Raw genomic sequence first — 141,699 nt, 5'->3', positions numbered from 1 at the left:
AGCATGTAAAGACTGTGTCATCGTCTTCTCCAACATCGTCGCCATCACCGATACGGACGGCAGCTACTTCCTCCTGTTGCTGGGATCAAAGAATAACTCATTGGTGGTTGTGGAAGACAGTTGTTTTAGTTGTGAGAGGAATTCTAAAAGAAAACTCTCTCTTCTGAAATGCGACCAGTTTGTGTCTTTGTGGGTTAGCTGGGATGGGAAGCGGCAGCTGTTGTTTGGTACAGGCAACCACCCAGGAAATAATACACTGCTTGAGATGAAAGGCACCAGGCGACAATACCCCGTGATGAACATAGCCGTCACTTCCAGTGAAGGAGCACTCGCCCACTGGATATTCGATTCTGGTATGTCTAGACTGTCGAAATTATTTGCCGAAACTATTTAACATAAAGCCGTAGGCGTGATCCATCGTACCAACAAGTAGCCAACATATCATCGAATAAAAGACTGGAAGATCGAATGTACAAACGAACACACGTCTCTATGTAAATGCATTGGCGGATCCAGAGAGGTGTGAAGCCTATGATATTGCTGTAATATTGCTTAAAGCGGCGTAAAACCCAACTCACTCACTCACTTTAATTATGAAGCGATTTCCTGCGAATGTTTTAGGTAAATTACCCACATCCTTTCTCCAACCGCTGCCTAATGGGTTATCTCTCATCGCGATGAATGAAGCACTGCCCGTTGGGAGTGAAGTGGTGAAGATCCTACTGAGGTCAGCCCCCAGGAACACCACCTTTACCCTCAGTGGAGAGTCAGCCTCTCTCTTCGCCATACAAGAGGACGCAATCAAGCTGACACGTGTCCTAACTTATTGCGAGAAACATTTCCACGTGATACAGCTACGGTAAATATTTGATGCATTCAGTGATTGTTCAGAATCTACTTTGAATGGCTGATCACACTTTTCATCCATGATATCAGGGATACTCTACAACATATAGTCTCCCTGATGATATCTACAGCATCAAACTATTCACCAGTTTAATTCGACCTAAATATCGACACCCATAATCCAACACACCATTGTAACGTGGGTTTAAATCTCAGCCGATGCACGAAACACACTCAAATTAATACCTGAAGACAACATTCTCCCCTTTCAGTGTGGGTCAAGTAGAAACCCCTCCACTATGTAGCTTGTGAGACACACAAGAAATGATTATTATGTTATAATGTATTGAACGAGTTATTGTTGTTGTACAGATTATATTACATAAATGCAGCATAGAGGATGCAGCTGATAATCATTTCACAGTCAGGCTGGTAAGGCTCATCATCAGCTCAGGGCCCTTGCCCCCACAACTCGAAGCCCAGACACCAGCTTCTCTAGGAGGCGCCGCCTAGTCGAACCCACCAAGATCTTGCCCTTGGATGTGAAGACTCCCAGATATTGCAACCTTTTAAATTGTCAGAAAGGCTCGGCTCCTGGCAGCAAATTCAAACTCCCACACTCTGGGTAGAAGGCTGCAATATTGGAGAGCATTCACATACTCCGGTAAGTCCTCAGTCGGTTCAACTATTCAGCATTTCCTGGATGAAGTCCCATTCGGTGCCTGGGCTGCATGGGCCCTGAGCTGATGACAGACCTAACCAGCCTGACTGCCAGATCACCCTAACCCTAGTTGCTGCATTTATTTCTTGGAAACTGTAACATAATAATAATGCATGGTTATTTTCATTTCGTATGACAGATGCACATCAGTTTGAAGAAGAAAAAAGGTTTAATTTTCTCTTTAACCTAACTATAATGTGATTAGCCATCATCGTCAGTTTACACATATCACAGCGACCTTTGCTGCTCGTGTTTTCATTTGTTTGTTTTTTATGAGTTATGTACTGTACTTGTGTGTATACTTTATGAATATCCGAACAACTGTCCGACTATGGTTCACTCAACTGAACGGCCATCAAATGGTTTCGGCTGCAGGAGTAGTATCACTGGATTGGGCACGTCCGTCACAGTGGAGGTTGTGCGTAGTCATCGTGGACGTGGTGGTGTACACATCATCTCACCCCTCCTCCTACTTGAAGAGTTACCTGTAGGGGCGGTAATCCCCTGGGCACGCCAAGCCTCTGACACAGGAGACAACTATACCTACACAATACATGGTACTGCTACACAGTGACTTGATAGTTCATTAGATGACATGCATTATATTTAGTATTATCGCTTCAGGATTGCTTCACTTCTGTACAGTGGTGTTATACAGCGTTATGATAATCTCGTCTACTTGACTGTGTGTTTAGGGACCGTTCATAATTTATGGCAAGGGGAGGTGATGATGATATTTATGGAGAAGCATGTACAATGTGAATGACCTACCCTAAAATTTATATACAAACTAAGTGACCCCCCCCTCCTCCCTGCATGTCATGTACAAAATCAATGACCCCCGCCCCTTCCCATAATTATAAGCATATTTTAAAAATATTTTTATGTACAAGATTGCTGACTCCCCCTTAAAAATCCAAATTATGGATGCCACCTGATGAATGCGTAAGAATCTACTCAGAAACATCATGTCCCTCAACTATAGAAGTTGACATTGATACATGTCACCTTTATGTGTTTCACTTCTAAATGCCGTTCTAAGATTTCATCAGCAGACATGTATGTCTTAGTAAGGTGTTGGATTGTGTTAGGTGTGTTAGCTATGCTCATCTTGACCACAGAATATTTCTTACTCCGAAATCGTGTCTCTACAGGGCCACTCATGGATTATTTTGATATTCGCCCACATGAACTTCTTCTCCGAAAGCGACTAGATGTCGACAAGGATACTAGCATTGCAAGTGTTGTAAACATGACCATCTCTAGGGGAGACGCCCTCTATAACATCTCGGTGACTATATCTGACGTCAACGACAATCCTCCAGTGTTTGAGAGCGAGCTCTACATTCTTCCCACGGCACCTAACTTCGCTGCTGGTAAGGCATGACTAATATAGAACTAATATAACGTGATATATGTACTAGGGCATATATGTACAGCGAAAACAATGTGTACACAAAGAATATAATATCCCCCTTCTGGAATTCATAGAATGTCGGGGCGGTGGGGTAGCCTGGTGGTTAAAGCGTTCGCTCGTCATGCCGAAGACCCGGGTTCGATTCCCCACATGGATACAATGTGTAAAACCCATTTCTGGTGTCCCCCGCCGTGATATTGCTGGAATATTGCTAAAAGCGGCGTAAAACTAAACTCTCTCACGCCATAGAATGTCGGTCACGCTAATGCAGGTGCATCGTCTTCAGATACTCACCTGGTCGACATGGTGTGCCACGACGATGATATCGGTGATCTAGGAGTCTTTGACCTGTCAATCAGTCACACTGCCCTTGGTGTGTTCTACGTCAAGAATACAAGCCTGTATATGAGATCCGGGAGGTCGGACCTCGCGAGGTCACAGCCTGATATCCATTCATTCCTTGTGTTGGCAGCGGACACGTCCAGTACTCGTGGTACTCAGACTGGAACAGCCGTCGTGGTGGTAAAAGTGAGCGAATCTCAAAAACACGTTCCTTCACATTACGATATCGTTAGACTTGAAATAATTGTTCACCAAGTTCGAGATCTAAAAGGTTTGCGTCACTGATAACTATAAATATGTGATAGGAGTGGTAGCCAAAACCTATTCTTGGCTCCTTCCTAGTTCTGTCAGCAGTACTGCCAGGCTGGTGGGTTTCTCCAAGGTTGTCTTCTTCTACGATCAGAGGTTAGAATTGGTCGTAAGAGGCGACTAACGGGATCGGGTGGTCAGGCTCGCTGATTTAGTTGACACATGTCATCGTATCCCAATTGCGTAGATCGATGCTCATGATGTTGGTCACTAGATTCAGGTTGTATAGCTAGAATATTGCTGAGTGCGGCGTTCAGCAACAACCAACCTTCTATGATCTGCTTCACTTTCAGGAAACAACGTGATGTGAATGATGAGCACCACGTCAATACACGATACAGTTAGTTACAATGAATTTGACAAATACGTCTCTTACATTATCCATACCAGTATATCAGTATTTATTTCACTTATTCAGATATTGCCAAATACTGGTACTTACGGTCACAGAGTGGCACGTGCTGGTCAGTCCGACCATCCTCAAGCACACTTTGACCAGGACGTCTACGAGATAGAGGAAGAGCATCTTCACACAGAGATTGAGAAAGCTCACTTAACAGTCCATGTGAAAGGTCTGACCGAACCACAGGACGTACATATTGTGCTAGATAATAATGGAGAAAGGTATTTCCACGTTCAGAAGAGGCAAAGTACATTTCAGTTGCTGTTGAAGAAAGGCTTTGCTAATGATTCGGGATTTCCAAGTAGTATTTTGATGAATTTAATGAACCCATTGAAACAACTGAAAATATCAACAGCATACATTCTCATCAGAGGATTCCTGACAGTCTGCCAAGTTCCTGATATGAAGGATGTAGCGCCAAGAGTGAGAGGGCGGGGTCACAGACGCCACGTGGTACAAGATAATGGTAAGCACTGCAGATAATTGGTTGGATTAAATTCTTCAAAGACATTTAGAAGTTGGTGTAGTAATACAAGGCAAATCTTATGGATAACAACTTCTTGATATATTTTTCACAACGTTTCTGGGCTAGTTCTTGAAGGAGAAACGTTGTGAAATAAATCAAGAAGTTGTTATCTATAAGATTTGTCTTGTATTATTGGTTGGATTGTTGACCTCTGTGCCTATTAGAACATACACACCAGTGACACGATCGTGCACGACTGCAACAAATACAACAAATTAAAGAAATTCATTATCGCTGCATGATCATATATAATGTGCACCATGACGACAGTGTCGTGTACGCGCTCACGTGTTTGTCCGCTACTGTTTACAGGTTGTCCCCAAGTGGACAAAACCCTCGATAACATCCTCATCACGATCAGCATATATGAAGGAGCTTGCCTGCTTGCACTCATTGTAGTCTACAGAAAGCGAAGACGAAAGGAACAGTTCAATAGATACAGGTAATTATTGTGTCTTGATTTATAGCTTTAGGCATAAAACTGAATTTAGAATGTAATCAGCGATACAGTACGACGTTTTGTGTCGATGATCAACCACTCACATGAAAAAAACTCTCTTACTTCTCTCTGACTTCTTCCTACTCTTTAATTTTTTCTGTCTGGGATCGATAAATAATAAATTGTTCATTTGGTATTTATTGCCAAATAATACGATTATCTAATTATATAATACGACTCCATTAAGAACAGTTCTACTTTGTGGATTTGTTAACATGATGACAATAAAGAAATGTATTTACGTAGTTCAACAGTTTATATTTTTCGCTGCGGCATTAATGCTCCTATGTAAGAATATGGTCTTAAGTTTGACGTGAGTTTACAAATGATTCTTAAGGCATAAAAACACACCAAAATCGAATTATAGAACATTGTTGCCTTGACAGGAGGAATGGTTCCAGCGTGACTAAACCTATACGACAAGAGCCTATGGGGTGTGAAGCAGGTACGTTGTATCATAAGACCCAGCATGACACATGGTGCTTTCCCGGTTGTCAGGTCTGTGTGTAAGTTCAGGTTTTGTCTCTTCATTAAGTTACAAGGATTTAAGAATAGAAAGGATTGAAAACTGAAGTGGTTAATGTTGTAATGGCACAAGGTCCAACCTGTCCTACGATGGTTTGTCATACTGTGAATCCCTCCAGACATGATCTTTATGGTGTTTTCGCTTTTGAGATATGTTTTAGAGTAATGTGGTACTTTGTCCACAAGTATTTGTCTATTTGCTTCATTCTGAAAGTCGATTAAGTTTGTCTGCTCCCCAGTAGAACATCCGTGGTGCCATCGCCGGCTACCCATGGACGCAACTACAGATTCAGACACACAGACACACACACAGACACCCCCACACAGATACACAGACACACACGCAGACACCCCCACACAGATACACAGACACACACGCAGACACCCCCACACAGATACACACGCAGACACCCCACACACACACACGAGACACACACAGACACAGACAGACACCCCCACACAGATACACAGACACACACGCAGACACCCCCACACAGATACACAGACACACACGCAGACACCCCCACACAGATACACAGACACACACGCATGCAGACACCCCCACACAGATACAGATGCAGATAGAGGCACTCACGGACGCATAAATAACATCCATAATATCGAGGCGAATATAACCATTTTTAAATTTCAGCTCTTGACTGAACGACCGGCCATCATGGTGCAATATTTGATACAATGTTTGGTCCATTGTATTATACTAGATACAATGTTTGGTCCATTGTATTATACTAGATACAATGGTTGGTCCATTGTACAATATTAGAAACAATGTTTGGTCCACCATACAATATATGATACAATTTGATCAGCTGATATTCCTATTTAGGGAAGGCAATGTTTTTCAACTAAGATATATAATACAAAGCTGTGTCACTTTCGTTGTCTTTGGTATTTGTGCTATGCTTTCCTTGCAACGAATACATAGTTCACACCTTTACCCTTGACAGCTCCATCACTGCAGCTGCTGGATGCATGATGTCGTGTGTAGTCTCGTGTGTAGTATCGTGCGAGGTCTCGTGTGTAGTCTCGTGTGTAGTATCGTGCGAGGTCTCGTGTGTAGTCTCGTGTGAAGTCTCGTGTGTAGGCTTAGGTGAACCTTCTTTGAAAGGCATTTTAGAAGTTGTAAAGATAAAGGAAAACCAAGTTCTATGTATAGAACGTCTTTATTGCAATGGATGTGACTTGCTTAATAACGGTCTTAGTAACCAGATGTTTGATAGGCATTTAGAACGTAATATTCTACACCGAAACGTCGCATTCATTGCAATCAACAAGTTGACTATCCATACAACTTGGTTTTCAGATGAACCGCTGTCGTGTTCGCTGAATCCCCCACGGATTTCGGCTCAAGCTAGGTTGCCTGGATTCCCTGCTTGTCGTGAAAGCCGGCGGAATAGGGTCAGGTGGGCGTGTCCGATAGCGTAGGTGAATGCTCAGGTCTGCAATCACTTGTTTATCTGGCCCAGTACGCCATGGTTATGCTGGCAATGTGCTGACTCAACAGATTACACTTACTAATCACTGGTTCAATGGCTTACATTTTCCAACCTGATAAAGACAAATATATTTCTGTCCCTCATTCTTTAATACCGTGTTTACAGACAGCGACGTTGAAGAAACAGCTATAGATGATTTAAAGAAGCAGCAAACCACTGCATCGAAGACAAACACACGTGGTACCTCATTTAACGGGGATGTAAGTTTTAAAAATCCCAAGGCTCAATTCCAAGGTGACTACATTGATACTGAAGATAATCTACCGAACACTCGGAAATCAACAATGAAACTTGATTCCAATTACCAAGGTGTTACAAGCATATCAGTATGTGAAAGTGTAAATGCTGTGGCTCCTAACAGTGTTGTTGGTGATGGCGAAGACGAAAGCATCTCTGTATATGATTATGTATACACAAATGTTCCCAACAGTGTTGCTGGTGATGGCGGAGACAAAAGCATCTCTGTATATGATAATGTATACACAAATGTTCCCAACAGTGTTGTTGGTGATGGCGGAGACGAAAGCATGTCAGTGCTCGATAGTGTATCTACCCTAACTCCAAACAGTGTTGCTGGTGATGGCGGAGACGAAAGCATGTCAGTGTGTGATGGTGTATCTACCCTAACTCCAGACAGTGTTGTTGGTGATGGCGGAGACGAAAGCATGTCAGTGTGTGATGGTGTATCTACCCTAACTCCAGACAGTGTTGCTGAAGACGAAGGAGAGGCCAAAACTGATAGTTGCTGCCTAGAAGAAGACGATACATTTACATCCCAGAAGATGCCTACTAGCTTCTCATGAGAAAGTGATTTCTATATCAAAAGAAACAAGAAACAAATTACCCCAACAAAAGAAGGTTCTGGTAGTACTTGTATTTGTTCGACAGAGGCAGGGAATGTTTCCAAAAGTGGCAAAAGACTTAATCAGGGAACAAGATGTGGATATTACTTCATTTAAAGCCGATGATAACCAATAAAATTAATCTTCTTGCAATAATAGATGCCAAATGAAGAACCTAACAACAGACGAGACTTATGCGACGCATCGTTGAAACATGACACTATAGTTTGATGTTAATCATCTGTTCACACTCATGAGTATGTAATGGCGAGGATATATAGTATAACCTCTATATGAAACAGCCAGGAACACTGACAAGTATCACCAAGTGTATATGTTACTATACGTGATCAAAGAGCTTGTTGCAGATATCGAAAGTGGGCGTGTAAAACCAAAGATAAAACCAAAGACATTCATTGTAAGTTATTCCCAAAGACGAATGAGGTGAACTATATGTGTTCACATCTTGTTTCACACGTAGAATGATGTAGAGATTTAGATTTCGTAGTGTTTGTATATACCTCAGTGCCTAGTATTGAGTTTGTATATACCTCAGTGCCTAGTATTGAGTTTGTATATACCTCAGTGCCTAGTATTGAGTTTGTATATACCTTAGTGCCTAGTATTGAGTTTGTATATAGCTCAGTGCCTAGTATTGAGTTTGTATATACCTCAGTGCCTAGTATTGAGTTTGTATATACCTCAGTGCCTAGTATTGAGTTTGTATATACCTCAGTGCCTAGTATTGAGTTTGTATATACCTCAGTGCCTAGTATTGAGTTTGTATATACCTCAGTGCCTAGTATTGAGTTTGTATATACCTCAGTGCCTAGTATTGAGTTTGTATATACCTCCAGTGTGCCTCAGTGCCTAGTATTGAGTTTGTATATACCTCAGTGCCTAGTATTGAGTTTGTATATACCTCAGTGCCTAGTATTGAGTTTGTATATACCTCAGTGCCTAGTATTGAGTTTGTATATACCTCAGTGCCTAGTATTGAGTTTGTATATACCTCAGTGCCTAGTATTGAGTTTATATGTACCTCAGTGCCTAGTATTGAGTTTGTTTATACCTCAGTGCCTAGTATTGAGTTTGTATATACCTCAGTGCCTAGTATTGAGTTTGTATATACCTCAGTGCCTAGTATTGAGTTTGTATATACCTCAGTGCCTAGTATTGAGTTTGTATATACCTCAGTGCCTATATTGAGTTTGTTTGTATACCTCAGTGCCTAGTATTGAGTTTGTATATACCTCAGTGCCTAGTACTGAGTTTGTATATACCTCAGTGCCTAGTATTGAGTTTGTATGTACCTCAGTGCCTAGTATTGAGTTTGTATATACCTCAGTGCCTAGTATTGAGTTTGTATGTACCTCAATGCCTAGTACTGAGTGTGTATATACCTCAGTGCCTGGTATTGAGTTTGTATATACCTCAGTGCCTAGTATTGAGTGTGTATATATTTCAGTGCCTAGTACTGAATTTGACTGATCCATTCACATTATGGTTTACTACCGGTTTTTGCCATGCGGTAAATGGAATCTGTGTCGTCAGTTGATCATGTGCGTTGATGTCCTATATTCGATGTGGATATTTTTGTTTATCATTGTGTTTTCTTTTAATTTATTAGGTGAAATGTTCCTTTTCTTATATGTATTTTATATTGATTATATCTTTACATGTTATATAGAATATATTAAAAACGAAACAAATACCTCCTCTAAAACCGACTCATTTTATTACTTAAAGGATCTGAAACATAGAGACCTACCTACGTCCTACCATTTGTCGGCCATACTGTTATGGTAATTAGCGTTGAATAAAAAGTGCAAACGCATTAAAACGTATTTACAAACAAATAGAAACTGCTAAAAGTTCGTCCTCCTTCCCCCGACTTCAGAGCGTCATGTAATTACGGTCCGTTTAATACGATTCGGTTTTTTGATACAACTGCTAATTACCATAACCAAAATGGTCGACAAATGGTGTAAAGTTGGTGGGGGTGTTTATGTTTCAGGTCATTCAAATTTCTTGCGGAAAGGTGCGTCAAAGAAAATGCACTCGCCGTATAAACTCGATGTAGTCCTTGGCTGGAATACGGGTTTATTCATATGAAGTATACATAAAGTTGCATTAGTTTTTAATGGTAGATGACTGTACGTACGCAAATTGCTGAAAGTCTAAACATTTTTTTATCAGCGCCGTGACGATCGACTAATGAACGTAAACAATCGATAGGTGGCGCGATTTGGTGAGTGGCTCGTGAGAAATAATGTCATTAGGCTGGTGGCAGCAAATCTGAGGCGCTCATAAAATCTCGAGCATTTACATTACTCACCCATGGTCGTGAATACAGCGCGACCTCACTCAGTTTTGTGGTTGAAACTCTGACCCAGTGCATCTTTTACCTACCTCTACATTCGTGACCAAGTCGTGTTATTCCGGGGACAAGCCGAATAGCGGAGGTTACGGAAAGGGGCGAGTGGTGCACCATCCATATTCCGTAACCCGAATGCCGGAATGACACGAACAGAGGCTTACAGTAAACGGTCAGTGACGTACGTTTCATATTGGACAATTTGACATGAACCTGTAGCCATAGCCAATAAACGTCATCGCCATATACTAAATATAACAGCTTCAGAAGACGTTTGTTGCAGCCACTGTGTTCCTGAGTTATTTTACGGGCCCTTCTGATCAATTCTGATCAATTAAGATCAATTTTGTCCGCCATGAAACCAGCGTTCGAAATAGTCGCCGACCTGGAGGCCCAGCGCAGGTTGTTATTGTATCGGGCCGGCAGTTTCAAATATTTACAGGCCCTTGTGGCCTTCAGTAACTTATCTGTAATCTGTTTCCTCAACTGAAATCTTTCCCATAGTTTCTTTCTGTATTAATGTTCGGGAATCATCCATGATCCATCATGTTACGATAACCTATAGTTTCACTTTCTGGTATTTCAGCGCTTTGCCCATAGGAATGTCAACACCAGTCTTTAACAAAGCAAAACATCCCTCTGTGCCATAGGCTTCGCTAGTTCTTGTTGTAGAAACAGTGTGAAACTGTGTACAGTGTAGCCTATTTTGCTTTTATTGGTTTAACTTTAACCAAATGGGCCTGCAGATTTCATTCAGGGATTTTAAAGCACGGGTTATTTTCATTGTAGATTTTAAAGCCTGCAAGCAGCAGCAGGCCCTGATGGCCAACTGGCAAATTAAAGTATTGCAGCCACTGCATGAAGCAGAGATGTATGTGCCAAAAAAGAACTAAATATCACTTTTCATTTTCTTTTCTTGATCCTATTATCAAATTCGAGGTAAACGTCCTTCGACATCAGATTTGCTGTCGCTTCTCCTTTAATCCCTCCCCTCCCAAGGGTTGGCCCCTTTATAGACCTTAACATCTGGGATAAAAAACACGCGCTTTTCCCTTTGACTTAGACTAAGGCTTAGTCTCTGAATATATATAATTTTGATAGTAACAAACAAGCCCATTTATGTTGAAAAGGAGCCCTAGGGAGACCAGAGATTCTGAACCTGAGGAAATCTAGACTTGCTTTATTTAGGGCTTTAGCACTGCAGAGAGGGCTTGGCAGTAGGGAAATTAATGTGGTTCAGGGACTGTGAGACAGACTACCTTTGACTCTGCTGGTCTGGTTGCTAAACGCATCCAGCGTGTGTCGTACGGTGCAATACCGTTTTCATTCCAAACAAGAGTCGTTGAACCTGTAATAAAGGAATGACGGCTTATGTATTGTTATATACATAATAATGAGAGTAAGCACTGTATGTGGTACCTGATTCCAAAGGCAATGGCCAAACAAGGAGATGGGAAACGCCAGAGATTGACCAGGCTCGAATAACCAGCTGAACCACACCCACTACAGCGGAACTACCTAAACCCCACATGAACCTCCCTCACCCCACAAACCCTTACCGTAACCACACCCACCCCGCCCAACCCACTTGCACTTAGCCCACATGAACAACACAAACTCCACCTGATCCACACTCACCCCACCTGAACTACACAAACCCTCCTCCTGACCCCCCCACCCACCCACCCGGAAACACAACCTCCCCACCTAAACAACACAAACCCCACCCACCCCATCTGAACCCCACCCACACAACCTGAACCACACCCAACCCACAAATCCCACACTAACCCCACCTGAACTACACAGACCCCACCTGCACCACACAGACGGCACCTGCACCACACAGACCCCACCAACACCACACAGACGGCACCTGCACCACACAGACGGCACCTGCACCATACAGACCCTCCTGAACACGCCCACCCCACCTATACTTTAAGCTTCTGTTCACTGAGTTCAAGTGGTGCACATACGTTGAGAGTTTGTTCCACCTGTTGAGCAATATAACATCCATATCAAGGGCGCCTGATCCAGAACGTTTGGAGAACAACCGCTGGGCCCCAAGTGAGTGAGTGAGTGAGTGAGTGAGTGAGTTGCCACTTTGAACAGTATTTTAGTTAAATCACGGCGCGGTAACAATAGGTTAGACTAATGCTTAGTCTCTGAATATATATAATTTTGATAGTAACAAACAAGCCCATTTAAATTGAAAAGGACCCCTAGGGAGACCAGAGATCCTGAACCTGAGGAAATCTAGACTTGCTTTATTTAGGGCTTTAGCACTGCAGAGAGGGCTTGGCAGTAGGGAAAATAATGTGGTTCAGGGGTTGTGAGACAGACTAACAATAGGTATTAGAATGTTGGTGAAGTCGAAGGGAATGTGATGCTGACAAGCCAAGACTAACGCTCAGGGCGTATCTGTAGACTCCTGTCATACCTGGGGGACGTTACGCCTCCATAGTAAAGTACGTATGTTCCGATGCAACACGGAATACACATATTCCATTTGTAAGGATATTTATTAACGCTGGTGTATACACTAGCTCAGACCAATGTCGGATACAGAGGTGTTGCGGCGGTTGTGCACGTCCACCTACTTCATACAGCTTACACGTTAACTGTGCCTTAGGTCAAGTCACTTATTGAGTATTATGTGCACACTTCCACCTAAAGTTAAAAATCCCAAGTCCACCTCTGCAGTGCACATTTTGCCAGCTTAATCTACCCATCTCAACCGAGTGAGTATGGTTTTACGCCACTTTTAGAAACATTCCAGCAGCACCATGTATGGGGACACCATGAACTGACGTCACATATTGTGCCGACGTGACTATCCCACCGCCCCTTATCTCATCTGTGTTAATTAGGGCTACAGGTCATACTTTGATATATGAAGCTTACATTGAGGCCGTCACTGACAACTTGATGCTGTACACATCATCTAATTAAACAATAATCGTTATTAAACAATATTCGTTATTAAACAATAAACGATATTAAACAATACTATTACGTCATGGTTTCAATATCACATCAGTTATTTATCTATACATTAGTTTTTCTAATGCAATATTAATGAACGAGACCAACATTTAACTCATGAACAAAAGGTATTACCAAATATTTAGCAAGGATATGGCTGATCCATAGTGCCAGGCCGTAGACATTGTTCTTAGTTCGGGAGAGGATCCCGACAAGAAATGATCCTCAGTAACCCATGCTTGTCGTAAGAGGCGACTAACGGGATCGGGTGGTCAGGCTCGCTGACTTGGTTGACACATGTCATCGTATCCCAATTGCGCAGATCGATGCTCATGCTGTTGATCATTGGATTGTCTGGTCCAGACTCGGTTAAAACTAAACTCACCCACTCAGCAATCAGGGAACAGCACCGTGAGATCGTCTGGTTGGGCTAGTCCAGTATACGTCAGCAGTAAGTAAGGATACTTTGGAAATGATTACAAAGAAAAAGGTGTACAAATGTGTTCGTTTATTAACAAATGATACCGGTTACATGGAAGAGTTTACACCAAATGTCTCTGTTAAGAGAGTGTACGGTAAAGTTTAAGAAGTTATGGTAAAGAGTAAAAGGTCGAATCATAATAATAAAAATAACGACAGCGACGACGACGCTGTTGCTGACGATGAAGATAACGGAGACGGCGACGACGACGACGATGATGTTGTTAGCAATAATTAACACTGATCGATGAGTGGTGTCTGATCGGTGATGATCTGTGACGCTAGTGACCTGACCGGTAAAGAGAGCAACTCCATGACAGTGTCATATTTCTGACTGTCGACGGATGCTCCCTTCATCGTGAGGTCTCGGTAAATCTCGGGTTATTCCGTTAGTCGATCGCGTGGCCCTTGACCTGAATAAGAAAATGGAATAATAAATATTTAGCTTGAAACTAACATCCCGTGATGAAAAATCCAACATTAATTCATCTTCAATCTTTACCTGCGTTAGTGCCAGGAATTTGTGATCGTGTGTTCGAATCCCAGATTTGCCCTAATTCTGGTATAGCAGAACCCTACGCGTACTCGCGTGGTTCTCCAAGTGCTAAACGTTCTATCACTGGCATCATTTTATAGTTCCTCCACAAGCAGCAATATAACGGAAAGATGTTCAAAGGTTTTCATCCACGTCACTCACTATCTTTACGTCATGATGGTGACTTTCAACACAGTGACAAACCTGACATATGTAACAGAATACACACATACCCGTACACCCTTCTCGCCGTAACGACAAACAACGGCGAGAATGCAAGTGAGTGAATGAGTGAGTGAGTTTGGTTTACGCCGAATTTAGCAATATTCTAGCAATATCACCTTGGGGGAAACACCAGAAATGGGCGTCACACATGGTACCCATGTGGGGAATCGAACACGGGTCCTCAGCGTGACTAGAGAACGCTTTAACCACTAGGCTATCCCACCACCCAGAGAATGCAAGTATTGGTCAATAAAAGACTATTGGTGGTACCTAATATAATAATATCAGAAGCAGCCAGTTATATAAGGCATAATCTTTAACCTTTGGACCATTACTTTGTTTTGTATTTATTTCAACAATACACTTCGTTAACCAACTGGGTGGTGCAGCGAATGTATCAATTACTCCTTTATCAGATACTAATATCACAACAAAAGTGAAGCAAATGATTTCTAGCGTTTTGTTATTCACTAATCAGAAGAAACACCTGCACAGTTCTGACATTATCGTGAGGGAGGTCTTAGCGCCATGACGCAGCCGAGAGAAACACCATGGTCGAACACAAACAGTGGGGAGGAAACAGCCCGAGTCCGTGGTGTGGGACACAGCGAACCCGGGTAGACCACTTACAGTCAGGGGTAATAACATGAGAACGTCCTTTGAAGTGTTTGCACTCCGTGAGGGAAAGAGACCGGTCACAGCGGGGTGATATATTAGATACAGCCTACCACTGTTTACAAATGTGCTGACAATGTCAAATTTGATATACAACAGTTAACACACTTGGTCTTTATGACGTGGAAACACAGGCTGCATGCCCTGTCATGCTGCAAACAAGGAATAACGACGGTAGTTGTAACATTAGTAATATCATACAGGTTAAAGATATGAATACGTGTGTGTTGATTCAGCGCGTTAAGAAGAAGTACAAACAACGGTACACTCCCCATCATACAAGCTGCAGGATTAGCCCTGATGAAAATCCGACATTACACACGGTCCCTTACACACCAATACACACTCTCATTTGTGAAACAACTACATGTTTAATCATAGTTTTAGAAACATTAACCCTTCAAACACACAGGAACTAGATCGTTTACGTAAATATATTTCTACAAAATGCTTCTCACAACCACGAATAGGATTAGCAGGAAGTTACCGGTTTCATTCTTCTCAGTAGGAGGATCTTAGTACCACGTTGTAAAACACTCTGTTTCTACTAATAACTTTATGACAATGGACTGGCTGTGTATGAAATGTGGTTACAAGGCCATAAACAGTTATCACTTGATCTGTAACACCCAGTTCAAATTGCCTGATGGTGGAAAACAAACAATGCATGCCAAGGCGCGATAAAATAGGTCGGGTTACACGCGAGGGGCAAGGCAGCGACCATCACCCCATGATAGCTTTCCTCTCCACGTGGTGTTGGTTAGGATCGGGGACAGTCCAACTGTCAGGAACTGAGGGTATTGTAGTAACCAAGACAACTGTAAGAATTGTTCGAGCTGAGAACGTCAGTTAACGTCGATGTCACATTTGAACATATCTTTAACAGAGCATATGGACGCTTTACCGTAAAAAGACTGTGACCTAGATGTAGGACACCATTACTTGAGGTGAATTTGTTTCAAACTATGTGACATGTCTCTGACAACTCTATCAGCTGACCACGTTTAACGCCAGTGACGACTGGCGTGTTTCATATTATTAAATACAGTATTTACCTGCGATGGGCAATACTGGAATAAGCATCACAAAGATATATGTTTATGTCACTCACCTAGGGGAGGACTGGAGTACAGAATATATCACCCAGAGTGAGTATTGGTTTACGCCTCCTTGACAATATTTCACGGCGGACGAAATAGGCGTCCAATGTGGGTACTCGAACTCGACCACTGCGGACATTCGAACGAGCGGACATACGAACCTTAGGGCTAACACCATATATATATATGATACAGAAGTGTAGATAGTAGCCTACCCAAAGACGGCGACTTATATCACGTTTCACCTCGTACGGGGTTATACAGAAATAAACTGTGACTGCTTGCCTAGGAGGTACTCGACACTGCGGTAAATATAAAATATATAATATAAAATATACTGACACAATACGTTACAGACACCTATCGTTCATATAGTGAGATTACGCTGACACGCAACACTGCCAGGCCGTTAAATCAGAGCTTGGGGGTCTGCGTAATAGATTGAAATAAACTTTTAAAAAAACATGCAAATATGTTTGATAATCTACAGAACCTCATTTATCCAGACTTGTCGGTGTCCATTAGAAGAATTTGCACGTGTCGAAAGATGAACGTAGAGAGGACCTATATGGCCCACTGACAGAGTCGAGAATGATATCTCGGCGAAATTGAATTTCACCTTTACTTGCCATTGACATTTATGATTATACCTCCAGTCCTCCGATCGAATGTGCTGAATAAACATAAGTATTTAATAATCATCAAAGTAAACAACTGTGGACGTTACAAGAATCCATACTGAACCCTCCCCCACTGCACAGTCCCCGAGCATACATGACATCACTGAAGGGGCGTCACCCTCACTCCATCACGCGGCCAGATAAACAGCTTTGTCTCCTGCATTGTAAACCCAGGGGGATCGAGTTTCATCCGAGTTTAGTGTGAACTGTGTCCCCGTGTACCGTTAGTCCATGTGTGCACAAATACTTTCTATCTCCGTTTGTATTTAGAATATGAATTTCTCAAGTCAGTAATTGCCTGGCCGTATAACACACACCTACACCTCTATAACGTATGGTTACCATTACATACAGTGTTCAGGAGGCAAGATAGTACTACTCAGATCAATGCACAGAAATACGTGTTCGTAGCCACAGAAACATTATCAAGGACCCTGGTATCTTACGATACAGCTATGTATTCATGTGATCATTGTCAAACAAATATGAAGTATATTGTATATAGCGAAAGAAACTTGAATGTTAATAGACAACTATAGGCAGTCGCATTTAAGTTAAAGTTGGGAAACTTCCAGTAAAACAAGCATATGGAGTTACAACTTTCATGATATAAATATGATGTAGGTTATACTCAGGTTTTCAGAGTATCATTAAATTGACTTCCTTAACGAACTCTCAAAAAACAAAATCTCATTCTCAATGTTAACACCTTACGCCTTCAAAGGTTAAACCTTATCTTTACAATATGCCAATGTACATTCCTCTCTTAACTGTTACATATATCAACATATGGCACGCTCAGAAACCATTCAAGAAACAATACCCCTATACCAGTATATACATCCAGATATACCCCTTATAGTGTATACATACATATACATACATGTGACGTCGATGTCCCCCATCCTCCAGCAATCCTTTCCACTCCTCTCTCTCCCCGGGACATCTCATCAAGCTCGCTATGTATCGCTAGTCTCAACTGGAGGGGTGTCTCGACCCACCCCGTTATATAGTTCCTGGGCATGACCGACCGTCACGTTAGTAATTTGGTCGTGCGCAGGAATACACACAACGTGGCTTTTCGGCTCGATCGTGCAGAGACATGCATTCTCTTCTCACGACACAAAGCCAAGGCGCGTGTTTATAAAACGTCACGGATAATTAAGGCAGGCCGAAATGTTAATAAGTCTATCAGAAAGGCGAAAGGTGAAGCCGTTCTAATTAGACTGTGATACAGTCTGACATCGACTCGGGTCTAGCGACATACGATCTGTTTGACCTGCGACGGCATTGCATAAACAATGGAGGGATACTGTTCTCAAGAAAAGAGGAAAGGGGTTTATCATACATATTTGCGATAATTATCTTGAATTTTTCTCTTAAAATAAGAAAGTATGTTTGGATACATTCCAGAGATTTACTGCCCTATTGTTGTTCCATATAGGCTGCGTTCTTTTGGTGCCAAGTGTGCCGCAGAACCACGTGATACAACCCCTGGGATATCTCCCATTGATTCACATCTCGACTTGTTTATCCCCTCATCAACATTGATAACGATTATGGCGACAAAAGCCCACATGTATATGTTTCCTGACATCACATCTATTTTAGAATATAGTTTTAAAAAATCAGTTTACTATAAACGATTTATTTCGGAGTCTGATTCTCATTCTCCTAAATGGGACCAGTTGATACAGACAGATAACTGTAAGACTAATTGACTGTGAAAGTGTTTTCTATCCGTAACATGATATTTGTTTGGATCTTCAAATGTCGATGCTTTTGTTATAACTATAGAGCTGAGGTCGTACTGAGTATAGGCTGTTAGTGTTGAGAATATGGAACAGTATAGGCTGTTAGTGTTGAGAATATGGAACAGTATAGGCTGTTAGTGTTGAGAATATGGAACAGTTTAGGCTGTTAGTGTTGAGAATATGGAACAGTATAGGCTGTTAGTGTTGAGAATATGGAACAGTATAGGCTGCTAGAGCTGAGTCTAGAATGAGTAAAGGCCGCTAGAGCTGAGGGTGGAATTGTAGTCTAAGGCTTAGTATCTGAATATATATAAGTTTGATAGTAACAAACAAGCCCATTTATATTGAAAATGAGCCCTAGGGAGACCAGAGAACTTCAACCTGAGGAAATCCAGACTTGCTTTATTTAGGGCTTTAGCACTGCAGAGAGGGCTTGGCAGTAGGGAAATTAATGTGGTTCAGGGACTGTGAGACAGACTAGTGGAATTGGTACAGGTGCCTGAGCTGAGGGGGAATGAGTATAGGCTGCTACTACTACTACTACTACTACTACTACTACTACTACTACTACTACTACTACTACTACTACTACTACTACTACTACTACTACTATGCATATCAGTATTCGTTAATATGAGCAATGTACTCACGTACCCTCTCACAACGGTAACGTTATTTTCAGAAACAATTCGTTAAAATTGTTCAGTTGAAATAAATAAAAGCTTCAGACATTAACTTTTGTAATCCGCCTATTTGACTGCAATCATTCTCAGTGGTCGACCTGATGCCAGCTTTACACATAGCATCTGATTCTGAAAATATCTTCATTCATAAACACAACTGTTTTGTTCGAGTTCCGGGCCAGTAGCTGATACTAACTGTGCCCTGATAATGCATACTGCTATCCTCTCCCTGCCATTGGACTAGAGCTAACAAGTAGGGCTGGCCAGAGACCATATATCGGTATATGGTCTCTGGGCTGGCGGAATATTCCAGAGTGATGAGCGTGTTCTCTAATTGCTGCTTGCGATGTTCTCGAACCACCCAGAAACCGATTTAGCCGTTGAAAACAGCTCATAAAATTACAAATCACTTCTAGACGTGATCGAGAAACTGCAGCCGACATTACGCCGTCTCCATGGCATGCAGCGTGGCGGGAGATGTGTGCGTATCAATATGTGCGTGCTGATGGCCATGTATTGTTTGACACGCATGACGGTCCAGGGATCATCGTTATGTATGGTGACAGTAACTTCAGATTCCAGACACCGTCAAGTTCTGCGAGTGGCTCAAGTGAGCGGGTTTGTCCCTGACTGGACAAGTCTGGTTTCCCTGCATGGTAGACTGCAACTAGTATCTGAAATGAACATATTTTACAGAAAAGAAAGCTCAAAGTGAAAAAAATAAAATATGTCGAAATGTAGATTTCTAGACTTGCCTGGGATTTCTTTCATATATTTACTTCAGGGTCTGTATAACAGACTAGCTGCATGGGAACTGATGAACGGAACCTCAAAGGGTCGACTCACTCACACATGTGAAAAGGTGTAAAAAAGATGGTGTAGGGTGAGAGAATATTGTATAATAGTTGATGTATGGGAAGAGAATAGTGTACAATAGTTGATGCAGGGGAAGAGAATAGTGTATAATAGTTGATGTAAGGGAAGAGAATAGTGTATAATAGTTCATGCAGGGGAAGAGAATAGTGTATAATAGTTGTTGTAGGGGAGAGAATAGTGTATAATAGTTGATGTAGGGGAAGAGAATAGTGTATAATAGTTGATGTAGGGAAGAGAATAGTGTATAATAGTTGTTGTAGGGGAGAGAATAGTGTATAATAGTTGATGTAAGGGAAGAGAATAGTGTATAATAGTTGATGCAGGGGAAGAGAATAGTGTATAATAGTTGTTGTAGGGGAGAGAATAGTGTATAATAGTTGATGTAGGGGAAGAGAATAGTGTATAATAGTTGATGCAGGGGAAGAGAATAGTGTAATAAATGTAGGGGAAGAGAATAGTGTATAATAGTTGGCAAGGAAGAAGAGAATAGTGTATAATAGTTGTTGTAGGGAAGAGAATAGTGTATAATAGTTGATGTAGGGGAAGAGAATAGTGTATAATAGTTGTTGTAGAGAATAGTGTATAATAGTTGATGTAAGGGAAGAGAATAGTGTATAATAGTTGGGGAAGAGAATGTAGTTGAGGGAAGAGAATAGTGTATAATAGTTGATGTAGGGGAAGAGAATAGTGTATAATAGTTCATGCAGGGGAAGAGAATAGTGTATAATAGTTGATGTAAGGGAAGAGAATAGTGTATAATATGTAGTTGAATGTGTATAATAGTTGATGTATAGAAGAGAATAGTGTATAGTTGATGTAAGGGAAAGAGAATAGTGTATAATAGTTGATGTAAGGGAAAGAGAATAGTGTGTATAATTGTTCATGCAGGGGAGAGAATAGTGCATAATAGTTGATGTAGGGGAAGAGAATAGTGTATAATAGTTCATGCAGGGAGAATAGATAGTGTATAATAGTTGATGCAGGGGAAGAGAATAGTGCATAGTGATATAAGGGGAGTTGATGCATAATAAGTTCATGTAAAGAGAATAGTGCATAATAGTTGATGTAATAGGGAAGGAGAATAGTGTATAATAGTTGATGTAAGGGAAGAGAATAGTGTATAATAGTTGATGTATGGGAAGAGAATAGTGTATAATAGTTGAGAATAGTGTACAATAGCTGATGCAGGGAAGAAATAGTGTATAATAGTTGAGGGAAGAGAATAGTGTATACTAGTTGTTGTAAAGAGAGAATAGTGTATAATAGTTGATGTAGGGGAAGAGAATAGTGTATAATAGTTGTTGTAGGGAGAGAATAGTGTATAATAGTTGTAGGGGGAGAGAATAGTGTATAATAGTTGATGTAAGGGGAAGAGAATAGTGTATAATAGTTCATGCAGGGAGAATAGTGTATAAGTGTTGATGTATAGAGTAATGAAGAGAATAGTGTATAATAGTTGATGCATGGGAAGAGAAGAATAGTGTATAATAGTTGATTGTACAGGGGAAGAGAATAAGTAGTGAGATAATAGTTGATGTATGGGAAGAGAATGGTGTATAATAGTTGATGGGGGGAAGAGAATAGTGTATAATAGTTGATGTAAGAGAATAGGTATATAGTTGTTGTAGAGAAATAGTGTATAATAGTTGATGTAGGGGAAGAGAATAGTGTATAATAGTTGATGTAGGGGAAGAGAATAGTGTATAATAGTTGATGTAAGGGAAGAGAATAGTGTATAATAGTTGATGTAGGGGAAGAGAATAGTGTATAATAGTTCATTCAGGGGAAGAGAATAGTGTATAATAGTTGTATGTGGAGAGAAAAGTGTATAATAGTTGATGTAAGGGAAGAGAATAGTGTATAATAGTTCATGCAGGGGAAGCGAATAGTGCATAATAGTTCATACAGGGGAAGAGAATAGTGCATAATAGTTCATGCAGGGGAAGAGAATAGTGTTTAATAGTTCATGCAGGGGAAGAGAATAGTGTATAATAGTTGTTGTATGGGAAGAGAATAGTGTACAGTAGTTAATGTATGGTAAGAGAATAGTGTATAATAGTTGATGTATGGGAAGAGAATAGTGTATAATAGTTGATGTAAGGGAAGAGAATAGTGTATAATAGTTGTTGTAGGGGAAGAGAATAGTGTATAATAGTTCATGCAGGGGAAGAGAATAGTGTATAATAGTTGATGTAAGGGAAGAGAATAGTGTACAATAGTTGTTGTATGGGAAGAGAATAGTGTATAATAGTTGATGTAAGGGAAGAGAATAGTGTATAATAGTTGATGTAAGGGAAGAGAATACTGTATAATAGTTGATGTAAGGGAAGAGAATAGTGTACAATAGTTGTTGTAAGGGAAGAGAATACTGTATAATAGTTGATGTATGGGAAGAGAATAGTGTACAATAGTTGATGTATGGGAAGAGAATGGTGTATAATAGTTGTTGTAGGGGGAGAGAATAGTGTATAATAGTTGTTGTAGGTGGAGAATAGTGTATAATTGATGTAAGGGAAGGGAATAGTGCATAATAGTTCATTCAGGGGAAGAGAATAGTGTATAATAGTTGTAGGGGGAGAGAAAAGTGTATAATAGTTGATGTAAGGGAAGAGAATAGTGTATAATAGTTCATGCAGGGGAAGCGAATAGTGCATAATAGTTCATACAGGGGAAGAGAATAGTGCATAATAGTTCATGCAGGGGAAGAGAATAGTGTTTAATAGTTGATGCAGGGCAAGAGAATAGTGTACAATAGTTGATGTATGGTAAGAGAATAGTGTATAATAGTTGGTGTATGGTAAGAGAATAGTTTATAATAGTTGTATAATAAGCATAGAAAAGTGATATAGTTGATAAGAGAATAGTGTAAAATAGTTGATGTATGGTAAGAGAATAGTGTAAAAGTTAGTGTGAGGGAAGAGGTGCATAATAGTTCATGAAGAATAGTGTAAAATAGTTGATGTAAGGGAAGAAAATAGTGCATAGATAGTTCATGCAGGGGAAGAGAATAGTGTATAATAGTTGATGTAAGGGAAGAGAATAGTGTATAATAGTTGATGTATGGGAAGAGAATAGTGTACAATAGTTGATGTATGGGAAGAGAATGGTGTATAATAGTTGTTGTAGGGGGAGAGAATAGTGTATAATAGTTGTTGTAGGTGGAGAGAATAGTGTATAATAGTTGATGTAAGGGAAGGGAATAGTGCATAATAGTTCATTCAGGGGAAGAGAATAGTGTATAATAGTTGTAGGGGGAGAGAAAAGTGTATAATAGTTGATGTAAGGGAAGAGAATGGTGCATAATAGTTTATGCAGGGGAAGCGAATAGTGCATAATAGTTCATACAGGGGAAGAGAATAGTGCATAATAGTTCATGCAGGGGAAGCGAATAGTGCATAATAGTTCATACAGGGGAAGAGAATAGTGCATAATTGTTCATGCAGGGGAAGAGAATAGTGTTTAATAGTTGATGCAGGGGAAGAGAATAGTGTACAATAGTTGATGTATGGTAAGAGAATAGTGTATAATAGTTGGTGTATGGGAAGAGAATAGTGTATAATGGTTGATATACGTAGTGCATATACGATAAGAGAACAGTGTATAATAGTTGATGTATGGGAAGAGAATAGTGTAAAATAGTTGATGTATGGTAAGAGAATAGTGTAAAATAGTTGGTGTAAGGGAAGAAAATAGTGCATAATAGTTCATGCAGGGGAAGAGAATAGTGTAAAATAGTTGGTGTAAGGGAAGAGAATAGTGCATAATAGTTCATGCAGGGGAAGAGAATAGTGTATAATAGTTGATGTAAGGGAAGAGAATAGTGTACAATAGTTGAGGTATGGTAAGAGAATAGTGCATAATAGTTGATGTAAGGGAAGAAAATAGTGTATAATAGTTGTTGTAGGGAGAGAGAATAGTGTATAATAGTTGATGTAAGGGAAGAGAATAGTGCACAATGGTTCATGCAGGAAAGAAATAGTGTATAATAGTTGATGTAAGGGAAGAGAATAGTGCATAATAGTTCATGCAGTTCATGCAGGGGAAGAGAATAATGTATAATAGTTGTTGTAGGGGAAGAGAATAGTGTATAATAGTTGATGTACGGTAAGAGAATAGTGTCAAATAGTTGTTGTAGGGGGAGAGAATAGTGTATAATGGTTGATGTAAGGGAAGAGAATAGTGCTAAATAGTTGTTGTAGGGGGAGAGAATAGTGCATAATAGTTGTTGTAAGGGAAAAGAAGTTGACTATCCATAGAACATGATTTTCCTTCATCTTACAACTTCTAAAATGCCTCTAAAAGAAGGGAAGAGAATAGTATACAATAGATGGTGTATGGCAAGAGGAAAGTGTGCAATAGTTCATGTAAAGTTGGACAAACGGTTTGTTTCCGCAGCTTGAGACAATGAGTCTTGCGTCAGCCGGTGTTTGTAATGCGATCCGAGGCCAAGTGAGAGCGTTAGATAAGATGCTAATCACATCCTTTGTAACTTAACATGCTGTGACTATCAATTATCATTGAAACCTATTCTTTTGTCTATCGGAAAGAGATCAAATACGTTCACAATTGGGCGGAACGACCGGTGTAACTCGAACTGGACGATCGCGTTCGCGACAGGTGCGACCGTAGCATCGCCTTCGACATGTCCGGTTTTACAATCACCCAATGGATTAGCCCAGAGACCACATTCCGATATGCTTAGACACACAGTGTTGACAGACGACACCATGAGATACGTTCAGCAGAAAGGAACGACTTCATCATGTTTATATGACAACCGCGATAGATCCACAACATATAGGAGGGGACCATGTCGGCGAAGACGATAAACTTGGCTGTGCAGAGTCGCGTCCCTAGAGCTTTTCAGAAACCAATGATCGAGTGTCAGATTCGCGTAATGTTGCTAGTTTTGTCTGCACTGGAACGTCTGAAACTGCTTCGTAAAGTGCTTCAGCATCACGCTTCAACTGACATGCATTTCTTGTACAGTAACTGTAATGCTGTTGAAATGTTGTAAACAAACCCACCCACTCACTTACAGCATAAGCCAGGGGTGAAATTCCACCAGTCCCTGAACTATATTGTTTCCCCTCTCTGCATAGCCCTTTCTGAATAGTATAGCCCTAAATGAAGCAAGTCCAGATTTTCGTCAGGTTCCGGAACTCCCACCTCACCAGGGCTACTTTTCAATAAACATGGAGTTATTAAATTATTTTGTTTCTGTGAACTAGATATTTCTAGAGACTGAGCGTTAGTCTAAGGGGTGACTGTCATGAAAGGTTGCATCAAGATTTCTTTCAGAATATAAAGAATTACATGCAAGGTGGCGTACACTAACACTTAGTCCCTGAATATATATAATTTTGATAGCAACAAATAAATCCATTTAAATTGAAAAGGAGCCCCAGTGAGTTGGGGTATGAACCTGGTGAGACCTAGACTTGCTTCATTTAGGCATTTAGCAGTGCAGAGAGGCTAGACATTAGGGAAAATAATGTGGTTCAGGGACTGTGAGACAGACTAAGGGTGGCGGAGCGAGTCCCGGAAAGGGCAGGTTAGCAAGATGTTTCATATTGCCGCTAAATCTCGCCGAGATGAAACGCTCAGTGTTACGGATGTAATATGTAATGTGTTATAATTGATGGCTGATTTATAGCGGAATCAATCAAAGATATTCATGCCTCAAGCTTTTCGCTGAGTTTTTATTCATCCGCTGTCGCTGATGTGTATCTAGATACTAAGCACTTGCATCAGTCGGGGTCACGAGGAGTCAGATACCAAGCACAATAAGCACAGTGTACAATACATCAGCTGAGCTGTAGGACAGCGACCAGTAAATAGCGGAATCTGGACCAGACAACCCCGTGATTGATATTTTGCACTGCCACCGATGCCATCGGGGTACAATAACACGGTAGGCACCAGACTGCCCTTTCCATTCTCTAGGTTTCCACTCACTGCCAACATAGTCTGTTAGGACACGGAGCCCTGATCCCCGTGTGGGTCTGTTGGAGTAGGGAATTCTCTCACAAATCATAAACTAATTTGATGGGTACTTGGAAGTGATGAAGACGAGTCAATAATTATTGGGGAAATACATTTCTCTCTCTTGTTAAATACGACGTGGTTTTCTTTTTATGTACACTCTCAAAGTGTATAGAAAGATAGACAGACAGACAGACAGATAGAATCTCTCTCTCTCTCTCTCTCTCTCTCTCTCTCTCTCTCTCTCTAGACTAACAACTAGTTTCTGAAATGAAAATATTTTACAGAAACAAAGCTCATAATTGAAAAAATAAAATATCATGGGAAAGAGCCCTGAGACTTTCTTCATTTTCAGAAGCATGTTGAAATCTAGACTTGCAACATTTTCTTGACTAGCATGGGCTTTCTGGCATATCTCTCTCTGTGTCTCTCTCACTATGCATCACGCACTCAAAGAAGGGGTAAAAATTATTTCCAACTCATCGTGTTAGCAAATATAGAAGTTCATATGCAAAAAAACTTTGACTTCCTCTCACATATATCCCAACGTTGTATATAGCATATACTATGTTGAGATTGACATATCCCAACGTTGTATATAGCATATACTATGTTGAGATTGACATATGCCGACGGCATGCCTTATACATATACGACTACACTTATGTTCATGTAATATACGTGTATATCGTATGCGAGTTAATAACTAAATCCTCCTCTGTCCTTTTAAGCATGTTACCTGTTACCACTAAACAGCGTGGACACCTCTGAAGCATACACTTTATCCCGATATGCTAGCTTAACTATAGTGCAGCGACATGAGGAGTCTGGACTTAACAATCCTGTGACTGATATCATGAGCATGGATCTGGGCAATGCGGAAACGACGGCATGTGTAAAAGCCTTGGAGTCAACTTTGTGTGCAGAATCTTTCAGTGTTGTCACAGCCCCTAGTGTACAGTACACAACCCTGTGCACTTAAAAGAACCCACGAATCCGTTGGTAAATGACCAGATGGTGGCCACACGAATACGTGCAAACACCTAATTGCGGGTACAGCAACGTGCAGTAAAACTTGGACAAAGTACTGTGAGTATGTGTCCCAGTCCACCAAGCTGTGAATTGGTACCTCGTAAGGATGGAGAAACCACATTAACTTGGTGCGCCTAATGGCTGCAGGAGTTGTATGATCCTCAGGTAAATATGATGTGCCGTTGAGATTGACATCAAGTGATCGAACGAAGAACAAAGCGCTTTGAGCATGCATGTAGATGGGAAGGACTATAGCGCTACATAAATACCTATATAATAATAATAAAATCAGTGGTGCTGGCCATTTTATGCAATAAATCGCCTCCAACAACAAGCATAGGCAGGATAACACTATATGAATTACTTCTTTATTGCTGTGAGAGCGACGTTTCGGTGTAGGTTCTAACACCGTTATGAAGCAAGTGATGAATGCCTCTCAAAGAAGCACAGGCTGCTTGCTATCTATACCGGTATTCGGACCTCCACCGGTCTGAGGGGACGCACACCACAGGGCATTGATGACACTGCTGAAGACATTGCCCGTATGTTGATGACACATAGGCACTGCCCACTTTGATGATCACAGCTATATGCACTGATGACACAGCTATAGGCACTACCCGTCTATTGATGACACAGCTATATGCACTACCCATCTATTGATGAGACAGCTATATACACTACCCGTCTATTGATGACACAGCTATAGGCACTACCCGTCTATTGATGACACAGCTATAGGCACTACCCGTCTATTGATGACACAGCTATATGCACTACCCGTCTATTGATGACACAGCTATAGGCACTACCCATCTATTGATGAGACAGCTATATGCACTACCCGTCTATTGATGACACAGCTATAGGCACTGCACTACCCATCTATTGATGACACAGCTATATGCACTACCCGTCTATTGATGATGACACAGCTATAGGCTATATGGCACTATAGGCCCGTCTATTGATGACACAGCTATAGGCACTACCCGTCTATTGATGACACAGCTATAGGCACTACCCGTCTATTGATGACACAGCTATAGGCACTACCCATCTATTGATGACACAGCTATAGGCACTACCCGTCTATTGATGACACAGCTATAGGCACTACCCATCTATTGATGACACAGCTATAGGCACTACCCGTCTATTGATGACACAGCTATAGGCACTACCCGTCTATTGATGACACAGCTATAGGCACTGCCCGTCTATTGATGATACAGCTATAGGCATTGCCCGTCTATTGATGACACAGCTATAGGCATTGCCCGTCTATTGATGACACAGCTATAGGCATTGCCCGTCTATTGATGACACAGCTATAGGCACTACCCGTCTATTGCATGACCGTCTATTGATGACACTATAGGCACTGCCCGTCTATTGATGACACAGCTATAGGCACTGCCCTGTCTATTGATGACACACAGCTATAGGCACTGCCCGTCTTGATGACACAACTATAGGCACTTCTATTTATGACACAGCTATAGGCACTGCCCGTCTATTGATGACACAGCTATAGGCACTGCCCGTCTATTGGATGGCACTGCCCGTCTATTGATGACACAACTATAGATTGATGAGCAGCTATATCTACACAAACTATAGGCATTGCCCGTCTATTGATGACACAGCTATAGGCATTGATGACACCCGTCTATTGATGATGACACAGCTATAGGCACTGCCCGTCTATTTATGACACAGCTATAGGCACTGCCCGTCTATTGATGACACAACTATAGGCACTACCCGTTATAGGCATTGCCCGTCTATTGATAACACAGCTATAGGCACTGCCCGTCTGTCTATTGATGACACAGCTATAGGCATTGCCTGTCTATTGATGACACAACTATAGGCATTGCCCGTCTATTGATGACACATCTATAGGCATTGCCCGTCTATTGATGACACATCTATAGGCATTCTATTGATGACACGTCTATTGATGACACAGCTATAGGCATTGCCCGTCTATTGATGACACAACTATAGGCACTGCCCGTCTATTGATGACACAACTATAGGCATTGCCCGTCTATTGATGACACATCTATAGGCATTGCCCGTCTATTGATGACACATCTATAGGCATTGCCCGTCTATTGATGACACATCTATAGGCATTGCCCGTCTATTGATGACACAGCTGTAGGCATTGCCCGTCTATTGATGACACAGCTATAGGCATTGCCCGTCTATTGATGACACAGCCATTGATGACACTATGACATGACACAGCTATAGGCATTGCCCGTCTGTTGATGACACAGCTGTAGGCATTGCCCGTCTATTGATGACACAGCTATAGGCATTGCCCGTCTATTGATGACACAGCTATAGGCATTGCCCGTCTATTGATGACACAGCTATAGGCACTGACTGTCTATGGATGACACAGCTATAGGCATTACCCGTCTGTTGATGACACAGCTGTAGGCATTGCCCCTCTATTGATGACACACCTAGGTATTGCCCTTCTATTGGTGACTTAGCTGTAGTCATTGCCCGTCTGTTGATGACACGGCTATGGGCACTGCTCGTCTGTTGATGACACACCTAGGCATTGCCCTTCTATTGGTGACTTAGCTTTAGGCATTATCCGTCTATTGATGACACGGCTATAGGCACTGCCCGTCTATTGGTGATACAGCTATAGGCATCCCCGTCTGTTGATAACGCAACCGAACCATTGATGACACAGTCACGGCCATAGGATCAGCACAACGTCACTAATTTACATGATAAACTATGTACACCCAGCCCGTGCAAATCTCCGACCAGGGAGATTGTACGCCTCGCATGAACAGGAAGTGACACATGTTTCGGTTATTCAGTGATGAATGAATCAAGTCAATACAGAGGTGCTTCCTAACATGCGTGTACGTACGTGGCATGCTGTCATTGCACCTGCTTCACTGAAGACAACCCAATTACCAAAACAACCCACTATTTCTATGATAAAACACAAAAATAGATAATAAGCTTACCTGTTAACTACCTGCCCACGCGGCTGACAGCAAGTTTAGACGCCAGGTCCAGTATAAATGAGTTAGTGCCGGGACTCTCGACGTCTCGTTATTTACCTGCAGTACTGTAAACACTTTGTCCCAATTCCGTTCTTCAAAAATAAACTTGAATGGAAGACATTTCGTGACTTTGAGCATCTTAGCAAGGTTAGATAAAGAGAAGGGGACTGGAAGACGATCGTGCGTCGTTATGTGATACTACGGCGGCAAACACACTCACTTGGTCGCAGTGTGAGAAATACCACCTCCAGCGGTTCTACGTAGCACCGCTTCAGAGCCATTGACAAATTTGCTTAGGAAACCAAGCGGGCTCGTTTCGCACCTTGAATATTTAGACAAATATGTCTTAACCCGAGAGTTGAAGGGTCGAGGCTGGTCCGATAGCTCACCCCACATGCGACCTCTATGCATAGCTATTTTACAGAAAGTAGAATTTGTGTTTTTGTTGAATATATGCAGATATTTGAACCTGACCAGTCATTATATGCTGAACGTCATAAGATGCCAGTTTTTACTTCACACGAGCTTCCAAATTCGCAGTGTCATGTCATCTTCAAATTTACTCAGTTGCTCTAGATGATTTGTCCCACATTTCAGTCGGAATATTTAAGTCATTCTTTACAATAAAGATTAGGGTTTGTACAAATACACTCAGTATAAGCCCAAAGGCCGGGTTGGATATCAATCTCTCGCCGGAGACAGCTGGTTTTACCGTTCCCCATGCATATATTAGCAAGGACGCTGTCGTATGTCTTCAAATACAAGCAAACAACCACCGCGTCTAATACAATCAGGGGCACAACTATTCATTCCTTCTTTCTGTTGTAAAACATGTGACAAAATATTTTTTTAGTATTTTCTGAAACAACATATTTTTAAACTATGGTCTTTAATTTGAATTTCAGTAGTTCGGTTTGAATAAACTGAACTAATTCAGAATTACCGGTAATGTTATGTTCAAGGCGAGAATCTGTTACGAGAAGCCGACTTGTTACCGAATCAACACTTGATCTATAGTCAGATTACACAGTTGGCTTGTCCCGCTTGTATCACAGAGGGATCAATTACATTGGTATACGTTACACAACTGCATTCATGAATTTTACCTGATCTTGTAAATTACCTTATCGGTGTTGACACACAGAGTATCAAATAATACAGTAACAGTACTGAGCGTCAAACAAAGACCTGACCCAATTTTCTCGAGTAGTTTTTGTGTAAGGAAACGGTACTTCGTTTTTGTTTTAAACACATTTTTTTAAATGGTTCAGTATGAAATATATATCGATGAACATGTAACTGTTTTGTGTTTCTGGAGATAGATGCCAGATGTGATCAATGTGAATACAATATGTTTCAATTTTTTATAACGGCGGTAACCATATGACCACCTCTACGCATTAACTGTTACCCTGTTGTCGACTCTGCCCTGTATCAGTCTTTTCGCTGAGAGCGGAAGGAAAGTGGTTCGATGCTAGATGCCGTTAACCCATGGTAGTTGTTATTACCTTGCCTGGTGTAATGTATTATTGGAATACATCAAGCACAAATGGACTTGGAGTCGGATCACTGTGTCTTGGGTGGTGTATCAATGTTGAATTGTATCTTAGTGCCCAAGTTAGTGGGCTAGCTCTGGATAGCCGGTGCAACATACTAATAATAATAATAATAATAATAATAATAATAATAATAATAATAATAATAATTGGCTTGTATAGCGCCTAGTTTCCATCATAGATGCTCAACGGCGCTGCATAACATCGTTAAAAACACAATAAGTGTGAAACCATTCAGAAGCCATCTAAGAAGTGTTTTGAGCTTCTTGAATTGTGAATGGGACTCAGTTCGTCGAGGGTGACTGGAAGATTTCCACAGAGCTGGTGCTGCTACAGAAAAGGCTCTATCACCCATTGATGTTTTAGTGCTTGTCCCAATGTTAGTCTTAACGTATCTTTTTGATCTAAGAGCTCTGGTGGGTACATGCAGATGTACAAGCTGGCGAAAGGTAGTCACAGGACTGGTCATCGTAGAGGCAGTTATGAGTCAGTAATGTTGAAGTAGATCCTGTACTTTACTGGAAGCCAGTGAAAGGATTTCAGAACTGGCGATATATGGTCATGGCGATGGGGTTCGAGAGACCATGAAGATTACAGAAGTGTTTGCATTAGGAGCTTTGTTGTCTCGGTATCTAGGAAGTTGAGGATCTTGCCGATGTTGTAGATGTGAAAGAAACATGACTTGCAGAGGGACTTGACATATTCATCTAGGGACATGTTGGACTGGAAGATGATTCCCAGATTTCTGGCTGAGTTTGAGGTCTTCACATCCTCAGTTCCTATCTTGAGCGTGATTCCAGGTGGCATCTTCTGCAGCTGTTGCCGTGAGCCTATGGCAAGGAACTCAGTCTTGCTGTCGTTCAACTTCAAATAGTTGACAGCCATCCATTCCCGGATATCCATTATGCAGCGTTCGATCTTATGAACTCCTTGTATGGAACTTCTGATGGTTTGATGGAAATATTCAGAAACCCCTTAGGTATAACTAACCTGTCAGCTGTTACCAACTGTTCGCTGTATTTCACCTTTAGCTGTAGCAGATTGTCCGCTATGTCCCAATGTTAGCTGTAGCAGATTGTCCGCTATGTCCCAATGTTAGCTGTAGCAGATTGTCCGCTATGTCCCAATGTTAGCTGTAGCAGATTGTCCGCTATATCCCAATGTTAGCTGTAGCAGATTGTCCGCTATATCCCAATGTTAGCTGTAGCAGATTGTCCGCTATGTCCCAATGTTAGCTGTAGCAGATTGTCCGCTGTATCCCTGTAAAATGTTAGCTGTAGCAGATTGTCCGCTATATCCCAATGTTAGCTGTAGCAGATTGTCCGCTATGTCCCAATGTTAGCTGTAGCAGATTGTCCGCTATGTCCCAATGTTAGCTGTAGCAGATTGTCCGCTATATCCCAATGTTAGCTGTAGCAGTTTATCCGCTATGTCCCAATGTTAGCTGTAGCAGATTGTCCGCTGTATCCCAATGTTAGCTGTAGCAGATTGTCCGCTATGTCCCAATGTTAGCTGTAGCAGATTGTCCGCTATATCCCAATGTTAGCTGTAGCAGATTGTCCGCTATATCCCAATGTTAGCTGTAGCAGATTGTCCGCTATGTCCCAATGTTAGCTGTAGCAGATTGTCCGCTATGTCCCAATGTTAGCTGTAGCAGATTGTCCGCTATGTCCCAATGTTAGCTGTAGCAGATTGTCCGCTATATCCCAATGTTAGCTGTAGAAGATTGTCCGCTATATCCCAATGTTAGCTGTAGCAGATTGTCCGCTGTGCCAATGTTAGCTGTAGCAGATTGTCCGCTATGTCCCAATGTTAGCTGTAGCAGATTGTCCGCTGTATCCCAATGTTGGCTGTAGCAGATTGTCCGCTGTATCCCAATGTTAGCTGTAGCAGATTGTCCGCTATGTCCCAATGTTAGCTGTAGCAGATTGTCCGCTATATCCCAATGTTGTGCTGTAGCAGATTGTCCGCTATGTCCCAATGTTAGCTGTAGCAGATTGTCCGCTATATCCCAATGTTAGCTGTAGCAGATTGTCCGCTGTATCCCAATGTTAGCTGTAGCAGATTGTCCGCTATGTCCCAATGTTAGCTGTAGCAGATTGTCCGCTATGTCCCAATGTTAGCTGTAGCAGATTGTCCGCTATGTCCCAATGTTAGCTGTAGCAGATTGTCCGCTATATCCCAATGTTAGCTGTAGCAGTTTATCCGCTATATCCCAATGTTAGCTGTAGCAGATTGTCCGCTGTATCCCAATGTTAGCTGTAGCAGATTGTCCGCAGATTGTCCGCTTTGTCCCAATGTTAGCTGTAGCAGATTGTCCGCTGGATCCCAATGTTAGCTGTAGCAGATTGTCCGCTGGATCCCAATGTTAGCTGTAGCAGATTGTCCGCTATATCCCAATGTTAGATGTGTCAGATTGTCCGCTATATCCCAATGTTAGCTGTAGCAGATTGTCCGCTATATCCCACTGTAAGCTGCAGCCGCGTTTCATCTTTGGCTGAAGCCAATTCTCCGATGTACATTTCTCCTTTAGCTGAACCCGATTGTACCTTTGATACCGACATCAACTACACTCAACTATTCGCTGTATCTCACCATTACCTATAGTGAGGTGAGGTGAAGTGGGGTTTAACGTCGTACTTCAGATTATTTCGCTCATATGACGACGTGCATGCGTGTGTATGCGTGGCTGCTTGTACTATCCCAGATTTAGGCTGGTTTTACAGTGCTAGATCACTGAGATACATGCCACAGTTAAGTATGAATACCCCACTCAGACACATTATACTGACTCCGAACTGACCAGTCCTTGCTATACCCAATAATGCCGAGCGCCAGGCAGGGACCAACAAGTGCCATCTTTTAACGTCTTTTGGTATGACGCCACCGGGGATCGAACCCGCTCTCCGGGCGGACGCTCTAACCACAACTCCACGGAGGCAGTCCGTTACCCATAGTCCATTGTCTACTATCCACCTATAACCGACTGTACCAATCAATAGAACGAAATATAGTGTAGAGAGCACTTGTCATTGGGATATCAAGGTGACATGTTTAAAAGATGGCAAAACGTTTCCATATGGGCGTCCTGAAGCGTTTAAGTGTAACAAAATTAAACCAGTACACGTGTTCTAGCTGCATACAATACTACCTGGAACTGAAACAAACCACAAACATACCAAACAGCATATGCATTAAACATATAAATACAATTTGATATAGGACATATCTTTAATCAAACTAAACACCAGTTCAGTTTTGATGATAAGAATTGATCGAAATAGGTAATGCTATTATGTTATGTAATTCTTGAAAGAACTTCTGAATATGATTAAAGAGTTTATTCAAAATATATAATAAACATTTATAAAAGTTGCATTCGCCTCTTTGCGTTTTATCCATCACATGCATATATTTTATGAAAAACAACTGAGGAGTAGTGGGCATTGCTCAGTCTTTATAGGCGGCGAGATTCGCTGTAAGGAGTTGCGTCCCTTGTCCACACCAGAACCCTGTGATCGTGGGTTCGAGTTTTGTCAGCACCATACACGTGTTGGTGGGTTTCACCAAGGAGGTAAACGTCTGACACCAACATTACTTCGGGGTTTCCTCCCACATTAAACTGACACGCTGTGTACATATGGAACGTAAATTCTGTTGAAAGTAGCGATAAACCCAGTTGACTCACTCACTCCTCAGATGATGATTTGTGTGACTTTTATTATGAATTTGAATGTCCCACAACAATACAAATAACCACTGAAATGTTACTTTTCACATTCTCAGTATGAATGTGAAGTGATCTTTACAACTGTATTACAATTAGGCATCGGAACACCTAATGGTTAGAGCGACCTTTGTTCGGGTCTCCACATGGGTACAATGTATGAAGCCCATTTCTGGTGTCCCCCGCCGTGATATTGCTGGAATATTGCTAACAGTGGCGTAAAATCAAAATCACTCACGCACTCATCGGAACACCTAGCGGTTAGAGCGTTCACTCGTCACGCCGAAGACCCTTGTTCGGTTCGCAACAGGGGTACAATGTGTGAAGCCCATTTCTGGTTATATTACTGGAATATTGCTAAGAGCGGCGTAAAACCAAGCTCACTCACTCACTCATATCGGAACACCGAGTGCAAACATTAACGTTGACGTCATATATCAGTGGTTATCTGGTTCATATCTTATCTTTCTGGCAATCTCTGGTGTTTCACCTTATTCAGATTTTCTACGACAATGGCGTTGTCAGTGTCGGACAGACTGCTCCACTGTCTTGTACTCAGCGTCTGTTGTACATCAATACACGCCGTGCCCCGACTAGGTGAGTACAGCAGTCTGTTGTACATCAATACACGCCGTGCCCCGACTAGGTGAGTACAGCAGTCTGTTGTACATCAATACACGCCGTGCCCCGACTAGGTGAGTACAGCAGTCTGTTGTACATCAATACACGCCGTGCCCCGACTAGGTGAGTACAGCAGTCTGTTGTACATCAATACACGCCGTGCCCCGACTAGGTGAGTACAGCGTCTGTTGTACATCAATACACGCCGTGCCCCGACTAGGTGAGTACAGCAGTCTGTTGTACATCAATACACGCCGTGCCCCGACTAGGTGGGTACAGCAGTCTGTTGTACATCAATACACGCCGTGCCCCGACTAGGTGAGTACAGCGTCTGTTGTACATCAATACACGCCGTGCCCCGACTAGGTGAGTACAGCAGTCTGTTGTACATCAATACACGCCGTGCCCCGACTAGGTGAGTACAGCAGTCTGTTGTACATCAATACACGCCGTGCCCCGACTAGGTGGGTACAGCTGTCTGTTGTACATCAATACACGCCGTGCCCCGACTAGGTGGGTACAGCAGTCTGTTGTACATCAATACACGCCGTGCCCCGACTAGGTGAGTACAGCAGTCTGTTGTACATCAATACACGCCGTGCCCCGACTAGGTGAGTACAGCAGTCTGTTGTACATCAATACACGCCGTGCCCCGACTAGGTGGGTACAGCAGTCTGTTGTACATCAATACACGCCGTGCCCCGACTAGGTGAGTACAGCGTCTGTTGTACATCAATACACGCCGTGCCCCGACTAGGTGAGTACAGCGTCTGTCTGTTGTACATCAATACACGCCGTGCCCCGACTAGGTGAGTACAGCAGTCTGTTGTACATCAATACACGCCGTGCCCCGACTAGGTGAGTACAGCAGTCTGTTGTACATCAATACACGCCGTGCCCCGACTAGGTGGGTACAGCTGTCTGTTGTACATCAATACACGCCGTGCCCCGACTAGGTGGGTACAGCAGTCTGTTGTACATCAATACACGCCGTGCCCCGACTAGGTGAGTACAGCAGTCTGTTGTACATCAATACACGCCGTGCCCCGACTAGGTGAGTACAGCTGTCTGTTGTACATCAATACACGCCGTGCCCCGACTAGGTGAGTACAGCAGTCTGTTGTACATCAATACACGCCGTGCCCCGACTAGGTGAGTACAGCAGTCTGTTGTACATCAATACACGCCGTGCCCCGACTAGGTGAGTACAGCAGTCTGTTGTACATCAATACACGCCGTGCCCCGACTAGGTGAGTACAGCAGTCTGTTGTACATCAATACACGCCCCCGACTGGTGAGTACCCTGTTGTACATCAATACACGATACGCCGTTGCCCCCCCGACTAGGTGAAGGTGGGTACGGCAGTCTGTACATCAATACGCCGTGCCCCGACTGCCCTGTTGTACGACTACACGCGTGCCCCGACTAGGTGAGTTCTGTTGTACATCAATACACGCCGTGCCCCGACTAGGTGAGTACAGCAGTCTGTTGTACATCAATACACGCCGTGCCCCGACTAGGTGAGTACAGCAGTCTGTTGTCATCAATACACGTGCCCCGACTGTCTGTTGTACATCAATACACGCCGTGCCCCGACTAGGTGAGTACAGCAGTCTGTTGTACATCAATACACGCCGTGCCCCTGACCCCGACTATCAATACACGCCGTGCCCCGACTAGGTGGGTACAGCAGTCTGTTGTACATCAATACACGCCGTGCCCCGACTAGGTGAGTACAGCAGTCTGTTGTACATCAATACACGCCGTGCCCCGACTAGGTGGGTACAGCAGTCTGTTGTACATCAATACACGCCGTGCCCCGACTAGGTGAGCAGCAGCAGTTCTCCGCCGTACATCAATACACGCCGTGCCCCGACTAGGTGAGTACAGCAGTCTGTTGTACATCAATACACGCCGTGCCCCGACTAGGTGAGTACAGCAGTCTGTTGTACATCAGTACACGCCGTGCCCCGACTAGGTGAGTACACCAGTCACCATCACGGCATGTACGTGCTATAGGGAGTTCGTGTGATGTAGCGCCGTTTGAACAGTATTGTACAGTTCTATTAATGCGTGGCTGCGCAATTTCGGAGAATGTTATGCGGATATCAGATGTTTACCACTTCGGTTAAATGCTCTATAGAACGGGTATGGTGCAGGCAAATCCTTATATATAATCAAGGTCAGTCTAGAACTGAAACCAGAAAGCTTTGGATTCTTACACGCTCAAGGGATGTAACTCTGCACATGGTTGTATTCGCTTTCCCTTACCCCATGTATATACTATTTTCTACGTAGATACACTTATTGTATTATTATCTACTGTTCAGAGCCATTCCACGTTAGTATGAGTCACAGAAAGAGTGCGTGTAAGCGAGTTTTACGTCACTGTCAGTAAATTTCCTGTTACATCTCAAATCTGGCGACTACAAATCACTGTTAATGATAATAAACATTGACTGTTTTCTTTTCAAAAGGGGGTCCAGTGTTTTTAATATTATTCCATGGCATCCTAGTGGCTCAAAGCGTCCGTTCGTCACGACCAAGACCCGAGTTCGATTCCTCTCATGGGTACAATGTGTGAAGCCCATTTTTGGTGTCCCCCGCCGTGATATTGCTGGAATGTTGCTAAAAGCGGCGTAAAACCATACTCAGTCAGTGACTCAGTCCAATTTTTGGTGTCCCCGCCGTGATATTGATTTGCTTCGGCGTAAAACCATACTTACTCAGTCCCTAATATTATTCCAAATGTAAACCGTGTGTTCAGTCAGCCTCAGTGTGTTCCAGCGTCGTACAACGTTGACGGAGCCAAGGTGTCAGTGTCGGGCATCTCCTCTGGCGCGTGTATGGCCACCCAGTACCACGTTGTGCACTCCAGGGAGGTCATGGGAGCTGGCATCATAGCTGGAGGTAACCTCATCAGCGACATCAACGCCAGCCTCAGTCACTTGACGGAGTGCTTATTGCCATGTTAAATGTTTGACAACCTCACAGTAGATTTGATCGCATTGTTTGATTGATAAGTGGAGTATGTCTGACTATGGAGTATATATTGCTTATAGAACTTTCTGGGCAGAGGAAAGTATGCACCTGGAAAACTGACTGGAGCTACCATTACAACCATTATTAAGAATGTTACAACCCTGAAAACAGTTGTGGAAAAAAACTGCAAACGTTCAAAACATAACTGGGATACACATGTTGAATATTGCACCGTCGACTGACCATTCCTGCTTGGTTCGTTTATAGTCACTTCAACATGGGTGTGGGGCGGTGGGGTAGCCTAGTGGTTAAAGCGTTCGCTCGTCACGCCGAAGGACCGGGTTCGATTCCCCACATGGGTACAATGTGTGAAGCCCATTTCTGGTGTCCCCCGCCGTGATATTGCTGGAATATTGCTAAAAACGGCGTTAAACCCAACTCACTCCCTCACTCGCTCAACATGGGTGTATACGTTCCCCTTTAACTGTGTACAAGACAGACTTGGACAGTTTGGTGTAGGCAAAACTCGTCAAATCTTTGTTCCACTTGAGCCTAATATAAAAGCGACTATTATTTCTCCATAATATACACCAGCAGAGACCATACAATAAAACATAGCAGATAACATAATATAGCTGAAAGTTGAGTTTGGAAAAAAGTTCAATGTAAGTACGTTTGAAGTTCAGGAGAGGAGTAAAACACCAGCACAAATGACAAGTGAGAAATGATATCTTTGCCCTTGACTTGATGTATGCAAAAGCTCTTTACGTTTATGATCAAGAATAAAACCAAGCGAGGTGGTACAAACATTAACATACCTTTACCTCATGAAGAAGTCATTATCAGGTCAAATCGAGATGATCTTGTAGGTAGATTCTCTGCAATGTGAAGACGCGTATCACTAAGTGTCTTTGTTGTAACTTGTTCAGCATCATGTTATGTGTAATGTTATTCAGGAACCAAACACCACAATGCCTTACTGTTTGTATTATGTGAAACTCTTACTGGGATACGGAGTCGCTAATGTTCATCAAGAGAATGACATTGGTATTTTGTTTTAGACAATAAAACAGAAAAACCAAGGTCTATGGATAGTCAACTTGTTCATTGCAATGAGTGCGACGTTTCGGTGTAGGTACTAACATCGTTATCAAGCAAGTCTGATAGTACCTACACCGAAACATCGGACTCATTGCAATAAAGAAGTTAACTATCCATAGAACTTGGTCTTCTTTCATCTTTACAACTTCTAAAATGCCTCTGAAAGAAGTTAAACGATAAAAATATGTAGTATCCGGACTCGTTAGCCATGTCACTACTGCACCACAACAGGGATGCCTCGTAAGAATATGAAATTCCAAATGCGTAGATACGATGTGTCGGCATCCCCCACCCCCAACCCCCTGAGATGTATGTATAACGCCCTCTCCGGCAGCCCCCTTCATGTGTTCCGGGGGACTGGCTGCCACGGCGCTAGGGACGTGCATGATGACTCCCACCCGGATCAGCGTCACCGCCCTCGAGGCCATCACGTCATCAGGAGCGTTGTTTGGTAACGTCGACGCCACCTACCACATGAGGAACGACCGGGTGTTCATCTTTGACGGCACCAGAGACTCTGTAGTGAACCCAGGTAATGCACTTTCCCAGAACGGGTATATTGCATGTCCACCTAGTATATGCACATGTTCTTATTTATCACGTATAAAGTAACAAGCAAATAAAGGGAAGGTATCCTGGTTTTACCAATCTACCAGTAATTTCACGGCGGATATACTACAGTGAAGGCATGCGGGGCAACACACCAAGGCCTTCGGTATGGCGCTAATCACTGGGCTACCCCAGGCCCTAACTCACAATACTGTATAATATATCCAGACTGGCTGAGTGATTGGCAGCGTCCCACCGATGATCTTTGTTCGACGCCATCATTGGTAAATCGTATACATCTTTTTTCTTGTGTGCTCGCTACGATATTGCCAGGATGTCACACCCACGTCTGTTCTATTCCCCCAGTCGCTGGTCAGAAGGTGGCTCAGTACTACAGCCATTACATGACCAGCTCTCACATCAAGACGGTGTTCAACATCAACGCCGAACACGGCATGGTAAGTCTCTGCTACAGATGATACAGACGCCGTAACTCTCTGTGCCGTCGTTGTTTGTGACGTTGAAACCTTCAGTCTGTGTCGTCGTAGTGGATGACGTGGATTTCGTTACTCTTTGTGTCGTCGCTGAAGGTAACGTGGAAACCGTTACTCATTACGCTTTTAAACGCCACCGACGGTTTCCTTTGACTAGTATGAATGTGATTTATGGTTTGAGGAAGGCTTCATATCTAAGCTCGAAATGGTTAACATGTTTACACAAACCAGTAGGCCTATATACGGTCTTACGTCCCAGCACTATGACGTTACGGTACTCTTAGATCAGTTTACACTGTTCTTACACGAGTACCAATTTCAAGCCGAATATTTAGTCATTCAACAATGGGCAACATTCCTCAGTTATCTCCCTTAACCACGGGCAAGGGGCGCAACTCCAGGAACGTGTCCCCAAAAGCTCCTAAGTATATATCACAAGGTACATGTGTAAGATATAAGTATGCATCATCTAGATGGAGCTCCCTTTCGTGTTTCTTACAGCCGACCTTGAACTACGGTGGAGCATGTGATCAACTGAACTCGAAAACCTACCTCAACAACTGTAACTACTCCGCCGCCTTCCAACTCCTCAACCACATCTACGGCGGACTTCAGGTTACAACCATGTACAGACGTAGTAATGAATTACTTATATTTAACAGAGGAATGTACAGTTTACAGGCACGTGTGGTATGACACCAACGTTGTAGTGCTAGACAAAATTTATGGTGGCTGTCTAAATCCGTAACTAGTTTCTCATCAAGAGTGGTGTTTGTCTCACCATGAGCTTCCAGGTTAGAACAGATCCCAATGTGGCGTTCTAGGTTAGAACAGATCCCAAGTACCTCATGATTCTCTCCCTGTGGCGTTCCAGGTTAGAACAGATCCTTGACTCACGCCGGTCCAGATTCTGTACATTTGGTCATGCGCTAAGAGGCTCCGAGGTTTCTTTATACACACGTTTTCCATATGTTCTGTACTTGTATACAGAGTGAAAGTACACAATGATGTTTCTTCTAGATATTTGTGTCACTCTGTCCCTGTGACTGTGCTGGTGTAAAACCTGGTATCGCTGTGTGATTATTGAACGTCTTTTAATTTCTTTCCCGTAGGCACCAAACTCAAAGATACAAGCAAATGGACAGGTCAGTGAACCCAACATATTACGATACAGAACACCGCTGTACTTATGACAGATGTGTTCAATATTATTGCCACACGAATAATATCAGAGACATCGCATATGCATTTCGTAAGAATAATCCACTGTCTACCTCAGCTGTACAACCAGCTTTCTTTGCGAAGGTTTTCCTCTGAAATACCACAGATATAAAGAACACAAATGAACCGCTCGGTATAGGAGAGACTGGTCGCTATGTTTTCAAGAAGAAACAAGCTACGAACAGGTGCCCTTTTCAACAAAATGAAATTATGTTTTAAGGAAACATAATGATAGTTGCATGTACAGTTTTACATTTACACAAACCATGTTCTATCTTCAGCTTTTACAGTTCAACCAGGCTGATTTCTTTCATTTGGCGCTTCCGTCCGCCTACAGCATGGACAATGTTGGCTACATCTATGTTCCGAGTGGATGTGCCAACAAGCAACACAGTACGTCTATCCGTAACAACGGCACTACGAGAGAATGCATGGTGCTACCGTATTTATTAATAATCACTTTTTTATAATGATTGTTTTGTAAAACGACGCATGACATGCAATGAAAGACCCATAGACGACGTGCCCACGCCTCTGTGTGTGTTGGTGGTGGTGGTGAAAAAGAATTCATACATCGTGGTCTCGTTTCAGAATGCAAACTGCACGTTGCGTTCCATGGATGTAAAATGGGAAGGTGAGCATTAAGAGCAACTGGGTGTATGTGCGCGCGCGTCTATACTGTCCAGGTTACAGTCAACATTCTGATATATACTCCTCACAGAAAGTTCAGCAACACAAATTTGTAGTCTCATTACATTTTCATTTTTGAAATTGCAAATCATGGAATGATGCAATAGAAAGGTGAAACATATCTACACACGATTAATAAATTGAAATGAAATGGTATTGAGCAATAATAGACTTACAAATCATCAGAAGCATGTACCCGCGAAACAGTCGTGCAAAATGTGCTGCTTTGATGGAGCAAAATGTTAACATTAAGGTTCAAGTCAGTTTTGGACAGTGAAGGGGTGTTCAGTAACGCGTAGGACCACCATGAGCACAAATGCAAGCTTCTACACGTCTTTGCACTGACCAAATGAGCCTTTAAAGTTGCTGTTGTGCAATGTTCTGCCATTCTCTCTGTAACGCCTGCTCAAGGTCATCCAGAGTCTGGGGATGAACATGGAGACCGTAAATACGACTTCCAATAATGTCCCAAGCATGTTCAATGAGATTAAGATCAAATGACCTTGCAGGCCAGTCCATATGTGTGATATTGTTGATCTGAACAAAATCGTTAACAACTCTTTCTCGGGCATTATCATCCACGGACGGGCATTATCATCCATAAAACTGAAGTTAGGACCTGCTTGTTGTACCAGAGGAATGATTACAGGTAAGTTTACACCGATCAGGGTGCATGTGTGAAGAGTGGAGCACATTCATGCCACACAATTAGCATGTTTCTGAGGGTGCATGGTTGTGGTTGGGTGATGTTGTCAAAGTTATCAGATAAATCAGTTTGACAGTCACTTAAGGTTATGTATTCTTTGAATATTTACCTTTCAGTAACATGTCGGCAAAAATCGCTATCGAGATTGATAAAGATATTACACTGAAAATACTTGTTGCTTATGTATTTGTGAGGAGTATATCCACAGATATCAATAGCGTCGTTCAATGTAATTGTAACTCGGTGCCCATACTTCACTGTAGGATGTTTGTGGGTGAGGAGTATGTACGCCACGCAGGTTACGACGAGGTCGGCGACCTGAACAACATCATCATCCTGTACCCGCAAGTAATCTCGACGGCGACGAACCCCCAGGGCTGCTGGGATTGGTTCGGGTACACTGGGTCTCTGTTTGGTGAGTATACACTGCAGAACTACAAACTATATCTTACCTCAATGTACATCTTTACTATTGGGTATATGAGGTGAGGTGAAATAGGGTTTAACGTCGCACTTCTGAATATTTCGCTTATATGACGACGTGCATGCGTGTGTATGTGTGGCTGTTTGTACTAGCCCAGACTTCAGCTGGTTTTATAGTGCAAGCTCACTGAGATGCCATGCCGCAGTTAAGCATGAATACCCCACTCAGACACAGTATACGGACTCCGAGCCGACCAGTCCTTGTTGTACCCATTAATGCCGAGAGCCAGGCAGGGACCAACAAGTACCATATTTTAACGTGTTTTGGTATTACGCGGCCGGGGATCGAACCCGCGACCTTCCGCTCTCCGGGCGCACGCTCTAACCACTACACCACGGAGGCGGTCCCATTGGGTATCTGATGGCTGGTTAATGGATGCCGAGTCAGGGCGGTACTTGAACCCGTCATTTGCGGAATAGTGTCAGTAATTGAAGTCTTCGCGTATCACACCTTGTGTCGTGATTCCAACTGGTTCACTTCTCCCGGACCATGCCGTCAGTCTACAGTGCGCTAGCAGAGTACGTTTTGCGCATTCAACACTATTCCAGAGAATAGAATTTGGGTCTGACAAACCATTGGTTGATATTATGAAAACGCTCCACAACGCCTGGGTACAATGAAACACAATCAACCGTCACTGGGACGATTCATTTCAAAGTTATCATCAATTTTGCTGTTATTGCCGGAGTTGTGTAATAATCGCGTTAGGACCAGACAATCCAGTTACTGATACTGCGAGTAACAATCCCCGCTGCTGGCGTAGGATGACATGCTGAGACACAGCCTAACACCCGATCCGTGGGGCCCGTGAACATCCGGGTTAGAATTGGTCTTCAGCAACCCATGCTTGTCGTAAGAGGCGACTAACGGGATTGGGTGGTCAGGCTTGCTGACTTGGTTGACACACGCCTTCGTATCCCAATTGCGTTGATCGATGCTCATGATGCTGATCACTGGATTGTCTGGTCCAGACTCGATCATTTACAGACCGCCGCCATATATAGCTGGAATATTGCTGAGTGCGGCGTAAACAACAAACCAACCAAGCGAGTAGGTGCCTCTTGCCACAAGCAACGATTACCCCAAGCACGAGTATCTGCTTCATAAAAAGTAACTGTTGATGCTGAGATGAGGACGTCTTGTTTCAGCAACCAACAAAGGATTCCAAATGACAGCTGTCCGTCGTATGGTATCACGTATCATGGGGTCTTCATCTTCAGTGCTGGGTTAACACGGACACACTGGGCGTGACGGCTCTAATGCTGGCCGACTTGAAAAACAAATACAACATCAGACTTTGTTATGTTTATTCCAAAGGTTCCATGTCCAATGTAAATACATGTATGATGTGTGATGTTATACGACACTAAAGGATGATACATTGCACTTCTCCCTTCTACACAAGAGGGAGTCAGCCACCAACAAGTTACATCAACGGATGTCAGGGGTAGGTAAATGCCCAGCATAAACTAGCTGCAATGGTATAAATATACGTTCACAACTTACGTTCACAAATAACTGCCATCAGTTAATATCTCTCGAAACACTACACAGGGCAACTTGTCCGGTTGCAGCGAGGGACACGTTGACAACTGTAAATACGTTACTCAACATCGTCTTGGGATAACATTCAGCAATCTTTGTCTCCTTACATCACCACATCCTCAATAAGAAGAGAACAGTGAAACAGAATAATTTTGTAGCATGAGCAGTGAAGTTGCCTGGCTTAAAATGGTTTGTAATCAGGGGTGAGTAGTTATGGACAGTGTCTGTCAGAGCGCTTCATGTTGTATGGTGCTGACTAACTTATTACTCAAACAAAGGGGAGTAATACCTTTGAAATTGAGTAGCAAAAGTACCAGTTTAGAAGTTGAAAAATATTATTAATTTGAATATTATTTTAATCCATAAACAGTGGATTTTATGCCAAAACATTTGTAAAACGTTCGGAAACCAACCAATAATATTCGTAAACAAATAATGAATTGTTACACACCTTCTCAAAACCATGTAAGATTTTGTACGTACCCAGTTCCTCTAGGCAATATAGTTCTTGGTCAGTATTAAAGCATAAGCGTCAGATAACATGTTTCTCTGTGTGAGCGAAATGGGTTTCAGCTGTATCCCTGTCAAATCACTGCTGGGGGACAAACACAGTCACACTTGGGAAATCAGGACAACAGCTTTAACAGGTGGGCTGCACCACTGTGAAGCAGTGACGAGCTATTGTGGAGGTGTGTCCAGTATCGGTTCATCAATGCTTGGTCATCACAGCTAGCAGTGACACTGTGAATATCCACTCATTCATTGCTAAATCTGAAACTGGCTATTCATTAACAATGTCATTATTTACCACTGAGTAAGTTTCAAATATTGATTATTTTCATGGAAAAACGTAAGCAAAATACAAACAGTATTCAAATGAGATCTGTATGAAAAGAAAGAAATAGTCAGTGTTATCTGTAACGTGTGTTGACACTTCCATCGTGTATGAAAGCTTCAAGCCATTCAGAAGTCAGGATACATGATACCAGGATGCACTAACAATACTGCCTTCATTTATTTAGTTTTGATGCAACACAGACTGACTGACTGAGTTTGGTTTTACGCTGCTTTTAGCAATATTCCAGCAATATCACCGCGGGGGACACCAGAAATGGGCTTCACTCATTGTACCCATGTGGGGATTGGAACCCGGGTCTTGGGCGTGACGAGCCAACGCTTTAACCACTAGACTACCCCACCGCCCCTGATGCAACACAGAACACCAAAAGGCAGATATATTTGTCTATATGTCCTTTTGATGTCCGATGTTTATCTTTATACCATTCTGATATCGGACATTGATATATAGGTAACTGGGAAACTATAAAACAGTAACTGAGCTGAAATTGCCAAAGTCAAACAGTTGAAATTTGAAATTAAAAGCTTTGAAATTATAGACACTTATACAAAATAAAGCAAATAGTGAACCTCATCCTTTAGAATAATATCATGCTGAATCAGTGTGAATTGTATCAGCCTAGCAACAACAGTTAACATCAGATAACTTTATGACACTGATAGTAACAGCAACCAATCCTCTCTCTTCTATATCCACATACACTACCGAATGCTGGTATGCAGTGTTGGGAGTCAAGATGGAACACACTACACAATGGGGAAATACAGAATATTAAAAGAGTCTTAAAAAATATGAAATGAATTAAAACAAGATTGACACTTGAACTGCTTGACCAAGATAAGTCATAGTGCAGTTCCTCACAATAGTCTAAAGACTTTACCCATGGTAACTGCTGGAACCAGTAACACATAACTGCTGCCAACATATAGAGATGGGACATACTGTTACAAAGTATAAATATGTCTCTGACTGTGTAGGTACTGGGCACACCAACAGTGTTACAACTTATCTCCAGGCTGGAGCTAATGCTGAGGCCCTGATGCTGAAGCTCTGATGCTGAAGCACTGATGCTGAAGCACTGATGCTGAAGCTCTGATGCTGAAGCACTGATGCTGAAACTGATGCTGAAGCACTGATGCTGAAGCTCTGATGCTGAAGCTCTGATGCTGAAACACTGATGCTGAAGCACTGATGCTGAAGCACTGATGCTGAAACACTGATGCTGAAGCACTGATGCTGCCATCAAATTTAGCAAATAAGGGACTCATAAAAAAGTGTAAATGAAAACAAACTGAAATAACAAAACCATTACTCAGTTCCAATATAACACTAGAAATGGCACAGAAGTAAAGTAAACCTGGGAGTTGCTGTACAGTAGTGTCTCTCATGTCGGCCATGTTTATAGCACTCCAATAAATACATGGCTCACAACTTTAGAATGTTAACTTTAATTCTAACATTAGGTAAACTAATGGACACAACTGAAACACAAAATGTAATTACATGTATTCGGTTCTGACTAGATCATAAACATACCATTTTATAGTCATAAATACTATCATATGTAAACATCATTTAATATCATATGCAATTGCAGTTAAGAAATTGTCAAAAGCTATTTTGCACAGACAAAACTGAGCAATGATCTGCAAAAGAATTTTATCTGTAATGAAACAACTCTAACTTCAGAGATGTAATACAGGAGCACAAACATAACATAACCAGACCAGATCAACTAACAGCCTTGGTTAGTGTAATTATACTAATAATTACAAAATACACATTTTTCCACATTTACCAGCAGTTTGGGAGGATGCCACACATCAATGAAGAGTCTGTCCACCCGTGAAGAGTAGAATCTCAGTTACCTGGACAGTGCCAGTATTGGAACTAACCAATAACTCAGGCCAAAGTGAAAACTCCTGGCTATGGAAGAATGTCCGTTAATCAGACATCACAGACTCATCTCCCTTCGCATCCTGCACAAAGATGATAAATATCCACCCACCCACTTATTATTGTCCTGTCCTGGAACTATAATAACAAATTCCCCATTTCATGAGATAAAAAGTGGTTGTATGATATCTTGGAAATATTCCATAGAGGATGTAATTCTGCTCATGGCTGAATTTTTTTTAACTTTGAACCTCTGCTTCGTCATCATAAAACTCAAAACAGAAAGTGACCATCAAACTGTGGGCACATATTCAACAGACAACTTGTCAGTTGTCTTCTCAACCAAAGCAATTTTCCTACATTTTGTCATATGTACATTTTTCTAGATCAACTACTGCTACTAAAACTCTGCATGGAGATCAGAAAGTCACAAATCATACAAGAGGCATAACAGTACATCTAAGTAAGTTAGAATTAGCAAGGTCCAGATTGACAAGGTTCAGCTGTATCTATTCAAACTGTGAGTGTAAGCAACATTGGTCCTAACTACTGATGACATATATATATATATATATTGATATATACAATGTTCATAGTGTGACTTGTAGTGCCTACATGCCATTTACAGGGTACCCTACATACAGCAGACACTACAAGCTGACATTCATCACCTTCAGTTTGATTGACAAGCAGAAGCTACATTTCAAATATTGTTGAAAGCATACCATTAAAAATCACGAACTGTTTTGACTTGCATTTGCACAAACAATCTTTGATTAAAATATTGCACAGTTTACAGACATATTTACTGAACTGTAATTACTACATGAGATATCCAGTCACATATCAACCTAAGAAATGCAGCAAATATCTACAAATCTTTAAAGCTATCAGACTTAGCTACATCATTACTTATTATGCTTGATGTAAATGTCACACAAAACTTTCAGACACGACTGTGGTGGGCCTAGAGATCTAACCAGCACAGCACTGTACATGGACACCTGCTGCAAACAGGCAGGCCCACTTCAATAATGTGATCTAAGACTAAGACTTAAATACTAAGACTAACAGCAGACTATTATCTTTAACCTGGCTCACCACCCTATTACATGCTGAGGGGGGGAACTGATAAAGGGAGATAACCCTCAAGCACATGCAGTTTCTGTATGGTGTTCAGAGATTAAACTAATCTAGTGGTATGGAGTACTACCATCATCTTATCAGACATTACATATCTTTATTATATAATGGAGTATTACTGATGAGGCAAAGCCATAAAATACAATGATAAATATGCAAATAAGGTACCCAAGTAAGAACTACTATTAATAAATCTCATGCATCAACAAACTTTCTTCATGAACAATGGCCTTAGGTTTCCAATAGGTTCAGATAGGTTTTTCTCAGCATATGCATGTTTCTGTACACAAACATGGCTTCAAATCATTTAGCACTACCTACTAATTAGAGTGGTTTCCTCTGGCATTGTATTCACACATCATTTCATAAGTTATTGCAGTGAGTGAAAACAAGATCTTAAACATCCAATAGTTTAATAATGACCAAACATACGAAGTGAAACATTCTGAAGTAGACTGAAACAAAGTCTAACTTCATGGAGATATTCAGTTGTACTACCTGTGGAACAGAGTCCTGTTCTGTATCATGACACAACAATCGAAACTTTGGAAACTTAGGCTAACTGTCCTGGCACAACGATTGCTGAAAACAGCTAGATGATTTTAAAAGATGCTTCCTTTAATATTTTAAACTGTGTTCCAATGTTTCTCAAAAATATCAAGAAAAGAGAAATATCTTAGTTGTCATTAATCATATATGATCACAACACCATTGTTGATAAACTAGAGATCAAAGTTGGCAATCAGAACAAGTACTTCCCCTCAAAACACAAAAAACAAAGTTCAGGATACAAGTGTTCACTAACACTGAAGAATGTATGACAGAATGTGCGAGAGTTGAGTGTGAGCCTGCATGTTCTTTGAAAAATTACAGGTGTAGAGGGAGGCGGGGGACCTGTGCTGTAGGCAACTGCAATTACCAAGACCAACAAGATGCCTATATCCTACTTTAATATTGAGCAGATATTTTGATTAAATTGAAAGGACAAACTAAAGTACAATGACACTAACATATAACTAACATATGATTATCTTGAATATTGCAACAAAACTGACTTGTGATTGTAAAAATATACACATAAAATAAACATGAAACAATATAATATCTAATATATGACTCAATGCAACTGACAGCTGACAGATATAAATCAATACAAACATAAATTGTGACTAAAAAGTCTCAGAAAATAACAAAACATGTTTATGCACATAAAAAGCAGTAAAAGCATGTATACCCTTATAAAGCTTATATTAAAAAAGTAACAATTGATTCAAGATGTAATTATGATTAAATATGTAATGGTGAAATGTAAGTTCATAGTAAGATCAGATATATTCACTGTAATACTTGTCATGTCAAAATACCTGGAAGACAGCCACAACAGGGATCTAGCTACCTTTCGTACCAATCAAGTTACGAGTATTAACAAATTAATGACCACTTAAAAATGGTCTTTTGACTAATATCAAAGAGGTGAAACTGAAGTTGAAGGTATCAACTTTCATAAAACGATGTTAAGGTGTCTAAAGTTTTAAGTAGTTATTAGATAAATATGTGCGTATAAACAAATGGTTCGACTCTACACCTGTGACAAAACAACTGGGTCTGAATGTTACAGAATATAAAGCAGGTGAGATTCCCCTTCTGGTTGTCTGTGAGTGACTGTGGCGCTAGACAGGTCAGATGCAGGGTTCCACGTAGTTGGAGGGGAACAGCCCTGTGGTGCCGTCCATCACACCCTCCCACCAGCCGTCATCATTCTTCTTTATCACATAGATGACAGCATTCTCAGAAAATGTCAGCTCGTCTCCCTTGTCAGCATCATAGTCAAATATCGCCACCACTGAAACATTACATTTCCATGTTAGTTTGTCTGTCTTCTTGGTGTATAACTTGTTCTCATCACTATATGGCTGGAATAATACCGATGTGACGTAAAACCCAACTCAACTCACAACTCAACTTGGTGTATTTTGCCATTTTGGGGAAGGATAGTTTATAACTGACAAAAGAGATTGTGACATGGCCAATTGTGTGTTTGAAATTCCAGCTGGTCAGGAAGCCTGAGACAACTAAATTGTGCTGAGGACTAGTCCCATGACAGGAGTTCTCCCTGAATGACAGCATCTGGGGCAACTGATGAAAAGTATGACTGACTGACTGACTGAGTTTGGTTTTACGCCGCTTTTAGCAATATTCCAGCAACATCACGGCGGGGACACCAGAAATGGGCTGCACACATTGTACCCATGTTGGGATTCGAACCCGGGTCTTCGTCGTGATCGAGCCAACGCTTTAACCACTAGGCTACCCCACCGCCTCTGAAAAGTATGACCATGGAATGCATACTAGTCTTGTTCAAGCAGGATGAGCTACAGCTAGTTTGTCAAGAAGCTTTTGTCACTAACCAATGACATGGAAGGTTGGATGGCCCCAATTCCACTATTCACTGGTTTATTACCCACTTTGGCGTAAAACACAAATTAAATTTCTCCAAATGTATTTAGTACACAGAATTAACTTTCAGACCCTGTTTGACAATAACTCAATGCATCACAAAGAATACACTGGCCAGGTGCAACACAGCCTCCTGGACCATCATCATGGCTGCTCACTAACTCACGGCCATTAGCTGTAGAAACAGCTCTCAACAAGAAGAAGACACTGTGACCATCTACTACCCACTTTACTCTGGAGTCTCCATGCCAGCCTTGTTGGACAGCCCCAAGGTCCGAGCCTCCAACTACCCACTTTACTCTGGAGTCTCCATGCCAGCCTTGTTGGACAGCCCCCACAGGTCCGAGCCCCCAACTACCCACTTTATTCTGGAGTCTCCTTGCCAGCCTTGTTGGACAACCCCCACAGGTCCGAGCCCCCCCCAGGTCCGAGCCCCCAACTACCCACTTTACTCTGGAGTCTCCCAGCCTTGTTGCCAGCCTTGTTGGACAGCCCCCACAGGTCCGAGCCCCCAACTACCCACTTTACTCTGGAGTCTCCATGCCAGCCTTGTTGGACAGCCCCCACAGGTCCGAGCCCCTAACTACCCACTTTACCTGAGTCTTGCCAGCTCTGGACAGCCCCCCTTGGTCCAGCCTTGTTGGACCAGCCTTGTTGGACCCCCAGGTCCGAGCCCCTAACTACCCACTTTACTCTGGAGTCTCCATGCCAGCCTTGTTGGACAACCCCCACAGGTCCGAGCCCCCAGGTCCTGAGCCCCTAACTACCCACTTTTTACTCTGGAGTCTCCATGCTAGCCTTGTTGGACAGCCCCCAGGTCCCCCCCATCCCCAACTACCCACTTTATTCTGGAGTCTCCTTGCCAGCCTTGTTGGACAGCCCCTGCAGGTGGAGGTCCGAGCCCCCAACTACCCACTTTATTCTGGAGTCTCCTTGCCAGCCTGCCAGCCTTGTTGGACAACCCCCACAGGTCCCAGCCCCCCCCTAACTACCCACTTTACTCTGGAGTCTCCTTGCCAGCCTTGTTGGACAGCCCCCACAGGTCAGAGCCCCCAACTACCCACTTTACTCTGGAGTCTCCTTGCCAGCCTTGTTGGACAACCCCCACAGGTCCGAGCCCCCCACAGGTCCGAGCCTCCAACTACCCACTTTACTCTGGAGTCTCCATGCCAGCCTTGTTGGACAGCCCCCACAGGTCCGAGCCCCCCCAGGTCCGAGCCCCCAACTACCCACTTTACTCTGGAGTCTCCTTGCCAGCCTTGTTGAAAAGCTCCCACAGGTCCAGGTCCGAGCCCCCAACTACCCACTTTACTCTGGAGTCTCCATGCCAGCCTTGTTGGACAGCCCCCAGGTCCGAGCCCCCAACTACCCACTTTACTCTGGAGTCTCCATGCCAGCCTTGTTGGACAGCCCCCCAGGTCCGAGCCCCCAGGTCCGAGCCCCTAACTACCCACTTTACTCTGGAGTCTCCTTGCCAGCCTTGTTGGACAGCCCCCCAGGTCCGAGCCCCCAACTACCCACTTTACTCTGGAGTCTCCTTGCCAGCCTTGTTGGACAACCCCCCACAGGCCCCCAACTACCCACTTTACCCAGGTCCGAGCCCCCAACTACCCACTTTACTCTCTGAGTCTCCATGCCAGCCTTGTTGGACAACCCCCAGGTCCCAGCCCCCAGGTCCCACAGGCCCTAACTACCCACTTTACTCTGGAGTCTCCCTTGCCAGCCTTGTTGGACAGCCCCCTCCAGGTCCGAGCCCCCAACTACCCACTTTACTCTGGAGTCTCCATGCCAGCCTTGTTGGACAGCCCCCACAGGTCCGGAGCCCCTTGTTTTTACTCTGGAGTCTCCATTGCCAGCCTTGTTGGACAGCCCCCCACAGGTCCAAGCCCCTAACTACCCACTTTACTCCCACTGGAGTCCTTGTTGGACAGCCCACAGGTCCGAGCCCCAACTACCCACTTACTCTGGAGTCTCCTTTGCCAGCCTTGTTGAAAAGCCCCCACAGGTCCGAGCCCCCAACTACCCACTTTACTCTGGAGTCTCCTTGCCAGCCTTGTTGGACAGCCCCCACAGGTCCGAGCCCCCAACTACCCACTTTACTCTGGAGTCTCCATGCCAGCCTTGTTGGACAGCCCCCACAGGTCCAAGCCCCCAACTACCCACTTTATTCTGGAGTCTCCTTGCCAGCCTTGTTGGACAGCCCCCAGGTCCAAGCCCCCCAGGTCCAAGCCTCCAACTACCCACTTTACTCTGGAGTCTCCATGCCAGCCTTGTTAGACAGCCCCCACAGGTCCCATGCAGCCTTGTTGGACCCCCACAGGTACCCACCCACTTTATTCTGGAGTCTCCTTGCCAGCCTTGTTGGACAGCCCCCACAGGTCCGAGCCCCTAACTACCCACTTTATTCTGGAGTCTCCTTGCCAGCCTTGTTGGACAGCCCCCACAGGTCCAAGCCCCCAGGTCCGAGCCCCCAACTACCCACTTTACTCTGGAGTCTCCTTGCCAGCCTTGTTGGACAACCCCCACAGGTCCGAGCCCCCCCAGGTCCGAGCCTCCAACTACCCACTTTACTCTGGAGTCTCCATGCCAGCCTTGTTGGACAGCCCCCACAGGTCCGAGCCCCCCAGGTCAGAGCCCCTAACTACCCACTTTATTCTGGAGTCTCCTTGCCAGCCTTGTTGGACAACTCCCCAGGTCCGAGCCCCCCCAGGTCCGAGCCTCCCTCCAACTACCCACTTTACTCTGGAGTCTCCTCCCTTGCCAGCCTTGTTGAACAGCCCCCCAGGTCCGGAGCCCCAACTACCCACTTTACTCTGGAGTCTCCATGCCAGCCTTGTTGGACAACCCCCTACAGGTCCTTGTTGGAGAGCCCCCCAGGTCCGAGCCTCCAACTACCCACTTTACTCTGGAGTCTCCATGCCAGCCTTGTTGGACAGCCCCCACAGGTCACAGACCCCTACTACTCACGTTACCCTGGTCTGGCTCAACAGGTCTGTAGTCTGCCAATGCTGGTGTGACATGAAGCATCACTAACCTTTCTCCTGGTATTCTTTGGGTACCCACAATGGCTGAGCCGTGAACTGCGGCCCTGTAGCAGCGTAGGGATCCTCTTCCTTGTTCTGGTGGTTCTGTCGTGGATGCTCCTCGTAGTCATCACTGAAGTTGTAGGGTGGGGGAGGGGCTGACCCTCCGTACTCAAACTTGGGGGGACCAGGGCCAGGTCGGGCATGCTCTGGGGGAGGGGGGAGTGGTGGGGATGCTGAAATAGTAGTTTACATATATAACTGTTGGCAGTCATGATCCATGACTAAGTGCACAGGCATAGGTCATATATCCGAACAAACAAGAATTCAAAAGTGATGTATCAGGGATTTTTCTGTCAGTTTAAAGGCCGACTGTCGTTCCCCAATATACAACAAATATGAAAAAAAATCTCAACATGACCAAGAGAAAAGATGACAAATAATGCACACTATTGCTTTGAGTACTGTGTCAAAGTGACTTGGATTAAGACTATCCTAATCTTTTCTTAGGGTGGTGCATTTGGAATCCTACATAAATCCCTGTTAATACATGTGATTGTCTGCTTATCATGTTACATCCTAGGTCAGATACATAGGTCATTATCATAAGTAACAACAAATATAAGTGGGTCACAAAATAATTTTAGACATTATTTGGAAAACAGCTGTAGTTGATATGATGAAGATCATTTCACATCACCAACAACTTCACTAAGTCTGGCCATCCAGTTATCTCAGCTAATGCTTCTAGCAAGCTAAAGTTGCATGAAAACAATCATAACCTTGAATCCCAAAGGTATGATCCTTGAAACAATCAAAATAATGTTTGGCCGTTCACAAATTGCCACCACACTGGTTTGTGGTTGGTTTGTTGCTGATATAATGTTTCTAATCGCTGCACTCAGCAATATTCCAGCTATATGGCAACGGACTGTAAATAATCAAGTCTGGACCAGACAATCAAGTGATCAACAGCATAAGCATCGATCTACGTGGGATACAACGATATGTGTCAACCAGGCCAGTGACCCTGACCACCCCATTCCAAAAAAGCTTGGGTTACTGAAGATCAATTCTAACCCCGATCGTCACGGGTCCACTGGTTTGTGATGTCAGGAAGGAGATCATGACTGTATGCATGACTAATTAGAAGGCTCTCTCCTTGCAGCAGATGACTTATCACTAACCAAGCAACATGCACTATTATCTTTATTTAGGCTAAACATGTCAAGTTACATATTTTTACAAACAAAACTAAATGAGTACATCAATCTACATCATAATCATGCATAACAGTAATTCTCACAACTCCAATGTAGCTTAAAGACTGGAAGTCACCAGAAGATGATGAAGTATAGAAGCATGCAAACCTGGTATTGTCATGACATCGACCGAGCGGTTGACGTCCGGAGGCGGGGGATCTGTAATATACACAATCATGCAACATTCACAACACCTACAAGCAAATGGAAAGAGAAGTAGATTATATAATACATATACCAAAACCAAAAGCCTGTATGAGAAGAATGTGGCCAAGTCTGGCTATATATGTGTTACTCAGGCACTGATCATGCCCGAGTCATTAGAAGGCAGATCTGGCTTGGCACAGAAACTGACAAAGTAAACCTGGATCCAGCCTGTATGGGGTACTCTCCATCATCCAGTGTATACCATCAGCCTACCCTCTTACAAGTTTTGTCTTGGGTCTGATTTGAATGAGACAAACTAAAGATATCTCTGACACTTGTGTAGGGGAGGCAACTCTTGCATCACATCATGAATGTTGATGTTTCCAAACCAGTGATGAGACATGTCAAAAAGTTCATTATTATAAATTACTGAGTTGTAGTGGCAAGTTAAGAGAGACGGTGATGTTCCTTTCCAACAGAAGCAATGGTAGCTAAAGAGTAAGTGAGTGAGTGACATGGGTTTAGTACTACTTTAAACCATATCTCTGTTATATCATGACATGCCAGCACAACGTGGGAGGAAAGTCGGAAGGTGCTGGCAAATCTAGAAAAATAATTGTGATGAACTGAGACTTGAACCCACAATAACAGGTTTAAGATATGTCCATGGAAGCAATCCTGCACAGTGACTGAGGTGCCTCAGATAGTTGGCATATCTGTGTTGGGATACCTGTGTTGGGATATCTGTGTTGTTGGGATACCTGTGTTGGGATATCTGTGTGTTGGGACTGATACCTGTGTTGGGATATCTGTGTTGTTGATATCTGTGTGTGTTCCAATGGGATATCTGTGTTGTTGGGATATCTGTGTTGTTGGGATACCTGTGTTGGGATATCTGTGTTGTTGGGATACCTGTGTTGGGATATCTGTGTTGTTGGGATATCTGTGTTGGGACATCTGTGTTGTTGGGATACCTGTGTTGGGATATCTGTGTTGTTGGGATATCTGTGTTGGGATATCTGTGTTGGGAGATATCTGTGTTGTTGGGATATCTGTGTTGGGGGATATCCGTGTTGTTGGGATATCCGTGTTGTTGGGATATCTGTGTTGTTGGGATATCTGTGTTGTTTATGATGACAGGAGAGTCCAGGGTAGTTACAATAGAATGGAGACATAATGCGTGTTCTTGCTGGCTTGGGGCTAACGCAGCAGTACTATCTCTGAGACAAGGTCTAGCACCATATGTCACAAAGCAATGATAGCACTGTGTAGATCAAAGTGTGTCAAAGTGTTAACCATGCTTTGTAACATGAGTCCAGAGACTACACTAGTCACACTGTAACAGTCAAAGGGAGATAAATGCATGCAGTCCAGGGAAGCAGAACTTGACAAATCAGTAATCAGAAAAAAGCAATCTGACATGCACTGCAGAGTTGCTGTCCTAATGAGAACCTGTTTGGTCATTCCATTCACACAGTTCTAAGACAAAGTGAAAATGTCTTGGATTCAGACATGGAATCAACACAGAATAAGTCACAGAATGTGTGTGTGAGTGTGAGTGTGTGCAGTGTGGATTCTGTCCTTAAGTCACAGCATGTGACACTGCAACACCTCAGCTACATAAAAGCATCTTGTAATTAATCAAATCTGGACAATCCCATGATCAATGTGAGCTGTGAGCTATGATCTATGGACCACCAGGACCACCAGACCCGTTTGGTCATCATGTACAACCAGCGTGGGCTGCTCACCCAAACTAAGGTATCCCATGTATAACTAACAAGCATGGGGAACATGGTAAACTGGAAATATTACCCAATATTGATTGTGTGTAATAACCTACAGATATTTGTGGATGTGCCAGTTAGGGATTCTCAATGAGGATTGGTCAGTCATGATAGTAAAGTGCTTCATTGTTAAGATATAACATAAACACATTATAACATCATCTTTGGTGATGTAACAAACCCACAATTTGATAGCTCTATGTCATCTGAACAGTAGGCTCTCTTCAGTGAAGTTTCCCTGTAGGATTGACAGTTCATACTTTTTCTTCAGATTTTCTTACAATATCAATGACTAACATGTAGAATGCTGGAGACACAGAATTACAGACTGCTGTAAGGCTCTGTGATTATTACATTCATTCACCCAGGATCCATAATTCCACATAGCTCGTGGCTTATCCTCTAAACCATGCTGCTGAATACACTGCTCTGTCTATGCATGAAGACGCATGTTCTAGTCTACAGTCACAATAGTCTTGAGTACAGGAGAAGAGGGTAAGGAATCATGCAGGAAGAAAATGAGGAAGAGGAATCTCACCTTTCCAGCCATGGCTGGCATATCGGAGCTGAGCTGTAGTGAACAAGAGACAGAACAGATACAGAATCCTAACATGACTGACAAATTGTTACACAAGCAGATGATTTAATGTACCTCTGATCCAGAGGCAGTAATATCACAGCTATATTATCAGCCTCAAGGTTTAAACTGGCCTGGGTGAAAGAAAACAATGGTTGACAATATGAACACTTTGAAACAAGGAAAAAACATGAACCTGGTTACCTATCGATCAGTACAATGCACAATAAGCTATCCTATGACCCATGCTCAACATAACCACAATTATTGCAATATGTAATGAAATAAATATGTTGTTGAATCATTTAGATGTTTTATTCAGAAGTTTACCCACTCAAACATTTAGCTAAACCTGGTGCAAGTAAGACTAGGTTGCACCTCGTAATATTTAGTTGCACCAGTGCAAGTAACAAAGCACTAAATCGAGCCCTGCTAACATCATTTTGGGATTCTCTCCAGAAGCAAAACCAGTTATTACACATGAAGAGTACTTAGAATTTAAATAAAAATTTGATTCAAAGTAATGAATTTAAGTTTCAAAATATCATTTTGTGTACAGTTACCATGCTTACTTATACTGCCCGTGAATTCATACACTCTTTGTTAAATAATGAGCTCAACAATATTCCAGCTCGATGATTGCAGCCTGTAACAGACTAAAATGAAATCAAGTGATTGATACACTGTAAACATGTACAAACATACATACCAACAGAATCTTGATAGGCCATCGGTGGCTGTGTGGGTCGTACCATACTGGGAGATGCTGGAGGGCCAGGCCTTTGTGAAATGGGACGTGCCATTCCGACCAACGGGGGTGAGTGTACTGTTCCCATGACACTAGGGGCATAGTTCATCTCATATCGCTCCCTGGGACCTGGTTGAGGAGGGTGGTGGATCACTTGGCCAAAATGTGGATGCTGATTGGCTGGCACAGACGGTGGAGCCACTGGTGGTGCGATGGAACGATAATGGCCTCCCTGGCTCCGACCAAGGGTTCCTGAGTTGGAGCTAGCAGTGGAGCCAGACCGAGTGATGGGTGGGGTTGGAGGTTTTGTAGTTGGTGCTTGGGAGCCTTGGCTGCTGATTGACGGTGTTCGATTTGGGCGGAACAGATGAATGCAACTGAAAACAATAAAATCACATGCTACTGTCTATATCCATGGTAATACCTTTACTTTTGCCTGTTGATTGGACAAATGTACCATTGAAACATTATTCTTGACATATAACATGGTTAAGCCGTTTTTTTGTTAAGAGTGACTATTCTCTATGATCTGCTAACATAACATTGTCTGGATCAAGATGTCATTGTAAGTGATGGGGGTGAAACTCACTCTGGGTATTCAGTGATATCAGTTACTACTGACAAAGAGATGATGTAGGAGGAACCAAAGTAACAATGACTATAGACTTTACCCTCACTCCATGGCCAATGTCGTCCAACACTGTATAGTCAATGGGTTTGCGGGTATACTTGATTGGTCGTTCAGCCTGCTCAGGGAATACAATACCACTCTTAACTCCCATAGGCCGGGTTGAACTCCGGTTTGTTGTCAAAACACCAATTTCTCTTCTTGCAACTTTCTCCTTGTGGATGTTTACTATCTGAAATGATAAAAATAATAAAATAAATTTGAAATCAAACAATACTGCAAACTAGACTTCAGTCAGTAGTAGACAACAGCTCAGTGTCCAATCAGTAGACATTACCTCTGTGTGACCTGTCACTGTCAGTACAGATTTGAGCTAAGTGGCCAGCCAGTGCACTTCACAACAGCTTCACTGCTACTACCTGCAGTTTATAAAGCCAGGACCTGGCAATCCACTTTGTGCTGATCACAGGAGTGTAATAACACAATGAACAAGCAACATTTTACAATTTTTGCCCAACAATTGAACTATTTCAATAAGAATTTAAAAACGGGTGCATGCATTAGAGTCTGTTCATCAACACTGATATGGGTGGGGCTAACATTGTTGACATGCAAGTACTCAAGGAGTCATACCCCTCAATTCTGTTGGCACTTCCAACAGCCATTACTGGGTTATTATTCTTTTAGATTTATCCTGAATAATTATTACACCAATATATTTTTAAGGAATACTGTGAAAATCATCAATAAACAAAAACCAAATTCAAAGGGCATGAGACACTGAGGACAACTTGAGCTGGATGGGGGGAACCTATATCACGATGTGCAAACCCATGACACTGGTGACAGTGAGTGAGTAGGAGGTACCTGTGACAAATGGTTGACACTGGACTCCATCTCAGCCAGTTGGTTCTGCTGCAGGTCGAGGAGCTTCAGGAAGTTGGTTGCCAGGCTGTTGATCTGGTAGGCCACACTGGCCAGGGAGTGTGTCGTATAATTCTTCGTTTCTTCCAAAGCATGGCGTTTGTCCTTAGCCTACACACAAGAAGAATGCACAGAATCAGCAACAGTCATTGTGGGTGCCAAATGGATACATTTGGTTGAACATGTTGAGTGAGTGAGTGAGTTTGGTTTTACGCCGCTTGTAGCAAAATGCCAGCAATATCGCGGCGGGGGACACCAGAAATGGGCTTCACTCATTGTAACCATGTGGGGAATTGAACCCAGGTTTTTGGCATGACAAGTGAACGCTTTAACCACTAGGCTACCCCACCGTCGCTGAACATGTTGAAAGTAAGAATGCATTGAAGCAACAATTTCAATACATCATGACCAATGTGATATGTACCAATACACTTAAATAATACTGATGAACCAATTTCAACCAAATGTATACATGTATACTGTAAAGCATGTTTTCAAAATAAACAAAACCTCCTATGCCCTTTCAGTGTAATATCTGTAATGATGATGATCTATGTACCATGGGCCGATGGCCTACATGTACCCTTTGCAAATAAACAAACTGAATCTGTCATGAGGGCAGTCTTATACATTGTGCAACACTGTTTCATCTGTTATACATTGTACTTGTCAAGTCTGAGGGTAGTGATGTGCCATATCTAGACTTGCGCTATGTAATAGTTAGAATCTATGCAGAGAAATCTTTGTGGCTAAGAAGAGGCGGAGCCAGTGAAGCAAGATTTCTCTACATAGATTCTGACTTAGAACTCTGAACTTTGATTTGTTGTTTGACAAACTTGTCAGCAATACTGACTTTGAATCTGTTCAATGTACACAAGCTCCAAGTCTAACCCAGTTGCTGTCTATTCCATCTCAAAATTTTGTAAAATATGAGGAAAGTGATGGTCGTTTCGTCCCTCCTCTATCATCCTGTGATATCAAACAAGAACAAAAGGAAGCGATACCTAAGAAAACGCAAACAGAATGACCAGTGGGCTCTAAATGTTTGGAAAGACTAGGTGCAGTACCGACATCAGCAAGATCCAACTCTCTTAGAATTTGGTGTAATTCCAGGGATATTTCTGTGTGCAAAGTTTCATCCATGAAATACATATCCTGTTGCGTAAGTCACTGTTGACATTTACTAAGTGATATATTGCATTATGTTTGTTCCTTAAGTGTCACGTCAGCTGTTTTCATTTTTCAGTTTTGTGTCTTCATGACATTCAAGTCATGTGGACCTCACATCAATAAAAAATGACAACATTGTTGCTGTTTATCCTTTGGCTCGGTGGGTAAAACCCAACATGGGACACATAAAACCCTGTATAACCCTCACCACAATGCTACAACTTATAGTGTAGTAAAGACAGCTGAACTGCTAAATTATACTTCACTTGGGCAACAAAAAAATGTATACTCAGATTCTTTATCATCACAGGCCCTTCTATTATCATGGTACATGAAATCAACGGAAATGCAGAAACACCATGCTCAGTATCAACTGTTTACAAATGCAAATTACATTAACAAATTTATCGCTCTAGTAAAAGTTATTTTGTTCAGTGCAATGTCTAGTTGTAGGTATAGTAAAGTATTCATCTTTGCAGAATATTGTGATACTGGCTCCTATTGCCATTGCATATTGCACAAATCAACACCTACATTGTCAACTGTAATTCCGCAACAACTATAAGGTCATACTTACTGTCCTAAAAATATAACCAGAAGTGACGCATTGTGCAACTTCACACTGCACATGGCATCAAATGATATGCTTTAAGGCTTAACAACTATTTTGTCACCTTATTGTTACCTTGTATCCAAATGAATATTAAATAACTAATCCTGATGAAATTCATAAATAATTTTGAATACTAAAACCATTAAGATTGGTTACTTGTTGTAAGTAAATGTTTGACAGTGTCATTATGCTTGTACTGTGTGTCATTGTAAAAAAACCATCAATACCATGATAATAGAGAGTCGCTTCACTTCCCGGGCAAACAAGTCATTCGGGATTGACCAGTAGTGGCTATATGCCAAATTATTTACGACAGAAATGAAGTCAAAAACATCAGCAACTGAAAATATCTTGTATATAAAATGTCAGTAGTGGTCATAATCCAGATAGCGACAACATTAACTACCGCAATAATACTGTAATTTACTGTACACATGTATATTTCTAGCTATGTCCTCAATTTGTTAAATAAATTGCAGTTTAAAAAGTATCAGTAACTTTATCTCAGGTACCTGAATATTTGACAGATTTGAAGATACGGTATCTATACTTTGACACACGGGATTCATAGCTACCCAAATGATACAATGCCTTCATAAACCGAGCCTATAGTCTGTTTGCAGTGAAAACGTACCGATGAATTTCACTTTAAACAAAAAAGTCAATTAAATAACGTGAAATTAAGATTACGAATCCTCATAATTTTACCTTTCCAATTACACATTTAAATCTCAGAATTTTATTCAACTTAGGACAAAAGTTGTTTAACAAATGATCATAGATTCGAATCACTATTATTGGGTTGTATTACAAGGGGATAAGCGCAGTAGTTGGAACAGTGAAACAAATGCACGGGCGGGACGTGATGAGCGTTAACTTAGACCAACCCTACCTGTTCTCGGTGTTTCATTTAATGTGCATACCCCCTGTAATACAAACCAATAATAGCGATATGAAACCATGATCGTTTGTTAAACAACTTTTATCTTAAGTTGAAAAAAATTCTGAGATTTAAATTTTCAATTGGCAAGGTAAAATTATGAGGATTCGCAATCTTAATTTCACATTATTCGATTATTTTTTGGTTTAAAGTGAAAGTCATCGGTACGTTTTCACTGCAAACAGACTATAAAAAGCGCTAACAACAATGGGAATATTGTGTTCTCACTCGCACTCAAATAACATGTGTTTTCATCAAGAACATACGTGCATATTTGTCATAACACTATCCGAGCTGTAACAATACAGGGAGCCCTCTACAGTGATCCGACATTAGCCGGCATCGGAATTCTTATATCAGTTTTGTTGCGTTACTTGTGTAGTTTGGTTTTAATAATTACGTATTTTTGCTCTTCACACATTGAAATCCGGACCTGTTAGGCACCCTACCAAAAGATCCCCACTAGACAAGACATCGATTATTATCTATGTGAGATATTCATGAAAAACAATGTCGTGAACTGACAGGTGCGTAAATGGAGGATGTCGTCTGTGTATAAGGATGCAATATACATCAAATTTAACTCTACCTGAAGGTAGTTTCCTTCGCAATACTGTGCAACCCTTTCCAAATTGGCATGGCTGTCCTGTAAACTCTGGCGGCCCTCTGGAAGTTCTGACTCGATCAACTGCATCACTTCGTTTGCAGCCATTTTTGTATTCGACTTCCGGTAAGTGCATTCAGAATATGTCGTTATCCTTCGACTCCTTCATCAGTTCGTTGTCTCTCGCTCCGCAGGCTCCACGGCATAGCGTGCCGCGGTTTTCCATAATGCTAACATTCGGGATACTTCGGCTTATTCCGTAAAAGCTGCCATGACCCACTGAGTAACATAGCGATGCCACATAATGCAAGAAAATGAATCGTGATCAGTGCGTTGAAGTCAAAATGAACTTTGGGTACTTCGCACGCAGACAATGCTGCTGCCACACTGTCTGATTAGGGGCCTGGTATTTTGTATCTTTTGACTGATTTTATACCACTTCATTAAATAATTTGTGACAATTTGGGGGCTTAACATCACTCCCACTAAATGTTGTGAGTGAGTGAGACTTTACGCCGCTTTTAGCAATATTCCAGCAATATCACGGCGGGTACACCAGAAATGGGCTTCACACATTGTATCCATGTGGGGAATCCACGTAAATGTGTACTTAAAGTAGTGATATGGCATAATCCCTGTTAGTCCAGCATATAACTAGACGACTTTGCACTATACCAAGGTGTGCTCGACCTTGGCTGGAATACGAGTTTATTCATATGAACTAAATCCCTGTGTCACCATCCACAGAAATGGTTTGAAAAAAATTGATTATGTGTGTAGAACCTTGACTGTAGTCCTGAGCACAAAAATAATTTTATGATTATTGTCGGGTTAATGTTCAACCCCTGCAATCACCAACTGGACCTGGTTGTAACACCAACAGTCTGCTTGATCTTCATCCAGGCCCAGGGTTACATCGTTCACAATCTTAGTTTATGTGATCAAATAATGACATCATTCAAGAATGCATTCAACATGATTTTATTCTTAATGTGATAATGAAGAGCATTAGCACAAGTAATACTGCATAATATATGAAAAACAAAATTCTTGTTCGTAATCAGATGCAAAGTAAAAGCTGTATTATCATTCTGTCTACACAGTAGTGGCTGCTGGAATCACTATGGAAACAAAAGTCTTATTTCATGGATAAAAGAAAGGAGAATACCAGAAAAAATAAATAAACGATAAACCTTCAACCTGTATACAACCCCTGAATTCTTGAATGAAATATTTATTAAAGTAATAATTAATGAAAGCTAACATGTCCTGTTATTTAAAAACAATTTGTAAATTTTAGCTCATAGTTCATATTTCCTTAATTTCCTGGTCTTTACAAGCAAAATCAGCATAAAGTGAAGATATCACTGTCTGTGTGTCCTAGGAGCTGAAACAAAAACATTGTTTTCTCAATGGAGGCGATTAGTATGTATATTCTAAAACTCACTCAAGCTGATGATAGATTTGAAAAAATTTACAGAAAATATGTTCATCCAAAGGAGATGAGGTCAGTCAAAGCACATCAGCTAGTTGGGAAGGATAGAATAAAGTGATATGGGTTAATAACGTTTAAGGATAATAGTCTTGAGGCACACATGGTACTACGTCATCAGGAAAAAATATCTATGTGAAAGTATAGATAAATAATGAATGTATCATTTTCACCAAACCCCCCTAAACCAGGATGAGTGAGCAAGTATGATTTTAAGCCGCTTGTAGCAATATTCCAGCAATATCACGGTGGGGGACACCAGAAATGAGCTTCACACATTGTACCAATGAGGGGGATTGAACCCGAGTCTTTGGCGTGACGAGCGAATGCTTTAACCACTACGCTACCACACCACCCCTAAACAGACCAGAAATAAACGACCAAATCCTTTGCACCATGTTCAAAAATGTGTGTGAATGCATGCTTATACCAATGAATCATTAAAGCTACACAATCAACACCTGAAGATTCACTCATCAACATTTGGGACAGAGAAGTGTTTGCTAGTTGTCAACACTGAACTCGGACATCACAAGGTCCATTGACAGTGGTCTGGAAGTAGCAAAGTGTGGACCAGACAATCCACTGATGGACATCCTGTGTCTAGTAATCCAACTGGGACTGGGTAACATGCAATCAACCAGGTCACCTAGCCTGACTACACCATTTATTTATTCGACTCGTACAAACTGAACTGTTGCTGGGGACAAATTCTAATGTGGAATACAGATCAGTGGGGATCTGAAAAGAAGAGGTTGTAATGTGGTTCTGTGACCCTTCCTCTACTTGCACGGCCATCTGAAGCTAAGTTCCCAACATCTATCATATGTAGCCAGCAGCGTGAAACAACTGCAATCTGTTATGACTATATTCAACATCTAAATACCCCGGGGGATATGAACCTCTTCCAAGGTTGGCACTTATTATGACTAAATATTCCACTCCCATCTAGCCAGCAAATGTCCCAAAAAACATCACACCACCCCTCAATACCAATAACAGGAAACATATCTCTCGTATTAACGGTTAATTTAATTAGGGTTTCAAAATGTGGAGAAACCCTTTTTGAAGCCAAGCAAATGAGAGTGAACTTCACTTGGTGAACACAGTTTGATGAGAGGAAATGCAATGCCTGATAACCTACTGATCAAGTATATGTTTTTATTCAGCAACTGAAGCAGCTGTGCATGATTGTCATGTGGCAAACATATTACCTGATGAACCTAGTGAGAAATAATAGTAGATGGTTCTTGTTCAAAAGATTTTCTGATAAAACAAACAGAACATTATAAAATGTTATCAGATTGATTGGAAATACATGAGTTTTACCACCGTCCTTACTGTTAGAGTTCTTATTTCCATCAACAGAATCCTTACAATAATGTTTGGAAACATAAGATTTGATATTATTAAAAAATATTTTCCTCACAATAACACAAAATATGACAAGATTTGACATATAAATATGAAATAACTCAAAATCAGATCTAAGTACAAACAAAATGAAAAATATTCTGATTTGATCAATGTAAATAATCTGAGAAAAAACACAAAGGTGAAAACAATCCAGCATCAGCAGGTAGTCTGCCTGGTGTACACAAGGAAATATCTATATCCTGGACAATAGTGAGCAATCGTGACCTTGAGACAGACTAACATTAATGCACTTTCATGTGAGAGGAGTGAGTTGGGCTTATCTCCACCCAGAGCAGTAACTACAATGTCTCATGTTGTGCATGGGGAAACTACACAGGCTGTAGCTGTCTATAACTACCACAGTCACACACAGCTGAGTGACTACGGAGGACAACCAATAACGGATTCGAAACACTGATCAGCAGCGTTGGGATGGAAGGACAAGAAGAACAGATTGTAAACCAGAGATTTATCTAGGTTTAGCACAAGTACTGGTAAAAAATCACTTGGTTCAAATTTGGGATTTTCTTTTAGTTAACTGCATTCCATGCAATCATGTAAAAGTAAGCATTAAAGAACCTTCTTTATTGGTCCTGTTAATTGTGCTAGTTTCACTTCACTACCTTGAATAAAGACACTATTACCTTGCTACAAATTAGGGGATGAATATCAGCCTCTTAGATGTCTAGATAAATCCCTGTATACATATAAAGACAATTACCTACATACAAACAACAATATGTTAGGTTCAGAAACCCTAGCACCCATAACATAAACATAACAAAGACAGTTTCCTTGAGAATATACTATAATCACAGTTTTTGAAGGTCTTCTGGAATGAAATGTAGCATAATTTGGAATGGTCCAATATGTACATTGCCTGAACATGCTGTAGGCACTGAGCTGAGAACAGCCCTATTAATAAAAGTTTTAAAACCAAATGACAAAATAGAGTAAGGCAAGAAAGTGACAAGGCACAGAGAAACTTATGTCATTATGGGAGCACTAACTCCTTCTTATAAAAATATGCATACATTTGATGAGAAAAAGTCTAAATAATTTGTTCTCATTTGAAAACATATTGGCACTTCCATTTAACCAGTAAACACATGAAACAAGAACTGACACAAATACAAAATAACTTCTGACAGACACACACGTGTATGTTCCACATCAATCAAGATAACCGACAGCAGTTCCTAATTTCTAGTTGTCATAATGTACAAAGGTGCTTCAAGTGAAACAATCTGTATATGGCATAGACCATGTCTCCATTAACATCACAAACAGAAATAGAATATATGGCACCAACAAAACGTTCTGCTAATTACTAGTCACTAATAAGTATAAAAATGAACACTTCATTCTGTGCATATACACGCTGAAGGTATGGAATGATAAGAAATAAAACTGTGATAGTGTAGAAACTCTGCATGTGATATAAAGCAACATGTATGGACCTATCTAACTTCGGAGATGAATAAATCTGTTCATCTGAACAGAACCTAATTATGAAACATTAACCAGATGTGAAGAAACTTGACAGCTTCCAGTCACAACAATCTACTCTCTGATGAGATCCCAAATTGTCTTGAAGATGGACTATTCCCTCGAGTCCAGTGCCATGTCCAAATCAGGTCCTAACATTGTAACCAGGCACCAGCTCAAACCTGCTCACTGCATGAAAAGGCACCACTATAAAAGACCTGTTTGGTACTGTACACTAAAAGGAGTGATTCAAAATGACCTGGTTCAAATTTGCAGGGACTGCCAATTATTCATAGCCTAATGCCCTTTTAAAGGTAGGATCCACACAGTGGAATAAGCTTATTGAGGTGTTGGGACATATGCCTGTGTTGGACATGCATAGTGTGTGTTTGTTGGAACCAGTTCTACATGCAGGGTTCCACGTAGTTGGACGGGAACAGGCCACGCTGCCCATCCATTACTCCCTCCCACCAGTCGTCCTCATTCTTCTTCAGTACAAAGATCAGCGAGTTTTCTGAAAACGTCAGCTCATCCTCCTTCTCTGCCTTGTAGTCATAGATTGCTATAACTGAAGATCAAAAGAATATTTTAAAATCACACATCGCAGTAAAAGGGAGAAAAAATAATTATGTTCTTGTTTTTATGACCTTGGAGCAGAAACGACCTGAAATAATGTTTCAGCTTCCTCTAACAGCTCATCCAAACACATCCCAGCTCCATCCATTGTTGTAGGCAGCCATCATAAGCCCATGTAAAGTGAGTGTTATGTTCCAGACAACCAAGTGACTCCCAACTGTCTCCATTCTCTTGACTTGGAGCTAGAACCATCCCAGTAATGTGTAAGTGGGGTTGGTTGGTTAGTTGTGAGTCCATCCTGTGAGACAGGACAAGTATAAATGTTTAACTTATTCTATCCTACATGATGCACTTATCTCACATTTGGACAGTGAGACTCAGATTACTCTAGTCTGCTGTAATCACAATACGACAACCGTGAGAGGCATAGTTCTCAAGGAGCTGGTCTCAGAGCTGGACTCAAGTTCAGATCACAGGCTTGACTTGTGATGAGCTGCTCCATATACAGGGATGAGAATGAAGTTTTGAGAAAAACTCTGAAAACTAGCCGGGGGTTAAGCATCTATCGGATTTAGACGATTCACAAAATGACCCTTGGCCTTATGAAATTGCCTGAATTCCGCGGATCCGCGGAAAATTCTCATCCCTGCATGTAACCCCTTAGTGGTACTAAGCACAAACTCCCAGGGAGTGTGCCGTCCTATGTTATGTGATTTCTCTCAATGTTACAATTGGTCAGAGGACAAATGATTAAGCTAAAAGCCAGGCACCACTGCTTCATCTCAACTGGCCGAAGAACCTAGCTCGTAAGTTCTTCAAAACCATTCACCATAGACACCAGGGAATGTAAGGTGGGATGGCTCAGGTAGCACTCTGTTTAACGTTCTGCTCCTATCCCATCCAGTGACCCTCTTTTATCCCTACTAAGCTTACTCACTGACAGATAATGAACATCAGAGTGGAATGCATATAATCTTGCTCATGAGCAGTAGAATTTGCGGGCATGCGAGCATGTGCGGATCTCCTAGGTGTTGTTGTACCAGGCTTGCCTGTAGAGTTAAAGAATTATTTACAGAATATGACCAGCCTTTAGTTGGTCAATTCCAAATTATCATCGTTTTTTCTTGTAATTAGACAAAGAAGTATCAGATCATGTGACTCTTGTTGATAGTTTTCAACCCATGACCAGAGGTCCAAACGTGAGGAGTCCATGGACATCGGAGATAAGGGAATCAAAGACCTTCTCAGATTTCCAGAAACATCCCAGCATTATAAATGTGGAAATGTTGCTGTTAACTGGTTTAGTGGAGGCTACTGCCCTTGTTACATGAGGGATGGAGGTAACCAGAGGATGTGGACAGTGAAACGCATCCAGACAGCAATAGTGGTGAGACGCTTCCACTCTGGAGGCTGAAGAGACTTGGAATGAAGAGCTGCTGGTCCACAACAGATTAGCGAAGCAGCACAATTGCTACAAAGCTCTGACTGTACACAGAATGATCTTCTTATCCCAGAGATGCAGTCAATCCTGAAGTGGTTGTCAAATAATGTGAAAGGAATGAAGGCAGAGATGATCCTGGGAGGGGCTGATGAATTGTCAAGATATAACAAACCATAAGGGGGATGGGTGAAAAAGGAAACTTCAATGACTGCTCAATGACAACACTCTGGAGGCATAGGAGGAATTGATGACCGAGGCTCGGATTAAACATTGGAGCTCTTGCTGAGGTCAACATCAGATGGAGTGTACAAGATGTCGTGTTTGGCATGAACTGGCAATCAGGAATATCTACGTGCATTCTTGCTCGAAGATGGCCCAAACTCTTCCACTCAAAGTTTATAATCACAAGCCTTGTTATGTCTTGAGCTAGCCTTCCAAGAGAAGGTGTGATTTTTATCCTTCAGGTAGTTAAATGCAGAACATCGTTTCTCTAAAGAAGTATCTGATGCAGTTTATACAAGAAGAGAGCGGGTCAAAAGACTAAAGAGTCCTCGAGACACATTCCCCTTCCGAAGGCTCAGTCATCCTTTCCCATGATGTACGTACAATTTGAAAGATTGACAAAAGTTATATCCAAGTCTCTAAACAATAGAGACAAAATCTCTCAAATATAGGATCTATACTTTATTGTGACAAGAAAGAGCAAGAAGACAGTTGTGAGTCAAACGTTCAACTGGAGCATGACCCACCTATTGCATGAGGTAAAGGTAACTGCCTACATCAATAGATGGAACTAGGGTGTGTTTCAGTAAGGTCTTACAGGAGGCTGAAAACTTTGTTTCAGGTCGTTTCCACTCCTAGGTCATAAGAAAAAGAGAAGATGCATAATGTGAGACAGGATAAGTTTAAACATTTGGAAGAGGGGAACTCTCGATCATGATTAGATCATCAGATCTTCATGAGACCATAAATGGTCTAACAGTATGTGAATAGTTACCCTTCTCCTGGTAGTGTTTGGGGATCCAGTCCGGCTGCGTGGTGAGCTGTGGCCCCGTCTCCATGTACGGATCCTCTGGGGGTGGCGGCGGTTGACTGTCCGTGTCACTGAACTCTGGGGGTGGTGGAGGTGGATCATTGCCATAGCCATACCCTTGGGCAGCCTCAGGAGGAGGGGGTGGGGGTGGTGACACTACTGAGGTAAGAAACAACAGTGATGAGAAACTTAGAGCTCATCACAATCAGAACGTCACATCTGTCACAGACTCACGAAGATGTGGTGCAGACAACACAGGTCAAGGTCAGCCTATGATAACATCCCACAATAAGCACATCAAAGGTACGCCTAAGACCAAGCGGACACTTGTATCCAGCCTAAAAATTCTTTTGTTTTCAAAGACTGGTCGTGTGGATTATTGCAAAATGTTTGCATTAAAACATTTCTACATTCAGTTTTATGCAGTTCTTATTAGTCGCACAACTGAATCACTGAAAACTTGTTAAGCATTATAGCCCTAAAATACAGTACGACTCAATCAGTATCCATAAATAAAATAACATACCTTAATCCCCCCCAAAAAAAAAAAAAAAAAAGAAAAAGAAAAAGAATAAATATGTTGCCCTGGCATCGATCTGATTGGCTATCACTGTTGTAATTAACAACAGGGTGTTGATAGCAACGCGTCTTGTCAGCTGAACTTTCTACATGGCATTGCGTATTATTAGCCGAACATCATTTCAACACATTGTGAGTCAAGTATCTTGACTCAATCATTGCAATACATATCGCTATGTGAGGAAACAATACATGACCTAAAGTGACATAGCACCCTAAACTTGCTGAAAATAATAAACTTCAGTCTCCACCAGATAACTTGCCAGCAGGAAGCTCTGACCCAGTACATTTACTAGAAGCACTGATCTCGGGAACACACATCTATGTAACTTACCACTCTATGATCAAACAGGTCAAATGCAAGAGGGGCGAAAAGGGAAATGGGGAGATAGGGGTAATGAGTGGGAACATTAGCGCGGGATCATGCCGACCTGTTGAAGCGAGTGCATCCTGCCCTTCATGGTCCAGGGTTGGAGGGGGAGGAGGCAGCGGCACATCTGTAACCATGACAACACAACATGCAGCAAGCATACACCCCTGCACCTGGCAAGCTGGCTTACTAATACTAATACTATTATGTAAAAGCAAGGTATACTAAACAGCTTTATAATATAACTGCAAACATATCTCGAGTAACAAGCACGGTCGGTAATCAAAAATAGGTTTAATCATTCCTAAATGTTAAGATGTTATTCACCACCATTATTTCTACTTACCCATACCTCAGTCTCCATTTTTCACCCGTCACAAAACTGTATTCAACCTATCACTTCTGTTTACTCCTACCATCAATAATACTGCATTGTCTGCAGAACACCTTCATGTACATTAGCCCTCATCAAAGAATGTCTTGGGAAAAATGAATTTTCATGCTGCAGAATAGATTTTAAGAGTAGAATTGAAAAGACAGGAACTTATTAAAATCTAAATATTTTAGATATTTAAATGCTTACCTTACCATAGGTCTTATGCATGTTACCTTACGCTCCGCTAGAAGAGATCAGACAGTCGTTGATTTGCCATTCTCTAGAATGGCTGCCTCAGGTATCTACAAGTGTATAGGCACGGAAGTGACGTGATCTCCCCTCTCGCGCAAACGCGGTCTATCCAAAAATCACTTTTACTGACCAGGTCCGAAGAGCCCAGAGAGGGGAGGAGCATCCAGCGTTGGGAGGGAGTTACCGCCCTATGGTAAGGTAAGTATTTAAATATCTAAAATATTTAGATTTTAATAAATTTTACCTTACCTTACCATAGGTCTTATGCATATGGATTCGACGGTATTTGACAGTAGGAGCAACCAAAGAGAACTAACTGAGTCGACAGGCTGAATCAGGAGGCACCTGTAACAGGAAACAGATAGTAATCCAAGGAAACCCTAAGGAAACCAACACACCTAGGGCGTAAGTTAACCTGAAGACCAAAAGGTAAGAAGAAGAAGTTACCTAATGGGCGGTAGGTCGGGTGAGTTGCTGGGCAACCACCAGAGGACCAAAGGATTGCAGCCCTTCCACATCCTCAACAGCCAAATCCCGCAGGTAGTGGCTAGCGAAGACAGTAGAGGATTTCCAGAAGCATCCCTCCATGATGGCTGGAACGGTGCAGTTCCTATGGAGAGCCATAGTGGACGCCAGGGCTCTAATCTCGTGCGGGTTATTAGCTGTAGGATGAGGTAGACCCTGTGCATCGTAGGCGGCCAGGATGGTCGTACGTAACCAGAGGGCAATAGTATTCCTATTAACTTCCCCTTTAACCGCCGAGGAAAAGGGAATAAACAGTCTCTTTCGAAACTGCCTCTTGGATGATGACTTGGCAAGATACATCTTAAGAGCCCTCACAGGACAAAGCAGCTCTTCCTCAGCGTCGTGTGGTCCTAGAATGGAAGACAGATGAACAGGACCATGTCGTGACTGCTCAAAACGCACCCTGGTGACATCCAAAGCGTGGATCTCACTGACCCTAGCCGCCGTAGCCAAGGCCAAGAGAAAAGCTGTTTTCCTGGAGAGATTCTCAAAAGATGCAGAGTCCAGGAGCTCGTAAGGCGGACCTCTCAGATGCCGAAGAACGATGTTAAGGTCCCAAGCAGGAGGACAAAACTTTGCCTTCTGGTCCTCCAGCTTGAACGCTTTAAGTAAAGCCATAAGTTCCGGCATCTTGGAAAATCTTCTTGTCACACTTGACTGCCAACACAGAATTAAGAGCCGACAAATACGTTCTTATAGTATTACCCTTGAGACGCCGGGATTTCCGAAGGAAAAGAAGGAACTCTGCTATAAACTGAGACGAGGCTTTTAACGGGTCCTTGGATTTCTGTGCACAAAACTTCTCAAAAGAAATCCACTTATCATCATAGAATGATCTATGGGACACTCGATGAGCACGAGCAATAACCTTAGCAACGCCTGTGGAGAAGCCTTTAGCCTTTAGCGCCCTTTGCAGATGATCCAACCAAACAGATGAAATCGAGTCGGATCGGGATGCAGCTGTCGATGTCGATGCGGATGTCTGAGCAGATGAGGCCACTCTGGCAACTGTAGCAGATTTCTTCCAGCGAGACGGCGCAGATCTGGAAACCAAGTTCTGGTTGGCCATCAAGGCACGACCAAATGCAGACGAATCGCCACTGTCTGCTTGACCTTTGCGTCGACTGCCCATGTCGCCGGATCTGGAATTGGAGACACGTACAACGGCAGCTGTTTGTTGAACTGGGTCACAAACAGGTCGATCAGAGGGTGACCGTGACTGTGGCATAGAAGGTTGAACACTTCTGGATGTAGCATCCACTCTGTTGGCGATGGCTTGCCTGGCCTTGAGAGAGCGTCTGCTAGAACGTTCTTGCAACCTGGGATGTGCTGGGCTCTGGCTTTGATGCCATTGTTGTCCAGGAGATCGGCCAACAGGAAGTTCTGCTCCAACAACCGTTTGGACCTGGTTGTTCCCTGGTTGCGAATCAACCACACCACCGTAGAATTGTCCGACGCTATCAGGAGCCTGGTGTTCCGCAGCAGAGGAATCCAATGTCGAACCGCTAGAATGACTGCTTGGAACTCCAAGTTGTTGATATGCCAGCCTAGTTCGTCGGCGGACCACAGCCCCGAGGTGGTCTGGTCGCTGAGGTGTGCACCCCAGCCCTGAAGAGACGCATCCACGAAAAGTTCGTGATCGTGAGCAAACTCAAGGAGACGCCTAGGTAGAATTCGACTCTACAGTCCACCAGCGGAGGTAAGGGTGGAGATGTAGTGGCAGGAAGAATCTCGACTGAAGATTGTCTGCCTGGATGTAAGGCAGGGGGAAACGCTGTAACGGCATTAAATTGTTGGCTAAAGACAGCAGGCGTCATGCGGTCTGATGACACCTGAGAATCAGTGCTAAAAGTAACTGTTGGAGAACGTGGTCGTCGCGGCGAGTGGCGCACAAGAGGAGACCTAAAACAGGACCGATGATAATGCCTCCCACGAGTCGGCGACGTAGAACGCTTCTCCTTATCGTTGGAACGTCTAGGTGAGCGAGACCTGGAATCGGAACAACGCCGGCGATGACAAGAATCAGAGCTAAAACAAGGCTCCTGGATCAACGGCGGTGACGAGGAGACCTAGAGCGAGAACGCCTAGAACGCTCAGCCTCCTGGCGTCGGGAACGCTCTTCCAAGAACTGCCGCTGCAAGTCTTCCTCTCTAGACAACGTAGAGACAGGTATCTTCTTAGGGATAGGGTAGCTTGCCAGCGGCGTCGGCAATGTCGTTGGCGTAGGCACTGTTGTTGGCATAGGTGTCAGCCTGGACCTGGAAAAGCGCTGGTTGAGAAAAACAACCCAGCCGCACCCAAGCTGAGTGCTGCAGTCGTCGGCGCCGGGAGTGTGCTAGGGGTAGGGGCAGCGATAGGCGCTGGCACGGAGCTGGCTTGGGCTTCCACTGCAGCCGGCAAGAGGAGCGTCCTCAAAAGCTTCTGAACCTCCGGATGTGATAGAGCATCTGGCCGAGACAAATCAACAAAAGTGTGGGAAGGTTGTTGGGCTTCAGGCGTAAACAGACGTGGCGCAGGGGTAGGCGTCTGTACTGTAGCAGGAGAGGAACGTCCATCCGGCATCCGAGGAAGAGGGGATCGGGATCCCACTGAAGAACCAGGAGACGACATCTTCCTCTTGCGCTGTGACAATCGTTTCTTCTTGGCTGTTATGTAGGCCTTGATATCAGCAACAGACAACGGAGAGCAAAAATGACAGCGCTGGTCAGGGGAACAGACGACTGTGGCGCAGTCCGGACATCACGGGTGGGGATCCTTGGCAGATTTCTGCACCCTGCAGATGCTACAAAACTGCCGGGTCATGCACAACACACAAAAAAAAGTCAAAACGTAACAAAACGTAAACACACAACGAAAAAAAAACCTGCAGGGAAAATGGAAGCACCCCTTACAGCAAGAATGGGCATGCCCAAGCAGGCGAGACAGTAGAGAAACAACCAAGATGGCTGCCCCCACTGAGCCGAGAAGTGTGATAAAAACACACAATTAGTCAAAAATATGAAGGAATACAACACCAAGCATGAACATTATGATGAAAGAGACATAGGAGTATGCAATACATCAAACATGCCAAGTGGAGAGACACTCACAGTGCAGGAACACACCCCACACCATAGTGAAAAACACGAGGCAGTCAGGTAGGTGAAGTTTACTTTTATTATATTCTTCACCCTCACAGAGAAGAATAAGAAATAAAAACATACCTACCAAAAAGCAATCAATAACTTAAATCTGAAAGAGAAAAAACGTAATGAGCTAGCGAAAACAAACATCTGACATGTAGCACGCTTAAAGTAAAAGAGATTTTTGGATAGACCGCCTTTGCGAGAGGGGAGATCACGTCACTTCCGTGCCTATACACTCGTAGATACCTGAGGCAGCCATTCTAGAGAATGGCGAAGCAACGACTGTCTGATCTCTTCTAGCGGAGCTTAAGGTAATATGCATAAGACCTATGGTAAGGTAAGTTAAAAATTATAATCATAGTTTGTAACGTAATATATAGACATGATAGAGAATTAAACAAAAGCTGGACATGAAGCTCAGATCTCTATAAATGCAGGCTCAAAAAGCTGAAGGTATCACAAAAACAAATCAGACTGACCAAGATTTCACAATAACTGGATGTTGTATTCCTCTACACCAATTTCTGCTATGAATTGTTTACTTAGCCCCAAATACCTGGGTGCCATTGGACAAAACAACCTTTGCACTAAGTCTATGGTAAGTCTATGTTGAGGTATGGGACTTATGATCACCTTAGCGATAAAGTTGTTTTGTACAATGGCACCCTGGTACTTAAAGGAAAGATGTCAAGCTTTCCACTATATACTATGATTACACAGTAAAATTCTATCCTGCAAAAATACTACCCAAATGACAAAATATTTTGATGATATGATGTTAAAGAACACCTAATCCTCTGAATATACTGATTATCTCACAACTAACATATCGTCATAATCAACTAGTCAATAGATCATTTCTAGTGAGTAGTTACATGTAATACTACTAGCTTCAGGGAGAAAAATACTAGTCCTTCTAAACTTTCACTAGTCTCAGACTGACAAGAGGTCATGTCTATCCCTGTACATACACTGATACAAGAGAGGAACATCTGTATAGAGAAGGCACCAGGCAGATCTAGCAACATACAAGGTACAGCAGCAGCAGCAGCAGCAGCAAAACAGCAGCCTAAATATCGTCATAGCAACAAAGGTAAACTTTAAGCCTTGCAGCATCACTATTGTCTAACACTAGTATACATCAACAGCCACCAGCACCCATGAAGATGGGATGGCTATTCTTGCCAGTCTTCATACTAAACTGTAGTCTAGTACTAGAACCTTCCCTTGCCATTTCAGTTTTCCTCCTCAGTAAATGATTCAAACATTCATGTCAAAACTATGAATCCATAGTCATCATCTACACTTGACCAATGTGATTGCGCACACTGACTTTTTTATGCATGTCATGTTAGGCATGTTGCATAGATAAACTCTCATTATATCAATCACTAGATTATCTGGTCCACACTTTATTACTTACAAACCAGCCATCACATTAGATGGAAAATATCGGAGTGTGGCATTAAAAACAAATAAACATTGGCTCCTGACAAACCTAAGGGACACAACTCTGCACTGAGAACTATCGCATATAAATAGTTTGGCTGCCTGTAATTTCCATAAATGTTTACCATCAGAGGCCATTATGGTGTCACATCCATGATTGAAGACAAAGCTGACTATAGACTAGTCTCCCACCATTCAGACACATTATCATGCTTTATACTGGAGTACTCATTCCCATGCAGTCTCACCCTGCCTACTGGCAATCTGGTAACCCATGTACGAAAAGGGAGCTGTGTCAACAAGACAGGACCATCATCACAAAACAGAAAAGATGCTTCACATAAAACATTGTTTAAGAACAGAAAAACAGCTGTCATGAATTATTAACAATGTAATCTAATTAGTGAAATATGGGTTGAAGAATATGAGGAAAATAGAAGGAAACAAATTGAAGTCCTGGATCTTACTGCTGAGATATTTGTTACTTCCATACTCTAACATTGACTTATGACATTTATACTGCCACAACCACTTTGTAAATCGTGGCCCTGGACCTTCTACGCACTGAAAGTCACCTAAGGGCATAGGATGTTCTACGATGAAAACTGAATGTCTATACTAAGATTACTTTGAAAAATAACTCTCAACAATATTATGAGTTCAAAGTTAGTAAAAACACTGCTTCCGTAAGATGATTTTCTGATTTAAGTTTTCCAAAACAAGCTCTCATCTAAAAATTCATCACAAAATCACTTCTTCATAAATGTATTCTGCTAACAAAAAATCGACTTACCACCTGTGGATTCCCGATGGTAGGACACCCTATCTGATGTGGGCCGTGCCATTCCAAGAGGTGGGGGTGAGTGGACAGTACCCATTACACTGGGGGCATACAGCATTTCATATCTGTCCCTGGCACCATGCTGGGATTGGCCGGTTGCATACTGCTGGTTGGCTGGGACAGATGGTGGAGCCACTGGGGGAGCCACTGACCTGTAATGGCTTCTTCCCAGGGTTCCATAGATTGTCCCTGATGTAGAAGCTCCTGAAATTGAGCCCCCTGACATGGAACCGGACCGTGAAATGGGTGGCGTGGGGGGTCTGGTGGTGGGAGCGTGGGAAGAGCCCTGACTTGCTATGGAAGGGGGACGGCTGTTCTTGGGTGCCGAAGATGGTGCCTACATAGGAAGAAACATGCATTAGTGAGTGAGCAAATACTGCCGCATCAGCAATCTTGCAGACATTAATGGCAAGGACACTTCGCAGAAATTGAAGAATGTTTCTGATGGTCTATAATGTGTTATCTCACCCAGGTATAGACATGATAGACAATAAATAAAACACAAAACAAAACAACAACATGCTTTAGAAGCCAATTAAAATGCAGCACATATTGAAACACTAGGTCAAAAATTCTCATATAATTTTTATAGACTGCATTAACTTTCAGGCTGAATCTTAATTTCAGTCTCTGCAGTATTTTGTGTAACTTGGATAGTGTATTGAAGTCATTTAAGGCATGCATAACTTCTACAGTATTTGTAAGGAATGTACAGTTATTTATGTGTTGTCCTCAACATCAGCCTGACTGCTAATTTTGTGATGATGGTAATTAAATGATTAACATCTACTTTGATTCCATGTCCAGTAGAGTCTAGTACTGTGTAATCTACTGGTTTGCGCTGATACTTGACTGGACGTTCAGCCTGCTCTGGGAATATGATGCCGTTCTTGGTTCCAACAGCCCTCAATGAAGTCCTGTTGGTTGTGATAACACCAATCTCTCGTCTGGCTACCTTCTCCTTGTGTATGTTTACAATCTGCAGAAAGACAACAATCATTACCAACGTCTTAGAGTGGGTGTGTGAAATAGTTACTCAGCTTTTATTCCAGCAAAGTCATGAAATTGACACTGGAAATGGGCTTCACACATTGTACCCATGTGGAGAATCAAATCCAGGTCTTTGGTTTGATGAGTGAACGCTTTAACCACTGGGCTACACCATTGCCCCTTAATATCTAAACAATCTCACCACTACTTTAATTATTTATACTGAAAACACTACTCATGCAAACTACATCATAGTACATGCTAGAACAATAATCACCAACAACTGACATGTTACCTGTGAGAGGTGGTTGATGCTGGACTCCATCCCCGAGAGCTGGTTCTGCTGCATGTCCAGCAGGTTGAGGAAGTTGGCAGCCAGGGTGTGGATCTGGTAGGCCACACTGGCCAGAGAGTGGGTGGTGTAGTCCTTGGTCTCCTCCAGGGCCTGCCGCTTGTCATCAGCCTGATACAGCACAAAGTATGATAAGGCAGCATTCTGGAACTTATCTGGACTTTGCCAATAACAGGGCTAAGATTGAAGTTACTGGACACAAATGTTATTAAGACTCAGAATAAACTATGGCTATAACTAACTCAAAGTGACCACTAATTTTAGTTTGATATAACCTTAGTTGTTCTGTGCATTTCAACTGAAATATACAGCAAGTGTCCAGGACCAGTTAACACTATATTATATCCGTCAGTTTGTTATAAGGATGTTTGTTAAATGCGTTAAAGTTTAAGTGATAGAGACAAACGTAATAGATAACAACTTCTTTAGTGCATGAGTGTGGCGTTTCAAACAGATTCTTGTACCGTTGTCTAGCAGGAATGTAAACATGAAGTGGAGGCGAAGTATATACATGTATACTGAGTGTAACAAAGAAAACAACATAATCAACATAATTGGCTGGGCAATAAGCAGATAAAGCCAATGGGATGACAAAGGGAAAGGTGTAGAAGCCAGAGATCTAAAAATGAAAGGGCTAGTTTAAACATGAGGAGATGTGTACATACTAGTAGTCGATTGGCCTTAGAGAAGTAGTTTAATGCCTTCACAATTCAAAGAGTAGTGATAGGATATTCTTCAACACTATCGCCAATATCTTTAGGATATTGGGATAATAATATCTCAAGGACTTAGAAAATGAACTGATCTGAAACTCAAAATGATTTTTTCTGTTTCAAAATTAGCACTGTAATGGCACAGTATCTTCACTCACTTTCTGTAGGTATCAATAAGCTACAGTGACACGAAATGAAACTAACTCAGCTAAGTACCGGTCGCACCTATCTATGATGTCAGCCCAGATTTGAAGTGGCCAAACTGTGAAGATGTTGTATTTGCCATTTAATACACACATGAATAGTGAGAGAGTGAGTTTACTTTTTACACCGCACTCAGCAATATTTCAGCCATATGGCGGTGGTCTGTAAATAATTCAGTTTGGACCAGACAATCCACTGATCAACATCAATCTACGCAACTGGGATACAATGACATGTGTCAACAAAGTAGGCCAGCCTGAGCACCCAATCCCCTTAGTGGCCTCTTACGACAAGCATGGGTTACTGAAGATCAATTCTAACATGGATCTTCACGGGTCTCACACATGAATAATTATTGAAAGATTCTCCATTCAGCAGCTGTTGTGTTGAAAGAATCACAGGCAAGCATAATAATTATTATAATAATTATAATATTAATAACATTATTGCTTGTATATTATTATTCTTTAAAAGAAACAAAATCAATTAACAAATTTTGTATGTATGTACATAAAATTTCATATATTGTCAGCAAATGATTACTAACACAGATTGTTAGTGGCTATGCCATTGATGGAGGTTGGATTGCTGTAAACATGGTAAAACTAAAAGTATTGTCCCCTTAGAGGGTACATAAGAATTTATAGTATATTTGTACATTTGTTATTGCTGACTGAACTTGTGTACAATTGCTAGCAGCTGAAGCGATGGAATAAACACTACAGGAGAACCTTGCAGGAAGCAGTCCCTAGAGTCCCTTGTGTGGAGGTACTAGCGATCTATACACCCTTTTCATATTGTGTTCTTACTTGAAAATTTATTCTTTTACAAGCCCTCAAACTAATTTTAAACAACATATGTGAAAATCTATTTGGGACTGTCCTTCATTGCCAGGACTTTGTTTTCAGTAATAACATTATTGTTATTAATGTATAATGTTGTCACATCACGGTATGACTCACTCCATGGTTGAACACTTTGTGATAAACAAAGACCATGAAACAAACATGTTGTCTCATATTCAGGTATTCTTTCACTAAAAACAAACCATGACGCTGTAAGCAGAGACCAAAAAATAAGATTTCATATGGTCTCAGCTGTAAGAAATGGTGCCTAGAATGCACTTTACTGGGCGCAGCCCTCGCTGCTCCCTTTACGATCCTTAGGGTTAGGGTATGGCACCCTTTACTATCCTTAGGGTTAGGGTTTAGGGTTAGGCACCCTTTACTATCCTTGGGGTTAGGAACCCTTTACGATCCTTAGGGTTAGGCGTAAGGGTTAGGGAACCTTAGCAGCTTAATTAATCTGAAAAAGAACCCAAAAGTGCAGTATTAAAATGTAAGACTTCCGCCCGTATCCCCCTAGATTTTAACGATAAGGAAACATTTCTTTGAGGGCCATCAGAAACCATATGGTCTCTGGTGGCATTTTCAGAAGTTGGATATGTCTTTCAGTAATACAATTAAAGAAACATGTTAAACTCATCCTTATCATATGAGGTGATGTGAGGTGAAATTGTGTTTTACGTCGTGCTTGAGAATATTTCGCTCATATGACGACGTGCATGCGTGTGTATGTGCGGCTGCTTGTACTAGCCCAGTCTGAAGCTGTTTTTATAGCGCTAGCTCACTGAGATCCTTATCACATGAGGGATATATATTCAGGTGATCTGATTTGACTAGAATGAAATGGAATATTGGGCAAATGTACAAAAATAATGCACGTGGAAACTGACAATTCTCAGTTGAACTGTGATAGTGTGACCAAAATGCAGTCAGTTCGATTCATCTTATTGCGATAGTGTTATCAACAGGCACTGGAAACATCGACCTACACACGAGAGTTGACTCTCGCATATCCACTGGTGGCGATACGACCGACCACCTGTCAGTAGCTTTTGACTTCCTGCAGTACATTGAAAAACTGTGGCACGAATAACGATACTATCGTGATTCGTACCACAGTTTTTCAGTCGATATGAAATGTAAACAGACACCTGTTGATCTTGATATATGAATAAAGTTCTCATTCAACGATAACCACGACAGAGTACCTGTTTATATCGTTCCTCGCAGTGTTCAGCGAGATGCTGGAGGTTTGCATGGTTTTCCTGTAGATTCTGACGTCCAGTAGGGATGTCTATATCAATCAGCTGAGACACCTCGCTGGCAGCCATCTTAAAAACTTCCGGCTACTCCCAAAGTTTTCGGATCAATTGCGCATGCGTATGGAAGAAGGATGCTTGTTCATTGAGGGCGCGAAATTTAATCAGGAATCACATAACTGTGTATGGTATCAGATATATAATGAATGGATTCACGTGTTTGTTATGAATGAAAAAATAGTTACGTCAGAATGTGACCTAATTGAGAGGTCATCGGTTATCCAATCAAATCGTTAGAATCTCAGGTCAAGTCATTACGACACAGGTCAACGCGATACGACACTCGTGTGACGTACGAGATTAGTATGCAACTACCCATACGTTGACCACGTGGGTAATAAAATCAAGAATTGACTGTAGTATTATCTGCGTTGAAACAGGTATAAATGTGGAAAAAACGGTGCGCATACTGTGTAAGTTCGCGTAACGGATTAAACAAAACAAAACACGTTTCTGTGCCTAGTAGTTTTTACATTTTATTAATATTATTAGGGACCGTTCATCATCTATGGCTAGGGGGGTGATGGTGATTTTTAGGGAGAAGCATGAACAATGTGAATGCCCCCCCCCCCTAAAATCTATGTACAAAATATGTGCCCCTGCATAATATGTACAAAATCAATGACCCCCACCTCCCCTTCCCATAATTTCTAGCATAATATTAAAATATTTGTATGTACAAAATTGCTGACCCCCTAGTACATGTGTACAAAATTGATACCCCCCTAGCTACCCAGAACAAAATGGGTGACCCCCCTTAACGTTCCCTAAGACGATTCATGACTCGAAGTTGACTATCATAAATAAATACGCCCACAATACTAATTGCAGACTGCTTTCTAAAGAAACCACTGTAGGCAACAACACAGACTCTGGGAAATATCGTTCAGTGCAGTAATGCAACACAGGACCCTTCCTTTCCAGTGGGAACTGATTGTTCAATTTTTGGTTCGAGTCCAGCTAAAACGTTCAGGTCCGAATCTCTGTGGGTTCTGATTGTTCAGTGTTCCGATCAGGAAATATAGTCTGTAAGCAGGGGTGACCGTCACTTTTATTCCCAACACTTGGTAAATAGAGGATATTATATAAGTGCCCATGTCTTACTATGTTTACGACACGAGTCGAGTGCCTAAATGTTGGTATTTCCCGAGCGAGAGCCAGGGATATACCGATATTTAGGCACGAGTGTCGTAAACATAGCATGATATGGGCACGAATATAACATTCTGTTTCTTACCGAAGTCGTCAAATTGTGGAAAATAAACCAAATCTACTTTCAAACACAGGCTGACTACCCGCCGTCGCCGCATGTAGAACGTAACTTCACAGGGCATCGTAGGAAAATATGAACCCCGATATGTTCGCCCTCGTAGGTAATAATACACTCGTTTCGTATAAGTCGTATGCCACACTTGCTCGTGTAATAATCTCCATATATTCCAGGACCTAGATTTTCGAAGCGATTGTGTCTTTCCTGTCATGACATGGCACTGATGACGTCACAGTGATGTCCATTCGTCACAAAAGCCCGTGGAAGCCAGTTTATTTATGTAAAGCATACATATCACTCGGAATGAATCAGCACGTACTGCAATCGGGAATAGTGATGGACATTTAATCACAGTAATGAAAACAATTTTTTGGTTTCGATGTTGAAAGGGCATGGATACCTAACGAACCTCTTCTTTTTTCTCGAGTAATTCAATTCATTCGATAACTTTTATTCAGATTTGCAGTTTAATTCCACAAGGATATCACATGATTCCAACTTGTGATAAAATATGTTCATTCGATTCATGTGATAAACCTAATATATGTAAATTATCTCCTTTTTCAAAGAAATACCTGCTGTTTAGCAATATAACTTCTCTCCCGGGTCTTCAGCGTGACGAGCGAACGCTTTAACCACAAGGCGACCCCACCACCCCTCCAGCGTTGTGAGTGCTGCGCTGCCCGCCAGAGTGGTACCATACAGGCAGTCTTTTTGTGGCTTTTATTTTTCTGTAAAAGCGGGTACGCTCGCAACATATTTTTGTGCTTTTCCATATATTATAGGACTTTAAATATGTGTTCAGCCATGAGCGACGCCTGGAACACAGATATTGAGGGCGATAGTCTGATATGGATGGTGGGATGCCATTCCGCATGCTGACTGTCCTGGGAAGGAAGCCTTGTAGGAACAGTTCTGATTCCCCCCTTAATTAGGTCTTCAGACGAAAGTCTGGAAGACCTATTGTTATTATCCGAATATTCTTCTTCTTCTTATTATTATTTGTACAATTTTTGTGACAGCTCTCCTGACCTAACCGCTAGGTCGATTTTCATGAAACTTTCAGGGATGATAGCCTGTATGCTGAAATTGATACATAGTCGAAAAAATCCAGACTTCCGGCTTCCGGTAAGGGCAGATAACCCAAAATGTCGAAATCTTTACACCTGAATAACTCAAAACTTATAAGAGATAAATTGACCAAATTTTCACTCAATGTAGACAACATCATTCCCCATCGATTCAACTCATAGCTGAAGTTTCGCGGCAGAAGAAATTTTTCGCAATTTTGAAAAAACTGATTTTTTTGCCGATTCCCGCGTTTTGACGGTGCCTGTCTTTAAAAATCTTCTTCTCCAGAACGGCATATAGTACAATCGTGTTCGATACACCGCTGGAAAACCTATACTCTGGACACCTTAATTTGTTCAAGGCATGTCGATATCTTGAAGAGTTTTGGAGTTATCGCCCTTGGAAGTCGGTGAATTTTCTAAGACGCATTTTCATAGGGTTAAGAAAAAGGTCTCAACTCTGCGAAAAATCTATGGATTCCATTTTTCTAGTACCAACCTCTAGGAAATTGAATGGGAAACATTTTTGCTTCACATCATGGTTATGTAAAAATCAATAATAACGTCACCATTACGACTCAAAGACAACCTTCGCGATTTCGCAAATTTCCGCACCTTTTTGACGGTGCCTGTGTTTAACAATCTTCTGCTCCTGAACGGCAAATAATACAATAGTGTTCTATATATCGTTTTAAAGCCCACACTCCGGACTACTTAGGCTGTTCAATGCATGTCGATATCTTAAATAGTGTCAGAGTTATTGTCCTTGGAAGTTGGTCAATTTTTGGCAAAACGCATTTTTATAGGGTTCACAGCTCTGCGAAGACACAATGGATTTCATGTTTGAAGGTACCAAACTGTAGACAATAAAATGTAGAACAATTTTGCTTCACATTATTATTATGTAAAAGTCAATAGTTACGCCACAATTACGCCACAAACAGTGAGGGACATTAGGATTTCGCATTTTTTAGCTGGAGGAAGTGTCGTAAAATCTAGCAACACTGCCGACGTCCTGCTTTTCCAGTGCCCACTAAGGCCACAGAAATAGTTCCCTCCCTGAAAGAAAGGACTTTTGCATCTCTCCTTTAGTATATGTCTGTATATATTGCTCAATACCTTTGGTTTGTTTGACTGTGCCTTCCTGTTTGTTTTTCTGCAGTTTGGGAATTTTCCGTTTGTGTAAGAGGCATTGACTCAATGCCAAATTCATCTCATAAACACTGTAATGGACGCTCCAGCTGGCGTCCAAAGAAACAGTACAAGTGAAGGTAGCCACGGGGGGTGTATGGCGGAAGTCTGAAGACCGCCAGTATTGCCCTGGAGGCAATCCTAGTTGTGCTATGTTGTTATTGGATCATCCTCTCGTGCGCGCATCAACTTCTTGAGTATAATTGTGAAGGTCAGTATTAATGATGCTGTTGATAATCTTTTTGAAGAAAGCGGCTCTGGCCCTGGCTCCCCTGGTTTGAAGCGTTTTCTATCCAAGATGGTGTAGCATGGCGGTGACGTATCCTTGGTCACGCTCAGTGTAGTTATACACCTGGCTGCCTGCCTCTGTACTCTCTCCATGATGTTGATATAGTTCTGTAGGTGAGATCCTAAGCTGTCGAAGCATACTATAGGGCGGGCTATGGTGGTATAGGCGCATACCCTCACTGGCTCAGGACAAGCCCTGAGATAGTCTGTCGTACAGACCCTGAAGCAAATATATCCAAGAAATCCCACGCAAGTCGAGAAAATGTGGCAAGTCTAGATTTCCTCAGCTTCTGAAAATGAAGAAAGTCTCAGGGCTCCTTTTCATTGTATATATATTTTTTTACTATGAACTTTTTTCAGTAAAATATGTTCATTTCAGAGACTAGTTGTTGGAAGAAAGTCTCAGGGCTCCTTTTCATTATATATATATTTTTTTACTATGAACTTTTTTCAGTAAAATATGTTCATTTCAGAGACTAGTTGTTGGAAGAAAGTCTCAGGGCTCCTTTTCATTATATATTTTTTTTTTTACTATGAACTTTTTTCAGTAAAATATGTTCATTTCAGAGACTAGTTGTTAGTCTAGCCCTGAGATTGCACCCCAAGATACCTGCAGTCCTGGTGGCCTTGAATGTGAATGTGAGTATTCAAGGAAAGGTCACTAGAGATGTTAACCCCAGGTACTTGGTGGTATCGGCAGTATCTATATGAAACAGGAATAAAATGGTTTTTGACGTTTATTTGTTTATCACTTCATTAAAATAGATAGTTTTATCAAATATTAAAAGGATACCTGCAGTCCTGGTGGCCTTGAATGTGAATGTGAGTATTCCAGGAAAGGTCACTAGAGATGTTAACCCCAGGTACTTGGTGGTATCGGCAGTATCTATATGAAACAGGAATAAAATGGTTTTTGACGTTTATTTGTTTATCACTTCATTAAAATAGATAGTTTTATCAAATATTAAAAGGATACCTGCAGTCCTGGTGGCCTTGAATGTGAATGTGAGTATTCAAGGAAAGGTCACTAGAGATGTTAACCCCAGGTACTTGGTGGTATCGGCAGTATCTATGAAACAGGAATAAAATGGTTTTTGACGTTTAGTTGTTTATCACTTCATTAAAATAGGTAGTTTTATCAAATATTAAAAAGACTATGTTTTTTTCCCAACTAGGCCTTTTAAATTGGCCTTTAGTCATCCAAAATACCATTTTATAGGTAAAAATAACAAAACTTTGCATACTATCAACAAATTTAGAAACGTGTTATAACTAGGGTGGTAACAACTACCTGCAGCACTGTTTAGAGTTGTATGAATAACTCGTAAAATAGTACACTTTCAACAAGAGTACAGGCATCTCCCAAACTCCCTAAATCAAGTATTTTGTATATCAATTAGGACAAAAGAAATAACGGATGAATGATATATGACGTTTTTCATAAAACATATTATGTACGGAAACGTCCATTTTTACTTTGATGAAAGTTCAAGGGGTAAAAATGACACGATTTTCTCTCCTGTAAACTCATTTATTTATTGATTTTACAAAAAGTGTTAAAAACAAACGTTCAGAAAAACTATAGTCATAGAATATTTAACAATCAAACTTTACTTGTGTTCAAAACTACGAAATAAACGCCGAAAAACAGTGTATTTCCGTGAGTACTTAAGGCCACATACAATAATCTTGGTTCTTATCACTTATTAAAAAAATATGGGTCGGGCGGGAGGATTTTATTTTTACATATAATATTATTTCAGGTAAAAAACGCATTGAATTCCGTGGAAATGTACACCTTTTCTCCGATAGAAAGTCAAAACAGAAAAGTGAAAAATTCATGAACAATTGTAGAGTGAAGTTGTTCAGGGGGAACGAACATCGTTGTATCTCCATAGAAACTCCCACACACCCCAATAATTGTTCAGCAACATATTGCCTTGTTGGGAAGAGGGCTAACCATTACAACGGAGGTTCGTACCCAAAAGGGGCGGTGAGGTAGTCTAGTGGTTAAAGCGTGAGCTCGTCACGCCGAAGGCCCGGGTTCGATTCCCACATGGGTACAATGGGTGAAGCCCATTTCTGGTGTTCACCGCCAGGATATTGCGGGAATATTTCTATAAGCGCCGTAAAACCATACTCACTCACTCTGTTGTTCCCGAAACGTTTTTGGCGAACTCGTACCCAAATGTTGGACCAAAACAAAATATCTTCTCTTCTGTACCGATAGGTAGTGATAGGTTATTAATAGCAATCTGTTTACATGCACGTGGACAATGACATTCAACAATTATTTGTATCTATTTTTAGATTATTTACGTGGGGATCTCCAATTTATAACTCGGATCAGAATAAACGTACCTGACCATGAACAAACACAATGAGGCCATCAACCCCCCGTCGTGTAAATTTCACAGAGACTGACCACCTAGCCCACAATATGGAGTCAACCAGTTTGAAGAGACTAAGTTTGGACAGGGTTACTTGGTGAATATATATGGAATGCTTGGCTTTGCATGTAGCCTCGAACTTGACTATGCAAGAAGTTGATCGAGCTATAAGGCATTCACAAAATGGTTTACTTACATGTATTTTATTTTGATATAGACCTGTAGCCACAAAATAGATCTCTGTATAAGAACACACTTGCGATGCTAACCCTTTAATCAAATCAAATCAAATTGTATAATGCGCTGAATACACCAAATAATTACAGAAATATCAGTCATTTAATTAGACCTAACTTAACAATTATTCTTTGGATGAACTAGCCCAATACGTAATTAACATAATTACTAACATAATTGTAATCAGACTAACCATTTAATTTTGATTTGCTTTGGGGCAGTTGTGAACGTGTAACTTTTTATGTTCGTAACGCAGACACCCTAGGAAGTTACGTCCATGAAATATTATTTTCCGGATTTTATCCGAAGTGACGTCAGTGTCATGGCGGCTTGAGTAGGACCACAACAAACCTTGGGTGGTTCGTATTTTTGTAATCGTGACCCTTTCAGAACCTCTACTAACCTTCTAAACCATAGCCGCTTCCATATCGAATGATAATGGTGTTGTCGGGGGTCATCATTCGTGACGTATCGGGATCGAACACTATTAATCGAGTTCGTAAACTGATATCAATATGGGCAGTCGCTGTCACAAGTGACAAAATCCCCTATCACGAGTGCTCTTCGGGAAAGAACTACCCATAGCGTGCTGATCAGCTTGGAGTGTCACCTGTTGGCTGATTTTTGTTGTTTATCGTGTAATGTTTGCAGCATTTAAAGTTAAATGTCTGAAACATAGGAGGCGAAAAGAGGAAGTATTGTATGTTAATATTTGTTGAAGCGTCTGTAAAATCTAAACGAGTAGGTACAGTTAGGTGATAGCGTTATTCAGCGTCACAATGATAGGGGATCAGCATCACAGAGGAAGACACACAACTGAACCAAGCACATGATTTTTTAATATAAATATACCTAATATGATAGTTAATTCTGTAAAATCAATTTGAGTATAAGGAGTACAACCCTGTTCTCCGGGTTGACAAGCCAATATGTCCTATCAGTATCACCCACTTTTCATGTGACACTTCTCACTGCCGGGCTTGTTTACAGAGGAATCTCTTCTGTCATATTTAATTATTTAAACAGCTGTTGAAGATGGGGACCTCGACTAGATTGTTGTAATGTTGATATGGAATGTCATGTTGTTTGTAATATTTGGTTTAAAGGGAAACAAAACTCAAAACTTTTAGTAGTCCAATCATTTTAATGAGCACTTGCAGTTACTGGATGCCAATTTGGATGCTCAACAACTGGGTTTCTGACTAATAAGATAGAACTTCGTTGTCAAACATGGGAATCCCCTTGAATTCTCATATTTGCTTACCAAACCCTTTCACCTTTCAAACTTATATTAGTGTGTAATGGACAATTATGTGCTAAATAATACAGCAATTATGTGCACATATTTATTTTGCAACAATGAAGTTTAATCAATGTACTCAAAAGCAGTAACAGCCCTTACTTTACCAGGTAAATTGCATGTAATAAAACAATTTCTACTTCCTTCTTGTCATCTGTGTTTTATCGCATCAGCCCAACACTTGTTTAAGGGCCATTCATTCACTTGATGCAAAATGAATGACTTCATTACAAGTACATGTATTAATTATAGAGGTGGCAGCATTCGCAAATAACTTTATAAAGTTCATCCTCTAAGGTGGTTCATACATGGCATTTGTCATCTCTGGTGCAATTATTCAATCTGAGATTGGGTTATAAAAAGGTTTGATGTAGTAAATGTCTTGCATGTTATGTAATACATACTTGGCAGCACAACCTGTGAGAACTGACTGATTGGCTAGTTGTGTTGCAGAAAAACTTGTTAAATGGATTATGTTCTGGATTAACTAATCATACATTGATTCATTAATCACTGTTATCTTGCACAGTTGATTCGTAACAAATGTTTATGTCTGTAGGTTTACCATAGCAGACAGAACATCTTGGTGCCTATGAAAAAACAATATACTTTGTCCAAAGGATTAGCTGGTAGTACATGTTGGTTGAATGATTGTTCATTGTTGTCTGACTAAATTATATTTTTTAAAGAACCTTAAAGATAGGTGTCACTATCTCAGGTGACCAATGACACTGATGTGAAACAGCTGAAACAAACAATCATGTGAGAGACCAGCATGAGTTATATTATCATGAAATGCTGAGATATTTTTATACATGTATTTGTTACAAAGATAAGGGACATTGAACAAGTCTCTTTCTGCAGCTTAAGATGTATGGGATATTGACCCTCTTTGGATATTGACGGATATATTAACCAAAAATGGTAACTGACTGATATTGTACATATAACTTGTTTGGTTGCATTTTGTTTTCATTCATTGCCTGCAGCAAGGCCTCAATGGTTACTGATCAAACTGTTCCAGATATGGAAAGCAATTATTCTGAAGTGCTACTATTTTTCAAAATGTATACTAAAAACTGCAATTAAAAAACTCAGTATTGGAATATATAATTTCTGATAAATTAATCAATTTCAATTTCAGTTGATCATGGCACCAGCTTAGTTTACAAGAACATATATATACACTCAGTAATCTCTATATCTGTATTAAAACTATGGTTGGCAGAACCCACTATACAATATAGATGGTTACTTATCATGTCTACTGATAATTTATCTCAGATTACACATGTTATTGAATTGTGTTGTTATTACCTGTTTGTTTTCCTGAAATCTCTGATAGTCTTGTATGCATTAATCAACAAACAAAAACATTTCTGTTTGGCTGTACGTCTTATTAGTATTCTTTGGGATAATAGATAGCTTGTCATTCTTCTATCCTCCGATAGTTGTTTGCTCAAACACAGCGAGAATAGCACTGAAAACAAGTAAAACTGTTGAAATTATAATCCTTGATAAGCAAATTTGTATTCAGTAAAGAAACAACCTAATTTGATTGTTTCATATGTTGAATTTTATTTCCCTTAATCTATGTTCTTTTGGTGCATTTGTTACCAAACGAGCTGTTACACATCTCATGAGTGATGCCATGTTCTGTGTGACATCACACTCTTAACAGCTCCTTCGATGATGACCTATGACATGCAATCAGTACTATCGTAAAGAATGCATCTTTTCCTATCTGTGAGGATAACTTTTCTATACGCTGGTAGAAATGTACAATTGTACAACTTTATTTATTACGAGAGCAGTTTCAGATACCTTTAGTAATAGCATTGTTTAACATGTAAAATAACTAACAGGTTACACTTTGAACTGGTTAAGGTCTCTGAAAGATTATGTAATACATAAAAGGGCTGTAAGTTGACCGTTCTGCCTGTTTATAAGTCATGCATGAATTAAATTCTGAGTTTGGTTTTACAGCTTTTGCTCATGAACAGTTCAATTCTGAAACCAAACCATAGAGTTCCTCACAGCAAGCATGGAAGAACCAAAACTCTGAAAAGATTAAGTCATTGTTCAAGTTTTCATCGGAGGTAAAATGAAGAGAATTGTGTGTTTTTCTTATGGATGAGTAAGAAGATATTAGGTGCCAGTGTTTATCAAAGCCTTTATCACAATGTACATGTCATGGTTGTAGCAAGCCAATCACTCTTCTGCCCAGAGTTCCTTGATAGATAGATATTCTTTATTTCCTCCATAAAATGAAGATTACATTTGTATGATAACCAACAGTACAGACGTGAAAAATATGTAACTTTCATTAAGAAAATATCCGACGAACTTGCTTGTTTATCGTTCATGTATTGTCATTAAAGGCTTTCAGAGAGCCAGTGATATGTTCACTGTGATGTTTAAATTATTGTCATGCACCTCAGTGTTGTAGTGGTAGTAGCATATCTATGTCCTGCAGGGTTCGAAATACCTCATATATTAGGGTGCCATGACACGGTAAATGTTGAAATGGCACGGATAAAAAATATTCTCGGTGCCCTTATCGCAAGCCTAATTTTTTAGAGACATAACTCACCTTTAGTCATTTAATCTCCAAAACAAAACACTTATGCAAATGACAAACAAGCAAAAACATTTATTGACTTTACAGCCCAGGAAATTTCTGGAATTATGATTGATGATGTAAAGAAATCTGGTTGTTTTTCCATTTAGACTGATGGGAGTACTGATAGTTCGGTTATTGAAGAGGAAATTGTGTATGTTAGACATATTGAACAAGATAACCTGTCACACAATTCTTAGCTATCAAAGGTGCTGGGAAAGCAGAACAAATGAAGCTTAAGAAAACTATCTTAACACCCGTTCTCACTAATAAGGTGCAAACGCATTCTAAAAAAAGTGGAAAACTTACTTTTCAGTTGACTCGAATTGGTTTGGTTTTCTGATAAAGGGTCATATGAAGTATGATTTCCCAAATTTTGCACCACACCAGTTCGATGTTGAAGATGCTGTGATGTTGTGAATAGAGGACCCATCTGGGTGAAACAATCTCTCAGATACCTATGTTACAGGTTTTCAATAGCGTCTTCATCAAATATATTATGTTTGCTATGTGCTTATACCCGACTGGCGTTGAAGCTGTTTATATGTATTCACGGAAGTATTGGTTATATTGTCTTTAAAAAATCCAATCAATCAATCTTGGTAGATCACTAAAGCGACTTAATATACTTTCCCCTGACATTTCAATCAATTCACACAACAGAAGAGTGTTGTCTCTGATTAAATTTAAAGACATATCGACAGATTAATGTTTTATTGCCAGAAACAAAATGCAACATGTTGTTTTTGAACATGAAACATCTCAAGTGTGTATTGTCAATTACACGTAAGTATCAATTTTTAGCAACATAAATAAATTATCAATTTTAAAAAGTAGCATGGCCTTTAAAAATGGCATTTAAGAAGACGCTCTGACCTAAATACCCTTATCAGTCATTTTACCATACATTTATCAGTGACTATCATTTTCACTTACCTTTAAGTGAGAATAAAAACGAAACTCGAATTTTATCTGGAACAGAAGTAATTTTGTCTGAAAATTTAAAAACAATCTTATATTTTTCCATAAATAAATCACTGTCCCTGACAAGAGATTAGTTCAGATAACAAAATATGAATTAAACTGGACATGCCCCATTGGATATGCTTTCAGACATAGTAACGTAGGTAACACTTCCAAACGTCTTAACAGAAGGCATAACGCACAATCAGCTTACTTTAACACAGTATGTTAACAAAATGCTACGAGGAAAATGGCAACTAAGGCGGTTCTGAAACATTTAAACCAGTTCACACCACTGTATCAATAATAATAACCTCAACTAACACCAGGAGTAACATATACATACATGTATCGTTTACGAAAAGCTACAGCAGACGTCCTCCTGAAACATATCTTCTCGTAAACTAATTCATACTTTAACTGAAGCTTCAGCCCATACTCTTAACTCAGTTAAATTTGAAACCACATACAAAGCCAACATGTAAACGACAACATACCCAAAAGTCACAAGTCTGATGCAAAGAGTTTATAAATAGCAGCAGACGACATAGACCTTGTCAACACACTGGTGACTGTGAATTTGTCAAATTATCAACTTCTGAATTTGTAGAAATCAAGCTTTCAACTATGTAACATCATTATCATTTGAAATTAAAGTTTACCATTTATCATGCTGAAGATCTGCATTTGAATGTTTAGCTAGATACACAGTTAGATATATGCATACATTCTTTTATAACACAATTTTTTACTTGTATATTTATTGTGTTTGTTCACAGGTTATATATTTACACCTGAGTAATTCAATACCTGCTATATAACGTCATATAACAGCAGCGTAATGCACTATATACACCTTAAAATAGACACTGAAACTGGTGATACCTTCATTACTCCTACGTTATTACTTGTAACGTAGGTATCATCTTGTAAAGAGACCTAGGCGAAAATTATGAACCCTTCACGGCAGAGTAAATGGTTTTTTTGCATTTACTAAGGGATAATGTAATAACCATCATATCAAATACTTACCTCGGAGTTTCTGTTGAAATGCTGACAAGCTCTACGTATCAAAGGGTATCAAAATTCGAGTCTAATCAAGGAAGCGGTGGAAACATGATACTACGTCTTATTACAAGTTAAAATCTAAACAGCAATGACGTCTTTTAAATTTGGAAGCAAGAATAGTTCTAAAGGAAAGCTCTAAAGCCATTGTTACTTATATCTTGGTAACGTATGTATCAGTGATGTATGTATTTTTAAACTGGAAAAACCGACCAAACAGTGAAAATGTGAAAATTTAAAGCACCGATACCTGTATGAAGCCAATGACTGTACTATTTTTTATAATGCTATATGCTAATTAATTTCATGTTGAAGGTCTCGTGCAAATACAGCCCTAGTAACGTAGGTATCACTCATAATATACGGTTCTAATTGACTAGTGATGAAGAGGTATGCCGTAAACCAAGTTGTTTGTGTCACCATTCATTTCTTGACGTTTTCAAATTTATTTTTTCAATGGGCCGGGTGGTCAGGATGTGTAACTCTATGTGCTTCGTGTCTAAGGCTAAATGGTGCAGTAACGTAGGTATCCTCAGCATAGCGGACAAGTCTTGTGTCTGAGCTCATCTGGCTGTGCATGAATGGAAACGTATAACGCACGCCAGTAGCATAAAGGCCATCTGTTCCTATTTCAGAATAAGTGCATTTGTTTGCAAACAAGTTGAAGACCAGTCCAATCTTCTCTTCCCAAGGTTTCAAACAAAGTGTTCAACTGTTTGCATGGTTGTGATGATGAGGACCCTTGAAATGTAACTATTTGACAAGTAAATAAATAATGACTGTCAGGGATGGATATAACCCATTGCCCGACGTCCCAGTCCAGTGTTCTTTTCTGTCGGGCAAGCAAATTTGTATATCACGCTGTACTAGTGTCCAGTTGACTTTCCAATGTTAATTGTGTTGTTTATTTAAGAAATCAACAAGAAAATAGGCCGTTATAGTGGAAAAAGTTATCAGGGCAAGTGATTTTACATGTGCCACTGTTACGCAGTACACTAGCAATTTTAAAGTTATTTCCACCCCTGACTGTGTGCCTTTAACACCGCTTTGAACAGTTTTCCTGTTGTACCCACGATCAGAGGCTTCTGGTGTTCCACAAGGGATGCAACTCTGCACATCAAATGTTAGTACCTGAAATGACCCTTTATACATGATAACCATCGTCTGGGTATCATTGTGTACTAAATCCAGTAGGTAAATATATATTGAATTGTTGCCTTGTTCATTGCAGCAGCTGATTAGTTTGATGAATTATAGAAAACTATTGCATTTATCGTATCTCATGTGTATATTGATGGAGCCTGTGCAACTAAGAGATATATTGACTGAATAGACCAACCATCTCTGCTTGTCATATGTCATCCTTTGATGGTCAGCCTTTGACGGGTGTCAATCATCCGGCCTGTTGGGTCAATACATATCCAGATACCTGCTCTGAGCCTTGTTAAACACCGTATCTCATAGAATCACATGACATATACATTTCAACTATGGTATAAAGAACAGCTATGTTTTTCCGAGGTTATCAATATTGAAATATGCTTAAACTGCTGGTCAGTATGAGTTAAAAATCTGATGGAATATGTTTTGATTCACCTTCCTATGTGGACAATATTGTCAAATTATTGATATGTATATTGGCAAGAAACTGTGTGTGTGGAGCAGTGGTCCAAGTAGTCACTGAGTATCTACTCACATCAGTTCATTCTCTTAGGATCTACATAGGTTTTAATGGGTAACATTAGTATAGTTTTACTCTAGTGCTGGTATTGGCATACAACCTGCGATCGATACATCACGGTACTAACATTTGACTCACTGACGATATATTGCCAAAGTATTGTGCACTGAAGCTGCGATACGATACGAATCCCGATATAAAACGGTGGGGATACGATACATATCACGATATTAAAATATTTAAATCTAACACCAAATATAAAACACCATAAGATCAAAACAAAACCATTTTAAAGTATTTTCGTTTAATTTTTTTTAATGTTCATTTGGAAACGAGATAATTATGTTTATACACAGACTTTGAATGTTAACATGTGAGCGCTGTCTGACACAGTTCTTGATGCATGAATTTCCGAGAAAACGTTTACTTGTGAAGGGAAAATAAGTAAGCATATATTTTAATCATCAAACAAAGTAAGTCTTTTTTCTTGACAGATATCGCGATTCGGCAATATTCAAAGTTAAACATTGATGTATCGTGGCGTATTTGAAGTATCATATCGGGATATATACGACAATGTAAAACTTTGTATCGATTCACTGTATCGGCGGCCTATGGATCGATGCATCGATGCGTATCGATGAATCGTCACGCCACTATTTTACTCCCATGGGTCCTAAGTATGTCACATGTTCTTCAAGGTCTGAACAGGGATGTCTAAGTTACAGTAAGCTGGACACCGTGCCTTGTGAATTGTTAACAGCACCAGAGGTAAACCTTTGAGGCCTTGTAAATAAGGATCTGTAACAGTGTGCAGCTTTAGCCACTTGTCAAAGGCCCATTAGTTTAGTAACATTCTGTTTGGCTTAGCTATTACTAGATAAAATAATAACTTATTTTGGCTAATGATCTTAAATGTTTTGGGCACAGGTAAAACAGTTACACAAACCTATGACATCATCATAGATAATTTTGTTGTGTTGTTATAATGTTAAGCTACTGGGTTGAATTTTTATTAGCAACCATGTATTGTGACAATATGTGCTTGCTTATTAATACAACCCAATAGGTTGATATCGTTGTCAGTTTAGAACTATTGTGATATTGTGGTGTTTGCTAGCATGACTACTGTACTGTGACTGCTGAAGTGTGGTTCAGTACAGTAATAATAAAAATAATTATATATTTATATCGAACTTTTTCCAGTCTGCACTTGATAAGAAGTGCCTTAGGGCAGTGAGTTCACGTGGGTATGGTTTGCAACAGAAATGAGAATAATACACTGTATGTAAGACATACTACAGAGGCACATGTTCAGTTTACAAGAACCATTGTTGGCATGTCAGTAGCATCAGTGTTGGAACAACAGAGTGTTCTGAAACCATACAAGAGTTCTGTAAACTTTGATTTTCATCAAGCGATGAGTGTAGTCACATGCTTACTAAAAGACATCAAGACTCTCGTAGGCTTGTATCACTCTACAGGCTTGGTGAGATATGCATGTGTTTGAGGATGAAGTACTGAAGACAGTAAGAGGTCCTCAACTTTAAGTCAGAAGAGACCCATAGATTCAAGTGATTCAGAGTGATATTTTCTGATTTCCATGTGTTTGTTTGGTATGAGTAAAGTGACTGTCATGCTGCATTGTATTATTGTTATGGTTGTTAGGTTGACTGCAATGTGCAGTTGATTTACTGGGTTGAGCTTTGTACAGTTATTTTACTGGATTGAAAACATTGTACAGCAGTGGACAGCTGTGTTTCTGGGTTGACAACATTGTACAGTTGCTTTTCTGGGTTGACTGCTATGTACAGTTGTTTCACTGGGTTGACTGCATTGTACAGCTGTTTTACTGGGTTGACTGCATTGTACAATATTCACTGTGTTGACTGCAATGTATAGCTGTTTCACTGGGTTGACTGCATTGTACAGCTGTTTTACTGGGTTGACTGCATTATACAGCTGTTTTACTGGGTTGACTGCATTGTACAATATTCACTGTGTTGACTGCAATGTATAGCTGTTTCACTGGGTTGACTGCATTGTACAGTTGTTTTACTGGGTTGACTGCATTGTACAGCTGTTTTACTGGGTTGACTGCATTGTACAATATTCACTGTGTTGACTGCAATGTATAGCTGTTTCACTGGGTTGACTGCATTGTACAGTTGTTTTACTGGGTTGACTTCATTGTACAGTTGTTTTACTGGGTTGACTGGATTGTACAGTTGTTTTACTGGGTTGATTGCATTGTAAGCTGTTTTACTGGGTTGATTGCATTGTACAGTATTCACTGTGTTGACTGCAGTGTACAGCTATTTTACTGGGTTGACTGCAGTGTACAGTTGTTTTATTTGCTTTGCATTGTAAGCTGTTTACTGGGTTGACTGCAATGTACAGCTGTTTCACTGTGTTGACTGCAATGCACAGCTGTTTTACTGGGTTGACAGCATTGTACAGTATTCACTGGGTTGACTGCTATGTACAGCTGTTTTACTACATTGACTGCAATGTACAGCTGTTTTACTTGGTTGACTGCATTGTACAGTATTCACTGGGTTGACTGTAATGTACAGCTGTTTTACTGGGTTGACTGCATTGTATAGTGTTTTACTGGGTTGACTGCAATGTACAGCTGTTTTACTGGGTTGACTGCATTGTACAGTTGTTTTACTGGGTTGACTAATGTACAGCTGTTTTACTGGGTTAACTGCATTGTATAGTAGTTTACTGGGTTGACTGCAATGTACAGCTGTTTTACTTGGTTGACTGCACTTGTACAGTATTTACTGGGTTGACTGTAATGTACAGCTGTTTTTCTTGGTTGACTGCATTGTATAGCATTTTACTGGGTTGACTGCAATGTACAGCTGTTTTACTGGGTTGACTGCTATGTACTGTTGTTTTACTGGGTTGACTGTAATGTACAGCTGTTTTACTGGGTTGACTGCATTGTATAGTATTTTACTGGGTTGACTGCAATGTACAGCTGTTTTACTGGGTTGACTGCAATGTACAGCTGTTTTACTGGGTTGACTGCAATGTACAGCTGTCTTACTGCGTTGACTGCAATGTACAGCTGTTTTACTGGGTTGACTGCATTGTACTGTTGTTTTTCACTGGGTTGACTGTAATGTACAGCTGTTTTACTGGGTTGACTGCATGGTATAGTATTTTACTGGGTTGACTGCAATGTACAGCTGTTTTACTGGGTTGACTGCTATGTACAGCTGTTTTACTGCATTGACTGCAATGTACAGCTGTTTTACTGCGTTGACTGCAATGTACAGCTGTTTTACTTCGTTGTCTGCATTGTACAGTATTCACTGGGTTGACTGTAATGTACAGCTGTTTTACTGGGTTGACAGCATTGTATAGTATTTTACTGGGTTGACTTCTGTGTTCATATGTGTGTCAAGCTGGAACAGGAAGTGTTTACCTCACATGGAATGTTTATGGCTATTTTGAGAAGCACCCAGTCCTTGCCATCTGAGGTTTTGTCTGGCAGTGACAGCATAAGTGAACTGCTACACCTCCACATGTGATGTGGATCAATATCATCTACATATTATAATAACCTGGTACTGGGTACACTTTACACAAGAGATGGACTTTTGCAATGGACATGTGTTTAAGGTTTGCTGTATATGCATGGCCAAAATATAACTTGAATTGAAAGTATAAGGAGACACTTTTGTTGAGTTGTTGCAACTGTGTGTGATACCAAAGCAGATGGTTTGCCTTGTGACAGATCATGATAGACTCCATGCACTGTCACACGAGCGGAGGAGCTTGAGTTGTTATTGACGTTTATAAGGCATGGCACGATGCCTGCCTGCATTATGAAACGGTGATGTTTATGTTCCCTGAGACACTGGGATGAGATAATGTATTACTCCTGATTATGTTGATCAGTGCTCAGACATGTGTTTGAGAAGTAGGAAAGTATTGGAAGTATATGTTCTCTCCGTGAACAAAGATGACAGTTGTGACAATGCGTTCAAGTCTCTAGGAGTGTGCTTTCTGTACAAGTGGATTACTGTGAAGTGTTTGGAATGAGTTTGTGTCATATTTTCACAATGCAGAGGAGGGGGATTCCAAGTTGGTTTGAAGATGTGTTTGGGGACAACAACACAGTTGAGTTTGCAAGGCATTTTCTGTTTATTGACAGAAATTATTAAATTTAATATGCATCATTGTATAAACCAAGAAGGTTTGTCAGACATATCCTTCATGGTCCTTTTTTTCTCTCTCAGCAACTTGAAATTTTCTGGAAATCTATTGGAAACAATGTATAAGCTAGTAATTGTTCCATATTCTTTGTAAACACCATCCATGTTTTATTTTTCAGAGAAGGATGGCGGACAATTCCTTTGATTCGTTTGACCAGAGTACATGTAAGTACTGCAGTAGGGGATTCCCCTCTGCGCCAGTCTTTCCATGTAAACCTGAATGCTTTAGCACTGTACAGTGGATGAAGTGCTGGATTGAAGTGTACATAACTGACTCCTACCAGGGCCTTTAGCATGTTTGTTTTATTCACAATGTAAGAGCAAAGTAACATGTTGTGGTTAATCTGGAATGTATGGACAAGGTGCAGCCTGATTAAACATGTTGTAGGCTGTAATGGTTCGACCACAGTAACTGTAATTGCATATTTGTCATATTTATTTGATAAAGGAGGCGGGGACAGGACGCAGTCTTGTTTGTTAAATTGTTCGTATGGAAGTGAGATTTGTTTTCCCCCAATACTCATGAACTAATGTTTACATAACTGTAATAAGATATAATTGTATTTAATAATATGTAGTATTGGTAAATTTTTGGGGCTGAAAATTCATTTTGTAAAGATAAATACGGTGGTCTGCAAGGAAGTTTCACTAGCTTGTTGATATTTCTACTAGTTTTGTACCAGTCAACTGTTTTCTGCAAAATGTAGCAGAAGCTGATGTGACTTTAAAATCACAACCATTGTAAACAGAACATGCACACTAGACACTTCTCCTGTACAGCTGTTGGTCACTGTGCTGTTTCTGTGGAGTTTTGTCTTAGAAACTCAGCCCATACCCCATGAGTGGTTGTTTCAAAACTCACTGGACCAACTTGTGACCGTTGGCACAGAGATTTCTTGAATTTCTTGCAAAGAAAAAGTATGAAATCAATGGATCCTGTTAAAGATTACAAACATTTTTGGTTTAAAAAAAGTAGCTGTGAATTCTTATTGCAAAAGTAATACAAAGTTGTTTGAAGAAAGTCCCAATATTGGGCGAAAGAATGAGGTTTTTTTTCAAACTTGCTAAGGCCTCTTAGTTTGGAATCCTGGAACCCATTCCACAAAGCGATCTTAGCACTAAGATGATCGTAACTCCCATACTTAAACATAGACTTACGACAGTCTTAGCACTAAGATGGTCGTAACTCCCATACCTAAACATAGTCTTACAACAGTCTTAGCACTAAGATGATAGTAACTCCCATACCTAAACATAGTCTTACAACAGTCTTAGCACTAAGATGATAGTAACTCCCATACTTAAACATAGACTTACGACAGTCTTAGCACTACCATCACTTTGAGAAACAGGGCCTTGGATATTAAGTCTCTATGAATTGTAAAAACTGTGATATTGTCTCATACTGCAGTACTGTGTTGTGGTCTGTTGGCTGACTCATGTAATATCCCACAAGTATTCCTTTCTACAGGGGGCCGTGTTGTAGCCTAGTGATTAAGGCGTTCGCTCATCACACCAGACTCATGTTTGAGTCCCCACGTGGGTACAATGTGTGAAGCCCATTTCGGGTGTCTGCTGCAGTGATATTGCTGGAATATTGCTACAAGCAGCGTAAAACTAAACTAACTCACTCACTCACACACTCCTTGCTACAGGATAAAACCCGATACACTCACTCATGCACCTGTACAGACTGTAAGAGCTGGTCTGTCTTTTCTTTCAGTGATGGAGGGAGACTTGAAGACTGAGTCAAGTCCTACAAGCAACCAGCAGTTTTCCTTTCAGCGAACCAACAGCACCGGCTGTGTCTCCTCAGCCTCCTCTGCTCAAAATACAGGTAAAACAAAGGCATATCTCCGTAGTCACCTCATATCTTGCTGTGTGTGAGCATGATTGTTTTTAACACTAGTGTGGATTTCATCACTGATTCATGTGGAAAATAATCTGCATCCTATGTATCCTGAGAGAATTCATTTGTCTGAAATGTAAGTAATTTTCCTCTAAGATCTTCCAAAGTTCTCTAAGGATAATTTCTACCTTGTTTTTCAAGTAACCTTACCTAACCACCTTTCACTTATTTCAGCTTCAATAAGAATAATAAAAAACATCATTTATTGCTCATATGATCTGACAGTTTGCTGCTTGAAGCAGTAGTACTGGTTCAAGGATCAAACAGTCCTTCACCTTCTCGTATAGTAAGTAAACTCATGAAATTTGTGACTTGAGATGCCTCTATTAGTGAACTTTAACCAAGAGTTCACCCAAGTCTGTTGTCTGAAACACATGTTTTAGTATTTTGCCCAACAGACTGTGTTAACCTTGTATACATATAGATCACAGAAGCTGGATTAGTGCAGCTGTATGTGTTTGAGCCCTATTGTCTAGGATACTGTGATTTGCTGTGTTTAGTTTGGTTGGCCACCTATTGCCCATGGCCATGTTCCTTTAAACTGTCATCAGGTGTCCTCCCACATCAAACTAAACTACTGGGATTTACTGACATGCTGTTCAGTGTCATGTGTTGCCAAACTGACCCACTCCAACATGACCTGTTATTCTTTCATACTCAATACAGCTGATCACTTTGTGTTGATATAGAACATGAATGAGTATTATGCCTCACTTCAAGGTCAGCATCGTTGTGTATGGTTGCCATGTGATTGCATCATCAGTTCTTCCAGAACTGTTTGACATATAAAATATGGAATCAAGAGTTGAGTGAATGGCCTGAAAATTGATGAGACTGCTAATGATTTCTTTACTTGTATGCTGGCACTATCTTGTTGAATGTTATTGATTGCTGGGGATTGCCATGGTGTAGTCAACAGAACCTTGTTTAGTTTGTTGTACGGCATTATTGGAACGTTTCACTGTTGTTTGGAAACAGTTGGAATTAGCTGTGCATTGTTTGGTTAGGGATGTCAGCTAATGATACATCATGACCAACAATAGAAGTTATGCATTGACAGCCTTCTTCTTCTATATCCTTCATGTAAATATTATTAATACACAAGACAACTTTCAAAGAATGTTCATAACCAAATCTATAATGGAACTTAGGCAATAGTACTTGTCCTGAAGCCTTGCATTGTGTACAGGTTGAACTCAACTTTAAGATCAGCCAGAAACGTAATTTCAATACATCTATGTACTTGGCGTAAGAATAATTGTTACTTTTATGGCCAACTCAGTGGTCAGTCATCCACCCAGAATATATGGAACAACTATATTCAGTTTCTATTTATTATTCTCCATCTGTCTTGCTCGGTGTGTTTGTATTTTTGATGTGAAGTTGTTGAACTCTGTGTACTTACTATGGACATATTGTATGCTGGTTGGTGATTGAGCAGGATAGACAAATTCCAGGGTTAATGATTAGTCATTAATTAATTGGTTAGTGCTGATGCTGTTAGTGAAAAATCACAAATCGTTTCACTACCCATCTCAGACACATAATACATGCTTTAGTGATCCTTATCTGTTCTACCCGTGAAGGTCCGGGTTAGAATATTGATCTTCAGTAACCTATGCTTGTCATACGAGGCGACTAACGAGATCGGGTGGTCATGCTCGCTGACTTAGTTGACTCATGTCATCAGTTGACACAGTGCAGATCGATCATGTTCCTGGTCACTGGATTGTCTGGTCCAGACTTGATTATTTACAGACCGCCGCCATATAGCTGGAATATTGTAGAGTGTGGCGTAAAACTTAACTCACTCACTCACTTATCTGTTCACTCCAGTCTATAATTCACTAGTACACTTTACACCAATACTATTCAGTTCTCCACTAGTGCACTTTACAACAATAATTTTCGTTCTCTCCATTATTCTTTTCAACAATACTATTCATCTCTTCACCACTGCAATACTATTCGTCTCTTCATCAGGCCACATGTTTTGTCAGTTCACATGTAAAGTAGTTACGTTACTGGGACATCTCACAAATATGTCTGAAGAGAAATGCCAAATTTGAGAATATAATCTCATCCTGATTACCCTCTTTAACAAGCTTGATTCCAGTTTTATTTATGTTTTGATCACCGAACAAACACTTTTTATATTTTTTTGTAAATAAGCGACTCACTGTTGACACTATTTAAACACAATTGGAAATTAATGCAAATAGACAGTTCATGTTTAGGAGGGATTATGGGATAGCCTAGTGGTTAAAGTTTTTGCCAAAGACCAGGGTTCGATTCTCCACATGGGTGTGTGTGAAGGCCATTGCTGGTGTTCCCCACAGTGATATTGCTATAATTTAACTAAAAGCATCATAAAACCAAACTCACTCACTCACTCATGTTATGGTCCTCACATGTGAGCAGTATTGACATCGCTGTTAATGGCATTTCATCACCCTCTCAGCACATCCTATCAGTCTGTGACTTTAGCCCCAACTCTCTGTCTCATAATTCTTTTCCTGTCTGGTAAGCTTTGATGGTATATGTGCAAACATTAACACTGATTTACTGGAGACAATGTCAAGTGACCAGTCCGGCATGGTACACTCCTGTATCAGTCTGTATTTATGGCAGGGAATGGTCCTTGTGTATCCTTCTCGGCTCATGCCATGTACTTAGTATAGTGATATGGTTAAACACTTTGTTAAAGAAAATGTTACAAATACAATGTTGATCTACAGTGAAGCATAGTTTTACTCTGACCTACAATGCTAGTGATCTTGGAACCCCAATAATATATTTCAAGTGTTCATGCAGGAAGCAGAGGTCCTGTATAGTAATAAAATGGTGTAATGTGGGGTACCGTTAGTTGAACATTACTAATCAGATACAAGACCTTACTCTTTCTATGAAATTAGGTACAGTGAAACTATATATTTTTCAGTGTTTATTCTGTACCTTAGTGTATACTGGATGCACATATCAGCATTGTGTGAAGCCTGGTGATTGAGAGTGAGAATATATATGATGTTCCCTGTCCACCCTGATGTCCCCATGCACCCCGATGTCCCCTGACTACCCCGATGATCCTGACGACCCTGATGTCCCCATCCACCCTGATGACTCTGACCACCCAGATGTCCCCTGTCCATCCCGATGTCCCCTGTCCACCCCAATGTCCCCTGTCCACCCTGATGTGCCCTGATGTCCCCTGGCCACCCAGATGTCCCCTGATGTCCCCTGACCACCCACATGTCCCCTGACCACCCTGTCCTCTGACCACCCAGATGTCTCCTGGCCACCCTGATGTCCCCTGACCACCCTGTCCTCTGACCACCCAGATGTCCCCTGACCACCCTGATGTCCCCTGACCACCCACATGTCCCCTGACCACCCTGTCCCCTGACCACCCCAGTCCCCTGACCACCCTGATGTCCCCTGACCACCCAGATGTCCTCTGACCACCCAGATGTCCCCTGGCCACCCCAGATGTCCCCTGACCACCCTGTCCTCTGACCACCCAGATGTCCCCTGACCACCCTGATGTCCCCTGACCACCCACATGTCCCCTGACCACCCTGTCCTCTGACCACCCAGATGTCCCCTGACCACCCTGATGTCCCCTGACCACCCAGATGTCCCCTGACCACCCAGATGTCCCCTGACCACCCTGATGTCCCCTGACCACCCACATGTCCCCTGACCACCCTGTCCTCTGACCACCCAGATGTCCCTGGCCACCCTGATGTCCCCTGACCACCCTGTCCTCTGACCACCCAGATGTCCCCTGGCCACCCTGATGTCCCCTGACCACCCACATGTCCCCTGACCACCCCACCCAGATGTCCCCTGACCACCCTGATGTCCCCTGACCACCCTGTCCCTCCCCCTGACCCCTGGCCCAGATGTCCCCTGACCACCCCCCCTGACCACCCACATGTCCCCTGACCACCCTGTCCTCTGACCACCAGATGTCCCCTGGCCACCCTGATGTCCCCTGACCACCCAGATGTCCCTGGCTGACCACCCTGATGTCCCCTGACCCTGACCCCTGACCACCCTGTCCCCTGTCCCCTGACCACCCAGATGTCCCCTGACCACCCTGTCCTCTGACCACCCACCCCTGATGTCCCCTGATGTCCCCCCTGGCCACCCTGATGTCCCCTGACCACCCAGATGTCCCCTGACCACCCTGATGTCCCCTGACCACCCACATGTCCCCCTGACCACCCACATGTCCCCTGACCACCCAGATGTCCCCTGACCACCCCTGTCCCACCACCCAGATGTCCCCTGGCCACCCAGATGTCCCCTGACCACCCACATGTCCCCTGACCACCCTGTCCTCTGACCACCCAGATCTCCCCTGACCACCCTGTCCTCTGACCACCCAGATGTCCCCTGGCCACCCTGATGTCCCCTGACCACCCACATGTCCCCTGACCACCCTGTCCTCTGACCACCCAGATGTCCCCTGGCCACCCACATGTCCCCTGACCACCCTGATGTTCTCTGGCTACCCTGATTACCCTGACCACCTCGATGTCCTCTGGCCATCCAGATGTCCCCTGTGCACCCAGATGTCCCCTGGCCATCCAGATGTCTCCTGACCACCCAGATGACCCCATCCACCCTGATCACCCTGACCACCCAGATGTCCCCTGTCCCATCACGATGTCCCCTGTCCACTGTCCTCTGACCACCCAGATGTCCCCTGGCCACCCACATGTCCCCTGACCACCCCGTCCTCTGACCAACCTGATGTTCTCTGGCCACCCTGATGACCCTGACCACCTCGATGTCCTCTGGCCATCCAGATGTCCCCTGTGCACCCAGATGTCCCTGACCAATGTCCCCTGACCACCCTGGCCACCCTGATGACCTTGTCCATCCAGATGACCCTGCCCACCCCAATGTCCCCTGATGACCCTGTCCATCCGAATGTCCCCTGCCCACCCCAGTGTCCCCTGATGACGCTGTCCACTCCAATGTCCCCTGCCCACCCTGATGACCCTGCCCAGCCCAATGTCCCCTGATAACCCTGTCCACCCCAATGTCCCCTGCCCACCCTGATGACCCTGACCACCCAGATGACCTGACCACGGAGATATCCCCCCCACCTCCTGATGACCCTGTCCACCCCAATGTCCCCTGCCCACCCCAGTGTCCCCGATGACCCTGTCCACCCCAATGTCCCCTGCCCACCCTGATGACCCTGCCCAGCCCAATGTCCCCTGATAACCCTGTCCACCCCAATGTCCCCTGCCCACCCTGATGACCTTGACCACCCAGATGACCTGACCACGCAGATATCCCTGTCCCCTTTCCACCCAGATGTGCCCTGATGTCCCCTGACCAAATAGATGCCCCTTGACCGCCTTGATGTCCACCCATATGTCCGCTGTCCACCTAGTTGTCCCCTGGCCACCCTGATGTCCCCTGACCACCTCGATGTCTTCTGGCCACCCAGATATCCCTTGTCCACCCAGATGACCCTGACGACCCTGGCCACCCTGATGACCTTGTCCACCCAGATGACCCTGCCCACCCCAATGTCCCCTGATGACCCTGTCCACCCCAATGTCCCCTGCCCACCCTGATGACCCTGCCCACCCCAGTGTCCCCTGATGACGCTGTTCACTCCAATGTCCCCTGCCCACCCCAATGTCCCTGATAACCCTGTCCACCCCAATGTCCCCTGCCCACCCTGATGACCCTGACCACGCAGATAACCTGACCACGCAAATATCCCCGACCACCCTGATGACCCTGACCACCCAGATGACCCTGCCCACCCTGATAACCCTGACCACCCAGATGTCCCCTGCCCACCCAGATGACCCAGATGTCCCCTGCCCACCCAGATGACCCTGCCCACCCAGATGACCCAGATGTCCCTGATGACCCCAACCACCCTGATGACCCTGACCACCCAGATGACCCTGATGACCCTGACCACCCAGATGTCCCCTGCCCACCCAGATGACCCAGATGTCGCCTGCCCACCCAGATGACCCTGATGACCCTGACCACCCAGATGACCCTGATGACCCTGACCACCCAGATGACCCCTGACCACCCAGATGACCCTGATGACCCTGACCACCCAGATGACCCTGATGTCCCCTGCCCACCCAGATGACCCTGATGACCCTGACCACCCAGATGACCCCTGCCCACCCAGATGACCCTGATGTCCCCTGACCACCCCTGAGATGACCCTGCCCACCCTGATGACCCTGTCCACCCAGATGACCCCTGACCCCTGTCCACCCTGATGACCCTGACCACCCAGATGTCCCCTGCCCACCCTGATGACCCTGACCACCCTAATGACCCTGATGACCCTGTCCACCCTGTCCCCTGTCCACCCAGATGTCCCTCCCTGCCCCTGCCCACCCTGATGACCCTGATGACCCTGCCCACCCTGATGATGATGACCACCCTGATGACCCTAACAACCCTGACCACCCAGATGACCCTGACCATGCAGATATCCCCGACCACCCTGATGACCCTGATGACCCAGGCCCCCTAACCACCCAGATGTCCCCTGACCACCCTGATGACCCTGTCTGCCCAGATGTCCCCCAACCACCTCAATGTCACCTGTCCCCTGTCCACCCTGATGTCCCCAGTGATAATGTAGAGATATTGATTCCAGGGTGTGTGATGGGATGTACATTGCGACAGTATTGATCTGCGATACACTACAAATGTTCTTCATCCACAAGCATTCTTCAACAATAGTTGAATCAACAGACATCTTCTCATGTGTGGTTTGTCTTACACCGTTGTAATCAGAGTGATAGCAGGAATGCTAATTGTTTGCCGTATCAGTGGGTTGTCACGTGGCGCGAGCGGGAAGAAGCAGTGCTCACTGTCGTGCTCTCCGGATGCCAGCACTCTGTTCCACTTGTGACAGGGATGAGCAAACACATGGCATCGGCGTTGCATCACTTCGGCTCACTAAGATCAATAATACTGAGTTGAGGACAGGGAGTTGTGTATTCAAGGGACAATTAGAAAGAGTAACTTGAATAGAAAACAAAGAAGTAGTTACATAAATTTTATTCTTAGTTTTTAATGAGTTTTTTGTGCTGCAATAATACTTAGGTACAAGCTTTATACAAGTCCAGTTCCAAGGTCAGTTTTACAAGTCAGTAAAGGCAGATATATAATGAATGAGGCATGAAACTGACACCCAGAAATCATGTAATGTCAACATTAGGTTATGTATGTCCAGTCTTTCAAGTTTTAGAGAAGTTAAAATAGTCAGTTTCCCATGGTGTGGTAATCTAGTTTTGAGTCATCCAGAGTGTAATGATTGTTAAACCTAGGGATGAGTGATGACCAGTCATGGTGCTGTGAGCTGATACTTGGTAAAGTCCATGTATAAGGTGTAGTTCACTGGTGGTTCATAACAGTTAGGAGAAGACGATGCAGAGCTTCAGAAGATTACCCTTCTGTATTGCATGTTTCACTGAATATTAAAGGAGCTAAATAGATTTGTGCCCTTGGTGCCACATTTGTGTCAGTAGGTCAATCTAACAATCTTACAACATAAAGTTGGTTGGTTTGTTGTTTAATGCTGCACTCAGCAATATTCCACCTATCTGTAAATAATTGAGTCTGGACCAGACAATCCAGTGATCAACAGCATGAGCATCATGATGACTCATACGACATAAAGCCTGTACTTGATGCTACATCCTTGACGACTTACAAGCACACTCACATTCAGGCAAGGGTATAGAAGACTTACATCCTGCAATAAGCAGTGTAATATGTAGGTTTATTACATCACGACTAACTTTCCTTTCATCTGATTGGCTAAATAGTCCCATGCATGACTTGACACAGCGTTACGTAACCCACATGTGAGGTTAATATAACAATCCGGAGACCCCACTCCGCTGAAAATATTAGGTGTACCATAGTGTAAACTCTAGAGGTGTGACAATGCGGAAATGTCACGATACGATACGTATCGCGATATCTTGGAACGATACGATTCGATTCGATGCATATCACGATATCCTATCTTTAGTTATTTTCTTTAAAAAAGTCTATTTTGATAGCAAGTAACAGTGTAAATTTTTACATAACCGTCAATTTCTAGTGAACATTAACATTTTTTAGGTCAACGATACATATCACGATACGAACAAAAATATCGATATATATATCGTCTGATAAAGTATCATGATTATCGATACTACGATATATCGTCACAGCTCTAGTAAACTCCTGATCCTGCATGTCTGTTGCAACTGCACTATATGTTCCTATGACAATACTGATTCAGGACCCCTGAAAATCTCGATTCAAATTGATCTTTAGTAACCCATGCTTGCCGCAAGAGGCGACTAACAGGATCGGGTGGTCAGGCACGCTGAATTGGTTGACACATGTCAATCCCAATTGTGTAGATTGATGCTCATACTGTTGATCACTGGTATGTTTGGTCCAGACTCGATTTACAGACCGCCACCATATAGCTGGAATTATGCAAAGTGTGGCATAAAACTAAACTCACTCACCCTCACTCACTGATTCAGAGTTGCTTCCCTTTTCAAACAATTGAGATGAAAAGGGTGAATGATGAAGCACACTGTAGTAGTTTTATCTAACAGTTTATTATATGTAGTTTTGTGTCATGTAATAAAACAGTCATTGACTTCACTTGAGGTTGATCCAGTGATTTATCAACCTTGGACAAGTGATATTCACCGGTGATGATGACCCTGTAGAGAGTCTGTTCCCTTGGCATGAGGTCACTATAAGATGAAAGCTGTTTGCTATGTTGTTTATGGACATGTGATATCTAATGTATGAACACTTGGTGATAATCATTAAAACTCCTGAGCAAACTTCTCAGTTTTATATATTTATTGACTTGTGTTGATATGTTTAATATATAAAATTCTCTGTATGCCAACAAGCAACACTTTCATTCCCTCCTGATGTCAGATTTATCAATTGTGAAATTTGGCAACTCGAAGACAAATGTAAGACAAAGGATGATTCAAATAATAATTTCAAAATGATATTGAGGGTTAACCGTGACTTACATATATTGTTTTAAGATAAAGATAGGCTAAACATATGAGTCAGTATATCAGCATCTTTATTTGTTAAGCACAACATTTCAGAGTTAATTCAAACCTTTCTTCAGGTGGAGGAGTCAGAATTAACTCAGACATGCAAAGAATTTAATATCCAACATCCTCTTGGCATGTACTTGTATTGATGTTGTGATGAATCTGTTGTTACAGACGATGAAGACAGTGACACCAGCAAGACCCTAACTTACAAGGACAGGCGGCGGGAAGCCCACACAGTCGCGGAACAGAAACGCAGAGATGCCATCAAGGTAATGACTGTACACAGTAAAGATCTCTCAGATAACTTTATAAAGTGTTTTGATGGAACATCTTGTGTTTGACTGATACATTTAAGGTGTCAGTTTTCTGTTCAGGTTGCCGAAATTTAACTCACCAGAGCCTATTCAATCCTAATTCACCCCAGAGTTATAATCACAACAAATATCATGGCTTACCAAAAACATCGGACCACGGATCAAGGAGGTGCATGATATAATTCAAAGTGAATTAAATATTTTCTTCACTAGTTTTTTGGACTTCTTGTCTTGGAAGGAGCAGATGTTTTATCTGTCCTGTTTTCCTTGAAGCATACATTGATTTATGTGCTGATCCTTTGATCCATAGCCAGTAGAACTAGCATAGTGGCCCTTTAGGCAGTTGATTCACACAACAACTAGATTGTCATGTCTTTAAGGTGGTAGCACTCCCTCCAGTGTAGATAGTGGAAACCTATGGGTTAAGTTTAACTAACACATTAAAAGAGGTTACACCTTATGTCAGGGTTGGTAGGATAGCTCTGTTCAACTTTGGAAACCTTATGTTTCGGGGAACAGTATGGAACTACTGCCCTGAGTACTTGCTCACCTTACAAAGGAGGATCTGTATTAACTGGGCCTGTATAACAGTTATAGCAATGTTTCATGTGCAGTTTTGGTTTTGGTTAATCTCTGAAATAATCTCTGGCTGAGACCATTATTACAAATGTTTTTGGCACAAACTGCTGACAAACTTAAACAAGCTTGAATAAAGAAGTTAACTGCCCATACTGTATTATTTCATTGTAACTTATCTTAATATGATGCCTCTTAAAGACTTAGATGGAGAGTTTTGTTTGTCCACAGAAAGGGTACGACGAGCTGCTGAGTATCGTGCCCACGTGCCAACAGCCAGACACGCTGAGTGGACAGAAGATGAGCAAGGCCACTGTGCTGCAGAGATGTAAGATATCATCCTGTGTAAATAGCTTGCTTTGTTTGGTCAGGAAGTGTATTCAACAAAATCTGTTGAAGGAATATTGTTCCTTGTATGTTTCTGAAACATTGTGTTTAGTGTTTCGCTGATTAGATAACATTGTCATCCCACTCAGATAGTTACAGGAGGCAGCATTTAGGGTAGATAAAGGAAGGGAAATAACACTTTGTTACTTGAAGTTCATGGTAATCTCAGCTTAGAGGTTTTACTTGTGTACAATACACATTTCTTTGAGACATGTTACATATTGTGATGGACTATTCCATGGTGAGAAGGCCTTTAAGAAATTTAGCAAAGGTTACCTGCTTGGTCCAGTTATAAATCTCCTTAAAAGAATTCTTAAAACTTTCTACACAGTGAAATGTTTGTGTCTTCAGCTATTGAATACACCCTGTGTTTGTGTCTTCAGCTATTGAGTACACCCTGTGTTTGTGTCTGCAGCTATTGAATACACCCTGTCAGGGTTCGGAAAAAAATTAAAATCTGCACTCGCCCTGCAGGGGCGAGTAATATGAAATTTCCACTTGCCCTATGCAACATAATGAAAGTAAATTTAAATAATTTTATTTCAAAATGTTTGCTTGGAATAAAACGACAATAACATTACTTACTTTGTCTGCTAATTCGCTCACCATTTAAGATAGCTGAACTTCATATAAAAATAAAAATGTTACTTCCCTTGGCTTTGTAAGACAATACGCAGTTCAGATTTGAAATATTTGAGAAAACTAGCGGATTACAAATCAACGTAGTGGATATTGTAAACCCAACAAAGAATGAAATAGTGAACTATATTACCTTGTTGAAAATATCAATGACACCTGGCAAGTGCGTTTAATAAATGACAGGATTTTTAAAACATTAGATTAAATTAAAATTTCCACCTCATCCGTTTAACTCTTTCAACATCAGTCAACCAGAGGCATTTACTGCCATGACACCGAGTTCCCAGAGACCCTGAGATCTTAGAGGAAGCCTGTGTTTACCAAGGAAAATATCAGCTTGTAAAACATTACTGCTACTACATATCATACACCATTTGAAAGATCTAATACTTCTGTTTATAAATATGAAATATATATGTTTTATCATATTATTCAAATAATACAACTTCAACGTAAATAAGTTAATATTTAATGAAAATGCAAGCTTACTTTCCAGATAAACCACGAAGGGAGCAAAAAATGCGGCGATTTTTCCATTTGTAACATGTCATACTATCCCCTTACCTTTTCTTATATATTTTCATTTTGACGTGATCGGAAAATTATTATAAAACGATCTCTCAAATAATATGTATGGTCGTCTATTTCCCAATATCAGTAGCTTTCCGCTCGGTAACGTGATACAACAGCATGAAATACCTCAGTTTTGGAAGCTTCTTACGGATAACATGTGAGGCAATTTGTTTGATGGCAGGAATCGTTCAAAAGCTCTGAACATCAACACTATCACTGCACCCTTGCCAAGAGTATTGTCGCAGTTGTAAGAAGCGATTTTGGGGATAAAGATTGGTTTCTAATGACGCTTTTCTCCCACAGTCTGCTATGAGGATCTGATTGGACAAACTTATGCATGTGACCTAAGGCAGCCAATCATATTGCAGCAATGGATAGTATACTCGTAAACGAAAACTTTTAGATTCAGACGAAGGTTTTGGGTAAAAGCATGTTATTCTGAACGTGTTACGCAAAAAATCACCACCTATACGTATATTATGGAACTTAGTGGACGTATCGTGCTCGGCTATAACCATTGACAAAAATGCTTCATGCATATATATTAGCATTAAACATCGTGTCCGAGCCAAAGTTCGAGGCGACAAAGCCGAGATGTCACTTGATATAATAAAATTACACGATCTCACAAAAAAAATGGAAATAGTAAGTTATAATGTACATTTGACAACTTTTATGAGTACTGTTATTGATTTTATTCCTCGGTTTATTAAATTTGTTTAATTATTATCTCGAAACATCGTTACTTTGATAACGATCGGTAATAACAATCAGGGAATTCCCAAGTTTCAAGCTGATCCGACAACATTCATGTTGTGACGATTTTTCTCATTGGAAAGTTTATTAATTATAGCCAATCAGGATATTCGAAGCACTTAGGTTACAAAAACACGCTGCCTGATATCTGTTGAGAAAGGATACCAAACGAACATCAAGACTTAAACTTTGCGGTTAGTTTTCGGGGAATTTGAAAATACTGCTAATGGGGAATGACAATGTTAAAACTTTATCTTATTGTTTTGAAAAATAGTTGGATCAGAAAACGTACTCGTCCTGTAGGACGAGCAAATTATTTTTTTCTACCTGAAACAAATTTTACTCGTCAATACGAGGGGACAATCGGAATTTTCGAGCCCTGCCTGTGTTTGTGTCTTCAGCTATTGAGTACATCCTGTGTTTGTGTCTGCAGCTATTGAATACACCCTCTGTTTGTATTCAGCTATTGAATACACACTGTTTGTGTCTGCGGCTATTGAGTACACCCTGTATTTGTGTCTGCACCTATTGAGTACACCTTGTGTTTGTGTCTCCAGCTATTGAATACACCCTGTGTTTGTGTCTTCAGCTATTGAATACATGCTGTGTTTGTGTCTTCATCTATTGAATACATCCTGTGTTTGTGTCTTCAGCTATTGAATACACCCTGTGTTTGTGTCTGCAGCTATTGAATACATGCTGTGTTTGTGTCTGCAGCTATTGAATACATGCTGTGTTTGTGTCTGCAGCTATTGAATACACGCTGTGTTTGTGTCTTCATCTATTGAATACACTGTGTTTGTGTACACCCTGTGTTTGTGTCTTCAGCTATTGAATACACCCTGTGTTTGTGTCTTCAGCTATTGAATACACCCCGTGTTTGTGTCTGCAGCTATTGAATACAAGCTGTTTGTGTCTTCATCTATTGAATACACCCTGTGTTTGTATCTTCAGCTATTGAATACACCCGTGTTTGTGTCTGCAGCTATTGAATACATGCTGTGTTTGTGTCTGCAGCTATTGAATACACCCTGTGTTTGTGTCTTCATCTATTGAATACACCCTGTGTTTGTGTCTTCAGCTATTGAATACACCCTGTGTTTGTGTCTGCAGCTATTGAATACACGCTGTGTTTGTGTCTTCATCTATTGAATACATCCTGTGTTTGTGTCTGCAGCTATTGAATACACCCTGTGTTTGTGTCTGCAGCTATTGAATACACCCCGTGTTTTGTGTCTTCAGTCTGTGTTTGTGTCTGCAGCTATTGAATACACCCTGTGTTTGTGTCTGCAGCTATTGAATACACGCTGTGTTTGTGTCTTCATCTATTGAATATACCCTGTGTTGGCGTCTTCAGCTATTGAATACACCCTGTGTTTGTGTCTTCAGCTATTGAATACACCCCGTGTTTGTGTCTGCAGCTATTGAATACACCCTGTGTTTGTGTCTCCAGCTATTGAATACATGCTGTGTTTGTGTCTGCAGCTATTGAATACACGCTGTGTTTGTGTCTTCATCATCACCCTGTGTTTGTGTCTTCATCTATTGAATATACCCTGTGTTTGTGTCTTCAGCTATTGAATACACCCTGTGTTTGTGTCTTCAGCTATTGAATACACCCCGTGTTTGTGTCTGCAGCTATTGAATACAAGCTGTTTGTGTCTTCATCTATTGAATACAAGCTGTTTGTGTCTTCATCTATTGAATACACGCTGTGTTTGTATCTTCAGCTATTGAATACAACCCGTGTTTGTGTCTTCATCTATTGAATACATCCTGTGTTTGTGTCTTCATCTATTGAATACACCCCGTGTTTGTGTCTTCATCTATTGAATACATCCTGTGTTTGTGTCTTCATCTATTGTGTTTGTGTCTACACCACCCTGTGTTTGTGTCTTCATCTATTGAATACATGCTGTGTTTGTGTCTTCATCTATTGAATACACCCTGTGTTTGTGTCTTCATCTATTGAATACACCCAGTGTTTGTCTTCATCTATTGAGTACACCCTGTGTTTGTGTCTTCATCTATTGAATACACCCCGTGTTTGTGTCTTCAGCTATTGAATACAAGCTGTTTGTGTCTACAGCTATTGAATACATCCTGTGTTTGTGTCTTCTGCAGCTATTGAATACATCCTGTGTTTGTGTCTGCAGCTATTGAGTACATCCTGTGTTTGTGTCTGCAGCTATTGAGTACATCCAGTGTTTGTGTCTGCAGCTATTGAGTACATCCAGTGTTTGTGTCTGCAGCTATTGAGTACATCCTGTGTTTGTGTCTCCAGCTATTGAATACATCCTGTGTTTGTGTCTTCAGCTATTGAATACAAGCTGTTTGTGTCTTCAGCTATTGAGTACATCCTGTGTTTGTGTCTGCAGCTATTGAGTACATCCTGTGTTTGTGTCTGCAGCTATTGAGTACATCCAGTGGCTAATTGGGCAGAAGAAGAAGCAGGAGGATGAGCTGGACTCCCTCAGGAAGGAAGTGATGGCTCTCAAGATTATGAAGGCGTAAGTTTTAACTCTAATTAACTTATCAATGAAGGGTACGATGAATTAACTTTATGATACAGGCTGAAATTTTATCAGTAAAGTGGCCAAAAAGTTTCCCTTGTCTTTCTCAAACTGTGGGAAGAGGATGGTTTGATGGCGCAGAGAGTTGAAGAGATCTGTTCGTTCAGTCATGACACATGGCACTGTGTGACAGACTACCAAGGCTGTAGACTGATGCACTTTGTGCCCATCAACTACCCTAAGAAGTTCACTATGACAAACCTCTTGTGCCCTGTTCCTTGTCCCCACTGAAGATGATACGTATTGCGATACGCTGATCGAAAACCGGTATTTTGACATGCATTCGGAAAACTTCGTAACACTCGGAAATCTTCGGATATTTCCGTTTTTTAATTGTTCCTTTCCTTGCTTCATTTGTGTCAAACATTATTTACATATTTAGTTTGTCTTAAATTCTCTGCAATACCCATAGGCACTGGTCAGTGAATCATAAAGTCTTTCAGCAGTTTGTCTCCACCACAGTTGATTATTTACCAGCTGCTCTGATGTTTCGCGGCTACAGCATTAAACACTAAACAGACCGGCTTGACGTGCATTCATTAAGGTGACATCCCACATCTATTTCAACATAGGCTGTCACATATAGAGGATGATGTAAGGCATGATGTACAGGTATGCGGCACTGATAGCAAAACTTTACCTGCATCTGAATCACTTGCCTCCAAATGCATTTTTCCAAAAAATAAAGTTTGGATAAAGACTCCAGCAGACACAACAGCTGTTGCCTAGTCATGTTTGTATATATATACAGTATCCTGCTTTTCTGGTTGCAGGAACTACGAGCACATTGTGAAGACACACCAGAACACTCCAGTCCAAGGCCAGAACCAGGTGTCGGATGAGGTCAAGTTCCAAGTGGTCAGTATAACTTTCACATTTCAGAGCCTCATGTTTACTGTAGAAACTGTTGTATGTGTGTCAGGTACTATACTACTATTGTACCAAATCCAGCCATAACACATTATGTCATGAATTGTTACTGATGCTTCCAGTAGTCAGGGCCTGGCCAGGTGTCAGAGGAGAGACTGACTGATGTGACTAGTTTGCTCAGTTATGGCTCTGACAGACTATGGGGTACTCAGGGTCAATCTTTCATTCAGACCCACAGCCATGATCCTGGCTTGTCTATGTAAAGGCATTTACCTTGTGGATTTCCTAGCCACTGTTGTTGCCATATGCAGATACTGCTTGGAAAAAAACCTCAATGGTCAACTGGTTTCCAGTAAGAACTGATAGCCAGGACCAAATACTTGTTGTGCGATGAAATTAATGAGGATGAACTGTGGTGCAGCCGTGGCATGGAGCAGGGCTTGTGCTATAAACCACACATTTGCCTGAAAATGATTCGCTTCTGTACAGGCAAATTTGTAGAATGTGTAAACTTCTTCACTCACACTCCCCAAGATTCCTGTGCTTCCTTTATTAACCATTATTTTGTTTTCTCAGTTCCAGCAGATCATGGACACACTGTTCCAGTCGTTCAATGCCTCCATCTCAGTGGCCAACTTTGCAGAGTTGTCAGCATGTGTGTTCAGTTGGCTGGAGGAGTACTGCAAGCCACAGGTGAGTCAGGGCACTAGGTCCACACTGGAAGATTACAATACAGATATAAACCTACTGTCATTTTACTGTAGAGCTGTCTTGCCTGGATCTTTGGTAGAACCTTAGTTTTGAACCTCAGGCAGCTGCATTTAGTTTCCAATTTCATTGACTTGACATATATATATTTAACATGGCCATAAGGACAGAAGTTGATTCCTTTATCAAGCCAATGATCTACAACTGGTTTTCACATTGGTATAGGTACTCGGCATCATTATTAAGGGGTCACACAGATAATAGGATATATGTTATAAAAAGTGTTGCATTTTTTACTTTTAATAACATTGTCAACATACTCAGTCATATTAGCCCATGCTGGTGTATGTTGATGTTTGACATCCTAAGTAGTATACACAATATAGCGGGAACGGGACCGTATAGGTGCACCAAGTCTATAAGCTCCAAACTAGCCAATTCGGCTCCCAGAGTCACAATTTGTTTTAGTGTTTTGCACAAAACTGCATTTGAGTTTTTGGACCACATTTTGTTTGCATTGCTTTTTCTTTGTGCTTCCCAGTAGTCTTTCCAACCCCAAGACAGGTATTCGGAAACAAGTGCACTCAAATTAGAGATACACTAAGTACATAGGTATAGAACACAACAAAATGCCCGGAACCCAGCTATCGCGCGAAGCCTATGCCGAGATCCAATCCAGTCGTTTGTCCCTTCGGGAAGCGAAGAGGAAGTACCACATATCGCAAGCCCGATGTACACGAATCCAAGGTGGCATAGACCCCGAGCCATGACAACGACAACTTCTGACATGGCCGAAGTCTTCGAAAGCCTGCTGGAGAAGTGACCCCACGTATTGCTCGCGGACCGAGAGAAACAAATCCTGGAGCAATCGGGACACACCTTCTACGAGCGCTACCAGATCCCTCGCCAGTTTCTGGGAACTGTATTTGGTGTGTTTTCGCCCATTCGTCGAAGACGGCAAAATAGTGGATTTCGTCAACCTCTACCCACCCAACCAATTTCGACCCGCAGCAGGCAAACTCCGAATCCTTCTCAACGACGACTACTGTTGCCCGGAACCCAAGGACAGATACAACCGATGCACTGACTGCCTGGCCGCCATATCGGAACTCCCCGCTCTCTTCGGACCCGACAAATCTACGTGCAAGTGTGGCGCCATTGACCACTGCGTCGACAGCAAGAAATGCGTTCTCTGGAAAAAGAAAGCGATAGACTACACACCCCAGGAACGACTCCCACTCGAGGTTCCAGAAGGAATAGCGATCCCCTACTGTCTCTCGAACATAGAGAACCTGTAATACGACGCTTGCGCTTTCTGGAGCATACGGTACACACTCCTCCTTGACAAATTGGTGGACCATTCTCCATGCAAGAAGAAAGATTCTTGTCTCTTCCGACAGCATCGGGAAAGCAGAGCTACCACAGGGATGGGGACGGCATACTGCCCCCTTGCCCAACTACGGCGGGCGCAAAGGATATGGAAGTGGCAGTCCCTCCGTGCAGCGAACACCAAAATGCTGCAGACGTTCCGGAAGGAATCTACACATGCAAAAAGTTTGCCGTAGCGGAATACAAAGGGAAGAACCGACTGTTGCTGCTTCTCGATTCGCCAACTGGAGAAACGATTCCAGTCTACGGCTACAATATACGAGAAACTATTCGAGACGCCGGCGGAATAGAACGCCTATGGTTGGTGAGTGGACTGTTTCTGTGCAGGCTCGGCAAAATCTGCCACTCGCCCATATCGAAAAAGAAAGACGATCGAGAAGTCAAATTGCTGCTTCTAGAGACCGAGCGGGAATAGCTTTTTCTATCCAGAAACAAACAAAAAAAGACAACACACACGCACACATCCCAAAATGAGGACCAAACCCCTTTTGCAGTCTTTGTGGCAAAAGTGGACATCTCCGAAATCGTCCGACTCAAAGAGAAATCTAGAAACAAAACTACAAGGCAAGGCATCCGGCATGGAATCAAGGGGTAGGCAACTCCACACATCGAATGGCAATTGAGACAGAAAAAATGCCAAAAGCTGGGCAGAGAAGGATTTCGACCAACCTTCCAAGAAATGCCGAACATAGCCACCAATCGCAAAATTTCTACTACACAAACCCGAGGAAGGACACTGCTGGAGTCCGAGAAGGCAGAAAATTGGCGACAAAGAGACCGAAAAGGCACTACAGAAGGAAATACAAATCCGGGAAGAACTACGCAAAACAAAGGAGCTCGCAGAAGCCACAGCATATATCCAAAAAACAATCCCAACTGCTCGTGGAAAATGCTCTGCCCTGTTGGTGATTGGAGTGCGATGCCGGCTATTGCCTCTACTTTGTTTGTATCTTTGACAGCAGGCAATACGGTTGTGCTGGAGTGCGACGTCGGAGCTATCTCGCCAGCAGGCAATAGGGTCGAGGGTTTAGCAGCAGGCTCTTGCCATAGCTCGTACAGCCTTGTGGACCCAATACCAAAGCGCTTTTTGAACTGGCTTGCTGGAAGCACACAGCGAAGGGAGCATATTTCTTGGATCTGGTCCGAAGACAAATCTCTTCTTGATGGCATGGTCTGTTTTCCTGGGTATATATATTCCACACATCCCATATGTCTATATGGGAATCCCAATCCTCTCCCATTTTTCCCTGTTGGCGATTGGAGGGCGATGCCGGCTATTGCCCCTACTTTGTTTGTATTGCGGAGAGCATTTTCCACGAGCAGTTGGGATTGTTTTTTGGAGTGAGTGAGTGAGTTAGTTTGGTTTTACGCCGCTTTTAGCAATATTCCAGCAATATCACGGCGGGGGACACCTGAAATGAGCTTCACACATTGTACCCATGTGGGGAATCGAACCCGGTCTTCGGTCCGAAAACTCCACTAGGCTACCCCACCGCCCCTGTTTTTAGGATATATGCTGTGGCTTCTGGGATGCCCAAAGAAAAAACAATGCAAACAAAAAGTGGTCCAAAAACTCAAATGCAGTTTTGTGCAAAACACTAATTTTTTGTGTGACTCTGGGAGCCGAATTGGCTTGTTTGGAGCTTATAGACTTGGTGCACCTATACGGTCCCGTTCCGCTATTGTGTATACTACTCCCTAAAACCAAACTGACCCTTCAAACCTGATGCTGAGTATATCCCACTGGCCTACCATAGTCATGACATGAACAGGAATCACACCCTGTAGCCACACACTGCAGTCAACCACCCTGGGCTTCATCTGCCTTGCCTTGCCTTCACTCCACCAACACCTGTCTGTCATCAACCCTAATTCAGATCTGTCACTGTGGCTTGTTGTTTTGTTGTCTCTCTGTACATGTAATTCTCAGCTATATCACCATGTCCTATGCAAATTTTGATCAGTTGCTGGTTAATGGTGCTGACATATGGAGCAAAATATAACATTGAAGCACAAGAGAGTTAACATTCATAGCACATAAATCAAAATGCAGATAAACTAGCTCCCATTGTGCATCAGGTTCATCTACAGTGACGAGTGATGAATCTCTTTAGCAGATGCTGCTGGTTGGAATTCTATCTTTCCCTGAGTAGTAAAAGCATTATGCTTTAGTATGCTTTAGTAAAGTTCAAAACCTGTGACTGTTGATAATGGCATCCGACTGCAGTCATGATGTAATATGTGTTTAAAGGTATGTAAGGGAATGTAATTCACTAGTGTGAACTGATGTGGCATGCTGTTGTGTGCTGATAAAATAAAGGTAAACAAAAACAAATTAATGTTATGCTTATATGCAGTTGTATCCCTGTCATATAATTGTCAGAGGTTTCAGTCAATGTAGTACATTTTAATCAGGGGACCACAATGGCCACTGGCTGCCTTGTAGGAGGATCAAATAGGGAAGACAACTCTTAGCTGTGCCTGAGTCTCCCCTTGGGTATAAAACTCACCCTCATTAGGGGCGTAGCTACCATTATAAAAAAAAGCCTTGGCTTACACATGAATTTTGCTGAAAAACATTTTTTTCTAATTCTTGCCAAAAATATGTCAAATACAATCTAAATATAAAGCTTTGCAACTTATCGGGCTTACACGAATTTTGCTGAAAACATTTTTTTCTAATTCTTGCCAAAAATAACACTCGTGCATTTAATGCTGGGTGTGCTTGTTAATTTGGCTTTATTTGACGTTGGCAAATTATTAAAGATTCCTGTCTACTTGTAAATGACGAATTCAATGGTGTGTGGAGTTAGTAGAAGGAGTATATCATTTGTAAACTGTTTAACTCATCAGAGGAATGCTATGCTAAATTTGAAAAACTTGGCACTCACAAATGAGTTTGATACATGCTGGCATTCCTCAGCCATTTCGACAGATACAAGTATGAATTTGGATAAATTATAAAAGGAATTCGCAGAGAATGCATTGCGAGTATGAGACAAACAGGAATTCAACAAATCCATGATCATCAGAAAGAGGTTGACTGTATTTCTTTCAGTGTTGCACCTAATATTTTTGCACTTATACAGACGTGTGTGCAGATGTTTGTGTGGCTGCTTGTTGGAGTCCAGGTTTAACATTGACACACTCTCATACACATCTGACATCTGTAATACCAAACACTAGGCAATAATATAATACAATATGTTTTTCAGTCCCTGCGAGAAGTTGTCCTTGGCATCTTGCGGCAGCTCAACTCCCAGCTGAACCACTGATATAAGGTCAAGGTGACTGAGACAAGGTCAAGGGGACTATGATACATCCAGCCAATCATCTCAGTTGACATATCTTACAGTCAGTGTATAATCATCTTGGAAATGTTGGTGATATCAACTGTACATAAAAAATTGTATTTCAGATATGTTGTACGAATTTGGTAACTGTTTACATACATTATGTAATAACAGTTTGTCTGTTTTATGTGGATATACATAAATTCATGTTTGTGTCAAATATTGTTTCACCTTAGGTGAAGCAAACAAGGAATAAAATTGATTTATGGAGATTTCCCTTTACTTTTGTTTGTTATTTTAATCATGAATAGTGAATGTTGACATGCTGTCATTACCAGGTAAAGGGTGCCATTTTGGCAATAATTTCTCAGTACTGATGCATTTATATCAGAATGGTAATAAACTGACTCTATATTGATCCTTTGACTCTCATTGATGTGCAGCTGTTTCACTGTCTTCAGTCTGTACTAATGTGTTTCAAAATGATAAACTATCTAAACTTTATCAGTGTTTATTAACTTTGTATTTTCGAGAAATAATGTCAAGTATTTTGCAAAACCTAAAGTTTTAGTTCCAACCAATGAAACCTTTTAACAGGCATGTGTATTAGATATAAAGAAACATCTATTTTGATACTTTTGTACTGATCCTTGCTGTAGACTGATTCAGACGTCCATGTTGGCTTGTGTTAGTGCTGCATCATGGCATCTGTGACATACCAGACAAAATGAATATTCATCACTTTGCATACGTCACTGAAGTAGCAGGTATCAAGGTGTTGTAACTTTGATACAACCTACAGTTGGTTGTAATTTTCCAAAAACTATTATGTTCTTCTTTCTCAAGTATGCTGCATTTAGTAAGATACATTCTTTCCCTTGGAAGACATCAATTGTTCATGCATTGCAACTTTTGATGTTGTGAGGTGTTTGTATCCTACTAATGGTTTGTTTCCTATCAATATGTCTGAAGGCTGAGATAACAACTGTATCTTGGCTCAGTAATCACTAACATTGTCACTGAACTGAAAGTCTGCGTACTTTGAAACTGCCAGGTGAACTCATGTGTAGTCTCGGTGATTTTGGTAATGAAAGAGTTTTTATTAAAGATATTCATAAATGAAAAAAAGATTTTTGAATTTTTAAAAAATGTATCCATGTATTGTCAATATTGAAAAACCTATATCTGATAGTTTACAAATTAGATTGAATGGATATTATGTATTGTTCTGTTCATTACATTTTGACTGTGTACTGAGCATGGTTTTTACTACTTATTTAACCCAAGAGGCAACTGAGGTTTTGTGTTATTTACTTGTTTAATGCTTTTAGTAGTGAAGCAATATGATTTATTTGTTTAGAATGTGGTCATTTGTTTGTTTTGTTGTACGATGTGTTGCCAAGTTAACAACTGTTGTCCTATAAACTTTGTAGATAAGAATTTTAATCAGGCGGCATTAATCACCATTTGCCCCTTCCCACAGCCTCCAATAAGACTCCTCCCCCTGTTGATGAATGTTATGGGTGAAAACATGACTAACCAATCAGAATACACTTAAGGATTTAGGTTTCACTGATAAAAATAATCCCCAGAAGTTAAATGTGTTCTGTCAATAATTGTGAGAAATATATATGGTCATTTTGACATTACCTAACAAACATGTGTTGCCTAAATTGAAGTTTTTGATAAAACTAGGGCCCTGAGATATTTAAATGCACACAGGTCAGTTTGATAACATGACAGCTGAAATGTTCTCCATTGAGTGTTCTCTGACAGTGTTGTGGGCTTGCTTTGGAAATTTTATGTGCACTTTCTGACGTTTTTAGGTAATGTAATTTTACATAGCTACAAGTTTCAAAACAGTCACCGTATTTTTGACTAATCCATTTAAATCGTAAACACTGTGCTTACATTTCAATTCGCTGAAGATATTTTAATTTGATGTGTCTGGGGTTCTTCATATTGTTTTCAGTGTATTAATTTTAAATTCCATCAGGGGTAAGATTACAGACATGTCCTGGTAGTCACTGCATGCATACACCAAATCATGGTGGGACTCTCCCTGAATTCTTGAGTTTGAGATATAATTTAAAGTAATTTTAGGGTGTCAATTTTTGGACTAATTACTACTGAAATTAAATGTTACTTCGATTGACTTTTCATAACAAAAGTCTAATTTGCATTTCCTAAACCGTATTTAGAAATATACATTTGGAAACAAACTGTGAACAGCAGGTAATAATTATGTTAGAATATTTTCTGGTGCTTCTGTAATGATTATTACTGTTGAAATACTAAACAGAAATATAGTAGTTCTTGTTTGAAGTAGTTCTCATGTTTTTAGGCCAAATTAAATACTTCCATGGGGAACAAGTCTCTGTTCTGCTTGTCCTGGGATACAACGAGTGGGTCACAATTGAAACAGTTGTTGAAGGTGAACATTTATGAGGGAGGCAGCGTAGACTGGTATTCTACATTCTGCATTGGGTCATGGAAGTGGTAGAAATATTACTAGTTTTAATTAAACTCTTTTAGATTATTTGTTTGAGTTTTGTGTTTAAAGCGGGTGTTTGTTTTCTCCCACTGGTTAAGATGTCACAGCCCAGACGGAGATATTGTCTGATCAGTAATCACATTATTTTGCTCTGTTCTCTTGTTGCAGTATAGTTTGTACACTTTTAGATCACAGTGTCAGCACTGCTATGTCTAGTACTGTTCAATTGTTCTCTCAAGCTGTGTTTTCCTTGGTTTTATTCAGATGAAATATATAAAAATCAATAAACTCAAGAGGACTGATTTAATTGTTTTGTTATTTATAATCTCAACTGATTTACAAACCTTACAAGTTTACATTAACAAATGGCATAGCATTATTTCCTACCTCTGACAGACCCTAAGAAGAATATTTGAAAACAAATGTGCCAGTGACAAAAAATGCCAAATCCTTTTTGGGAGACTCCTTTCCAGAAATCTGTAGGAGACATATCAATTTCACATTAGACACTTTAACTGAGCAGCCCGAAACTCAAGATTGCAGTAAGCTCAGCAGAAAGTGCTTACTGTAGTAGGATTAGATTTAGTGTAAATTGTGAAAAATATACACAATAAGTGAAAATATACTTGGAGGCATGTAGAAGTATGCAGTCCTGATCCAATATTACCCTAGTATGCAAAGTGAGTTAAATTCTTATGTTCTTATGATAGAAAGCCGGGTTTATACAAACAGACAAAGACCCTGTTCCCTCAAGCCGGGCAGGTTAAGTTACAGCCAACCTCGCAGGTCATATAACAGTTATAAACTGTGACGGGTATGATGTGGTAAGAGCCTGAAAAATAAGGTTCTGGTCTCAGAAAATGACATTTGAGTGTAGTCTGTAGGATAGGCATGTCCGCATGGGAGATAAAGTATTGTCTGTCTGTCTGTCTGTCTCTATGAAGGACTTCCTTAAAAAACTCCAAGACTGCTTTCATCTGTGCCACTGGACGAAAGGTTGACTCTGCCTGCCTTCGTGCATCATGCTTTTTAATAAGGGGCACCTACAAATTAAATAGTTTAATAATCCTAAGCTAACGTTTCTTCAAGCTTCCAAATACATGTTCATCCTGAATATTTCGTATGCGTTTGTGAAATATTATGTATGTCCGTATAAATATACCCGATTATGTGTATATTTTGACTTGTTAACCTTTTCAGTTTCATTTCTTTAGAATATGCAAACGCTTTGTTAGAAGCATACATGGGGGCGGTGGGGTAGCCTGATGGTTAAAGCGTTCGCTCGTCACGCCGAAGACCCGGGTTCGATTCCCCACATGGGTACAATGTGTGAAGCTCATTTCTGGTGTCCCCTGCCGTGATATTGCTGGAATATTGCTAAAAGCGGCGTAAAACCAACTCGCTCACTCACAAGAAGCATACATGAAGACCGTATGATCTGCCGATGACCGTATCTTGTACCAAGCTGGACTGTCTGCCTTATGATTACACTCCAGTCCAGTCTTGAACACAGAACGACACGAACCACGTTGTGATTCATTTATTCTTCAATATTGTAAAAGGTTATAAATATTAACAATGTATAAAAATATATCTCAGAAGCCAGGTATCCGTTTGGTTCTTTCAATTCATAAAATAAAGCAACAATAAACAAGACCGTTACGCAGACCATGTTGCACAAGAAAACGCCATATTGTAAGGACTATATGCAGCAATAGAAATCTAGATATTGTACAAACATTACACTTCAAATTACCAGCTATCTGTACTTGTGGCTGCAGCTGTACTCGATTAGTACTGCCTATTAAACGACCGCGATTATTTTCATACATTTCCCATCCTCCAAGTAACACGGCTTTGTATATAATAATGTATTAAGTATTGTTTGTGTGCTTGTGAGTGGATTTCCCAAGGATAGCATGGTAAAGGGTAATGGTAGATATATTACACTTGAAAACTTTGGCTCAAACATTCAAGTTGAAAGTGTTTCTGTGTGCACACGAACGTGTGGGCTGATAGCGATATGAAACGTCCAATCAGAGCATAGCATGAACAACATCCATACAAAATAGTGACGTCAAACACCAGACAGAGAATAGTAGTGTCAAGAAATCCACGAGAAACAAAATAAACATGTCAATAGTCTACCAGAGCATAGTTATATCAACAGATGAAAATGTAGCGATGTCGACTTTCGAACAAACTTATTTATATCACCATTCGATCAGTTCATAAGATCCCTCAACAAATGATAATGTCATGATATTGATTTTAACATCCAGTTGATATCTCCTATAACGACTAACAGATCATGCTATTCCTGAATTAACTGGGCGGTCTGACACAGACAAAACACTGGAAGTGTCATATAAATAAGTGTACATATACATTATGGAAAATCAGATTACTCGTCTTTAGTGCAACGCGTGACTGTTCTGTTGAGTGCACGTCGTATCGATGGGCGGGTTGTTCAGTGCTGTACGCTGATCAATATGTTTAGGTAAGTAGCTGTCGAGAATACACCACGTGCATGGGGAGTGCTACCGGTGGACACGATCAACATTTTCAAGAACGTCTGGTGTCGTCACTGATTTCAGCGATCTAAGCACATAATGTCCGCGAATATTTTGCTTTTATGCCAACTGAATTGTTTCCTCCATGAATCAAGACATATTGAGAGGGGATGCAGTTAGTATTTCCCTTTCCACGTCGCATGCTGCCAACCTTGGGCTGGGCCCCACAATCACATAGTTCCAGACACGTGGACTTCCTCCTGGCGACATCTGGGACGTATGCACAGACTCACAGACACGTAGTGACTTTTACAATCAGTGGATAAGTAGGCTCACATCCTTTTTGTGAATTGTTCCGATTATTGCTGACACTGCGGTCGCTTTGTCACCGGAATGTTGTAGCTGTGATCGGAGCTTGGTTGGAGAATAGCAACTGTCTGTGACGTAATAATGTACCATTGCATTCATATGGGTGATCATTGGGATTGTGTATCTTCGACTTCGGTCGACCGGGAGCAACGTCTGTGACGTCATCATCGTTTGGGGAGTCAGTTTACCATTTCCGGGAGGTGAAATCTCGTTCATATACACTCGTCACTTTTGCCTTTTGCCTAATATTGGCAAAATGCCTTGTATCATCCAGTCATTGCGTGGTCGAACTGTTGGTCGAACAAACAGGCTTAATAGTACAATGTCATTGGGCAGTGGAAATATCTGTGCTAATCTTTTTGCTCGAATTGGAAAACCGTGATACAGCAATAAACATCGAAAATCAATAGTAATCAAAACAATGTCTGTATAGTCAAGTATATTGAGAGATGAACTTGTATATTATCTGAATGTAGTCAGTTGAATATCGTAAATGTTACCACTAATCGTACGCATGAAGCCAACGAGACAGAAAGGGAAGCGACGAGTATACTGCTTCGTGAAACATTGAAATACTAATGTATAATGAGCAATATCAAATTGATTAAACAGGAATTCTTCAGTTTGCCAGTATTATATCGACCTCTGTAATACTTACAGTTACAGGTACGGTGTTAATGGCGTTGGTTGCACTACAGGTCTGTCTATTCGAAACTGAAATAGGTAAGTAAGTAAGTAAGTAAGTAAATATCTGGCGCATGGCGGTAGTCACCGAATAACATACAGGGGCTACTTACACACGCATACGAAAACGCTTGCCTTGTGAAATAAAGTTTGACACTGAAGTGTGAAGATGGGTTCTTCTGTGGATGCAATGAGCGATAATTATCGTGGAATCTATGACTATCATTAAATCAAAAGTGAAATGAAAGTCTTCAGACCTATTCGGGGCTGTGAGGTCGCCTTGTGTTGAAAGCGCCCGGTCGTCACACAGACGATCTTTCGATTACCCACTTAGGTAGAATGTCTGAAGCACATTCTCTTTCCCCCCGCTGTGATATTGCCGGGACATTGCCAAAGACGGCGTAAAACCATACTCACTCAACTCTGACACATTCTGCCCGGCGTATGTATTAAGTCTTCACACTGAGTAGCCAATCCAGAGCTGGTATTTTAGTATCACTACGAAGACCATTAGAAATATACAAGCCACATAAAGAAACTGTGCATTGTCAAAATATTATCCCAGTTGATAAGTACGATAACAATGTCAAAGGTACATATAAACTTTAATGGAGGGATCATGAGACCATAACAAATCGGGAGAATTTCAATTGAAAATTCAATCACAATGACGTCACGAGTCCACAAGCGGGACAGGGGTCAAACGACCATGTCACAAGCTCAATAACGGGTATGTCCACCATCGGCATCGAGAACAGCAAACGTGCAAGGCCTATCAAACGTGCAAGGAAGGCTTGTGGGATGTCACACCAGATTCTTTCAAGTTCTGTTGCAAGGTCAAGGACGTTATCTGGCGGATGAGGAAGACGGCGTAGACGTCGATCCATCTCGTCCCAAACATGCTCTATCGGGGAGAGATCCGGTGAATTTGCAGGCCAAGGCAGTAAGTCAACGTTGTGGTGTTGCAAAAATCCATAGCAACCCTTGCCGTATGAGGGCGGGCATTGTCCTGTTGGAATGTTAACCCAGGGCCATGACGTTGCAGAAAAGGAATTGCCACAGGTCGAAGAATCTGATCCCTGTAGCCCACACCAGTTAAGTTGCCCTGAACAATCACCAAAGGAGTTCTTTGGCGTGCTGTTATTCCACCCCAAATCATCACGGAACCACCACCAAAGCGATTCCTCTCCAAGACACAGGCCTGTGCATAACGTTCTCCCACGCGTCTATAGGCACGTTGACGTCCATCACTATGGGAAATGTTAAACCTGGACTCATCTGTAAAAACAACTTTTCTCCACCAAAACAAGGGTCTGTGGACATGATTTCGGCACCACATTCGGCGAGCTTGTCGATGACGTTGTGTCAGGATAGGCCGTATGGCGGGACGTCGTGGTCTGATCCCGTGATGACGTAAACGTTGTCGAACTGTGTTGGGGTGGATACGGCGAAGTCCTGGGATGGTTCGGGCAGTCATCACGGCAGTCTGAAACCTGTGGCGAAGATGGGTCACCCTTATCCATCTGTCCTGTCTTGGCGTTGTTACACGTGGACGTCCAGAACGTGGCCGATCGATGACGTCATTTGTGTTCTGGTAGCGTCTCACCAGTGCAGAAATGGTGTTCCGGTGGCAGTGGAAATGTGCAGCCACTTGTCGTTGAGACATTCCCCCACGGACCATCCCAATGGCCTCATGACGTTATGCAGACGTGAGCCTTGGCATGCTATGCGTTTCAATAGCCGCAACAACGTATTGCACGTCTCAAGGACGAATCCACTGACGTCACGGAACGTGGCACGTGCATGCATGTTGGATACATGTCACTAATCTCTGAGTTTGAATCCTTATGTGTCTACACAGGTTTGATAAATTTAGATTTTAAATTTTTGTATGCACAGTTTCTTTATGTGCCTAGTATAGGTTTCGGTCATTGTGTCCAATGTGGGCGAACCAGCGCTTTAGTGTGAGGAATACACGCTTTAAATTCTAGACTACCCCATGGTCAGATAGGATCAGCTGTAGTGGAACACCTATCTTACCGCTTCTTGTAAATGATGTACCACTACTACTCAGGACAACAGAATATCTCTATATAACCTTACGGACATGAGATGCCAATATGTGGATATTACTGACTTACGTCATGATTGGGATCCAAAGCATCAAAGTACCACACCGGGTTAACCACGGAGGCTGTAGAGATAAACATGTAGAAGATGTTAGGTACTCAGACATACTGAAACCTAGGATCCATGCTTACAATATGCTTAGATATTTAAACCAAATTAGACCCACATCATAGTTTTCTGTTGAATCAATGATTTAATCCTTAGCAAAGTGGGAATAGTATATTATGATATGCCTTTTAACCGTCTGAGCTGTGCCTGGAAAACACGTCAGTGACGTCTTCATCGGCGTCGTGGGGGTAGATGATTGGGTAGTCGAAGCCGCGGAACGAGGGCGCCTCTATATCGGCGTCTCCCATGCTGGACATGCTGCCGAAGTCAGAGAACTGGCGCCAGTTGCGGGTATACCGAGGCAGGAAGGTACTTGTGGGCATGGTGAAGGAAGCGCTATTGGGAGGAAGCAATATTCAGGTTACGCTGTATTGAGTAATCGAATAGTTGGCCAGACAAATATACAAATAAAAATTTTTTGGAAATGTATGTCAGATAATAATATCTGCTGAAACAGATTCTACTGGCGTAAATGACAAAATACTGATGGCAATTACATGAATGTCTGTTATATGGAGGCGGTTTGTAAATAATCGACTCTGGACCAGACAATCCTTTGATCAACAACATGATCATCGATCTGCGCAACTGGGATAAGATGACATGTGTGAACCAAGTCAGCCAGCCTGACCACCAAATTCCGTTAGTCCCATCTTACGACAAGCACGGGTTGCTAAAGATTAGTTCTAACCCGGATCTTCACCGGTTATTACAGGAATGGATCCCTAAAACATCAGTGAACCAAATGTTCGCGAAAAGGTAACACATGACCTGCTCCATCGACAGGACCCGAGAACATATACCGTACATACCCTGGTGCCCTCTGTTGTTGGGATACTGAGAGATGCAGCGATACAATCTGTTTACTCGCTCATTCACTCACTGAACGTGCATGTTCAACCTTACCTATCGTCAAACGGGATACGACGTCGTCGTTGACGACGACGTCTCCTGTACATTGCCAGTCCACAGCACGTTGCTAGAAGGGCGACTACAGCCATGACGACTACAGGAACAAGGATGACGACAAGACGGTCATCTTCTGGTGGAGTGGTGGGTCTTGGGTTGTGTGATGCCAGGTACTGACAAAACTCACCGCTGTGGGTTGATGGGCATCTGAAATTGTGTGTGGCTCAATGCGTAAGTCAATAGGTCGCACGTAGATGTATATATGACTAGAAAACCCATTAGATAAAACTGGAAGCGTTAGTAGCTGTGAGTCTCACCTGCAAATTGCTTCGGTGTTGTTATCTAAGCAGTACCCGTCACGACAGTCCCCTGTGACGTTGTATATGGAACATGGGCTGTAGGTGGCGTTCACCCCGATGTCAACTGAAACAGCAAACATCTACAGTGTGTGTGTGTTCCAAGAGTTGTGACCTGTGAGTCAGTGTTGATAGGAATGGCGACAGGACCATGGATGTTTTAAGAAATAGAAGTATCTATGGACATGTTTCAGGTGGACGGGAAACTGTGTGCATGTTTCAGGAGAAGGTGAGCTGTGTGTATGTTTCAGGAGAAGGTGAAGCTGTGTGTATGTTTCAGGAGGAGGTGGGAGGCTGTGTGTATGTTTCAGGTGGAGGGAGGCTGTGTGCATGTTTCAGGAGGAGGGGAGGCTGTGTGTATGTTTCAGGAGGAGGGGAGGCTGTGTGTATGTTTCAGGAGGAGGGGAGGCTGTGTGTATGTTTCAGGAGGAGGGGAGGAGCTGTGTGTATGTTTTCAGGAGGAGGGGAGGCTGTGTGTATGTTTCAGGAGGAGGGGATGCTGTGTGTATGTTTCAGGAGGAGGGGAGGCTGTGTGTATGTTTCAGGAGGAGGGAGGCTGTGTGTATGTTTCAGGAGGAGGGGAGGCTGTGTGTATGTTTCAGGGAGGAGGGTGTGTATGCTGTGTGTATGTTTCAGGTGGAGGGGAGGCTGTGTGTATGTTTCAGGTGGAGGGAGGCTGTGTGTATGTTTCAGGAGGAGGGGAGGCTGTGTGTATGTTTCAGGTGGAGGGAGGCTGTGTGTATGTTTCAGGTGGAGGGAGGCTGTGTGCATGTTTCAGGCTGTGTGTATGTTTCAGGTGGAGGGGAGGCTGTGTGTATGTTTCAGGTGGAGGAGAGGCTGTGTGTATGTTTCAGGAGGAGGGAGGCTGTGTGTATGTTTCAGGTGGAGGGGAGGCTGTGTGTATGTTTCAGGTGGAGGGAGGCTGTGTGTATGTTTCAGGTGGAGGGAGGCTGTGTGTATGTTTCAGGTGGAGGGGAGGCTGTGTGTATGTTTCAGGTGGAGGGGAGGCTGTGTGTATGTTTCAGGTGGAGGGGAGCTGTGTGTATGTTTCAGGTGGAGGGGATGCTGTGTGTATGTTTCAGGAGGAGGGAGGCTGTGTGTATGTTTCAGGTGGAGGGAGGCTGTGTGTATGTTTCAGGAGGAGGGAGTGCTGTGTGTGTGTGTTTCAGGTGGAGGAGGGTGTATGCTGTGTGTATGTTTTTCAGGTGGAGGGAGGGTGTGTATGAGGTGGGGGATGCTGTGTGTATGTTTCAGGTGGAGGGGAGGCTGTGTGTGTATGTTTCAGGTGGAGGGATGTGTGTATGTTTCTGTGTGTATGTTTCAGGTGGAGGGATGCTGTGTGTATGTTTCAGGTGGAGGGGATGCTGTGTGTATGTTTCAGGTGGAGGGATGCTGTGTGTATGTTTCAGGTGGAGGGGATGCTGTGTGTATGTTTCAGGTGGAGGGGAGGCTGTGTGTATGTTTCAGGTGGAGGGAGATGCTGTGTGTATGTTTCAGGTGGAGGGAGGCTGTGTGTATGTTTCAGGTGTTTCAGGAGGAGAGAGAGGCTGTGTGTATGTTTCAGGAGGAGGGAGCTGTGTGTGTTTCATGGCTGTGTGTATGTTTCAGGAGGTTTTTCAGGGGAGGCTGTGTGTGTATGTTTCAGGTGGAGGAGGGGAGGCTGTGTGTATGTTTCAGGAGGAGGGATGCTGTGTGTATGTTTCAGGAGGAGGAGGGTGTGGCTGTGTGTATGTTTCAGGTGGAGGGAGGCTGTGTGTATGTTTCAGGTGGAGGGAGGCTGTGTGTATGTTTTCAGGTGGAGGGATGCTGTGTGTATGTTTCAGGAGGAGGGAGGCTGTGTGTGTATGTTTCAGGAGGAGGGAGGCTGTGTGTATGTTTCAGGTGGAGGGGGAGGCTGTGTGTATGTTTCAGGTGGAGGGAGGCTGTGTGTATGTGGAGGGAGGAGGCTTCAGGTGGAGGGAGGCTGTGTGTATGTTTCAGGTGGAGGGGAGGCTGTGTGTGTTTCATGTGCTTGTGTAGGGGGAGGCTGTGTGTATGTTTTCAGGTGGAGGAGGTGTGTATGCTGTGTGTATGTTTCAGGAGGGAGAGGTGAGGCTGTGTGTATGTGTGTATGTTTCAGGAGAAGGGAGGCTGTGTGTATGTTTCAGGAGGAAGGGGAGGCTGTGTGTATGTTTCAGGAGGAGGGGAGGCTGTGTGTATGTTTCCAGGTGGAGGAGGAGGTGTGTATGTGTAGGTGTGTGTGTTGTTTCAGGTGGAGGGAGGCTGTGTGTATGTTTCAGGAGGAGGGGAGGCTGTGTGTATGTTTCAGGTGGAGGGGGAGTGTGTATGCTGTGTGTGTATGTTTCAGGAGAAGGGGAGGCTATGTGTATGTTTCAGGTGGAGGGGAGGCAGTGTATGTTTCAGGAGGAGGGAAGGTTATGGGTGCCTACACATATAATTCTGCTGCAGATGAGAATGTTTACTTCACACTCACCACATTTATCTTGACAAGTTCGTTTGTCGATGTCGCAGACACGAGGTGTTGACACATCCACGAGGCAGGAAGTGTTGTCAGGACGGAAGATGGTTGCACTGGATTGCAGAAACACCCTTAAACTGTTGGTTGACCTGAGTTTGTCACGAGGGTCTTGTCTGTGTCCAGATACATATCTCATCTGTATAGTTAGCTGGTTACTGTTGGCACTGTTGAGAAGAGGCACTTACTGTAACATTCTTCACAGTTTCTCTTGCACACATTCGGCAACAGAGCTGTACTATATCTCTGTCTAACCCCGATCGACGGGAATATTGCGTCTGAGTCTGTGTAATTCCTGATGGCATAGGGCGAGGTTCCACATCATACAACTTATTAATTTCTCTTACTATTTCACACAGCAAGATTCACCAAAACGCAACTTGCAACAACTGCATGAACATCCCTTGAATTTGCCTGAAACTTTATCTCTCTTGATTACCAGAAGATTGTGAACGTTTCAGTTTATTCTCTGCACATCTTACATTTAATTAAAGTTAATTTACACGTGAAACTTCAGTGCAAGAGGATAGCCGGTCTTCAGACCGGCGTTAAGGATCAAATAGTCAACACTAGGTAAAAGCAGCACTGGATGTCAGTGACGACTCTGGGTGTTCGGGTTAAGGGGGGTAAGCATGTCTTCCCATCCCGGTAGCAGGCAGGGCAACATTATGAAAGGATGTGGTGTTTTTCAACTTTGTTTTGCGCGGGAGGTGAAATGTGAGACGTGACAAACGTGGTTAACGATCTACGAGGGGACTTCTTTGAGTGGCATTGTTGTACTTGCTTGACAACGATACAAGAATACTTGCTGACAACGATACAGGAATCTGTATCGAAACGTCGAATCTACCGAATAAGGAAGTATTTTTTGCATAAAGTTTGTCTGTATATAAGATCTACGAGGGGCGTCCCAAACGTAGTCGGCCAAACTATATTCTCGATGTCCAATGTTAGAAAAGCTTCCATTTTATTTTGAAGGAATCATTTTTAGCAAAGCCATATCCAAAAATTCACAGTTGTGGGTAATGTGGTTAACGAAATGTTAGTCAGCACAACACATTTGGGTATAATATTTCTTTAAAAATTGCAGAAAGTGAAAAACTGTTATTTTGAACCTCTTGGATAATGGTATGCCCTCAGATAATATCATATACAATATGTTCAGTACAATATTGGATGACTTCCCGCCATAATCAACCTTCAAAGATTGCTTGATTTATATTTAGACGGGGCTGTTTGTAAGGGACAACCCCATTTTAATCTTTCAAAAATACTGTGTCCAGATATTCAAGCTGGCACTGTTTACAATATATTGAGTGCTGACACTTGTGTGGCCATTCAGTATTTAGTTTGAACCCTTGGCATTATGTATGCATAAGTGAAAACATTAGAATAAACTATGTCCTTATGCCTGCGTCATCTGAAAGGGGTTGGGCAGTGTCTCCAAAACAAGCTCTTTCAGTAAACGTCATGGTGGGATGCGATCGTAGTTTCAAACTGCATTTTTATGCACTTTGATATCTACGTTTGGTTCTAGAGAACTTTTGCCTATCTCAAACACACAAAATTTTGTTTCCTGAAGTTGCATGTATGATACATTTATTGCAGATTTTGCGTTTTTTAGGGGTAACAATATAAAGTGTCAAACAAAACGGGGATCGTGAGGCTGGAACATGGCAAAAGCAATTTTCTTGAGGTTGACACACAATATGTAGAAAAATAAAACATAAAAAACAGCTGCATTTGTATATTTGTCTGGGTGAGGCCGACTACTTTTGGGACGCCTTTCGTAGATGTCCTCCCCATGTAACAGATCTTTGATGGACTACTGACTACTCACACCACCGAGACTGCAGCGACGTTAGGAAGACCCTTAAATACTTGGTTCTGGAACTGAAATTTAAGATGATTTGATTGAGTAGGACTGAAATAATCTCTAAAAAATAATTAGAAAGAATTGTGTTCATGGTAGCTAAAAGACCGAATTTGCCAACGAGTTACTTAACCATGTGGAGTTTTGTAATAAAATACAATTCTGACGAGAAGTTGAATATTTTGAAGAACAAGGTCCACACTAAACTTGCAGTGTAGGAATCACCACGACCACATGTAAAGGTATATCTAGCAGTTAAGAACATTACCATCATATCCAGCTTTTGGACATTTTCTCTCTTCAAAGGCACGTTGCACTGTATATCTAATAAAAACGTTGCCCTAGTTGATGCTGGAAAAGAGTTCTTGCAGTTACGACATAATGTTTTCAGGGTAAGTTTGATCGTCTTTTTTCAGATTGTTCAATTACAATTTTGATGTAAGTCTTAAAATGAACTTAAACAAAGCACTGAAAATGTTTACTATATATCAGAAGACACAAATAAAAATACATTTAAAAATGAAACGTCATGATGGTGTGGAGCTCGCACCTGTGGGCGTTGTCAAGAGAGTGGAAAGCGTAGATGTCTCGCTTGATGTCTCTGTAGTATAAGAACTGGTTGTTGTAGATGTGTTTTCTGTCACTGCTGAGGATGTTCCAGTCACCATTTCCGATGTCAAGCTTTCCTCAGTCGTTGAAACAGTAGATACTGAAGACATCCCAGTCATTGTCGTTTCTTGAGTCGTTGGCTCCTCAGAGGAAGTTGAAGATGCAGTGGCAACGGAAGCAGATTCCGTGGAGGCCGATTGAGTGGAAACAGTCGAGGTTTGACTTGTTTCTGTGCTCGACGTTTCTTTTGTAGATTCCGGAGTGGACAAGGTTGAGGTGGCTTCCATCGTAGTGGACATAGATGCTTGGTAAGGGCCAGGACTGACTGTGGATGACGTTTCCTCTGTGGGAGTAGAAGCTGTCTGTGGTGACGATCCCTCTGTTGAGCCTTGTGTGGTATTTTGGCCTTGGTTGGTGAACGTGGACTGGGAGGTGCCTGCTTGACTGGGTGTACTTGAAAGTGGAGAGGTCGTGGCTTCAGTGGTACTCTCAGAGCCTGATGCTGTGGTGGATGATTGCTGAGAAAGAGTAGATTCTGTGTTTGTGACATGTAATGTTGTTTCCGAGTGGCTTGACTCAGTGCTACCCTCGGATGCTGTGGAAGTTTCTCCCAGTGTTGTAGCAGAGTAAACCTCGGTTGTCATTGTGGGAGTAGGTGTTGTAGCTTCCCTTGATGGTGTGGAGCTCGCACCTGTGGGCGTTGTCAAGAGAGTGGAAAGCGTAGATGTCTCGCTTGATGTCTCTGTAGTATAAGAACTGGTTGTTGTAGATGTGTTTTCTGTCACTGCTGAGGATGTTCCAGTCACCATTTCCGATGTCAAGCTTTCCTCAGTCGTTGAAACAGTAGATACTGAAGACATCCCAGTCATTGTCGTTTCTTGAGTCGTTGGCTCCTCAGAGGAAGTTGAAGATGCAGTGGCAACGGAAGCAGATTCCGTGGAGGCCGATTGAGTGGAAACAGTCGAGGTTTGACTTGTTTCTGTGCTCGACGTTTCTTTTGTAGATTCCGGAGTGGACAAGGTTGAGGTGGCTTCCATCGTAGTGGACATAGATGCTTGGTAAGGGCCAGGACTGACTGTGGATGACGTTTCCTCTCTGTGGGAGTAGAAGCTGTCTGTGGTGACGATCCCTCTGTTGAGCCTTGTGTGGTATTTTGGCCTTGGTTGGTGAACGTGGACTGGGAGGTGCCTGCTTGACTGGGTGTACTTGAAAGTGGAGAGGTCGTGGCTTCAGTGGTACTCTCAGAGCCTGATGCTGTGGTGGATGATTGCTGAGAAAGAGTAGATTCTGTGTTTGTGACATGTAATGTTGTTTCCGAGTGGCTTGACTCAGTGCTACCCTCGGATGCTGTGGAAGTTTCTCCCAGTGTTGTAGCAGAGTAAACCTCGGTTGTCATTGTGGGAGTAGGTGTTGTAGCTTCCCTTGATGGTGTGGAGCTCGCACCTGTGGGCGTTGTCAAGAGAGTGGAAAGCGTAGATGTCTCGCTTGATGTCTCTGTAGTATAAGAACTGGTTGT

The 141,699-nt window shown here is 41.9% G+C and overlaps 6 protein-coding genes and 2 long non-coding RNA genes across 16 annotated transcripts in view; 2 read left to right on the top strand and 6 right to left on the bottom strand.

The window, feature by feature from the left end:
* Positions 1 to 13,805: 13,805 nt before the first annotated feature.
* LOC124278546 lies at positions 13,806 to 18,085 on the bottom strand. The gene is made up of 2 exons (XR_006899116.1): positions 17,891 to 18,085; positions 13,806 to 14,205 (listed from the first exon to the last, which is right to left on the bottom strand). It is a non-coding gene; the product is annotated as an uncharacterized LOC124278546 (long non-coding RNA).
* An 18,071-nt stretch (positions 18,086 to 36,156) lies between these two features.
* LOC124278569 lies at positions 36,157 to 45,902 on the top strand. Its single transcript, XM_046714306.1, has 10 exons — positions 36,157 to 36,264; positions 39,077 to 39,199; positions 40,707 to 40,904; positions 41,288 to 41,379; positions 41,917 to 42,030; positions 42,528 to 42,560; positions 42,918 to 43,029; positions 43,228 to 43,270; positions 44,296 to 44,447; positions 45,665 to 45,902. Exons 1-10 carry the CDS (start codon positions 36,180 to 36,182, stop codon positions 45,745 to 45,747), a joined length of 1,035 nt encoding a protein of 344 aa, XP_046570262.1. The 5' UTR covers positions 36,157 to 36,179; the 3' UTR covers positions 45,748 to 45,902.
* LOC124278571 lies at positions 45,810 to 47,732 on the bottom strand. Its single transcript, XR_006899119.1, has 2 exons — positions 47,283 to 47,732; positions 45,810 to 47,100 (listed from the first exon to the last, which is right to left on the bottom strand). It is a non-coding gene; the product is annotated as an uncharacterized LOC124278571 (long non-coding RNA).
* A 977-nt stretch (positions 47,733 to 48,709) lies between these two features.
* On the bottom strand, positions 48,710 to 65,004 carry LOC124278570 (abl interactor 2-like). Its single transcript, XM_046714307.1, has 9 exons — positions 64,825 to 65,004; positions 61,456 to 61,623; positions 60,627 to 60,820; positions 59,922 to 60,337; positions 59,174 to 59,206; positions 56,810 to 56,860; positions 55,451 to 55,675; positions 49,374 to 51,802; positions 48,710 to 49,325 (listed from the first exon to the last, which is right to left on the bottom strand). Exons 1-8 carry the CDS (start codon positions 64,945 to 64,947, stop codon positions 51,639 to 51,641), a joined length of 1,374 nt encoding a protein of 457 aa, XP_046570263.1. The 5' UTR covers positions 64,948 to 65,004; the 3' UTR covers positions 48,710 to 49,325; positions 49,374 to 51,638.
* An 800-nt stretch (positions 65,005 to 65,804) lies between these two features.
* LOC124278568 (abl interactor 1-like) lies at positions 65,805 to 84,322 on the bottom strand. 7 transcript variants are annotated; one of them, XM_046714299.1, is made up of 8 exons: positions 84,115 to 84,322; positions 81,088 to 81,255; positions 80,593 to 80,781; positions 79,755 to 80,139; positions 79,210 to 79,251; positions 73,296 to 73,361; positions 72,250 to 72,441; positions 65,805 to 69,803 (listed from the first exon to the last, which is right to left on the bottom strand). In XM_046714299.1, exons 1-8 carry the CDS (start codon positions 84,235 to 84,237, stop codon positions 69,640 to 69,642), a joined length of 1,329 nt encoding a protein of 442 aa, XP_046570255.1. In that variant the 5' UTR covers positions 84,238 to 84,322; the 3' UTR covers positions 65,805 to 69,639. The 7 variants fall into 7 exon arrangements, with proteins under 7 accessions (XP_046570255.1, XP_046570254.1, XP_046570259.1 ...); XM_046714298.1 differs by having other exon boundaries at positions 72,250 to 72,444; positions 84,115 to 84,321; XM_046714303.1 differs by lacking the exon at positions 73,296 to 73,361 and having other exon boundaries at positions 72,250 to 72,444; positions 84,115 to 84,319.
* A 6,646-nt stretch (positions 84,323 to 90,968) lies between these two features.
* LOC124278567 (max-like protein X) lies at positions 90,969 to 126,042 on the top strand. 3 transcript variants are annotated; one of them, XM_046714296.1, is made up of 9 exons: positions 90,969 to 91,026; positions 102,652 to 102,697; positions 104,256 to 104,369; positions 113,717 to 113,814; positions 114,667 to 114,763; positions 119,201 to 119,300; positions 120,137 to 120,221; positions 120,810 to 120,926; positions 125,546 to 126,042. In XM_046714296.1, the coding sequence occupies exons 2-9, from the start codon at positions 102,658 to 102,660 to the stop codon at positions 125,603 to 125,605; spliced, it is 711 nt and encodes a 236-aa protein (XP_046570252.1). In that variant the 5' UTR covers positions 90,969 to 91,026; positions 102,652 to 102,657; the 3' UTR covers positions 125,606 to 126,042. The 3 variants fall into 3 exon arrangements, with proteins under 3 accessions (XP_046570252.1, XP_046570253.1, XP_046570251.1); XM_046714297.1 differs by having other exon boundaries at positions 90,979 to 91,030; XM_046714295.1 differs by lacking the exon at positions 90,969 to 91,026 and adding an exon at positions 102,365 to 102,436.
* Positions 126,043 to 129,529: 3,487 nt separating this feature from the next.
* On the bottom strand, positions 129,530 to 139,578 carry LOC124278566. The gene is made up of 8 exons (XM_046714294.1): positions 139,542 to 139,578; positions 137,660 to 137,868; positions 135,148 to 135,253; positions 134,828 to 135,037; positions 134,055 to 134,257; positions 133,825 to 133,877; positions 131,658 to 131,713; positions 129,530 to 131,289 (listed from the first exon to the last, which is right to left on the bottom strand). The coding sequence occupies exons 2-7, from the start codon at positions 137,838 to 137,840 to the stop codon at positions 131,660 to 131,662; spliced, it is 807 nt and encodes a 268-aa protein (XP_046570250.1). The 5' UTR covers positions 137,841 to 137,868; positions 139,542 to 139,578; the 3' UTR covers positions 129,530 to 131,289; positions 131,658 to 131,659.
* A 523-nt stretch (positions 139,579 to 140,101) lies between these two features.
* The window catches only part of LOC124278660 (mucin-22-like), a 9,538-nt gene continuing 7,940 nt past the window's right edge, over positions 140,102 to 141,699 (bottom strand). Inside the window, 2 exon segments of the mRNA XM_046714432.1 lie at positions 140,102 to 141,283; positions 141,286 to 141,699. The exon segment at positions 141,286 to 141,699 is cut by the window's right edge and continues 1,859 nt beyond it. Coding sequence (XP_046570388.1) covers positions 140,102 to 141,283; positions 141,286 to 141,699 — 1,596 coding nt within the window.

This window comes from Haliotis rubra, unplaced genomic scaffold, assembly GCF_003918875.1.
Source record: "Haliotis rubra isolate DU_JTF1 unplaced genomic scaffold, ASM391887v1 Scf24, whole genome shotgun sequence".
NCBI classification, from domain to species: Eukaryota; Metazoa; Mollusca; class Gastropoda; order Lepetellida; family Haliotidae; genus Haliotis; species Haliotis rubra.
Note: the sequence above shows the minus strand (reverse complement) of the source record. Positions and strands in the feature narration are given on the sequence as shown.

What these genes read in the sequence shown, in the direction of transcription:
- LOC124278566 (XM_046714294.1), bottom strand. Translation starts at nt 137,840, where the DNA reads ATGAGATATGTATCTGGACACAGACAAGACCCTCGTGACAAACTCAGG. An exon ending in AACACCGAAGCAATTTGCAG is followed by an intron (nt 135,038 to 135,147) that starts GTGAGACTCACA and finishes ACACAATTTCAG; the next exon opens with ATGCCCATCAACCCACAGCG. An exon ending in CGTATCCCGTTTGACGATAG is followed by an intron (nt 134,258 to 134,827) that starts GTAAGGTTGAAC and finishes TCCTCCCAATAG; the next exon opens with CGCTTCCTTCACCATGCCCA.
- LOC124278568 (XM_046714298.1), bottom strand. Translation starts at nt 84,237, where the DNA reads ATGGCTGCCAGCGAGGTGTCTCAGCTGATTGATATAGACATCCCTACT. An exon ending in GCATCAACCACCTCTCACAG is followed by an intron (nt 80,782 to 81,087) that starts GTAACATGTCAG and finishes GTCTTTCTGCAG; the next exon opens with ATTGTAAACATACACAAGGA. An exon ending in CCAGATTGCCAGTAGGCAGG is followed by an intron (nt 73,362 to 79,209) that starts GTGAGACTGCAT and finishes TCATGGTTACAG; the next exon opens with ATGTGCCGCTGCCTCCTCCC.
- LOC124278569 (XM_046714306.1), top strand. Translation starts at nt 36,180, where the DNA reads ATGGCGTTGTCAGTGTCGGACAGACTGCTCCACTGTCTTGTACTCAGC. An exon ending in AGCTGGCATCATAGCTGGAG is followed by an intron (nt 39,200 to 40,706) that starts GTAACCTCATCA and finishes CCTCTCCGGCAG; the next exon opens with CCCCCTTCATGTGTTCCGGG. An exon ending in AGATACAAGCAAATGGACAG is followed by an intron (nt 42,561 to 42,917) that starts GTCAGTGAACCC and finishes TTCTATCTTCAG; the next exon opens with CTTTTACAGTTCAACCAGGC.
- LOC124278567 (XM_046714295.1), top strand. Translation starts at nt 102,380, where the DNA reads ATGCAGAGGAGGGGGATTCCAAGTTGGTTTGAAGATGTGTTTGGGGAC. An exon ending in CTCCTCTGCTCAAAATACAG is followed by an intron (nt 104,370 to 113,716) that starts GTAAAACAAAGG and finishes CTGTTGTTACAG; the next exon opens with ACGATGAAGACAGTGACACC. An exon ending in GGCCACTGTGCTGCAGAGAT is followed by an intron (nt 114,764 to 119,200) that starts GTAAGATATCAT and finishes TTGTGTCTGCAG; the next exon opens with CTATTGAGTACATCCAGTGG.
- LOC124278570 (XM_046714307.1), bottom strand. Translation starts at nt 64,947, where the DNA reads ATGGCTGCAAACGAAGTGATGCAGTTGATCGAGTCAGAACTTCCAGAG. An exon ending in GTGTCAACCATTTGTCACAG is followed by an intron (nt 60,821 to 61,455) that starts GTACCTCCTACT and finishes TTATCATTTCAG; the next exon opens with ATAGTAAACATCCACAAGGA. An exon ending in CAAAGAATACCAGGAGAAAG is followed by an intron (nt 51,803 to 55,450) that starts GTTAGTGATGCT and finishes GTAATGTTTCAG; the next exon opens with TGGTGGCGATATTTGACTAT.